Here is a 144,179-nt window from a genome sequence, read left to right as displayed (position 1 = left end):
CTGTACACTCACTGCCGTCCTCTGGGTTGTAGGCGATAGAATCTCGTGTTCTCTTCCTTTAGTTTATCAAAATTAATAAAACAGAAGTAATCCATAAATTTCATGAGCTATTAGACAAGACAACCCCTCCACTAACTACTATCTGACTGAAAAGAGCACAATTAGAGTCACCTCCAGATCGCTGGCTGAAGACAAGGTTTAGGTCAGCAGTGATGGAATTTTGCTACAAGCGTTTTCCGATCACTATTCAAATCTAATATTTTTAGAAGTCACTGGAGGAACAAAGGTCGAAGACAAATCAGAAACTTTATGCACTATAGCTGACTGTTCATTGGTAATCCCATCAAAAACGGCCATTCTCAGATAACAGACGACCAAATAAAGTCATATTTTGCTATCCATTTTGTACTACATTCAAGGCTTGATGCTTCAAGTGGTGGTGTGTGATGGAGGCATCAGTAAGCTCAAGAAAGTACTGTCAGGATATAAAGAACTCAAAGTAGGTATAAAAATTGTAGTTTTGATATTTGAAAAACACCATAATGCTTAGGGTAAATAAGCACAGGCGTATAATAAAAAATCATAAAATTAATAGGCATAACATATTGTCCAAAGTGTTAAAGGTGTTATTGTTTTCTTTGTCATTTTATTATCAAACAAATGAGGTGAAAACGACAACTAACGACAACCAGTCTGGTCGTTTTTGGTGCTCTCCGGAGGTGTTCTGTGGATTAGGGTCTTGAGAGTATTAAGGGTTGGGACCAAGCGAATATGCAATACCCTCCTGAATTGAAAAGGAACATCATCTTGAAAAGTAATCTAGTTCTAAGTGATGAAGTTCTCTCTCTTGAAAGAGCTCTTCAATATATGGTCCCAATACAAGCCAACTAAGAGAGACCAGCACAAGAAACTCGAATGTAAAATGCATTTCACACTTTGAGTTCTGTATCGATGAAACAAAAGCACTTGAGACTTCTCCTTGGTGCTTGTGTCACTTGACATCAAACTTGATGTGGTGGTGAACACTGGCAGAAAGTTAATGGGCAACTGCAGCGGCACCACAAACAGCTTCAAGGTTCTATGTGCTTTGTGTAGAATTGTGAGTACAATTCCACATTGTAGGCTGGAAAACCGTCACAGGAGGCTGCATGGTGGATAGGTGCTTATCACTCAACATATAGAAGGTTGTGTAAGGGATCCTCATGGCAGGCTAAGGGTGGAGAAAGGCCACTATTTATATACGTTTTGACCAAGCTTGCACAACTTCCTAAAATTGTACTTGAATCACTTTTTCCACGCTATCAAGTGACTTGGGCTCAAGATTAAAGGAGAATGGGGGTGATGGTGCCAAAATCAGCAACTTGAAAGCATCTACCCTAATATAAAAACATAGGTGCATATTTACAAGAATTGATGCACAACTCAGCGAGCATAGTTGGGCATCCATATTTTTAGCGCCCAACTAAGTTGTTTCTTACCACCATGCGTGCGCCATATTTACAAAACCGCTCAGTATGGCGATAAGAAAAGACTAGCATAAAAAAAATTATGCTCAACTTTGTGAAATGTCACATAAAAATGATGATACTGCTGTAAAAGTGGCTCTAGCCGGAGTAGTGGCACACATTTTGACGCTAGTCATGCTAGAGTCACTTTTGGGCTTAAAAGAGTCTACAAAAAGCCAGCAAAAATGCCAAGCAGAAGCCATGAGGTGCTGCAATGGAGAATGCAGGAGAGACCTCAATGAACCCAGTACAAGCCTGGATGTTGGACAGACTCTCAGGAGAAGGGGAAAAGGAAGAGGAAGTGTAGGTTCAGTGAGGAGGTGAACAACATCTTCATCACAGAAGGGATGGAACACCAACACCAGCTCTTTGTCACCTTTAAATTGGCAATAGGTAGGAAGGAGGCCATATGGCAGTCCATAATTGATAAAGTCAACAGTGCTGCAGAGGTGACAAGGACATTGACAGACTGTAAGATGCACTTACACGATTGCAAGCACAGAACAAAAGAGAAACTATTCAGCAATCGAAAAGCAGCACTGCAGACTGGTGGTGGAAGTCCTGCACCCCAGGAACAGCTGGATGAGCTGGAGGGGATGGTGGCAACGGTCATTCCTGAGGTGTTGGTGGCAGGAGCCCAGGGACAGGACACTGGAGCATATGATAACCAACAACAAACACAAGGTACGTTGCAGCAGGGAGCAATGTTGTAACTAACAAATGGCACAAGGGGAAGGCACATAGGAGGCACTTTATGCATGAAAAAGGTTTGCATTGGGGCACAATAATGGCTAAACACCAAACACATGTAATGTGCACTGGTCCCCACTCCCCACTATTTGCACAGACCACTTCACAATCCACCACTCCCTTCACTGTATCAACTGTACTCCCAGGCCATGTTCAACTCTCATTGGGCATCATGTACCAGGCCTGTGGTGCAGGGTGGGGCAGCAAGGGCTGGGATACGCCTCCCTGCATCACTGGGAACAGACACAAATGTAACATAAACATAACATACAAGGCATTTCTGTCATTACCATATGTGCTGGTGCGCAATTTGCTGCCATGTGCCTACGTAGGCACACCTGCACCATGCTGCATGGGTGCCTGTGTTATGGGGATGATTGCTGTTGTGCATGAAGGGACACCTTCGTGCACAACATCACGCCCAAGTGGAAACATGACATTACTTCTACTCCACCCCTGAGGTAGCGTATAAAACTGCAGCATTCCCAGATGTGAAAATCTGGAAAGGCTTCAGAAGTTGGATGGGCTACATGTGTGTTGTGAGGGCACACCCCCAGCAACACACATGGAATGTCACCTACATGCTGTGTGAGGTCAGAAAGGGGCACATAATTACCAGGCCATGAAGAGGCACACAAGGTGCCTTCCTTGAACTTGCAAATATGGCCTGGCACACTGCACCACTAGAGTGCAGTGTGCCAGGCTATACTACGCTCTGGTGGGCAGTGTGCTGTCAGTGTCTGGAAAATGTTGCCCATTGTTTACCATGTATGATGAGATGATGCAGTGCTGCATCCCAGCCTGCTGTGCTGTGCTCTGTCATCTTGAATGTGCAGGAATGTATAGTTGTCACTAGCATGCATTGGATCCCTGTACTACCCTCAAGGATTGGGCAGAAATTGCTGCCTAACACCAATACAGGCACATATTGAGCATAGTGGAGGGATGCCTGTGTTGAAGGCCTGATTGCACATATGCAGGAAGGGACACATCCTGCAACATCAAAAATCAGGAATGCTGTCTGCCTCTTCCAATGTCTGTTGCTGATTGCAAAACACAGTGAAAGATGCAAAAATAGTCCCAAAACAATGGTAGTCATATGTAGCACCACTACAATGCGACCCGTGAGGCGGTGTAGCAACGTGATGCAGTCCCACATTGACAAGTTTGGTAATGTGTAAGGTCCTTAGGCCACTCCACTTGTGCTGTAAGAGTGATGCTAGGAGGTAACTGTCCACATGCACCCTCCTTGTCACTTCTTGTTATGTGTGCTGTATCCTGCACCACTCATAGTAAGATGAAACCACCTCCTGTGTATGTGATTGTACAGGAAGGTGTTCTTTCATGCACAACAACACTCAGCCCTCCAACACGGGCACCCTTGAACCCATGCTGCAAGGAGGCCTGTGTTGCAGGCATGAAGGGATACCTTCATGCACAATCACATACCTAAGATGTTGTTGCATATTACTATGGGTGTTGCAGAATACAGCACACATACCAAGAGGTGACAAGGAGGAGGAATGCAGACAGTTCTCCCCTTTGCATTACTCTTACAGCACATGTTGGCTGGCAGAGGAATGTGACACACACCCAAAATTGTAGATCTTTCAATGCAACAGATTATGGGGGTCATTCTGACCCCGGCCAGCGGCGGAAGCTGCCGGCCTGGCTGGAACCGCCAGAATACCGCTGCGCGGTCAAAAGACCGCCGCGGGTATTCTGGGTTTCCCGCTGGGCTGGCGGGCGACCGCCAGAAGGCCGCCCGCCATCCTAGCGGGAAACACCCTTCCATGAGGATGCCGGCTCCGAATGGAGCCGGCGGAGTGGAAGGGGTGCGACGGGTGCAGTTGCACCCGTCGCGATTTTCATTGTCTGCATGGCAGACACTGAAAATCTTGGTGGGGCCCTGTTACGGGGGCCCCTGACACCCCATACCGCCATCCTGTGCCTGGCAGCCACAACCGCCAGGAACAGGATGGCGGTATGGGGGTCGGAATCCCCATGGCGGCGCAGCAAGCTGTGCCGCCATGGAGGATTCCCCAGGGCAGCGGAAAACCGGCGGTACACCGCCGGTTTTCCGTTTCTGACCGCGGCTGTACCGCCGCGGTCAGAATGCCCAAGGGAGCACCGCCAGCCTGTTGGCGGTGCTCCCGCGGTCGTTGGCCCTGGCGGATTTTACCGCCAGGGTCAGAATGACCTCCTATGTATGCTTCCATGGGTGTTGCGTGGGAACACCCAAAGCAACACCCATGGCACACAACTGCCACATAGTCTGATCGATGAATGGGTCCATATGCAGAAGCCCATGAAAAGCCATGCAAGATGGCTTTGTATGGATTAGTTAATGTAGACTGGCATAATGTGAAAATGGAGCGTTTCAAAAAATGACTCCCTGGTGGCACAATGTACCGGGGCCCATAAATGAGGGGCTTGGTGTGTGGCTCTGTGCCATGTAAATAAGGCACCATGATTAACAACCTGATGACTCATGCGAACAGCTTGTACAGATCAACATTGGCATATTTCTATCTCATTGCAGAGGATGATCCCATACCTCACAGCTAGCTGCCTGTCATGGACCTCTCTGATGATGGCAATGACCAGCTGCAAAGCATCAATCCCAACACGGTCCAGAAGATTCTGGGTGCATCCAGACCCCATCTCCAGTCGCCGTGAGGACACACTGTGTTGCAGGGTCTCAAGATGACCCACCCAACAGAGAACACACGCCACCTGCCAGTTCACCCAGATCCCTGAACTCCCAGGACCCAGACAATTTTCCAAACTACAGTGGTAGGAGTCCAGCAGGAACTGGCACTGCAGGTGTGGGTGGAGATGGAGACCATGGCGGGCGGCCTAGCAGGAGTTCATAGATGCGTCAGTCCTAATAAGGCCAACTCTGCTTCAATCAGAGGCATCCACTCTCAGCTTTGTGGACTCCAGAAGTCCTAGGTCAGCATCACTAGTGTCATGAGGCAGAGGCACAAATCAATGACCTCGTAAAATGGCACCAGAACAATCGACAACAGGCTGGGGGCTGTCCAAAGTGTCCTGGAGTCCATGGAGCAGATGCTGGCCTCCCTCATTGACAACCTGGCTGCCTACCACCATGACGTTGCTGTTGTGTTGTGAAACTAGCAGTACCTCCATGCTACAGTGATGCCTTTTATCTTTCCAGAGATGACACCTGGCAGGACTTTGGACTCCACATTTCCAGCCCCTGATGTGTGTGTGCCTCCTTTCACTTCAACACCAACACCACCCCTGGCACGGAGGCACCACACACACCAGAAGATGAAGATGTAGAAGGAACATCTTTCACCCACAAAACCACCCAGTAGCTTCAGTCTGTGTCACATGGACAGTTTCTCTTGTGCTCTGTGCTTAAGAACATGCCAGTGTTGGAACAATCATCAACACCCCCTCTTCACTCTCCCACTGTTGACCAATCACACGTGTGGGCTGTCATTGTGGCCAATCCTACCTAATGGCAATGTGATCACCTCCCCACTGGTGCACTCCTCTCCTACGTGTGTCGCATGACATATTTCCCCCCCTTGGACTCTGTCTGGACATCCAATGGCTTAGGATCTCTCATGGGGTCATTCTCCTGCATACCGTACAGCACTACATATATAATTATTGCACATGTAAATAAATTCACTCAGTACATCATTTGTGTTGAATCTGTGTCTGAGGCAATAACTGTGTGAACGTCATGCACTGTGTGAAGCCAATACTTTGACGGACCTAATTACAACAAAATGGCACAGCGCAGTGCCACAAGCACTGTAGAGTTGTGCTGTATTCAATAAAATACTGCAAACCCTAGCACTCGTGCTGAATCAGCTGCCTAGTGCCAATGCAAGCACCTTTGCACCATAGCGCAAGGGTGCCTGTATTGTAGTAAATGGTTGTTTATGTGAATGGTTGTTATGTAAACAATCAGTAATAACTCCTTTGCTCCTACTATGTGTGCTGCACAATGCAGCATACATAGAAAAAGCAGAAATAAGTAGAAATGTAAATATTTCTCCCTGTTGTGTCATGCCAACCCCACCCCTGGGGTGGTGTCAGTGTTTTGGCACTGCTTCAGGTTTACATTCCATTGCAAATCTAAGGTAGCGCCAAAGCAATGGGTGTTGCGTGAATACACCCACTGCAACACCCATTGCATGCCCCTCTGCCACAGAAATATGTGTTGGGGGCACATATACAATGCGGCATTAGGCTACAAAAAGGGGCTAAGGCACAGTACCACAGGAGCATCACAAAAAGAGATGCTCTGGTGCCACTAGGGACTTGTCAATATGCCCCTAAGTACTTGCCTAAGGGATATGTGTTGATTTGTGACATAAATAAACCCACACACACTGACTGAACATGATTGAGGTGACTGATAGCTATGTGGACTAGCAAGTATTACCTGAGGATCCCAAGCATCGCATTTGACAGTAAGCATGCTAGTGTACACTAATCACTACACAAGTGACCGGGCAAATTAGGATGGTAGCAACAGTAAAATACTGATGTGCCAAATGCATGTGTCAGAATGTGAGGGGCAGCCATGACTGCCTCAGTAACAAAATCTAGATTTAGGGGAGGGGTGCAATGACAACAGCATAGTGACAATGCAAGTCACATTACTTCGCAACTCAGAGAAATGGTGTACGAATGCCTGTGAATAGTTGTGTTTCACATCCTTCTCTTTTTCGACGTGTCCAAGGTAAGTCTTTTAAGTCTACATGGGTGATAGTATATGCCTTACTAGGATCAGACAATGCATAGACTACATTTCCTAAAATTCATGGACATGACAACTTAAAGGGTTGCCTCATATGCCAACTATGGGCATAATTACAAGCCCCTTGCCCCCCGTAGCAGTGCTGTAGCGTCATTTATTTGGACACTAGGGTGGTGCTAAGCAGACCCTCGCCCAGACCCATATATACAAAGTGGCACAATGCTAATATTGTGCCACTTTGGAAACTCTTCTGCCACAAGATACCTGTGTCAGGTATATTGTATGCAAGGGGGGTGTTCCCCTGCAGGGAGGACTATAAAAATGGCACAGTGAAATTTACCAGATTTCACTGCACCATTCTAGCGCCATTTTTTAATGCCTGTCCAGGGAAGGCATTAAACTGCCGCTAGTGCTATATCCTGTGGGCCTACCTGAGCTTTGCTGGACTAGCACCACATTTTTTGCCGCTAGTCCAGCAAAGTGCCACAACTGCACCAAAACATTTTGTGCAGTTCTGCTAACAAGTACCACAGTGCAGTGTAATGTAAATGCAGTACTACCATGATGTCGTTAGGTGTGTGCAGGGTAGCACAAGGAAACTGGCTCATCAGAGCAGATGCACAAGTTCCTTGTAAATATGCCCATATGTGTTGGCACCTCAGTCCATTGCTTAGTTTACCCCCAGGGATGACATGGAGTAGCCATTGAATGTGGCCCATACACCCACATGTAGGACTGTGCACATGCCAAACAATTTGTGCTACATCCCAAAGTACAGACAAAAGGGTGTCACACAAGGGCTGGTGGTTACAATGTGTGGTGCAGGCCCACAGGAGCTTCACTATTAACCACCTTTCTGTCTTCCCATGTGTACAGTATGTTTACTGTGTGTACATATGTGAGTGTACATGCATTACTGGGATCAGACTACACTGATGACACATTTCCATAGTTTGTGTAGCCACACAGTTTAGGATAGCTGATCCATGTGTTCCACATGTTTATGCACATGATACCCTTGCTAAGTGTATATCCAGGGATGCTATTGACTGCTTGGGATTGTGGCCAGCAGCTACCCCACCCCTGTGATAGTGCATTTGTGTGACAATCTAATTTGTGTCCCAGGGGCAGACATCAGGCTGTCACGCAACATCAGTAACTTACAGTTCCCCATGGAGGCAAGTGTTGGGATGTGATGAACAGACATGTGCCATGGATATGTTTGTCATGCCATGCATGTGGGTGGTTTGTGTTCTTCATGTGTGATTTCTTCTGCCTACTACAGTGATATCAGTTCAACAATCTTAATTTCCATTCATGGGTCATGGCATTCCTTCAGAGCAATATCTTTGCTCATATCAGTGAACAACATGTTATCCTCTGGAGAAACATCTCTACTGTGTAAGTGTCAAGAGGTGATTTTCCCAAACACCAGGTGCTATGAGGCATCTTTGCATTTGTCCATGCTCAAATGGGCAGGCCACTCAAAGCCTATGGCATCAAGGGGGGGTTTAAAGATTGCATTTTGTGTCAATGTTCTTTGCACATACATGTTGACTGTACATTTCTTTGCCATGTAGTGTTGCAAAGACCTCTCATTTAGTACAGAGTCTGCATGGCAGGGCTGCCATCAGACAGGGACATCAATGCACACTCAAGTGGAGGTATCCAACTGTATGACTACACTCCCCTGTACTACTATCTACTAGGAACTAACAGGTGATTTATGTCAGCCTGCTCTACTATCTACTGGGGACTTACATGTTGTTGATATCAGCGGTTAGAAATTGGGTCTTTGGTTGACAGTCAGGTTACCCCCTGTTCAAACAAGGACCCTCACTCTAGTCAGGGTAAAAGAGAATCACCTTCAGCTAACCCCTGCTTACACCCCTTGGTAGCTTGGCAGAGAAGTAGGCTTAACTTCAGAGTACTAGGTGTAAAGTATTTGTACCAACACACACAGTAACTTAATGAAAACAATACAAAATGACACAAAACCAGTTTAGAAACACAAGAAATATTTATCGAAACAAAACAAGACCAAAATGACAAAAATCCACAATACACAAGTCAAGTTATCAATTAAAAATCAAAAAGAGTCTTTACGTAGTTTCAAACACACATTAACACTGTTAGCGTGAAAATGTACCTAAGGTGAGTCAAAAATAACCCCCACGGGCGAGTGCGCGTCAAAAAGGGCTTGTGATGCGTTGATTCCACTCACGAGCGGGACCTTGCATTGTTTCTCCTTTCGCCGGGTCGGGGCACACCGTTTGTTCTCTACGCAGAAAAGCTATGTATCGATCCGGTAAGCACTCTCGGGTCCGGGCAGGCCTTGTGTTGTTTTTACACGCCCAGTGGTACTTGAGTCGGAAATCCAGCCGCACAATGAACCGAAAACCCTGCAACACGGGTTGCGATCTCCCAGCCTTCGTCAGCGATGCTGCACATCGTTTCTCCTGCTCCGTGCATCGATTCTTCAGTTGCATTTCTGGCGAGCGTCGATTTTCAGCTGCAGACTCAGTGGTGCATCGTTTCTTGAGCCTCAGATCGGAGTCGCATTGATCTTTTACCCGAACGGTGCTCTGTGCATGGATTTCCTTGTCTTTAGGCTGCTGGGACAGACAGGACCGCCAGCACCAGCCCCGCTGGGCCATGAAGAACCACCAGCAGCTGAGTCACTGGCAAGGACACCGCCGCAACAAGCACCGCTGACCAGGACACTGCCGCAACAAGCACCACTGCCAAGGACACCACCGCAACAAGCACCGCTGGCCCATGAGCGCCTAGGGCACTGACACTATTGAGTCCGTCACGAGCAGGATGAAGCACTCTGGGCACAAGGCCCCCTCCAGAACCAGTGGAGAAAGGCATCCACTAACTCTGTCCTTGGCAGGATGAAGCACTCTGCACACAAAGCCCCCTCCAGAACCAGTGGAGAAAGGCATCCATTTCCTCTGTCCTTGGCAGGAGGAAGCACTCTGGGCACAAAGCCCCCTCCAGAACCAGTGGAGAAAGGCATCCACTACCTCTGTCCTTGGCAGGATGAAGCACTCTGGGCACAAAGCCCCATCCAGAAACAGTGGAGAGATGCATCCACTACCTCTGTCCTTGGCAGGGTGAAGCACTCTGGGCACAAGGCCCCCTCCAGAACCAGTGGAGAAAGGCATCCACTACCTCTGTCCTTGGCAGGATGAAGCACTCTGGGCACAAGGCCCCCTCCAGAACCAGTGGAGAAAGGCATCCACTAACTCTGTCCTTGGCAGGATGAAGCACTCTGCACACAAAGCCCCCTCCAGAACCAGTGGAGAAAGGCATCCATTTCCTCTGTCCTTGGCAGGAGGAAGCACTCTGGGCACAAAGCCCCCTCCAGAACCAGTGGAGAAAGGCATCCACTACCTCTGTCCTTGGCAGGATGAAGCACTCTGGGCACAAAGCCCCATCCAGAAACAGTGGAGAGATGCATCCACTACCTCTGTCCTTGGCAGGGTGAAGCACTCTGGGCACAAGGCCCCCTCCAGAACCAGTGGAGAAAGGCATCCACTACCTCTGTCCTTGGCAGGATGAAGCACTCTGGGCACAAGGCCCCCTCCAGAACCAGTGGAGAAAGGCATCCACTAACTCTGTCCTTGGCAGGATGAAGCACTCTGCACACAAAGCCCCCTCCAGAACCAGTGGAGAAAGGCATCCATTTCCTCTGTCCTTGGCAGGAGGAAGCACTCTGGGCACAAAGCCCCCTCCAGAACCAGTGGAGAAAGGCATCCACTACCTCTGTCCTTGGCAGGATGAAGCACTCTGGGCACAAAGCCCCATCCAGAAACAGTGGAGAGATGCATCCACTACCTCTGTCCTTGGCAGGGTGAAGCACTCTGGGCACAAGGCCCCCTCCAGAACCAGTGGAGAAAGGCATCCACTACCTCTGTCCTTGGCAGGATGAAGCACTCTGGGCACAAGGCCCCCTCCTGAACCAGTGGAGAAAGGCATCCACTACCTCTGTCCTTGGCAGGATGAAGCACTCTGGGCACAAAACCCCCTCCAGAACCAGTGGAGTAAGGCATCCACCTGAGAGACTGTGGCCTTGCACTCCCCAGGATATGGCAGTGGGCAACCCACCCACTTGAGAGACTTGAGAGACTGTGGCTTTGCACTCCCCAGGATATGGCAGTAGGCAACCCACCCACTGTAGAGACTTGAGAGACTGTGGCTTTGCACTCCCCAGTATATGGCAGCGGGCAACCCACCCACTGTAGAGACTTGAGAGACTGTGGCTTTGCACTGCCCAGGATTGAACAGTGGGCAACCTACCCACTGTAGAGACTTGAGAGACTGTGGCTTTGCACTCCCCAGGATATGGCAGTTTTATTGCTATTGGATGCCCCTGCAGTGTTCTCTCCATCATGGTCGGTGATTGAGTGTGGGCCTCGCCCATCCCGTGTTGGCCCAGTGTTCCACGGACTTCAATGGAGCACTACCTGGACTACTATTCTTGGTGTAAATATTTGTTAATGGTATATATATATTTTTGCACCCTGGATTTTAATAGATTACATTGGTTACACTCATTTGCTTTTGTCTTTGTCTTTGTATTCTTCCAGGGGGCTTGGGGGGTGTAACTGTACTGTATGATGCTGTATTAGTGTGTGTGTTGTAGTGGGTGAGGGTGGGGGTGGGGGTGTTACGTGTGTGTGTCCCTGTTTTTTCCCTCCCCCTCCCCTGTGTTGTAGGTGCAGTACTCACCGTTGTCTTCGCCGCCGGTGTTTGTGCTCCTGGTAGAGGAGCAAGAAGATGAGGGCTGACAGGATGTGGAGCTCGGGTTCCATGGCGTCCGGATTCCTCGTGAGGTGTGTAGAGGTGAGCGTTTTCCCTTCGGAGTCCTGTTTCCGCCGTGTTTTTGTCCGCGGTAAATCCGCCCCGGAAAAGGTGGCGGATTGGTAGGTTGTGATACTGTGGGCGGTACATTGTCCATTGTGTGGCGGTTGGAGTGTTAAAGTGGTTGTCTTTGTTGGCGGTTTCCGCCAAGGTCGTAATTCCATTTTTTTACCGCCGGCCTGTTGGCGGTCTTACCGCCGCTTTAACACCGTCCACCAGGGTTGTAATGACCACTTATATGTCCTACCTTAACCATACACTGCACCCTGCCCTTGGGGCCACCTAGGGCCTACCTTAGGGGTGTCTTTCTGCAAAGCTTCCTTAACCAGTCTCAAAGGTTCCCTCACAGGGTGGCCATAAATCAGCTCAAAGGGACTAAACCCAAGTCCCTTTTGAGGCACCTCCCTGTGGGCGAACAGAAGGCATGGCAAGAGGACGTCCGACTTCTGCCTCAAGGGCTCTGACAGGCCCATGATCATGGCTTTTAAGGTGCGGTTGAATCTCTCAACCAGACCATTACTTTGGGGGTGGTAAGGGTTGGTGAACTTGTAGGTTACCCCACACTCCTTCCACAGAGACTTCATATACATGGATATGAAGTTGGTACCCCTATCAGATACCGCTTCCTTGGGGAACCCCATGCAGGTAAAAACCCCCATCAAAGCACGACCCACCACAGGGGAAGTGATTGATCTCAACGGAATGGCTTCTGGGTACCGGGTGGCATGGTCCACCAAGACCAGGATAAACCTGTTGCCATGGCTGTCTTTGGATCCATAGGCCGCACAATGTCAATACCTACCCTCTCAAAGGGAGTACTGACAACAGGCAAAGGCTGGAGGGGAGCCTTACATTTCCTCCCACTCTTGCCACTTGCTTGATAAGTCCTACAAGACCTGCAATGTGCATCTGAGTGCCTGCGCATTTGGGGCCAGTAAAAGTGGGTGACAAGCCTCTCAAAGGTCTTGTCCTGCCCCAAATGTCCAGCTAAAGGCACATCATGAGCCAACCCCAGTAGGAAGGCCCTGAAGCACTGGGGTACCACCAGCACACGGGCTGACCCAGGCTCAGGAACCTTAGGCTCGCTATACAGGAGGTCATCCTCCCAATAGATCAGGTGTGATCCTGGCTCCTTGCCAGCCGCATGGTCTGCAGCCTGCTGCCGCAAAGCCTTGAAAGTAAGGCATGTTTTCTGTGCTGCACAGAATGCCTCCCCTTGTGGGCCCCCCTTCCTGCTGCAACTGCGACAGCTCAGGGACCTCCCCCAGTTCAGCCACCTGTTCCCCTGTAGGCTCCAGGGAGTCACCCTCAGGCTCTGCCTCCTCCTGAACGTCAGAACTTCTGGGGCTGGTTTCCCATGCCCCCTGCCCTTCCTCTTCTTGGCGGTCCCCTAGGCCACTGTTTCAGGCTCCAGGGGCCCTTGATTATCCTGACGGGCTGCATTGACCGGGTGGATATGCATACCCACCCAGGCAGACCCAACATCTCCAAGTGAGACATGTTTTCCACCTCCTTCCAAGGAGAATCATTCAGGTCATTGCCTAGCAAACAATCATAAGGCATGGTTGGACTCAATGCTACCTTCAAGGAACCTGAGACCCCCTCCATTCAAAGGGAACCTGTGCCACTCTGCACAGGGGCTATGAGTTGTCCACAGCAACTACTTGGTGAAGTACCCGGGGATCAATCTGCTCTTCCGACACCAGCTGACTCCTCACTGTAGTCACGCTGGCTCCTGTGTCTCTCAGAGCCTCCACCCTCTGTCCATTAATGGTCACCAACTGCCTCTATTTCTTAGTGTTTTCAGGCACTAGGGTTCTCTGGACCATCTCACTGTCCCCTAGTGGGACAAGGGTCATCTCAGCTGACTCCCACCCACCTGAAACCAACTCCTCACCAAGCGCTACACAGGCCAAACCCTGGGACGACGCACCAGTAGGTGCTGGTGTACGTTTGGGGCATTTGGGGTCCCCCCTCACATGACCCACCTGGTCACATGCATAGCACTTATGTGGGGGACCGCCTGCCACTGGCTTCCCTTTGGAGAACAATGGCTTCTTTTCACTGGGGGGTTGGGAATCCTTACCCTGGGAATCAGTTTGGGGCCCTTTAGAGAACTCCCCCTGTTCACCCTTACCCCCCCCTTTCTTCTGAGAGGGACCCTGCCCACCCTTGGCGTGGTCTCCACCATACCTCTTCTGGACCCTGTTGCTCTCCCAGCGATCCACTTACTGCGCAAGCTTCCTGGGGTCAGTCAGCTTGCTGTCAATCAGGTGCTGGTGCAGCTCTGGAAAACATAAACTGTACAAGTGCTCTAAAGCAATCAGATTGTAAGGCCCCTCATACGTAGTTACTTTACTGTCCTTCACCCAACCATCCAGTGACCTGCAATAAGAATCAACACATTCCAACCATGTTTGGGATTCCTTCTTCTTGTAGGACCTAAACGTATCCTTGTACTGCTCAGGGGTAAGACTATACCTTGTTAGCAAGGCATCCTTCATGCTAGAGTAGGTGAGATTCTGAGCATCCCCTAAGGCTGACCTTGCGTAGTTTCTCCTTTTCCCGGATCGGGTTTTTCTCTCTGCAGGAGAGCGATGCGTTGATCCGGTCAGCACTCTCGGGTCCGGGCAGGCCTTGCGTTGTTTTTTCACACCCAGTGGTACTTGATTTAGAAATCCAGGCGCACGATGATCCAAAAACCCCGCAGCGCAGGATGTGATCTCCCAGCCTCCGTCAGTGATGCTGCACGTCGTTTCTCCTGCTCCGTGCGTCGATTCTTCGGTCACAGTTCCAATGAGCATCGATTCTCAGCTGCGGAGCTGGCGGCGCGTCCTTTCTTCAGCCGCAGATCGGAGTTGTATTGATCTTTTCCCCTCACGGCGCTCTGTGCATGGATTTCCTTGTCTTAAGGCTCCCAGCTTCTCCTTCCAGGGTCCCAGGAACTGGATGGGCACCTCAGGGCAGAGTAGGAGTCTCTCCAGAGACTCCAGGTGCTGGCAGAGAGAAGTCTTTGCCGTCCCTGAGACTTCAAACGACAGGAGGCAAACTTTAAATCAAGCCCTTGGAGATTTCTTCTCAAGATGGAAGGCAAACAAAGTCCAGTCTTTGCCCTCTTACTCTGGCAGAAGCAGCAACTGCAGGATAGCTCCTAAAAGCACAGTCACAGGCAGGGCAGCTCTTCTTCCTCAGCTCTTCAGCTCTTCTCCAGGCAGAGGTTCCTCTTGTTTCCAGAAGGGTTTCTACAGTCTGTGGTTTTGGATGCCCTTCTTATACCCAATTTCTCCTTTGAAGTTGGCCTATTTCAAAGTAAAGTCTCTTGTGAATGTGAAATCCTGCCTTGCCCAGGTCAGGCCCAAGACACTCACCAGGGGGTTGGAGACTGCACTGTGTGAGGACAGGCATAGCCCTTTCAAGTGTAAGTGACCACTCCTCCCCCCCTCCTAGCACAGATGGCTCATCAGGATATGCAGACTACACCCCAGCTCCATTTTTGTCACTGTCTAGTGTGAGGTGCAACCAGCCCAACTGTCAAACTGACCCAGACAGGGAATCCACAAACAGGCAGAGTCACAGAAATGGTATAAGCAAGAAAATGCCCACTTTCGAAAAGTGCCATTTTCAAACACTCAATCTTAAAATCAACTTTAGTAAAAAAATTATTTTTAAATTGTGAGCTCAGAGACCCCAAACTCCACATGTCCATCCGCTCCCAAAGGGGATCTACACTTTAATCAGATTTAAACGTAGCCCCCATGTTAACCTATGAGAGGGACAGGCCTTGCAACAGTGAAAATGAATGTAGCAATATTTCACTTTCAGGACATATAAAACACATTACTATATGTACTATCTTAACCATACACTGCACCCTGCCCTTGGGGCTACCTATGGCCTACCTTAGGGGTGCCTTACATGTAAGAAAAGGGAAGGTTTAGGCCTGGCAAGTGGGTACACTTGCCAAGTCGAATTTACCGTTAAAACTGCACACACAGACACTGCAGTGGCAGGTCTGAGACATGATTACAGAGCTACTTATGTGGGTGGCACAACCAGTGCTGCAGGCCCACTAGTAGCATTTGATTTACAGGCCCTGGTGCCTCCAGTGCACTTTACTAGGGACGTACTAGTAAATCAAATATGCCAATCATGGATAAGCCAATTACATACACATTTTGAAAAGGAGCACTTCCACTTTAGCACTGGTTAGCAGTGGTAAAGTGCCCAGAGTAATAAAAACAGTAAAATCAGAGTCCAGCACACATCAACAACCTGGGGAACGAAGGCAAAAAGTTAAGGGAGACCACACCAAGGATGAATAGTCTAACATCAGCCTTGCCCTATTATCTCCTAGGGACTTACAGCTTGTTGATGTCAGTCTTGCCCTATTATCTACTAGGGACTTACAGGTGATTTATGCCAGCCTTAGCCTATTTTCTATAGGGACTTGCATGAGTCTGTGAAATGGGATGGTATTTGTGTCTTTATTGTATTGGCACTCTGTTGATAGATAGTGGGACAGGGACATGTCTGCAAACCCAGGGTACAGATAGTGTCAGTTTACACATGTATCACTCATACTTGCTTGTGCTGGGCAAGCACACAGGTGGACTTACTGACATTGTGACTGGGATGTTGAGTAGCCTTCACAATGTGTATGTTGATGTGTGTGGTCCTACCTATCTACAATGTTGTTTTATAGAGTGATGTTTTAAAATTGTGTAGTCATTCCCACATGCGGAAGCCAGATTGTGTACTGTAGGCCTCAAGTGCCATGCTGTTGGCACTATTGGACAATTTGTACTTGATCCTCATCTTCCTCCTCCTCACTGTCCAGACCTTCATGCATGTCACAGTATTTTGTCCATGTGATATTTGTCAATGGACACTGATTCTTCTACGGGGCAAGCACTGTTTGCCTTAGCATATCTATTGTATGCAGGATGAGTGACTGACACCCACACATCTCTGGACTCCAACCACAGCACTTGTGTAGTCTGTGAGTCACCTCCACAAAGTGGCTGAGCCAGTTCAGTACAGGACTGTCTCAGCTGTACTTCAATATGTGTGTGTTTTACATAGGCACTCACATACAGCTGTAGCCAACATCCTTTGTCAGATGACACAATGAGTGTGGGTGGGTTATATAAATAGTCCTGACACCTATGTGTACAACATGCACACAGAATTATGTCTGTGTCCTGATTGATACATGGAGTTTGCCAAAGGTATGTGACATGATATGACATTGTTTGACATACATGCAAAATGACAACTAATTTGAGTAAGACAGGCCTAGACATACCGGTGCAATGTCCTCTGTATTTCACACACTATTTGTCATACATGTGAGTGCCACTGTAGGGTATGTTATGGATTGTCACTTGTGATTGTGTAATGAAGGCACTGCATTGTCACATAGCTGACACTGGCCTACTGTTGTAGGTACTATCTGCTCTTCTCCTACCAAGGCCTGACATATGGACAACATTCATCACATGGAGTACTGATTTGGCTGCTGTCAAATTTCAACCAGTCTTGTGTGATATGTGTTGCTACAAAAAATGTATGTTAAACTGGCAGTTAAAATGGCAATGCATACATTACACCCGACATTCCTTTCAGAGTGCTTTGTGTGTAGTTGTTTAGTCTTCCTTAGTGTGTTCCTAATTGATTTCCCACTGTTGTTGCCTAGTCTTGCATTCCTAGATGTGGATGAGTTCCTATTGCATTTGAATGTGCCAGATACTCCATGACAAATGTGTGATTAAGTGATTCATTTACAAATTGTTGCAATGTGAAATATTAGTTACAATGTTCATGCAAATGATTTCTGCACAATATGTGCACACCTGTGTGCCTCAGCAGCAGTATTTTGTGTTGCCCCATCATGAGGTAGGGCATCATTGTCCTCATTCTCCTCCCTGGGGTCCTCTATATATTCATCCCAGGGGGCATTTGTCCACACACAAATGTAGTGCAAAATGGCACACACCAAGATAATATTGTGGACAAAGGGCAGTGAATATAGGACTCTCCCCCGATAATTCAAGGCATCTCAAATGGGACTTCAGGATCCGAGTGCCCTCGCAACAACATTCGGGGTCCGGGTATGTGCCTGATTGTATGTCTTCTCTGTGTCGCTCTGTGGGTTTCCATATGATGTCGTGACTCATGGCTGCATGCCATATCCTTGGTTCACTTCAATGGAAGAGGAGATGCAGTGTCAGACTTTACAACTGGCCTTGCACATTAGTAGTCTATGAAGTAGAGATTCAGACTTGCATCTGTCATTGTGTGGGTTCCTGTTTGCATGCATGATTGTAGTTGTGTGTGGTAGTGCACATTACAGCCAAGGTTACAGCCTCAGGGGCATGGTGATTGTGTGATTTGTGTGGCATGACAGTTCACTCATGCAGGATGTGTGTGATGTTGCAGATTATTGTATATTTGTCCAGTAACATGTGACCTGCTGATGAGCCATGTTGTGTGAGTTTTCACCTAGTTTGTGTGATGTGTGCCATGTGACAGGTGTTGTGCCCTGTGTTTTGCATGTGACCCCCCACCACGTGGACATGGTACACCTCCCTTGCACACTGAGCTGTTATCCATATTTCCTGGCATGCATATGTATGTGTAGGCATCGAGCAAAGTGTGGCATAGTAGCTTAAGATGTATTACCACGTATGTGGCTAATTTACAAGCCCTTGTGGCACAGGGCAGGCATTGTCTTGCTGCACCACCGAGAAAGGCCAACAATGTACCATATCTACTAGATACAGTGCATTTCTGTGCTCTCCCCCTTCGCTGGCACTGAGTCAGCTGCCGAGCTTCAGTGTAGGCACCCTTGCACCATGGTGCACAGATGTCTTGCTTGCGGGGGTGATTGATTATGTGCAGGAAGATTTCCCTTCCTGCACATAACCAATGATCACGATTTACTCTTTCTATGTGTGCTGCACAATGCAGCACACAAAGAAAAAGCCAAGACAGTGAGAGAATCAAGTATTTTTCCTTGTTGCACCATGGTAATGCCACTCGTAGGGTGGCTTTATTTTTTTGGTGCTGCCTCAGGTTTATAGTTTTCCGTAAATGTGGGGCTGTGCCAAAATGCAATGTGTTTTGCAGTGGCAAGCTACATCAACACCCACTGCACACCCCTTCAAACCAAGTGATGTGTTTGAAGAGGCCTCATTTACAAGGTGGCATTAAGACACAAAAAGTTGTCTAGGACCACCTTGTAAATGCGGAGCAGGCATTGCTCCACCAGAGCATCAGTAACAGTGATGCTCCAGTGGTGATAGGATGATGTGCATTGGTTGTGTGGAGTGATGCATGTTGCACATGTGTGGATCAGCAGTAATTCATGAGTCACTATTCATGTGTGCGGAGTGTGGTTTGTGTATTGCTTGCCCCATATGTCTTATTTGTTGTATGCGTTATGTAGTGTCGGCTTGCTTACCTATGAGTAGGCCATTCCCATATTGTCCAGCCTGAATGCGTTTGGTTGATAATGGAGTAGCAGAAGATATAAGCATCATGCACGCTGCCAGGATATTTTGCCAGCACATTGATAAAGAGCCCCCGATGGTCCACAATGGCCTGCACATTGATGGAGTGGGTGTGCTTCCTGTTCGGATAAAGATGTTCTGTTACAGCCAGAGGGACGAGTTGCAAATGTGTTCAATCCATGGCACCTATCACCTGTGGAAACCCAGGAATTGCATAAAATCCTTGTATTTTCTCCTGCTGCAGTTGCTGGGTGTTGGGGAAGAGGATGTGGCAGGAGTGAGACAGATGATGGCGTCCAGTAAAGATGCAAAGAGGGCAGAGGAGGATGGCTGTGATATTCCACCCACTTGTGCTGCAGTTGTCTCGAAAGGAGCCAGAGGCTAGCATGTGCAGCACAGCCAAGAGATTTGTCAGGGGTGGTATGTTCCTCACCTTGTCAACTCTTGCTATGATTGTGGGTGCAATATGGTGGAGCAGCTGCAAAATCGACTCCCGTTTCAGATGGTAATATTTGATTACCTCTTCTTCTCTGAGGCCAAGGATGGATGTCAGTTGGTGATGGATTTGCTCTCGTCTCCTGCGCTGCCTTTGTGGTTGCTGTTGTGGTGATGGTGGGTGATGCTGTGGTGCTGGTGGTGCTTGGGGTCATCATTGTCTCTGTGTGGTAGCTGGAGCAGTAGCAGGTCCATGTTATCTTGTAGGTTGCCAGAGTGCCTTGTGTGTGATTTCCTTATATACCTGTGTGTCAATTTAACACCTGGTCTGACCAGGTGTTAAAATGTTTATGCTAGTCAGAGCTAGCGTCATTTTTCCCTAGAGCATATCTTTTTTCGAGAGGCTTGTAAATATGATGCTAGTGGTCTACCATCATTTTTAGGTGGGAACACCTACCCTGGATATCATTGTTGGTAGACAGTGCCCGGTGAAGTGGCGCTCCTAAAAAATTATGCATGCCTAGGAAAAGTGGCGCTAGACAGGGCTAGTGCCACTTTGTAAATATGGCGCTGAGTTACTGCTACCACTGCACCAAACAAAATGGCACAACAACGGCGCTAACTCCTTGTAAATGTGCCCCATATTATCTAATCACCGCAAAAAAAAATAATAATTAAAAAGCATTGGAAAAAAACATAGATTCTGCCTTGGTAGGATGGTGCCAATGTTAAAATGTAAAAATATTTTATTGCAAGCTTACACTGCAAAAATAGCAATAACAAAGAAACAACAACAAAATGCTGCCTAAATTTGGCAACCATAGGCATGCAATAATAAGTTTGAAATAAAATGCTACCTTTGCATAAAGATTCAGTAGACTGGTCTGGATGCTTCCAAGCAGGTACTGAAACTCTAACTAGTTTTAGTGCCCATCACATAAAAATATGATTCTTATTGGTGTACTATTGGCTTTGAATTTCTGAACCTATCATTCACAGAGTAAGTGACCTATCAGGCTGCTCCCTGTGCTATTCTGTATCAGGTGGAAGCACGTTTTGAATGACAATTGGGCAGACTAGTAGATGAAGAGAATTGACCCAAAGTCCCATAGCTATAGACTCAAAGCTGTTACTCGGCCTGACCTAAAAATGAAGAGTATGTGGATGATGATTGATTTAACCAGACCACTGGAGGTCAATGAGCACACTAGATATTGATTCCTATAAAAGACAATGGATTATAACTGGAAAAAATAAAACAGCTATAAAATTGATGAAGTGTCAATGTGCGCTTTGGGCAAAATCAGGTCACTCCCGAATTTCATGTGATTTGGGTAGATTGGTGGGTTCTGGTAAATGCACAATGTTAGGGAAAAAAGAGAAGAGCCACGTTTTTAAATTGTTTTCTGAATCCAAGCAGAGGGAGTTATTCCAGACTTTAGCAGTGAGGACAGAGAAGACACATCTCCTTCAATGGTCGCTGTGCACCATGAGATCTATGAGCACACTCTCTATTAGAGAGTGCAGGACGCACATGGGGTGGTGCCTAAAGATCGTGTTGGAAATTAAAACCAGGCTTTTATTGGTACTAACACAGTGTCATAAGCATAGTGAGTTGAAGAGGGAACTGTTGGCTACAAGTAGCCAATGACAGGAAGCCAAGAGGAAGTCTTATGAGAAAGCCTCCTAAGCTCAAAACTTAAGGTGAGTTGCAATATATTGTATAATCTGTGTCTGGAAATAATGTTTTTCAGAAGACAGATGAACAGATAGCTGCAGTTGCCCAAGCAGAAAAAGATGTTCTACCTTGATTATGGTCTTCAAATGTAACTTCAGATTTTCTCTACACCAAGAAACAAGTGGATGTCCTTTTGCTGACGTGATTTTTGCAACAAAGGTCAAGGTCGAATAAACATCCGTGACTGTGAACTGTCTCATCTCGCTAATGTGGAAGCCCGGATCACTAGTTCAAAAGCCACACTCAAAGATTTGAAAATCTGCCAAAGAAAATGCCTTCAGTGTTTTTCAGTATTCAATCTCAGGAAGTTAGAGTACATCCATTTTATGATAGCCACTTGCAGTCCTTGGAGTTCTTCTGAGAAGTATGCCTAATCTCGTGCAAGCAGCTGATGAAGTGGACACTGCTCATGTAACACAAGAACATGAAACTAAAAGAGTGTATAAACTCTGCCAATGGACCCTGATTTAGAGTTGGGTCCTAAGAGGAAAAACAGATTTTTAACAAACCTGATAAATCTTGATGGGAATCCATCAGTAGAATGAATTTCATTGAACATTGGGTTAATTTGGTAGAGGGAGAGCTACTGGTAGGTCTTGCACAATCGCACATCTTCTTCAAATTGGAGGATTTCTGCTTAATCCTTCCATTTTACTGTTGTGGGAGCAAAGGAATTTTTCCATACTGCATATAAGTTTCTTTTAACCCTATCATGGCTACAAGTAATTGCCAATCATACGCTTTTTCTCACCACACGCTGTCAACTTCCTGTTTGGGATAGAAAACTATTGCCACCTCTATTTCAGGACCAAGGTTAGGGAGCTGCAACATCAGATGGGATTCTTAATGAGGCTGGAGGAAGGGGTTGCCTTCAGAAAGAATTGGACCAATCTTCTTCCTATGATTATAAATTACTCCCAGTCTGTGATAAGAATAGCGTGTTTTCTTGAGGACAGCTAATTAGACATCTATCTTTCTTATTGCTGGGTGTAATATTTACAGTTTAATATACATTTACTATTAAGAGGTGGTAACAATAGAGCACCTCCAAGAACAACAGTTCTTTTATAAGAGAGCAGTTCAAAATCATGGGGCACTTAGGCCCATATTTCCAAAAATGGCATGAAATGCAGAGCGGAAAATGCTGCAGTGCGCTGTGTTACTTGAGGAAGCAGGACGTGCCATACCTACAGGCTCTCTCCTTCCCTCTCCCTAGCATTGGTGCAGATATTAGCTGCCCTGTGCCACGCACACACCTTTGTGCCATAGTGCAAGGGTGTTTGTGTGTGTGTGTGAGTCTAGCTTAGGTTTTCTACTGGAAGCCTACCCTTCCAGTACAAAACACTATGAGTAGACACAATTTAAAACTTTTACTACGTTGTATGTGTGCTGCACAGTGCAGCACACTTGCACAGTCAGAAAAGAAAGGAAAAATGAAAACCCTGACTGTTATTGTTTGTCAATAGGGTTTTGCATCAAAAGGCATGCATGGTTGCATGGGAACACCCATGTACCACTTTTAAAACGCCTCCTTGGTCCTAAGTAACACAAAGCTGTGCTTTGCACTGCTTCCCGTTACTTTTAGGGTACTTTCCAGTGCAAAACAAGTTTTTTATTGGAAAGTAAATAGGTAAACATCAAAATGCTTCAATCTGCGTCACTTTTGTGATGCAAACACGGCATAAAATCTAAGAAAATATTCCCTTTCGGTTACAATTATTACAATCATTGCAAACATGCACAAAAAAGAAGCAGACAATCATATCTTATATCCATTATTTAATTGTTGTTTCGAAATGATCTCTTTACTGGTCATTTACTTTATTTTAAAAGATGATCTAGTCATATTTCTTTACGAGAGGGTAAAAGTTAGCCTATTTCTGACACTGCAGCTTTCTACAAGGCCTTCACACCAGTCTATCACACAGTTCCCGCCTCCTACACTTTCGACAGGGTTGCAAGGTCATTATCACCCGTTGACCAATTAGCGCATTCAACCCTCCAACATTCACCACTCTAAATACACAAACTGACCAATCAATGAAGGGGTGTTCTAATTTATATGCAAGACCTAGTAGCTTTACTAATGCTTAACAACTGTTGTCATTCATACTGAAGCACATGAAGGTGTGGCAAGGGTGGACAGGCGAGGTTTCTGTTGACGAGTAGGGGGAGAAAAATATGTTTGGGCCAAGGGCGGGTGGATGTGATATACAATACCTCTTCACATAAAACCACCACAGTTGTACACCAGCTTTAACATAATCATTGGCAGTGCCTCCTAACCGCTTAACAATGGGCTCCGTGTATGCTGACACTGCACTAGGTTTCCACATTGAATGGGTTTACATGCATACGCCTATGTGCAAATGGTTTGTGCATGATGATATAAAGAGTGGTGTAGTGAACTTGAATTATCTCGACTGGGTACCTATCCCAAGACATAGATGCACTAGGTTTTTTGTGTGCACAAAAGAGCAATTTTGATGCACAAATTAGGCATTTTAAGATGACAAAATATTGATTCTTGACTCACAGAATCTGAAATGATGGGGGTTTCCCATGTAGAATTAAACTTTGCTTTTAAATTTCACCGCAAAGAATAATATTAATTGTGAGTAAATGGTTATATATTTGCGTATATTCATGGTGTTGCTTACCACTCTATGGCAGCAACAAAGCACTCTGTGAGTGGAGACACGAAGCTCATGATTAAGATACGCAGACTCTAATGAAGAGCATCCTTGAATTTGTTGAATAATAGCCTGCCAAGTAAGTTGTCAAGGTGAATGATAGGAATGGCATCGTTTAATGAAACCTTGGCAATGGGCAGTCTTTGGCATTCGACCACCATTTTAACTGATGTCTATTGATGGCTAGAGTGGTGCCTTCACCCATAGACGCAGAAATAGCCCTGGATGAAGACATGTATTTGCAACTTTTTTTCTGGATTTCAGGAACCAAGGGCCATGTAGCAAAGGTTTTTCCCCATTCTGTGTCTATGGGAAAAAGTGTTTGTACATATGGCCCCAACTTTCAAGTCTGATTTGGAGCCAGAAAGTATTCCACAAGGTGGAGCTCTGAACATGTGGTGATCTTGCACCGAATCTCTTGAAACTTGCGTGTGAAAAGTGTGAAGATTGTAATTTGTTGACCTCACTTCTGAGTGGCTTTTAAGGATCGAATGACTTATAGGTATGTTGGCGAGCAGCTCTGCAATGTGTCGTGCACGAGATGAAAGTTCATAAAGAGCGACAGTTTTGTGACATACATTATTTTATGGGGAGCCTCTGGATTCCAGCGCTGGTGCAACATATGTATGGCATCAACCCAAACAGAAGTTTGTCAGTATGATTCTGGTATATTTTAGTTTTGATTGGGATTTGTTTGAGACTCCAGAGCAGTGCTTTAAATGGAAAAATTAAAGTGCAGGTACTCTGAGCCAGAGTACCTGCTTGTTTCTGAGAAGTGCCGGTACTCTCCATTTAAAAGTATTACAGTTTTCTTGAGATGTGCCGGTACTCCCCCTCTCAAAATAAAAAAGTGCCGGCCCTCAGTACCGGACAGTACCGGCCCATTTAAAGCACTGCTCCAGAGTGAATTCAATTTAAATATACAAGATTATGCGTTGCTGACTTGTGGGCAAGGACAATTTATGGGGAGAGGTGGAGTGTGGAATGACCGGTTTTGATACATAGATTGTAGAAAGCTGATTTGACGCCCACACCAACTGAGAGTTTTCATAAAGCACACCCAGGTTTGAACTCTCTTAAAAGATGATGAAGGGGGGCCCAGAAAACTCCAAGCCGACAAAGGTGAAGGTTTCCTCACCACTAAACAGAGACAGATTTTCAGACAGATTTTTCCAATATAGCCTGCATATATTCCCACACAATTGTCTTGAAAGTAGAATAACCTGTTTTATATTTAGTTGAACAAAAACAAGTAGGAACGCAAGCCGTGAAAAAGCAGACAAGACAACTCTCTTCAGGACGTGAGTGGATCCGTGTTTAATTGCACTGGAGACGAAAGGGTTCCACACAACACTTTTATTAATAGAACCAGTAAAATTTACAACAAAAAAGAAAAAGAAAACAGAGTATTTTTTCTGGTTGATGTAATATCTCTAAATAGACCAGAAGATCTGTTAAAGCGTCTCCCCTCCCCCCCCAAAGTATCAGGTTACAAAACAAAAATAGGGAAATGAACTAATGTCTAACAAAGGAGGTAATTTAAGTCTCTGATTACATAAATTGATCAATTGATTCACGGACTTGCTTTCATGAAGAGTACTTAAGAGTTTCTAAATATCTCCGTCAGCACAGTATGAGAATAAAACCCACATATTCGAATGCCTGGAAAACTAGGCACAGCAAACCCTACATTTAAATGATCACGAGAAGCAACCTAATGATTGCAGCTCATGCAGACATGTTTTGTTGCCTGCAACAGTAAAGTAATGCAGAACTCATCACATCTAAATTTTCGCCCAATTAACAAGTGTACATTTTTGCAGCAATTAATATTGCAAAACTCTTTACCTGCCTAGATTTGAACGATAAAGAATCCTCTCAGTATAATACCTAGAAAGTTAAGTAACATCAGTAGTCGAAATAAAGCTGTCAATTTGTAAAATGGCAAGTTTTAAGACGACGTATGTGTGGAAACATATTCTAGTAAGTATTCCAACCTAGATCGTAGGTACGTCATCGTTTTTTAGCGTTTTTCCTTCGGTCATCCTTTCACTCATTTATTTCTTCCCCTCTTTCTCTTTTTTATTGTTTCTCCTTTCCATGGCTATTTAATTAAAGTATGGTCCAGAGATTCCGCAATAGGCCTTGATGTTATGTTTTTTTCTAACAAAATCATCAACAGGGAGCCCAGTGAGTGAGCCTGTTATGAAATAAAAATGGTGCCAATTAAGCCATTTTTATTGGTCTGCTGATTAACCAATCGGTTATGAGACTGTGACTTCAGAAATTCAGGTGGGTGTTTCTTTCAGTAGACAATTCAGGTAAACGAAGACTGAAAAATGAATTCTTTGAATTCAAATCATTGTTATAAGCTCATTAAATGTGTTAACCCCGTGATTCACATAGCTTAGAAACAGAATGTGTGTAGTCTTAAGCACTATATATACGCATATTATTATTATTGTTGTTATTTATATTTGTTTTTTTAATTGTTGCTAATAATGGCAACTATTTTAATTGTTATCAGTTACCCCCAACCAAGCCTGGTTTGATACATCAAGAAACACCACCAACAAAAACACATTTGGCCGTATTTAGAGTTTGGTGGACGGATTACTCCATCACAAACGTGATGGATATCCCGTCCTCCATATTGCAATGGCCATTGGATATAATGGACTCGGAATATGGTGGACAGGATATTCGTCACGTTTGTAGCAAATTAACCCCGTCCTCCAAACTCTAAATAATGCCCATAATTATCAAAATCAATTATTTACAGGGCTTTTGCTATGAAGTGACATCACACACTGTTTGACCACTAACATGGTAGGACCCTGCCAGCCTCACACTCAACCCATCAACATCCTTCTACTGGCTACTGAATAGCAAGGGTAAGGAAGGGAAGTGGCAACAACATATAAGAAATGGCTCATCAAGCCTTGTTTACATTATGTTCCTGATGCTTACCTTCCAATTATGGGTAGCAAGGACATTGCAAGCAGAACATGTTTTATGGAAATCTTCGTGTGCTTCCTAAGAAGAACTGTTTAGGGAGACCTAGAGTCCCCCTACCACAAAAAGAGGTTACTCCAGGCTTCAGTCCTTCCAGTTGCTTGCTCTGTCTGTCTACTGCTTATGCAGGGAACCCCCTGGGCTTCTGGCCTTAGACTGCCTCACCACCCACAGAACCTGACACACTCCTTTCCTTTCTCAGTATACAAACAGGCCAACTAAGAGCTGCCTTAAGCTGGCTAGCAGTGAGACAGAAGGCGGATCTTACGGAACGGCTAATGGGATCCCAGTCTCCATCCACCTCACTTCAGTGCCTGGACCTCCACATTGCAGCCACTGGAATATAGTCAATGCACATGTATTGTCTGGGGAAGCTGTACCACCCTCCCTTCTTACTTATTAAACCAAGGGCCATCCAAAATGATCCCCACTGATTTGAGTACTCACACTCTAACCACAGAGTCCTACTACCATACATGTGTAACACATTCACTGCACATTCACGCAGACATACTGTCATCACAAAAGTCTGGGGTACACATAACAGCAGTACTTTCTATGAGAGCGGTCAGTTGACCATTCTCGCACTGACAAAGAGAAAAAGGTCTGGCCACACTACTTATTCACAAAGACTGAGTCCATATTTCCAAGAAACGCTGCATTGCTGCATTGATTTAGCAATGTGTCAAAATAACTTGTGCTTCGATACATCAGAATCCTATGCAATAGATGTGTCATATTTAAAATACGGTGCACCATAGCGTAAGGATCCTGGCTGCATCAAAAAAATGACGCATCCGTCTGTGCCATGTCATAGCGAATTCTGACGCTAGTGATGCTAAAGTGACGCAAGGCTGACTTGCTGCATGTAGAGTGTCGCAAATCGGCCTTGGGTCACTTTTGAGTGTGGAATACATCAGAAAAGTACAGAGAATTTGGTTTCATAAAAAAAGTCACACTTCACAGAAGGCAGCCATGGACTAGGCAGCAAGCAGTAGCAGCAAAGACAACAATGTCAGCACTAATCAGAACGTCCAGACAGACTCACAGGGGAAAAGGAAGAGGAAGTGTACCTTCAGTGAGAAGGAGAAAACCATCTTGATCACTGAGATGACAGAGCACCAACATCAGCTCTTCGTCACCTCAGAATTGCCACTAGGGAGAAAATAGGCCATTTGGCAGTCCATCATGGAGAACGTCAACAATGTGGGACAAGTGAAAAGGACCGTTACTGATTGCAAGATGTGTTGGCACGATTATACGTGCCAGACAAGGGAGAAACTAGCTAAGAACTTGAAGGGAGCATTACAGACCAAAGGTGGGGAGCACTGCGCACTTGGAGGAACTGGATGCCTTGGAGAAGTGGGTGGCAGCTGTCATCCCAGATGAGGTGGTGGCTGGAGCCACCTGAATAAGACAGTGCAGTACACAAGGAATAACCAGAGACACAGGGGAAGTGTCAATAAGGTACAATGGGTGCAAAGAGTGTCATGTTATGTGGTCCAGCTAGCTATGTCCCAGTGCTCCACTGTGCTGTCTGCAGGGCACAGGGCAGGAAGCTGGGTCATGTCCCATCAAATGCCACTGAAACGTCACTCACACTGCCCAGTAATATGTCCCACAGCTCAGCCAGGCTCTATCACCTGTATCCATTACAGTTGTGAAGTGCAGCACCAGTCCAGCCCAACATGTGTATAATGGCGTATTTCGTGCAATGCATAAAATGAGTCAACAGAACTACAAGTCACACAATACAAAGTAAAAAACATGGAGCCCAATCACAAGCTAAGTGGTGCAGGGCAGCAATGCAAGTTATCTTGCTTCCCTGTCCTGTTCCACCTGGAAAGGGGAGGCATGCTCTGTACCAACATTATGAAATCTATCCATCTTCCTGCCACCTGTGCTGATGCACAGTGGGCTGCCAAGGGCAAGGCACAAGCATCCTGGCATCCATGTTGCAAGGATACCTGCATCACAGACAGGATTGTCCATATGCAGGAAGAGACACCTTCCTTCACAAAAACAATTATGTCAGGTTTTGTCCTCTTCCTATGTGTGTGGCAGAATGCAGCACACATAAACAAGTATAAAACTAAGATAATAACAAATACCACTCCTTATTAGCGCTCCCCTGGGGAGGTTCAACACTTTCTGGAATTACCTGGATCACAAAACCGTAGAAATCAAAGAATGCAACTAGACCCATGTGTGTTGCATTTGAAAACCCACCACAATGCCCATGCTATGCCCATCTGCTGCAGAGTAACGCAACGCAGTGTCTTGTTGTGCCTTGCCTTACTTCACATCTCCAAGCCAAGGAGAAGCCATGCAAAGTAGCCTCTTGTGGCCTTGTTGAAATGGGTCTGCAGTTTGCACTGCTGCTGTGTCACAGAAAATGATGTATCAGTAGTGGAAGCTGCATAAACTTATGCCCATGGACTGGAACTTCATCTCATGCATGGACACCTGACCCCTATACAACCTGATGTTAGCAATGAACACCACCTTGCACCACGAGCCAACTGTGTCTTACCTGGGCCATTAACATTAATACACACTGTTACGGAAATCAATGGCATGTGCTTGTCAAAGGAGAATCAGTTCATCTGTGATAGGTGTCAGGTGTGTGGTAAGCAAAGTATCAACACACAGGAACATACCAAGATCATTGTGGACATTAACTGGCATGAATATACATTGCCCACGGGTACCCTAATGTGCATGGTGACATCACACAGGTGTCAGCTGCCATAGTAGGGACCACCTGAATTCATGCCATGTACTAAATCAGACTGGGTCAGAGTAAATGCAAGTGATGCACATCAGAGTACCATGAGTGTTGAAACCAAAGACAATCTGTGGCCCTGGTGGGCCCATGGTTTTGCATTGCATTGTAAGTGATAGCTGAGTAGGTGGAACTGCTGCTGTATCTAGCAAGGGTATTAGAATAGATACATGTTCTGCAAGGTGACCTAAGCAATGCACATGCACTGTTGTGTCTGACAGTTTCACACTTGTGTTGCAGCTGGGAAAAGATGACAGAGACAGAGACGAGCCCATTGGGGTACAACATCCTACATGTCATGTGGTCCTGGGTGAACATGTAGAATCTGGCAGGAGGGAGTCTGAAGGGAAATTGTATCACCATGCCTCATATGTCTCAATAGAAGGATGTGAAATGTGGGTCTGTCAAGGGACATGTAAAAATAGTATGCCAACACAAAGGGCATGAGTCAGTGATGGTTGGAGACTGATGTGGCTGCTATCAGTCATGTTGCAAAAACAGGTAGATACATGTCACCATTTCCGACACTACTACCTTCTGGGGTACATCTTGTACCATAGCCCATAATGACATCCAGACATGTCAGTACATTGGACATGGTCACACATAGTGTTGGTGTTGTAGGCACGTGAGAGTCAATGTATTACCTGAGGTACATCACTACGTGGCAGTAAGTTGTGCCACTGGGACTAAATGAAGAGGGGTAGAAGAGGCATGTAATCGTACAAATGAGTTGACCTGAGTGAAAGGATGTTTCACCCTATGCAGATACTCAAATCTGGCAAGTATCAACTCAGGTGAGTGACAGTGCTAGCAATCGTTCTAGTGTGACATTGACCATAGCCTTTGATTTGATATACAGTGCCCACTGTCCACATTAATGGAACCAGAAGTGTATTCAATGACTACAAATGAGGAGACAGAAATAGGAGGTACATGGGAAGTATATACCCTCACACATTCCTGCAGTCTATCAAGTTTGTTTTAGATGTGTAGGATTGTGCAGGATAAGTGTAATAAAATCAGCATTTGAACATTAATGTATGATGTGCATGGTAGAAGCAGAGCAAGGCAGAGTCCCATACTATACATGAAACCCAGGTGGCAGGATCATAACAACATCATGAGCAGAGCTGCATGCAGTCACCCTGGGAATTAGGTGCAATCTGAACAGCAGTGGCTTCAGCTTTTCAAAACACAATCACTATAGGAATCATGTCAACCAGTGCAAATCACCTTGACAGATGTGGACACGATTTCTTTCCATACGTCCAGGAATGGTAGACCTTGTGACCTGTGTAACAGTTTTGCAATATGTGCCATGAGTCCAAATGTCTATCTGGTCACATACTGGTTGTAGTGATAATGCAGAGATATTGCCATTTGAAAGGCAATTACAGTGAAACTTGGACTCAAGTACTCCGTGTAACAGACATCCTATACAAAAATGTTGTTTTGAAAGTCAAAGATTACCAAGTCCGATTGTCAAACAGTTTACCCAGGTCAATATTTCATAAAAAGCCCCCTTAACATAACTGTCTCTCATTGCAGAGGATGTACAAACACCTCCTGAGCAGCTGCCTGTCAGGGATGACAATCTGGCTAAGGATGACAGCCTGCGCACCTTTGATCAAGACACCCTCCATCTCTGGTTGTGGGAAGGGCCGACAGTGAGGTGGGGTCTTCAGAAGGTCCACCCAGCACACAACAAACACCACCTGCCACACCCCCCAACCCTAGACTCTGAGGACCCCTCAAGTAGAATTTCAACATCGGGCAGCAGGAGTCCCTGGGGGAAATGCTAGATGTTGTGTGGGTGGGGTTGGAGACCATGGCGGGCACCTTAGAGACAGTCCATATGTGCCTCAGTCCAAATAAGGACACCTCATCCTCCATATGAGGCACTTACAATCTGCTCTGTGGGCTCCAACATTCCCTGGCTGATATACCTGGTGTCATGAGGCAGAGGAATGAATAACTGCCCTGCCAAAGTGGCACCAGCAAGGTTGCCACAGATCTGGGGGCTATATGCAAGATTCTGGAGTTCATGGAGTGGAAGTAGGACACATACATCACCACTATGGGTGCCTACCACTGCTACCTTGGTACCTTGGTACTGTGCTGGCAAATCAGCATGCACTTCTTAGTGCAGTGCTGCCTCACTTCTTGGCACAAAGGAATGCACAAAGGAATGTTGCTGTGGATTGGTGAGCCAAGTCTTCTGCCCCTGAAGTGTGTGCCTTATTTGCCTTGACCTCCAGCACCTACAACACTCTCCTCACATGAAGTACCACACACATCAGAGGAGGGAGATGTTGACTTTACCTCTTTCTCACATAAAAATGCCAGATAGCAGTTTCCTGTGCCAAAATGATACTTCCTCCATTGCCCATTGCTGATGAGTATGCCGGTAAACATCAGAACTGGTAGTTACCTCAATTTGCTGTCCCTACTGTTGAGCTCAGCCATTTGTGGGCTATCAATGTGGACTATCTTCCCTATTGGAAATTTGTTTATTCTCCTCATCACTGAAACACTCCTCTACTCCATTTGGCACATGCTGTGGCTCACCCATGGACTCTATCTGGACAACCAATGGGAAAAAAACTGTATAGGGTTTTGCTGTAAGAACTGTGCCTGCAATCCTACAAAATGAGCACATGTAAATAAATTAAATGAGTCACATCTGTGTGGTGTATGTCTGTAGGAGTATGGACTAATAGATCCTGGTTAATTGTGTGCAAAAACAAAACATATTCCCCAAAGGGGCACACGTATAATGTTGCTATTGGCAAAGCTCCATAGGGAAATATATCATGTGAACCCTATGTGTATGTATACTAGTATGTAGTCACCAATGATCCCAAGCGTGAAGTGCAACATGTAACATGCAATCAATGTTGAGGGTGAATTAGTTCACAGCACTGGTGGGGAATCTACCCATGGACACTAGCCAACAAACCGCACTGCTATGACAAGCAAATGATGGAAGGATCAGTGTGTAAGGGCCTGTTAATCAATATGTGGCCATGGAGTTCCAGGATTAGTGACAATGGTTTTACATCACCACACCTCCAGTGCATGTGGCATCACACACATACACACAGAGCAACAAAATGTGGAAAACTGTTTTTGGCCTATCTCCCCTTTCAAATTAGGAGTGCCACTTACAGAGCAGAACTATGTTTGCCAATCCTAATGTCATTCCGTGCCCAACTTGACAGATTCCTCTCCATAGGCCTTTCACCGAGTCATACATATCTAAAACCAATGCTAGCAAAGACAAATGCATGTAGTTAACATTAAGTAGGTACATATGCTACCACATACACAGTAAACATGAGGTAGACTCTTATGTAGAATTCAAACATATTTAATGTAAATATAAAACTGAGCCTACATAAAACTACCTAATCTACACTACCTTAAAATACATAAACCAAACCTGATATGATCTAAACTATGCTATCTAAACTATACTATTGCATCCTAAAAACTTCTAAAACTACCTTAGCTTTTTTTAGCGTACCCTATCCATATACCACAATAGGTTAAACATCAACCCCACCCCCTCTTAACACACAATTACATACAGAAACAGCATTCACTATACCTATACAAAAACTACATACACATACAATCCTAAACAAACATATATTTGTTTGTATTTTTTAACATTTTGTAGTTTTTGTGTTTTGTATGAAACACATATAATCCCCCACCCACAAAACCCCCTAAACACTCCTAGCTGCAAATCTTTTATCCACCTCATCTAAAATCTTAAAACTACTATACCTACACTATAGCTACACTAACTATCCCTAAACTAAGCTATAAAAACAGTTTTTAAAAAACAACTATATATTTGGGAAGGGCAGAAAGGGTCTCTGTGGCTCATTGGAGGGGTGGTGGTGGTGGGGGGGGGATCGATTTACAACCTGCTGCAGATCCTGTAGGAACCGGGAGACTAGGTCCATCTTGTATTCCAGCTCAGCCGCTTGGAATTTGAGGTCAGAAATGTCCTTTAACATAAGATCCTCAAAGTAGCTAATCTATCCTGTGGTCTGAGCCTGGGGCAAAGCTGGCCCTTTGGGCTGGCTCATGGAGGTACTGGCAATAGGTTCTGCAGAACCACCCTGGTCTGCTGCGACATACTGGAGTTTGCTAGGCTTGTCCGGTTTGAATGGTCCCTGGGGTGTGATGTTCCATTTCCCAGATGCCGACTCCTCCAAAAACTGCTTTCCCATTGCCTTGTATGCTTTGGCAGCTAGCTAGATGTGGCAGTCCTATTCTGGCTGGATGTAGTGGGCCCTCGTCTGCTCCAGGGACATATTATCTGTTTAAGCAGAATGAAAACTGTCAGACAAAGGGAAAACTATGAACTGGTTCAATCCTCATGATATTTGTTTTCAGTTTTAAACATCACATGTGGCATTACCAACACCCCGTATTATCCTGTAAGGTTAAACTGAGCATCCATCTACCTAATATATCTCATCTCCAAACTTACAAAGGCCAAAGTACCAAGGCTTTGCAAATGTTGGCCCATGGAATTGCATAGCCTTGGCACCTCTAGCTATGTCCATGTCAGTAGAGAGTATGCTTAGGAACAATGCTGTTGTGTACACATAGTATGGCACACATATCATAATTACTGATCATTAGTGTCTCTTTTGCATCACACTTCTAAATGATGAGTTTTGGGGGGATTATTGTTGGCATTTCTGACCTTGTTCCAAATTTTGCAAGTGCAAATGATGTTGTCCTATTCATTCACACATATTTGGATGTGACAGTAATAGTCACTGTTATTCATTAGCTACAGCCATTGAGAGTGTATAAGTGCATGTAATTGTAGTACATGATAGTCTACAAACAGCAGTGTACTGTGTCCACTGTGTTGACAGTACAAAGGGTGAGAGACTTTTAGGAGTTTTGCACTGTACAGTGCATCCGTCAAACTCTCATGACTACCCTGCTTCACTTATTGAGAACAGTGTTGGATTTTTTTTTTTACGTTATTGCCTTGTCGTGGGCTCGCCACCAGCACTTGCAGACAATGGGCAGCATAGCATCAAGACCGACAAATTATGGGAATGGTGAATGCGAGGCTGCCTGGTCAATGAGCTAAACTTAGTCAATGATGGCCTACCTTGCTGCACATTGTGAAGCCGTGGGTGACTGTTTGATGAGGTTTTTTTATTACAAAAAGTAACAGACGCAGGATGGCAGGTTTGTTAATATGATGAGTTAGGTCATTTCCCGGGTGTACATGGGCTGGATATGGTCCAATTTTGTATCCTATTTATATTTTACAGGTATTGAATAACTGACATGCTTTATGGCCATGGGAGTTACCTATTGACACACAGATATAAAAAATGGAGGCCCTTCCTTCAACCCAGGATTATAACACAGCATTTTACATGTTATTGCATTGCCGAGGAACTTTCCACAATTTTGGAAAACACACATGGCCGCATTACCAGGTTGTTGCCACAGGGCAGCACAGGGAGTCACTCAGCTACACAGCCCTATATTAAATAAAAAGAGCGTGAATGTCTAATATTGTCAACATCAGGACAGTGCGCGCTCTACAGGCAACAAAAATGCAAAAACCCAGGCTTTATGCAAGAGCATAATTCATGCATTGTGTTTTTATGCAGTATGTTAACCTTTTGCATTGCAGATTTTAACCTTGAAAAACACTATTAATGATGTTTGCAATAACTGTTCATTTGCAAGGTATTGCTGCAGTGTGCGCGATAATTTCATGGCATTTGCATATTCTTATTCGAATCAGCAGTGTGCGCGATTCATTCCCAGCGTGTAAACCTTGACGTTCAGATCGGCAACAGTGTGCGTGTTCATTTCATGGCATTTGCATAGTCTTGTTCGAATCAGCAGTGTGCGCGATTCATTCACAGCATGTAAACCTTGACGTTCAGATCGGCAACAGTGTGCGCATTCATTTCATGGCATTTGCATATTCTTGTTCAAATTGGCAGTGTACGCGATTCATTCCTAGCATATAAACCTTGATGTTCAGATCGGCACAGTTGCGTGATCATTTCATGGCACTTGCATATTCTTGTTCGAATCGGCAGAGTGCGCAATTCATTTCTCTCATGTAAATCTTGGCATTCAGATCGGCAACAATGTGTGTGATCATTTCATGGCATTTACATATTCTTATTTGAATCCGCAACAGTTTGCGCAGTTCAACCCTGGCATAAAGCTCTTGGCTCTTAGTTCAACAGTGTGCATGATCATTTCATGGCATTAAAAACTTTGGTGTGTTGTGTTTGTTGAGGTGCACACATTTATCCAGAGCCTTTGGATTTTCTATGAAGATGTTTAATTCAAAGTGCGACATTCTTTGTGCATATTAAGTCCCTAGTACAGTTCCTGTTGTTTTCAGGGAATGTTCAGATAGCCTTTGTCCTCATGTAAAAATGCAATGTTTATTCTGAAACATTATTCAAGAAGGTTCTTGTTTTCTAGACAGTATGTGGTATTTCATGAAAAGCTCATATGAAACATTGTATTATCCCATTCTTGATTTTTCCAGGTACCTAGACTTCTCGAAGTCTAGTTATAGTCATTTCTTAGGTTATTCATGATTACAGTATAAGAACTCTTAGAACCATAGTCTATTGAAAGTCAATGTGATTATATCTTGCTATTGTGTTGTTTAACCTCTTGCTTCCTACAGGTCTCCTTCCCAGCTGTTCCCTACCTAATCCACTTTTCCCCCACTTGGACTCTCTCAGGCTCTGTGTTATTTCTATCGGAGCTTTGGAGCTGTCTAGTGATGGTCATGTTGGGACCGTGCACAGACCCCGAGGATCTGGTCTCCCTGACAGAATAGTGAGCCCATGAATTTAATATCCTCCTGGTTTGCGTGTGTTCTCAGCATGGCCACATTGGACAAGCTAGTCAAAGTTATCCCGCAGCTCCAAGCAGAGGTAGTGTCATCAAAGGATATAGCAGCCAGTTTAGCTGAGAGAGTGAGTCAGTTGCAGGAAAGGGTAGAAAAGAAGGAACAAAGGGGGTCATTCTGACCCTGGCGGTAATTACCGCCATGGCGGAGGTCGGCGGTAGCACCGCCAACAGGCTGGCGGTGCACCGCTGGGCATTCTGACCGCGGCGGTTCAGCCGCGGGCAGAAACGGAAAGTCGGTCCCGCCGCCATGGGGATTCTGACACCCCCTACCGCCATCCTGTTCCTGGCGGGTCTCCCGCCAGGAACAGGATGGCGGTAGGGGGTGCCGCGGGCCCCTGGGGGCCCCTGCAGTGCCCATGCCAATGGCATGGGCACTGCAGGGGCCCCCGTAAGAGGGCCCCACGAAGAATTTCAGTGTCTACTTTGCAGACACTGAAATTCGCGACGGGTGCAACTGCACCCGTCGCACCTTCCCACTCCGCCGGCTCCATTCTGAGCCGGCGTCCTCATGGGAAGGGTGTTTCCCGCTGGGCTGGCGGGCGGACTTTCGGCGGTCGCCCGCCAGCCCAGTGCGAAACCCAGAATGACCGCTGCGGTCTTTTGACCGCGGTACAGTCTTCTGGCGGTTCCTTAGAATCACCCCCAAAGTCCTTTGGGTGTGTCTTGGCCTGGTCCTCCTTCTCAAGCTTCGGGAGGTAATCCTCCTACGAACATTTCCGTCAATGTTCCCTCAGCTATCCCCCTTCCTCCTCCAGAACTTTTTTCAGGCGATCCCCTGAAAGCGCAATCTTTCTAGGTTCAAGTGGAATTCTGAGCCGGCGTCCTCGTGGGAAGGGTGTTTCCCGCTGGGCTGGCGGGCGGACTTTCGGCGGTCGCCCGCCAGCCCAGTGCGAAACCCAGAATGACCGCCGCGGTCTTTTGACCGCGGTACGGTCTTCTGGCGGTTCCCGCTTGGCGGGCGGCGGTAAGCTTAGAATCACCCCCAAAGTCCTTTGGGTGTGTCTTGGCCTGGTCCTCCTTCTCAAGCTTCGGGAGGTAATCCTCCTACGAACATTTCCGTCAATGTTCCCTCAGCTATCCCCCTTCCTCCTCCAGAACTTTTTTCAGGCGATCCCCTGAAAGCGCAATCTTTCTAGGTTCAAGTGGAATTACATTTTACCTGCCGACCAAGCACTTTCCCTAATGCCCAATCCAGGGTGGTCTTCTTGTTATGTTACCTGACGGGGGATGCAGCCACCTAGGCAATTCCTCTTGTGCAGAAAGACAGTCCCCTGCTTTACAAATGGAGACATTTTGTCTGTGAGTTTGAACGAGTGTTTGATCGAAGAACAGTGACATTGTCGGCAGATCGTGAACTATTAGACTTGCGACAAGGTAACCAAGATCTAGTTTCCTACTTAGCGAGTTTTAATCAGCTGGTAGCAGAGACATCATGGCCTGAAGAAAAGCAAGCAGCCTTGTTTTACAAAGGACTCAAGGATGAGTTAAAGGACATTGTTACCCAGATAGATCGCAGACTACAGATTGTCAAGATCTAATAAACCTTGTTTTGAGACTAAATCGTCGTCTTGCAGAACAAAGGGGAACACGAAAAAAGACTGAGAAATATTCCTGGCATGTTCACGATCATAGAGAATCAAGAACTCAGAAAGAGATAACTCCGGAACCCAGGGAAATTGGAACTATCAGGAGACCTCTGACCAAAGACAAAAAGGACCTACGTAGAAAGAACGGACAATGTCTTTACTGCGGGCGCATGGGTCACTTCGCCAAAGAATGTCCAATCAACCCTAAGAGCAAACGAGGTCCTGTCCAGAAAATTGCAGCCAATGTACAAGTCGAGCTGGAAAACTAGATCACCCAAGATGTAAAGAAGGGTTGCTCTTGGGTGTCACCGTGGACCCTTCACAGTCTAGGAATCTCAAGCTGGGCATTAACGTTCAAGTAAAGAAAAATAATTATTTCAAGAACGCCCTTGTAGATTCTGGGGCTACCAGGAACTTTGTTGATGACCATTTGGTTCGCGCATGGGGGATCCCATGCACCAAGAAAAAGACTCCAGAGATAATACAAGCAGCAGACGGAAAACTCTTGACTGGAGGCCCAGTAACTCTTAAGACTGTCCCCTTGTCGGTGATTTGTGATGGGGGAGATCAAAGAACCAAGCATGAAAAGAAGCTAATCTTTGACGTTATCCATGCTCCTCAGTATGGATTTATCCTTGGCTTACCATGGTTAACTCATCACAATCCTGAGATTAACTGGGCAGAACGGAAAGTCGTGTTCTCTTCTGCCTTATGTAATGAGAAATGTCTCCAGACGTCTCGAGTCACCAGAAATTGCAACTCTCACATAGCCACTGCAGCGGAGAAAGAAGTAAAGTTGCCCAGGCAGTATTCATCCTATGAAGATGTGTTTGATGAAAGAGAAGCAGAAACCTTGCCTCCTCATAGACCGTATGACTGCCAAATTGATCTAACTCCAGGTGCGATACTCCCTTGCTATCAGCACATGTCAGAACATGAAAATCAACACTTACGAAAGTACCTAGATCAATTCTTAGAGAATGGCTTCATCCGCCCTTCCAAGTCTCCTGCCGCCTCTCCTTTGTTTTCTGTCCCCAAGGCTAATGGGGACCTTTGAACCTATATTGACTATAGGGGTTTGAACAAGATCACAGTCAAGAACAAATACCCCTTGCCTCTGAGTCCTGTCTTGTTGGATCAAGTGAAAAAAGAAAAAATGTACACTAAGCTCGATCTACGAGGTGCTTATCATTTAGTCAGAATGAGAGAAGGTGATGAATGGAAAACTGCGTTCAAGACAAGATATGGTCTCTTTGAATACGCCGTCATGCCCTTTGGACTGTGCAATGCTCCAGCAGCATTTTAATTTTTCCTGAATGACATCCTTAGAGAGTATCTAGACATATTTGCCATAGTCTATATCGATTATATTTTAATCTACTCTGACAATGAAGACGAACATGTACAACATGTCAAGAAGATTCTCACTGCTCTCTGAAAGCATCATTTATATTGCAAACTAACCAAGTGTGAATTTCATGTTATCACAGTTGAGGTTTTAGGGGTTATCCTTACCCCTCAAGGTATGGTCATGGCAGAAAAAGAAGTAGAATCAGTATCCGATTGGCCCACTCCAAAAACTGTTCGAGATGTACAGTGCTTCCTGGGGTTTGCAAACTTTTATCGCAGGTTTATAAACCATTTCTCTCAGACAGTGGCGCCAATCACCAAGTTATTGAGAAAGAAAGAAATATTTGTGCCGTCTCCAGAAGCTGACAGAGCCTTTTCAACTTTGAAAGAAGCTTTTTCCACTGCCCCAGTCTTGACTCACCCTGATGTGGATCGTCCATTCATAGTTGAAGCAGATGCCTCAGATGTGGCAATTGGTGCAGTCTTGTCACAACGAAGTAAAGACACTGGCCAACTTCATCCTGTAGCTTACATGTCTTGAAAACTGAGCCAAGCCGAACAGAACTATGTCATTGCTGTGAAAGAGCTTCTGGCGATCCGTGATGCCTTTAAAGAGTGGAGACATCATTTGTTAGGTGCCAAGTACACTATCACAGTATTAACTGATCATCGCAATCTCCAGTTCATGAGTTCAGCTAGACTTTTAACCCCTTGGCAATTACGCTGGATGCTGTTTTTTGCAGAGTTTGATTTTGTGGTAACTTTTCGTCCTGGTAAGGATAACCGCAAAGCAGATGCCTTGTCCCGCCAAGAGTCTACCACGTTACCTAAAATCCAGCCTTCCAGAGCTATCATTGCCCCAGACAAGGTCCTCTGCATCATAAGGACTGAAGTCTTCTTTGAAAACATCCGTAATTCCTTCACCATTGAGAATAGGCAGGCATGGGCTCAAGCAGCTCCCAAAAGATCAATCAAGCAAGGACTACCTTTCCATGACGCACATTTGTTCATGCCCACTACCAAGCTTCGCAAGTTAGTATTTCATTGTTTGCATGTCATACCTACGGCAGGTCACCCAGGCACTCCTAAAACTCTTGAATTAATCCAACGCTATTTTTGGTGGCCTACTCTGACAAAAGACATTAAAACAGTGGTCACTAACAGCGAAGTCTGTGCGCGCACCAAGACAAGTCATTCAAAACCAAAAGGATTGTTGCATCCGCTCCCAACTCCACTTCGACCTTGGGAACACATCTCGTTAGACTTCATTACAGGTCTACCAGTTTTTCAACAGCACTCAGTAATCCTTGTGGTGGTAGATAGTCTCACGAACTATGGACATTTCATTGCCTGTAATAAATTGCCCACCTACAGTGAGCTGGTACCCATCCTACTGAATAGAGTGGTCCGCTATCACAGGCTGCTGAGAAAGATTCTCTCTGATGGAGGATCGCAATGTGGAAAACGTGGTGCAAAATGCTTCAAGCTACATCTACACTATCTACTAGCCATCATCCTCAAACAGATGGCCAAACTGAGAGACTGAATCAGACATTGAAACAATACCTGCGTGCCTACGCTGAGAAAGCACTTCATTCCTGGACATCAATGGTCTGGTTAGCTGAACTAGCCTACAATAACTCGTTTCACACCTCCACTGGTGTCACACCCTTTTTTGGCTTGTTTGGCTACCATCCTGATACCTTGCCCATCACGATTCCTCAAGAAAGTTCTCTTACACCAGCTGTGTCGGAAAACATTCAACAACTCCACCAAACCCAGAAACTGATTCAACAGCATCTAGAAAAAGCTAAACAAAAATACAAAAAGCACTACGACAAGAAACATTGTGAAGGACCTCAATATCAACCAGGTGATAAAGTGTGGCTTTCTACAAGACATATTGACTTCAAGAAAAAAACACATGTTTAATCCCAAATTCATAGGTCCTAACACTGTCCTCCAGCAAATTAATCCAATTGCAGTTGCCCCGGTCACTACGTATTCATCCGGTGTTCCATACTTCCCTCCTGAAAAAAGCAGTCCAGAAGGTATGCTCTCAACCAGCTCCAGTTCTAGTACAGGGGGAATTGGAATATGAAGTGAAACAGGTGTTGGATTCCAAACTTAGAGGTCGTAACCTGTGGTATCTGATCTCATGGAAAGATTACGGTCCTGAAAGCAACTCATGGGTCTCCACATTTGACATTCATGCTCCACGACTAATGAGATGTTTTCATCGTCTTAACCCAGGCAAACCAGGCCCTAGAGCGTGTTTGGGAGAGGGGAGTACTGTCAACATCAGGACAGTGCACGCTCTACGGGTGACAAAAATGCAAAAACCCAGTCTTTATGCAAGAGCATAATTCATGCATTGTGTTTATATGCAGTATGTTAACCTTTTGCATTGCAGATTTTAACCTTGAAAAACACTATTAATGATGTTTGCAATAACTGTTAATTTGCGAGGTATTGCTGCAGGCTTACTGAGTGTGTCAGGGTGTGGTCCCTTTCTAGGACCTTCTAGAAGATTTCCCTGCAGCATGACTGGGTGTGGTTTGTGGGCTGGGCCAGACTCTATATAAGGGAGCTAGCCCAGCTCCACGTGCTCACTATTCAGAGGTCCCGGTGCAGAGCAACAGCAACTTCCAGTGCTCCTGTTCCTGAGGCCTACCTTGATGTTCCAGGCCTGCCCTCATTATATTGGTGATCCTTGAGCAGGGCGGTATGGCGGAGGTCGGGCTGGACCCCCGACCCCATTCTCAAAGACTTTTGAGTTTTGGGCCTAGTTGTGAAACTTCCAGTGTGAGCGATCTTTTCATGGCATTTGCAGATTCTTGTCCGAATCAGCAGTGTGCACGATTCATTCCCAGCATGTAAACCTTGACGTTCAGATCGGCAACAGTGTGCGCGATCGTTTCATGGCATTTGCATAGTCTGGTTCGAATCGGCAGTGTGCGCGATTCATTCCCAGCATGTAAACCTTGATGTTCAGATCGGCAACAGTGTGCGTGATCATTTCATGGCATTTGCATATTCTTGTTCGAATCGGCAGTGTGCGCGATTCATTACCAGCATGTAAACCTTGATGTTCAGATCGGCACAGTATGCGCGATCATTTCATGGCATTTGCATATTCTTGTTCGAATCGGCAGAGTGCGCGATTCATTTCCCTCATGTAAATCTTGGCATTCAGATCGGCAACAGTGTGCGCGATCATTTCATGGCATTTACATATTCTTGTTTGAATCAGCAACAGTGTGCGCGATTCAACCCTGGCATAAAGCTCTTGGCTCTTAGTTCAACAGTGTCCGCGATCATTTCATGGCATTTGCAGATTCTTGTTCGAATCAGCAGTGTGCGTGATTCATTCCCTGCATGTAAACCTTAATTTTCAGATCGGCAACAGTGTGTGCGATCATTTCATGGCATTTGCATATTTTTGTTCGAATCAACAGTGTGTGCGATTCATTCCCAGCATGTAAACCTTGACGTTCAGGTCGGCCACAGTGTGCGCAATCATTTCATGGCATTTGCATATTCTTGTTCGAATCGGCAGTGTGTGCGATTCATTCCCAGCATGTAAACCTTGACGTTCAGATCGGCAACAGTGTGCGCGATCGTTTCATGGCATTTGCATAGTCTGGTTCGAATCAGCAGTGTGCGCGATTCATTCCCAGCATGTAAACCTTGATGTTCAGATCGGCAACAGTGTGCGTGATCATTTCATGGCATTTGCATATTCTTGTTCGAATCAGCAGTGTGCGCGATTCATTCCCAGCATGTAAACCTTGATGTTCAGATCGGCAACAGTGGGCGCAATCATTTCATGCCATTTGCATATTCTTATTCGAATAAGCAGTGTGCGCGATTCATTCCTAGCATGTAAGCCTTGACGTTCATATCGGCACAGTATGCGCGATCATTTCATGGCATTTGCATATTCTTGTTCGAATCGGCAGAGTGCGCGATTCATTTCCCTCATGTAAATCTTGGCATTCAGATCGGCAACAGTGTGCGCGATCATTTCATGGCATTTACATATTCTTGTTTGAATCAGCAACAGTGTGCGCGATTCAACCCTGGCATAAAGCTCTTGGCTCTTAGTTGAACAGTGTCCGCGATCATTTCATGGCATTTGCAGATTCTTGTTCGATTCAGCAGTGTGCGTGATTTATTCCCTGCATGTAAACCTTAACGTTCAGATCGGCAACAGTGTGCGCGATCATTTCATGGCATTTGCATATTTTTGTTTGAATCGGCAGTGTGCGCGATTCATTCCCAGCATGTAAACCTTGACGTTCAGGTCGGCAACAGTGTGCGCAATCATTTCATGGCATTTGCATATTCTTGTTCGAATCGGCAGTGTGTGCGATTCATTCCCAGCATGTAAACCTTGACGTTCAGATCGGCAACAGTGTGCGCGATCATTTCATGGCATTTGCATATTCTTGTTCAAATCGAAAGTGTGCGCAATTCATTCCTAGCATGTAAACCTTCACGTTCATATCGGCAGAGTATGCGCGATCATTTCATGGCATTTGCAAATTCTTGTTCGAATCGGCAGACTGCGCGATTCATTTCTCTCATGTAAATCTTGGCATTCAGATTGGCAACAGTGTGCGCAATCATTTCCTGGAATTTCCCTATTCTTGTTTGAATCAGCAATAGTGTGCGCGATTCAACCCTGGTATAAAGCTCTTGGCTCTTAGTTCAACAGTGTGCGCAATCATTTCATGGCATTGAAAACTTTGGTGTGTTGTGTTTGTTGAGGTGCACACATTTATCCCAAGCCTTTGGATTTTCTATGAAGATGTTTAATTCAAAATGCGACATTCTTTGTGCATATTAAGTCCCTAGTACAGTTCCTGTTGTTTTCAGGGAATGTTCAGATAGCCTTTGTCCTCATGTAAAAATGCAATGTTTATTCTGAAACATTATTCAAGAAGGTTCTTGTTTTCTAGACAGTATGTGATATTTCATGAAAAGCTCATATGAAACATTGTATTAACCCATTCTTGATTTTTCCAGGTACCTTAACTTCTCGAGGTCTAGTTATAGTCATTTCTTAGGTTATTCATGATTACAGTATAAGAACTCTGAGAACCATAGTCTATTGAAAGTCAATGTGATTATATCTTGATATTGTGTTGTTTAACCTCTTGCTTCCTACAGGTCTCCTTCCCAGCTGTTCCCTACCTAATCCCCTTTTCCGCCACTTGAACTCTCTCAGGCTCCGTCGTATTTCTATCGGAGCTTTGGAGCTGTCTAGTGGTGGACATGTTTGGAACGTGCGCAGACCCCGAGGATCTGGTCTCCCTGACAAATATTAATAAATTAAGGCAGATTTGTATTTCTTCTGCATGCACAATATCACCAACTGGTGAATAGCGACAACGCATGCCCCCTTGCACCATGCTTCAGGTGTGACTGCATTGTGGACTCACTTGTTTTGTGCCATATGGAAAACCTTCCAGCATATAGACAAACAAGGTAGGCTTTTGACGCTTTGTATGTGTGCTGCAGAATGCAGCATATATAGAAGGAGCAACTAACAATGATAATGAAGTTATGTTGTCCTTGTTACACCTCTCCTGGGGAGGCATGTATATGTGGAAAATGTGAAGTTCACCATGTCCTTGTACATCTGGGAGTGTATCTAGTGCATCAGGTTTTGCATGGGCAAACTCAAAGTAAGGCCCATGTGACACATCCTTGAAGCAGAGTAAGGCAATGCAGCACTTTTCAGTGCCTTGCCTTTGTTTGTATCTATGATGCCATGCACAGGCACACAGGGTGACTTTGCGTAGCCTCATTTGCATGATGGAAATGGGCACCCCATCAGTACAGACTTCTTATACATGAGGCCCACAGTGCTTTTACCGGTCTTGACATGTGTGACTTGTATGGTTATATAAAACATGTCCCATGTGTTAGTTTGCAAGTATGCAGTACACACCAACTACATAAACACTGTCTCATTCACCAAAACCAAATATGGCTATTTTGAGCAACAAGATCAACTGTAATGAGATGATTCATGTACTTACCAACTAGTATGCCATTCCCATATCTCTCACTCTGGAAGCGTTCGTTGATGATGGAATGTCTGAAGATGTATGCATTATGAGCACTATCAGGGTACTTTGCCAGCACATTGATGAACATCCCCACATGGTCCACTCTGGCCTGCACATTGATGGAATATGTATGCTTACGGTTTCGATACAGGTGTGATGTGGCAGCCTGAGGCACCAGTTGCACATGGTTGCAGTCCTCACTTATGCATTTCAGTGTACATCATCAGAAATGGCTCACCACCTGCAGATACAAATTTTGTCCTTCTGATTGATCAGGGAACACACCTTCCACTGCAAAGAAGCAACTGTGCTACCTTCTCCTTATTCATCAATCATCATCAGCCAGATGAAGGGAGAAAACAGACCCAGTATGTGCAAAGGTAGCAATATTAATTTCACAATAGCTTCTCCTGGCACTAAGAACCCGGAATCCGGAATTCTATTGCATCTCTAGCTCTCCAGGATACAGGTACATAAAAACCAAGTAGGTTGCAACATAGTGCACACACATAATCCCACACTGAAACACTGGTGGCATGGTGTTGTACTAGGTAATCAACCTAGAACCTAAATATGCCTGTGAATGCAAGAAATGCATTCCTCAACTGGTCCTTTATGTCAATCAAAACTAGGAGCGCAGAGAATCCTAGAATGTATACAATACTCTGCTCCTCTTAGACAACCAGTAGGAGATCTTTTATATGAGCTGGAAAGGAAAGCTGCAATTTTTTAACATCAATACATACATTTATTTCTCTCGGGAATCAGTAGCAGGCGTTGTAGTAGAATTTCGTTGAATTTTAAAAATGTTATTCATCATGATCTTTAAATCTTTCTTAATTAGTCAATTAAGTTTAACAGAACATTGCATAAGGCATGCCCCGTGCTCTATACCTACTCCAATAATCTCAATCAATCAGAGTAGTACTTTTTAGTCAGAAAATAAAATAAAGGAGCCAATGTCTAAAAGGCAGTCAGCAACGCTTTCAGTGGACTGTCGTGTGGAGGTGGAGTTTTTATTGTACCCCTGGGGGAAGGACACATTTTGCAAAATTGTTTCTTGAAGCAGCATTCCTCTTTTTAGGGTTTGATGAAAAACTATGAGAGGATAGTGAATATTTTATTTTGTTTCTTACTCTGCCTATAAACCTTGAGCATAAACATTATTGTGAAATAGACTGCAAGGTGTTGGTAGAGATAAGTCAGAGTACTGCTATGAGTTCTGGCCTATCTTCCACAGTTATCAATCAGAAAGACAAACAAAGACACACAGATTTTGACTTAAAGGAATATTGATCTGCTTATGAGAGCTTTTCTGAACAGCAAGGCTATCCAAAGAGAAACTGCTGAAGTGTTCCATCAAACAAAACTGTTTAACTACAATACAGTTAAAGAAATCAAAACATAAACATCTGAGGCATGTTCAATAAAAAGAGAAACATTTAATGCAGAAAAAATCATGTGGTGTTAAAAGTTGTACAGCAAAGTAAATAACGTCATAAGTACATCAGTTTAGCATTGTCCTCATCAGTGTCACCACCCTAATTTTACAAAGTAGGTATAATGGAACTCGGCGGTCAGGTTTTCTTCTTCATTTGATCCTTTAACCCCTTAGCTGCTGGGCCTTTTCCCCCCCAGTGCTGAGCCCTTTTTTTGCTATTTCGGGTAGTTCGCGCTTAGGGCTTCATAACTTTTTGTCCACATAAGCTAACCACGCCAAATTTGCGTCCTTTTTTTCCAACATCCTAGGGATTCTAATGGTACCCAGAGTTTGTGGTTTACCCTGGAAGAGACCAAGAAAATAGCCAAAATACAGTGAAAAATTAGTTTTTTCCAAAAAAATGGGAAAAAAGGGCCGCCGAAGAAGGCTTGTGGTTTTTTCCCTGAAAATGCCATCAACAAAGGGTTTCTGGTGCTGAAATCACTATCTTCCCACCTTTCAGGAACGGGCAGACTTGAATCAGAAAACCACATTTTCCAACACAAATTTGGCATTTTACTGGGACAAACCCCATTTTTACTATTTTTGGTGCTTTCAACCTCCTTCCAGTTAGTGACAGGAATGGGTGTGAAACCAATGCTGGATCCCGGAAAGCTAAACATTTCTGAAAACTAGACAAAATTCTGAATTCAGCAAGGGGTCATTTGTGTAGATCCTACAAGGTTTTCCTACAGAAAATAACAGCTGAAATAAAAGAATATTGAAATTGAGCTGAAAACAACAGCCATTTTTCTTTATGTTTTACTCTGTAACTTTTTCCTGCGATGTCAGATTTCTGAAAGCAATATACCGTTTTGTCTGCTGGACTCTTCTGGTTGCGGGGATATAAAGGGCTTATAGGTTCATCAAGAACCCTAGGTACCCAGAGCCAATAAATGAGGTGCACCCTGCAGTTGGTTTTCATTCTATACTGGGTATACAGCAATTCATTTGCTGAAATATGAGGAGTGAAAAAGAGGTATCAAGAAAACCTTTGCATTTCCAAAATGGGATCAAGATAAGGTTTTGAGGAGCAGTGGTTATTTGCACATCTTTGAATTCCGAGGTGCCCATACTAGCATGTGAATTGCAGGGCATTTCTCAAATAGACGTCTTTTTTACACACTCTCTTATATTTGGAAGGAAAAAATGTAGAGAAAGATAAGGGGCAATAACACTTGTTTTGCTATTCTATGTTCCCCCAAGTCTCCCGATAAAAATGATACCTCACTTGTGTGGGTAGGCCTAGCGCCCGCGACAGGAAATGCCCCAAAACACAACGTGGACACATCCCATTTTTTCACAAAATACAGAGCTGTTTTTTTGCAAAGTGCCTACCTGTAGATTATGGCCTCTAGCTCAGCCGGCACATAGGGAAACCTACCAAACCTGTACATTTTTGAAAACTAGAGACCTAGGGGAATCCAAGATGGGGTGACTCGCGGGGCTCTGACCAGGTTCTGTTACCCAGAATCCTTTGCAAACCTCAAAAAGTGGCTAAAAAAACAAGTTTTCCTCACATTTCGGTGACAGAAAGTTCTGGAATCTGAGAGGAGCCTCAAATTTCCTTCCACCCAGCGTCCCCCCAAGTCTCCCGATAAAAATGATACCTCACTTGTGTGGGTAGGCCTAGCGCCCGCGACAGGAAATGCCCCAAAACACAACGTGGACACATCACAGAAAACAGAGCTGTTTTTTGCAAAGTGCCTACCTGTAGATTTTGGCCTCTAGCTCAGCCGGCACCTAGGGAAACCTACCAAACCTGTACATTTTTGAAAACTAGAGACCTAGGGGAATCCAAGATGGGGTGACTCGCGGGGCTCTGACCAGGTTCTGTTACCCAGAATCCTTTGCAAACCTCAAAAAGTGGCTAAAAAAACAAGTTTTCCTCACATTTCGGTGACAGAAAGTTCTGGAATCGGAGAGGAGCCTCAAATTTCCTTCCACCCAGCGTCCCCCCAAGTCTCCCGATAAAAATGATACCTCACTTGTGTGGGTAGGCCTAGCGCCCGCGACAGGAAATGCCCCAAAACACAACGTGGACAAATCACAGAAAACAGAGCTGTTTTTTGCAAAGTGCCTACCTGTAGATTTTGGCCTCTAGCTCAGCCGGCACCTAGGGAAACCTACCAAACCTGTACATTTTTGAAAACTAGAGACCTAGGGGAATCCAAGATGGGGTGACTCGCGGGGCTCTGACCAGGTTCTGTTACCCAGAATCCTTTGCAAACCTCAAAAAGTGGCTAAAAAAACAAGTTTTCCTCACATTTCGGTGACAGAAAGTTCTGGAATCGGAGAGGAGCCTCAAATTTCCTTCCACCCAGCGTCCCCCCAAGTCTCCCGATAAAAATGATACCTCACTTGTGTGGGTAGGCCTAGCGCCCGCGACAGGAAATGCCCCAAAACACAACGTGGACACATCACAGAAAACAGAGCTGTTTTTTGCAAAGTGCCTACCTGTAGATTTTGGCCTCTAGCTCAGCCGGCACCTAGGGAAACCTACCAAACCTGTGCATTTCTGAAAACTAGAGACCTAGGGGAATCCAAGGAGGGGTGACTTGCAGGGCTCGGACCAGGTTCTGTTACCCAGAATCCTTTGCAAACCTCAAAATTTGGCTAAAAAAACAAGTTTTCCTCACATTTCGGTGACAGAAAGTTCTGGAATCGGAGAGGAGCCTCAAATTTCCTTCCACCCAGCGTCCCCCCAAGTCTCCCGATAAAAATGATACCTCACTTGTGTGGGTAGGCCTAGCGCCCGCGACAGGAAATGCCCCAAAACACAACGTGGACACATCACAGAAAACAGAGCTGTTTTTTGCAAAGTGCCTACCTGTAGATTTTGGCCTCTAGCTCAGCCGGCACCTAGGGAAACCTACCAAACCTGTGCATTTCTGAAAACTAGAGACCTAGGGGAATCCAAGGAGGGGTGACTTGCGGGGCTCGGACCAGGTTCTGTTACCCAGAATCCTTTGCAAACCTCAAAAAGTGGCTAAAAAAAAAGTTTTCCTCACATTTCGGTGACAGAAAGTTCTGGAATCTGAGAGGAGCCACAAATTTCCTTCCACCCAGCGTTCCCCCAAGCCTCCCGATAAAAATGATACCTCACTTGTGTGGTTAGGCCTGGTGCCTGCGACAGGAATAGATCACACAACGGTCAATGTTGGTCCTTACGTGAGGCAGCTGTTGACCCTGGGGTGATCCATTCCTGACACAGACACTAGGTGTAGGCACTCAAGTGGGGTAGTGTTTTTATCAGGACAGGTGAGGAGTCACTGGGTGGTAGGAATATTGTGGATCCCAGCATATTCCTGTAGTTTGTGTGACAGAAATGCGAGAAAAATTGAGTTTTTTTTCAACATTTCAGCTTTGCAGGGTATTCTGGGTAAGAAAACTTTGGGGAAGCCACACAAGTCACACCTCTGTGGACTCCCCCGAATGTCTAGTTTCCAGAAATGTTTGGGTTTAGTGTGTTTCTCTATATGGCCGCCGAATCCAGGACCAAAAACACAGGTGCCTGCCTTACAAAACCAGTTTGTTTTGCCATGGATAATTTTGATGTCTCCACAATATGATTTGGGTGGTGGAATTTGGGGCTGAACTAAATTGGGGAGCTCCCAAGAGAGCACTCTCTCTCTGCTTGCCGCCGCATTCACCTGCTCTCTGGGTTGGCCTAACCCACTATTACCCAGTTGCACAAACAGCTTGCGAAGGGACAGCAGGACTGTCCTCATCACCTCCCTCATAATGTACTGGAAGAGGAGTTATCGAATGGGACTCCTCTGACTGAAAAATCACTCCCAGAGTCTGCGCCATTGTCCTATCCCTCAGATGCTGTCTCAGTATCTGATGTCTCAGTCTCTGATCCTATGTCAGAGCGGTCCTCTATAACCCGAGTGTAGGCAGCAGTCATCCATCAAGATGCCATCTCTGCTATTGGCTAAACTGTTGCTCTAAAACACTAGCCTACGTAGACAGTCACAAAATCGATGGTGTGTGAGATACGTGCAACAGTAGAGGCCACCTTACCTGCGCTTCTTCCCTCAATCAGCACGCACTTTCAAGACACTCAAAAAACACCTTGTCACATACCATTCGTCACTGTCTTTAGCACCTCCTGCGCCCAGTCCAACAATCATTATTGGTGCTCCCACTCCCTCCTCCTCGGATTCCCTCATTACCACCCAGCAAAAGTGCCCTTCATCTCTCCATAGACTTTGCTAATGTACTCAGCTATTTACATAAAATACAGATTTGCTCTTTGCAGTAGGCATATAAACCTTCTGCGCTTCTTTATGGCACTAAAACTGCCACTAGACAAGTCGGACCCTTTTCCCCCCAGGGAAACCACACACATATTGACAAAAGTGATATATATATGACAGCCAATCACCTGAAACTCAACTCAAGCAAAACCGAAATAATCCTCTTTGGCCCACACAAAAACACCTGGGACCCCTCATGGTGGCCCACCACGCTAGGCCCTGCACCCACCCCCGCCAACCACGCACGCAACCTCAGCATCATCCTAGACTCCTCCCTCTCGATGACCCAACAAATCAACGCTCTCACCTCCTCATGCTTCAACACACTCCGTATACTGAAAAACATTCAAATGGATCCCCACAGAGACCAGAAAAACTGTCACTCACGCACACATCAGCAGCAGGCTTGATTACGGAAACGCCCTCTACGCCGGCACCACTCTAAAACTCAAGCTCAAACTACACGCATCTAGAACTCAGCAGCACGACTCATCCTCGACCTCCGCCGACACGAACACATCTCTCCACACCTCAAATCCCTCCACTGGCTCCCCATTGACAAAAGGATCACCTTCAAGATCCTCATCCTCGCACACAAATCACTCCACAACACAGGCCCTGCCTACCTCAACGAGAGTCACCTTCCACACCCCCACACGAAACGTCCGCTCAGCTGACCTCTCTCTCGCCTCTGTCCCCCGCATCAAACACACCACCACCGGGGGCAGATCCTTCTCCTATCTTGCACCCAAAACCTGGAACGCCCTCACAACCCACCTTCGCAAGACCCAAAACCTACTTCTTTTCAGGAAGGGCCTCAAAACCTGGCTTTTCGAACAGTGAACCTCCCAGCCCCTTTCCCTCCCCCCGCCCCCCCCCAAGCGCCTTGAGACCCTCACAGGTGAGTAGCACACTTTATAAATCTCTTTGGTATATATAGATCTACCTCTATATATATATATATATATATATATATATCTATGTACATAGATATATCTATAGATATATCCATGTACATAGATATATCTATCTACATAGATATATAAATATAGATCTATATATAGATCTATTTTTTTTAGTTGTTGTATGGTTTCCTTGGGGGCCAAAATGGCCCCCAGGGAAACCCTACAACATCTAAAAAAAAAATTGCCCCCACAGGGGGTCACCCTGCCCACGGGCGACCCCCTGTCTTTTTTTTTTTTTTTTCAAAAAACAATCCCCCCCCCCCCCCCCCCCCAGGGGGCACCTACCTTTTTTTTTTTTATTAATTATGCCCCCGGGGGGGCGGCCCGTTTTCCGAGGGGGCCGCCCCCCCAAAGTGAAATCCCTGGCGTCTAGTGGTGTTTCCTGGCCCCCCGATCGCAGCTGTGCTTTGAGAAGGCCTCGTAAGAAAGGGGAGACGCACCCGAGGATTTATTGATACCCTTCCTGGTGTCGGCCACTGGTCGTGACCCGCACCAGGGAGGGTGTGTGGGCGTCGGCCAGTGGCCGATGCCCGCACCTAAGCGGTTAAAGCCTGGGTATTTTGCACAGTTAGAGAGGCATTATGAGAAAGCCTCCATATACATTCTATGAAGTAAGGTCCTTGTGCGATGATTTAATGCACAACAGTTAAGGAGCACTGTTGGAAATGGGGTCTCTAGTTGGCAGTGGTTTGCACCCTGACCAAGTAGGGACCCTCACTCTAGTCAGGGTAAGGGACCCACACCGCTAAGATAACCGCTGCTCACCCCGTTGGTAGCTTGGCTCAGGCAGTCAGGCTTATCTAAGAGGGAATTTGTAACGTATTTGTACATACACACACAGTAGCACAATTAAAACACTACAAAAGGACTCGACATCAGTTTAGAAAAATAACCAATATTTATCTGAGTGAAACGACCAAAAATGACGAAAATCCATCATACACAAGTCAAAATATCACTTTTTAAAAGTTTTAGCAAATCTTAATCCATATGAATCAATGGATGTATCTCTGGAGCACAAAGTGCCTGGGAATGCGTCAAAGCAAAGACAATGCGGGCCACAGGGGAGTTGGGGCGCTGAAAAGCAAAGCGATGCACCGGTTCCTTACTGTGCAGGGGAGGTGATGCATTGATTCTTTCCGTGCAAGTAAGACAATGCGTTGGTTCCTTACTGGTAGGGGAGGTGATGCGTTGACTCTTTTCTCGCAGGAAAGGCGATGTGTTGATTTCCGGACACACTGCTTCAGTTCCTTACTGCGGGGTGGGGGTCAATGAAAAATTGATGTCCAAGGACGATGCATAAAAATTCCAGACACACTGTGTTGATAGTGTCATTGTAAAACAGGCAGTGAGTCAATTCCGTAACCGCATAACGGGTGCTGCATAGATTCTCCAGTAACAGGACAGGCGCTGTATTGATTTTTCAGCCGCGGCGCATCAGTGCATCAGTTTTCTCCTTCAGGTCACCAGCTTACTCTCCCAAGGTCCCAGGGACTGGAGTTAGCATCACTTGGCAAGTTAGGATTCTCAGCAGAAGAGCCTGGGCACTGGCAGAAGAAGTCTTTCGTGTCTCTGAGACTTCTTAATAGGAGGCAAGCTCAGTTCAAGCCTTTGGAGAATCTTGGAAAGCAGGATGTAGAAAGCAAAGTCCAGTCCTTTCACTTCCAGGGCAGAAGCAGCAGGCCAACGCACCAAAACAACAGGCAGAGTGTCAGTCCCTCCTACAGCATCCAGCTCTTCTTCCTGGCAGAAGTGTTCTAACTATGTGTTGTCAGAGTTCCAGTAATAATACCCATTTCTGTCTTTGAAGTAGGCAAACTTGAAAGAGAAGTATTTGCAGTGCACAAGACCCTGCCTTTTCGTGACCTGGCCCCAGACACTCTCCAGGAGGTCGGAGACTGCTTTGTGTGAGGACAGGCACAGCCCTATTCAGTTGCAAGGGTCAGCTCCTCACACCACTCTAGCTCAGGAGGACCCATCAGCCTGATGACGGGCCATCGAGATATGCAGGGCACACCTCCGCTCCCTTTTGTGAATGTCTAGAATGAATGCACAAACAACGCAACTGTCATCATGACCCAGGCGTGCATTTCACAGACAGGCAGAGGCACAGATTGGTTAAGCAAGTAAATGCCAACTTTCTAAAAGTGGCATTTTCAAACTTACAATTCAAAAACCAACTTCACCAAAAGATGTATTTTTAAATTGTGAGTTTAGCCACCCCAAACTCCAACTCTCTATCTACTCCAAATGAGAAACTACACTAAAAAGATATTTCAAGGTAATTCCCATGTTACCCTATGGGAGAGATGGTGCTTGCAATAGTGTAAAATGAATTTAGCAGTATTTCCCTATCAGGACATGTAAAACACACCATTATATCTCCTACATTTGAAATAAACTGCACCCTATCCATGGGGATGCCTCGGGCCTATTCTAGGGGTGACATACAGGTAGGAAAAGGGACGGTATGAGCCTGGCAAGTGGGTGCACTTGCTGGATCGAAATGGCAGTTTAAAACTGCACACACAGACACTGCAATGGTAGGCCTGAGACTAGTTTGCAGGGCTACTCATCTGGTGCATTATACTAAGGACTTACCAGTAGATCAAATATGCCAATATTGGAGAAACCAATCACCAATATAATTTACACAGGGGGCACTTGAACTTTAGCACTGGTCAGCAGTGGTATAGTGCTTAGAGTCCTAAAGCCAGCAAAAAACAAAATTCAGCACAAGGTCATAAACAGGAGGTCAAAAGCAAAAGGAAAGGGGCAACCACACCAACAGCTGTCAGGTGTAACAAGCATGATCTCAACATTTGTGAAATGTGCAGATATGATATTTTTACCCTACAAAAAGTCAAGAAATGTGTGATTTTGTAAGCAAAGTAGATTCCCACGCACTTTCTGGATTATGGCTTCCTCTCAACTGGTTCAATAAACCCTGGGGCTAATTTGCAAGTGGCTTGTGCCACCATTATGACACTTAGGGGGTCATTCTGACCCTGGCGGTAAATACCGCCAGGGCGGAGGTTGGCGGTAGCACCGCCAACAGGCTGGCGGTGCTCCGCCGGGCATTCTGACCGCGGCGGTACAGCCGCGGCCAGAAGCGGAAAGCCGGCGGTGTACCGCCGACTTTCCGCTGCCCATGGGAATCCGCCATGGGGATTCTGACACCCCATACCGCCATCCTGTTCCTGGCGGTTCGCCCGCCAGGAACAGGATGGCGGTATGGGGTGTCGAGGTGCCCCTGGGGGCCCCTGCAGTGCCCATGCCAATGGCATGGGCACTGCAGGGGCCCCCGTAAGAGGGCCCCACAAAGATTTTCACTGTCTGCTGTGCAGACAGTGAAAATCGCGACGGGTGCCACTGCACCCGTCGCACCCCTTCAACTCCGCCGGCTCAATTCTGAGCTGGCTTCCTTGTTGACGGGGCTTTCCCGCTGGGCCGACCGGCGGTCTTCTGGCGGTCGCCCGCCGGCCCCGCGGGAAAGCCAGAATGACCGCCGCGATCTTTTGACCGCAGAGCGGTCTTTCGGCGGGAACCGCTTGGCGGGCGCCGACCGCCGCGGTCAGAATCACCCCCTTAATGTGATGCATGGGTGGATCAAGATGCAGGCCACTTTGTATGGCTTTTCATGGGCTTGTAGGTATGGAGTAAGGAAACGTAGCACTAGTGGCTGTGTTGACCTACTTTGTACCAAAGTTGCATTTCATGGGTATTATAGGAGGCTGGCCTGGCTTGTAGTGGGTACCAGAGGTACTTACACCTTGTGCCAGGTCCAGTTATCCCTTATTAGTTTAGAAGAGGTGTTTCTAGCAGCTTAGGCTGATAGAAGGTAGCTATAGCAGAGCAGCTTAGGCTGAACTAGGAGACATACAAAGCTCCTACTATACCACTGGTGTCATATGCACAATATCATAAGGAAACACAATACACAGATGTACTAATAATAAAGGTACTTTATTTTTATGACAATATGACAAAAGTATCTCAGAGAGTACCCTCAGTATGAGGATGCCAAATATACACAAGATATATGTACACAATACCAAAAATATGCAGTAATAGCAAAAGGAAGTAATGCAAGCAGTGTAAAGGTACAATAGATTGCAATAGGAGCACATAGGTATAGGGGAAACACAAACCATATACTCCAAAAGTGGAATGCGAACCACGAATGGACCCCAAACCTATGTGAGCTTGTAGAGGGTCGCTGGGACTGTAAGAAAACAGTGAGGGTTACAAAAATAGCCCACCCCAAGACCCTGTAAGGTAGGTGTAAAGTGCACCTACAACCCTCAGAGAGCACAGAAGTCGTGATAGGGGGATTCTGCAAGGAAAACCAACACCAGCAATGCAACAACAGTGGATTTCCGGACCTGAGTACCTGTAAGACAAGGGGACCAAGTCCAAGAGTCGCGACAGTGTCGAGAGTGGGCAGGAGCCCAGGAAATGCCAGCTGAGGGTGCAAGGAAGCTGCCACCGGATGGAAGAAGGTTGGTGTTTTGCAAGAACGAAGAGGACTAGGAACTTCCCCTTTTGAGGATGGATGTCCCACGTCATGAAGAAGCTTGCAGAGGTGCTCCCATGCAGAAAGACAGCAAACAAGCCTTGCTAGCTGCAAGGGTCATGGTTAGGGTTTTTGGATGCTGCTGTGGCCCAGGAGGGACCAGGATGTAGTCACTTGGATGAGGAGACAGAGGGAGCGCCCAGCAAGTCAGAGAGCCCTCCCAGAAGTAGGCAGCACCCGCAGAAGTACCAGATCAGGCACTTAGAAGAGGAGTGAACCGGAGTCCACCCGAAGTCAGAAAAGGGAGTCCCACGACGCCGGAGGACAACTCAGAAGGTTGTGCACTGCAGGTTAGAGTGTCGGGGACCCAAGCTTGGCTGTGCATGAAGGAAATCCTGGAAGAGTGCACAGGAGCCGGAGCAGCTGCAAATCACACGGTACCCAGCAATGCAGTCTAGCGTGGGGAGGCAAGGACTTACCTCCACCCAACTTGGACTGAAGAGTCACTGGACTGTGGGAGTCATTTGGACAGAGTTGCTGAGTTCCAGGGACCATGCTCGTCGTGCTGAGAGGGGACCCAGAGGACCAGTGATGCAGTCTTTTGTTGCCTGCAGTTGCAGGGGGAAGATTCCGTCGACCCACAGGAGATTTCTTCAGAGCTCCTGGTGCAGAAAGGAGGCAGGCTCCCCCCAGAGCATGCACCACCAGGAAACAGTCGAGAAAGCCGGCTGGATGAAGCGATACAAGGTTGCAGTAGTCGTCCTTGCTACTTTGTTGTGGTTTTGCAGTTTTGATCAGTCAGCGGTCGATCCTGTGGCAGAAGGTGAAGAGGGAGATTCAGAGGAACTCTGGTGAGCTCTTGCATTCGGTATCTGAAGAATTCCCCAAAGCAGAGACCCTAAATAGCCAGAAAAGGAGGTTTGGATATCTAGGAACGAGGATAGGCTAGTAAGAAAGGTAAGAGCCTATCAGAAGGAGTCTCTGACGTCACCTGATGGCACTGGCCACTCAGAGCAGTCCCGTGTGCCAGCAACACCTCTGTTTCCAAGACAGCAGAGGTCTGGGGCACACTGGAGGAGCACTGGGCACCTCCCCTGGGAGGTGCAGGTCAGGGGAGTGGTCACTCCCCTTTCCTTTGTCCAGTTTTGCGCCAGAGCAGGGCTGGGGGATTCCTAACCGGTGTAGACTGGCTTGTGCAGAGACGGGCAGCATCTGTGCCTATCAAAGCAATTTCCAGAGGCTGGGGGAGGCTACTCCTCCCCAGCCATCACACCTATTTCCAAAGGGAGAGGTTGTCACACCCTCTCTCAGAGGAAATCTTTTGTTCTGCCTTCCTGTGCCAGGGCTGCCTAGACCCCAGGAGGGCATAAACCTGTCTGAGGGGTTGGCAGCAGCAGCAGCTGCAGTGGAGACCCCGGAAAGGCAGTTTGGCAATACCCGGGTTCTGTGCTAGAGACCCGGGGGATCATGGAATTGTCTGGGGTGACAATTCCATGATCTTAGACATGTTACCTGGCCATGTTCGGAGTTACCGTAGTGACGCTATACATAGGTAGTGACCTATGTATAGTGCACTCGTGTAATGGTGTCCCCGCACTCACAAAGTTCGGGGAATTTGCCCTGAACAATGTGGGGGCACCTTGTCTAGTGCCAAGGTGCCCACACACTAAGTAACTTTGCACCCAACCTTCACCAGGGGAAGGTTAGACAAATAGGTGACTTATAAGTTACTTAAGTGCAGTGGTAAATGGCTGTGAAATAACGTGGACGTTACTTCACTCAGGCTGCACTGGCAGGCCTGTGTAAGAATTGTCAGATCTCCCTATGGGTGGCAAAAGAAATGCTGCAGCCCATAGGTATCTCCTGGAACCCCAATACCCTGGGTACCTCAGTACCATATACTAGATAATTATAAGGGTGTTCCAGTATGCCAATATGAATTGGTGAAATTGCTCACTAGCCTGTTAGTGACAATTTGGAAAGCAGAGAGAGCATAACCACTGAGGTTCTGATTAGCAGAGCCTCAGTAAAACAGTTAGTCATCACACAGGGAACACATACAGGGCACACACTTATGAGCACTGGGGCCCTGCCTGGCAGGGTCCCAGTGACACATAGACTAAAACAACATATATACCGTGAAATATGAGGGTAACATGCCAGGCAAGATGGTACTTTCCTACAGGTATTGTGATGGGTGTTCACATGCAATACCCATAGATTTTGACGCATTCCCTGATTTACTAGATTTTGTAAACCTGGGAAAGCATCAAAAGCCTTTGCCTCCCCACGGGAGGTGTAAGGGAAGTGCAAAGAGGGGAAATGTCTTTATTTCACCTCATTTTTCCTCTTTCTATGTGTGCTGAATTTTGCTCATTCAGCTGTGCTAAGACTGCCCGCCTGCACAATGAATTCCTTGGAGTAATCAGGGGCCCTTAGCACAGGTGCTGTGCACATGGCTTCCTTGAGAGAATCACAGGCTTTACAACAAGCCTCTGTCCAGATCACCAATCTGGGCTGCTTCTTAGAAGTCAGCTCAGTTAAGGGGGTCAACAATGGAGCCATAGCCCTTACCAAATCTTCTGTAGTAGCCAGTGATGCCTAGGAAGGCCCTCACTTTATTTAGGGTTTTAGGTTGTTGCCAGGCCATGATGATTTTCATTCTTGGCCTGGAGAGGCTGTACCTTGCCACCACCTACCAGGTTTCCCAAATACACCACAGAACCCTGCCCAATCTTGCATGTGCTCGCTTTAATTATCAGGCCTGCCTGTTGCAGGGCCTGATGCACTTCTTGGAGGTTATGCAGGTGTTCCTCCCAGCTGGCACTGTAGACGGCGATGTTGTCCAAGTAGTTGGCACAGAAAGCTTGCTTGCCAACCAGGACCCTGTTAACCAACCGTTGGAAGGAAGCAGGGGCATTCTTCAAGCCAAAGGGCATCACCCTGAATTGGTAGTTTTGTTATTTACAGGGAGACTGTCTACAGTGTCAATGTAATGGATGCACAGGTGTGTGAGTCCAGGGGTGGGTGAGAACAGTGAGTCAAACTGTCCCAGCAAGTGGTAACAATCACCCTGCTGCTCTGGAGTCAGGGAGTCAGACAGGTTAACACTCTCCAGTGACCCATCACTTTCCTGTACAGAGAGGAGGTCAGGGAGAGGTTCACTCTCCTCCTCCACACCCTCATCTGTCACAAGGAACATGCTCACTTCAGACCTCTCAAAGTGAGGCTTGAGTCTGTTGATGTGAAGCACCCTTAGGGTATTCCTATGTGTAGGAACATGGCCCTTGTTGCAGCTCCTCCCCCATATTTTGCCTGTTATTGATGCGGACTTGACTGAGAGTGTGTGGGATCCTGCTAACCAGGCCCCAGCACCAGTGTTCTTTCCCTAAAACTGCACCATTGCTTCCACAAATGTCACACCTCTGGGCAACGAATGAGTCCCTTGTAAAAAGTACCAGTGGCACCTAGGGCCCTGTGGCCAGGGAAGATCCCCAAAGGCTGCAGCATGTATTATGCCACCCTAGGAGAACCCCTCACCAAGCACATGGACCCTGCCATTGCAGCATGTGTGTGCTGGTGGGGAGACAAACTCAATGTTGAATTGGCACCCCTCTCATGGTGCCATGTCCACAAACCACTACCTCTGGCATAGGTACATCACTCCTCTAGCAGGCCTTGCAGCCCTAAGGCATGGTGCCCTATAGCATAGGTGAGGGCATGCCCCCACAATGTCTAAGTCCATTCTTAGACATTGTAAATGCAGTGTGGCCATATAAAGTCTGGGAGTTTGTCATTACGAACTCCACAGCTCCATGATGGCTTCACTCAAGTCTGGGAAGTATGGTATCAACCTTCTCAGCACAATAAACACACACTGATGCCAGTGTTTGATTCATTGAGAAATGCACCCAGAGGGCAACTTAGAGATGCCCCCTGTACTTTAACTAACCCTTTAGTGTAAGGCTGACCGGTCTGTAACTGCCTGCCAATTCCAGATGAGTTTCTGACCACATGGGGTGAGAGCCTTTGTGCTTTCTGTGGCCAAACACAAAGCCTGCACTGGGTGAGGGGCTTCACACCTCCCCCATGCAGGAACTGTAACACGTAGTGGTGAGCCACAAAGGCTTAGGCCTCTTGTTACAGTGCCCCAAGGAACTTCAGCAAATGGAGATGCCCCCCCAGACAAAGCCCCACTTCCAGTTGCAAGTCCGGTGGGAAAATTAGGAAAAACAAGGAGGAGTGACCCCTTCAGCTGGGATCACACCTAAGGTATCCAGAGCTGAAGTGACCCTCTCCCTGCAGAATCCCTCATCTTGGTTTAGAGGACAGGGACCAATAGGGTTAGGTCTATGCCCCCTACCGAAAGGGATTTGACACTGGAAGGCTGCAGTCACTGTCAGGGACTGTAGCTATTGGCTATTGCCCTCTGACCCCTGTAACACCTCTAAATTCAGGATTTAAGGGCTCCCCTGAACCTAGCTCATCAGATTCCTGGCAACCTGAAGAAGAGAATCAGAAGAAAGAAGAAGGACTACTAAGCTGACCCCTAGCAGAGAAGACTGAAAACACTGACTGATTTGGCCCCAACCCTACTGGCCTGTCTCCAACTTCTGAAGCCCCTGCTACACAAAGGTGACACATTCTGCAGGACCAGTGACCTATTAAAAGCCTCAAGAGGACTGCCTGCACACCACAGGACCAAGATCTCCTGTAGACAGCGACCCTGTCCAGAAAGAAACTCCAACAAAGAACTACAGAACCGCCCTGGATCAGCGATCCCTGCCCACTCTGCACCTGAGGCTCACAGCCCATGTCCTGGTGCCCTAACGGACTAGAGCTGGTCCCCAGGCGATTCTGACCTAGGGGCTCATTTCAACCCTGGCAGACTGCCAGGGCGGTATGGACCACCACAGACAGGGCAGTCTAACTGCCCCATTTTGACCATGGCGGAGCCGCCAGGGTCCAACTGCCTACACCGCCAGGCTGCAGCCAGCCTTCAGTCTGGTGGTCCCGGCGGTTGTAATACGCCAGGGCAGCGCTGCAAGCAGCGCTGCTCTCCGGATTATGAGTCCCCATCCACCAGCCTTTCCATGCCAGTGAACACTTGGAATGGACAGTGTAGGGGCCCCCATGCACAGCCCCATCGCGCATTTCACTGCTAATTACAGGCAGTGAAATGCACAACGGGTGCTGTTGCACCCATTTCACCCCAACATTGTCGCCGGCTTAATTATGAGCCGGCATCAATTTTGTGGTGAGTGTTCTGCTGGGCCAGGAAGCAGAAACACTATTTTCGCCAGCTGGCCCAGAGGAACACTCCAAATATGGTGGGCAAAAGACCCCCAGTACTGGCTGTCTTTTGCCTGCAGCGGCTTTGGCAGTCCTGTGAAAGAACCACAGAAGTCAGAATGACCCCCTAGTGTCCACCCTGGCAGGGTTGACCCCTCCTGTCCACCAAAATGACACCAGTAGGCTGAATCCAGAGGAACCCCCACTTGTGAAAGATCCGGATGAAGATACTCAGGGCCTCATTATGACCCTGGCGGGCGGCGGAGGCCGCCCGCCAGGATGCCGCCCTCCATAATACCGGCTGGCGGGCGGTCTCCAAAAGACCGCCCGCCAGCCCAGGGAAAAACTCCCTTCCCACGAGGATGCCGGCTCGTAATCGAGCCGGCGGAGTGGGAAGGTGCGACGGGTGCTACTGCACCCGTCGCGTATTTCACTGTCTGCTACGCAGACAGTGAAATACTAGCGGGGCCCTCTTACGGGGGCCCCTGCAGTGCCCATGCCATTGGCATGGGCACTGCAGGGGCCCCCAGGGGCCCCACGACAATCCTTACCGCCATCCTGTTCCTGGCGGGCGAGCCGCCAGGAACAGGATGGCGGTAAGGATTGTCAGAATCCCCTCGGCGGCGCAGCGAGCTGCGCCGCCTTGGAGGATTCTTAGGGGCAGTGGAAAACCGGCGGGAGACCGCCGGTTTTCCCGTTCTGACCGCGGCCAAAGCGCCGCGGTCAGAATGCCCAAGGGAGCACCGCCGGCCTGTCGGCGGTGCTCCCGCCCCGTTGGCCCTGGCGGTTCTCTACCGCCAGGGTCATAATGAGGCCCTCAATGCCAAAAGTTACCCTGCACCGCCAGCCCCTAGCCTTTGGGAACCTGACATCCAATACAGCAACATACAGCAGGCAGCCCTCCTCAATGTCCAGCCTGTGGTTTCTCAGAACTGACCACCTGGACCCAGCCTGCAGCCTTATGTGACCCACGGGGTCCCCCTATTCTAAACTATTGGGAGCCCAACGCTAAGTTTGCACCCTGCACCCGGCTGCCACTGTGCCGCTGAGAGGTGTGTTGGGTGCTGACCTGTGCCCCCCCCAGGTGCTCTCCTAAACCCCTCAGGTCTGCCCTCCGAAGATACAGGTACTTACCTGCATGCAGACCTGATTCCAAGTGCCCCCAATCTCCATAGGAGTCCATTATAAATCTTGCAGCAACTTTGACCTCTGCACCCGGCCGGCACTGTGTTTCTGGTGGTGGGTTTTTGGGGTTACTTTGAACCCCAACATGTGGACATCCTAACCCCAGGAGAATGGAATTGTAAGTCTTGTACTTACCTTGGAACTGTACTAACATTTCTTCCCCCAAGAACTGTGTTGGAAAATTGCAGTTCCAACTTGTACAATAGATCTTTGCTATTTTATTGAAAACCACTTTACTTCCAAAATTGAAACTAAGTGGTGTTTATACATATGCTTGCTACTAACTTGCAAAGATACTTAACTGCGAACTGAATCTTGTGGTTCTAGAAGTGAAGTAACAAAATGTATTTTTGCTAAATAAAATAATTGGTCTGGAGTTAGTCATTGAGTGAGTGCTTCATTTATTGACTGTGTGTGTACAACAAATGCTTTTCACTACCCTCTCATAAGCCTAACTGCTCGACCACACTACCACAAAAGAGCGCATTAGTATTATCTACTTTAGCATCTGTTAAGCCTCTGGGAAATCCTTGGACTCTGTGCACACCATATCTCATTTTGATATAGTATAAACAAAGCCAGCTTCCTACATTGGTGGATCAGCTGTAGGGTCTACGTCTTTGAATTTGCTGGACTACTCAGCCAATACCTGATCACACAACTAAATTCCAAAACTGCCTTTAGTAAATGATTTTTGAATTTGACAATTTTTTTTCTAAATAGTTAAAAGTCCTGCTAGGGTCTTGGTTAAGTTCCCTTTAGCATTTATTTTTCAGATATAAATATCATTCTAGTAAGGGGTAAGTAGTTTAGTGTAGGTGTAGTTCCTAAAAGTAGTCCCCAACTTTAGTAACATAATGAAGAACTCAGAGGATACAGTTGTGGAGCTCAACCTCACCTCTTAACTCCATCTAGGGATGGGAGAGTTAAGGTCCCTCTGCAGACTGAAAAATATTAAAACAGGTTCCAACCCTACCAAGGTCAAGCTCCAGGAGCTCTTGGCAGAGTATGCAAGGGGGCACCCTGCTGAGGAGGAAGAGCTCCACTCAGATAGGGAAGATGTTAGGGAGCAGGAGGATGAAATCCCCCCTTCTCACCTAATTAGGGAGAACAATGCCCTTATCTCCAAGGACAGTGCTCACAGGACCTGGATCTTCCATGGGGGAGTCCAGTTCTTCCGGGAACATTGAGGGCAGCCTCAATGAAGAGGACCTCCTTTTAGAAAGGATGGACAAAAGATTATCTTTGGAGAAACAGCTTCTAAATATAGAAAGGGAGAGAGTATAAATGGGACTAGCACCCATTAATTGTGGCAGCAATACGAAACCTAGGGAGAGAGAGAAATCTGATTCCCCTAAAATCCCCAAAGGAATTGTTCCCACGTCTGAGGATGGTGATAACATCACCAAGTGCTCCACAGCCTTTGAGAGGGCTTGTGGAACCAGAAGGTTAAAGACATCTCGTTGGAGACCTCTCCTTCAGGAACTCTCCACTGGTAAGTGTAGGTGTAGGCTCCTCACACTCACTGGTGCAGATGCTGAATCATATGTCCACATGAAGGCTACCCTGTTTGAGGGCTTTGGAATTCACCACTGAGGAGTATAGAATTAGGTTCAGGGGGGTCACAAATCCTCAAGCCGGTCCTGGATTGTTTTTGTAGACTACTCAGTGAAAACACTGAATGGTTGAGTAACTATAAATGGAGTGCAATACTATGATGGCTTTATAACTTGTTTATGAAATAACACATTTTAGGCAACTGCTTCAATGACAGGTTGCATCAATATCTGGTAGATCTTGGTCTAATTTCTCCCCAAGAATTGAGAAAGACAGACCTCTGTGTCAAAACAAGGGTGACCAGGACTTCCACTGGAGGTGACCAAAAGAAAGGGGTAACACAAACTTCCACTGAGAAAGTAGGTGACACTCCTAGAAATAATGAAAAAGAGTTCTCTGTAGCCCTCCAAGACCCTGTCCAGGTGGGTGGGCCCCAAGACACCTCACAAAACAAAAATGGATACCAGGGTAAAATCTCGGATGCCAATAAAGCATGGTGCCACAACTGTAGACAAACAGGGCACCATACCAAGGAACCTTCTTGTCACAAAAACAAATCCACTAGCAAACCCCCAGGGGTAGCCAGTGTAGCCATTGGGGATGACTCCTCAGATGAGGAGATGCTCATAGCCTTTAATTGGAAAGTGGGCCCCACAGGTGAGTTGGAGATTCCAGAGGGAAGTAGACACTTGGAATCCCAGCCACTGCCCTGAGAGACACATGGGCCAGTCACAAAACTGTGCATGACAGGCTGGTCCTTTCAAACCAGGGTATCCCAGGTGAGACTGCCAGGGCAAGGTTTAGTACAGAGGAGGTCACTGATAGGACTGTAGCTTTAGTGCCCCGAGAAGTAGTTGGGTTCCTTAGCTGGAGAAGGGTGGTAGTCAGTACAGACCTCCCCCTTGACTGTCTACTTGAAAATGACCACCCTGAGGTTGGTCAGAGTCCAAAAGCGGTGCTGGTCCAGTGCCAGCCCTTTACAAGGGATTCTGAAGGTACTGCCCCTGCAGTATCTGCAGGTAGGCCCTAAAGGAAAAAGAAAAAGAAGCGCAGGAAAGGTGGGTAGCCTTTAGCCAAGGATCCAGTGAGCCAAGGCGATTCCACATCCAGTAGGGGGGAACTCCAAAATTGGCACTAGTGAAGTCCATGTAACATTACAAAAGAGGCTCAGCTAAAAGAACTACCATAGGATGGATAGGAAAAAGGCTTTTCCTGTTAGAAAAACCCTCACCTACCAGGGTTACCCCTTGGTGGCATGCTTTGTCATTGGATTTCTTCCTGTTCTGCTACAGAGCAGGCGTGCTACAACCTACGGGATATGTGGGAGCACTGATGTAGTCTTGTCAATGTGAATCACATAAGGGATAGGAGTGGTGGGGTCTTCAGTGAGTTAAAATAACTGTCTCCTAGTAATTCTAATAATTTAATAGATCTCTTGTAGGTGGTATGATTAAAAAAGAGCTGTGGAAGTGGGGGATGTAATGTACCTGACTTCCTAGTTTACATGTTTCGGAGCCTTACCCCTAGGCTCCTCTTCAGGACCAAGGTGGACTCCCTGCTCCCACTCCTTGCTTGACTACCTCTAATAAAAGCATAAATAATACATGCTCTGTGATGTGGTGCAATTCACCTTACTAATGTGGTGTCACAAGATGATACCTATTGTTTATGGTGTCCGTCATTGATACTCTGTAGTTTTTGGATTCTCATATCATAGCTCCTCCGGGGGGTGTGTGCTTGTAGTCACTTTCCTCAAAGGGACACTCCCACTCTGTACCTAATACTCACCTCCTCGAGGTCTGAAACTAGTGAAATCCAGCCTGACCCTCAAGAAGTCTTGACTAGTCATGCAACTGTTAAGCATGAGTTGGTGGCTCCTCAGCTAACATAAGGGAGAGTGGAAGGAGGGAGTTTACTATAAGAAGTAGCAATCCCCACTCTAACACAGCAGATAGGCACCCTGAACCCAAAGAAACCAATAACTTAGTCCCTTCCCCTGTTGGTGGAAAGATACAGGCGTGGTTTTGGGCACTGACAGCAGTCAGTGGCCTCTGCAGAGTGATAGCCTTTATGGCTCCATTGTCCTTGGCATGGTGGTCTGACCCCATGCCACATAGCAAAATAGGCCCCCTGGCCCTGTTGATCATGGTGGGGTTACGCAAACTCTGGGTAACCTCTTTGGGTAATCTAGGGGTGGCCATGTCCAAGATAAGATTAGCAGAGGTGTTGCGAACACCAAGATAAAAAGGATGGGTGAAGACAAAAAAAACACAGACAAGAGGCAATTCAGATTGGGTCTTATCTCTGTTAAGGTAGGTCAGTTCCCCAGCGGGAATGAGGATATAAGGCACAATAGGCCCTGCAACAAACCAGGCTGTTTCCCTAGTCTTTCTCACCTGACAGACTAGGATGACTCTCCCAGGTTTGGCTGAGTCTTCCGGCTTGAGGGCTGTGGGGCTTGTGTGGGAAAATGACCCTCATTGCAGCTACCCCCCCACTTTTCGCCTGACATTGATGCGGACTTGACTGAGAGTGTGTTGGGATCCTGCTAACCACGCCCCAGCACCAGTGTTCTTTCCCTAAAACTGTATCATTGTTTTCACACTTGGCACACCTCTGGCCCACAGATGAGTCCCTATTAAAAAGTACCAGTGGTACCAAGGGCCCTGTGGTCACGGAAGGTCCCCAAGAGCTTTAGCATGTACTATGCCACCAAAGAGGGACCGCTCACCAAGCACACACACCCTGCCACTGCAGCTTGTGAGTGTTGGTGGGGAGAAAAGGAAAAAGTCAACATGGCACCCCTTTCAGGGTGCCATGCGCACAAACCACTGCCTGTAGCATAGGTAAGTCACCTCTCTAGTAGGCCTTACAGCCCTAAGGCAGAGTGTACTATACCACAGGTGAGGGCATACCTGCATGAGCAATACCCCCCTACAATGTGTGAGCCTATTCTTAGACAATGTAAGTGAAGTGTGGCCATATAATGTCTGGGAGTTTGCCATTAAGAACTCCACAGCTCCATGATGGCTTCACTGAAGTCTAGAAAGTTTGGTACCAAACGTCTAAGCATAATAAACCCACACTGATGCCAGTGTTGAATTTATTGAAACATTTACCCAGAGGGCATCTTAGAGATGCCCCCTGTATTTTAACCAAACTTCTAGTGCAGGACTGACCAGTCTGTGCCAGCCTGCCACTTCCAGACAAGTTTCTGACCACATGGGCTGCGACCCTTTGTGCTCTTTGTGGCCAGGAACAAAGCCTACACTGGGTGAGGCGCTTCACACCTCCCCCTGTAGGAACTGTAACACCTGGCGGTGAGCCTCAAAGCTCAGGCCTCTTGTTACAGTGCCCTAGGGCACACCAGCTAGTGGAGATGCACGCCCCCTCGACAAAGCCCCACTTTGGTGGCAAGTCTGGCAGGAGAATTACGAAATATAAGGAGTGGCCACTTCAGCTGAGACCACCCCTGAAGTGTGAAGAGCTGAAATGCCCCCATCCCTGCAGAATCCTCCATCTTGGTTAGGTCTGTGTCTCCCTTCATCAAAGGGAGTCACCCTCAAGGGATAGCAGCCATTGGCTACTGAGCCTTGACCTCTGTAATGCCCCTAAATCCATGACTTAAAGGCTCCCCTGTACCTAGCTTGTCAGATTCCTGGTGACCTCATGAAGACAACCAGAACAAAGAAGAAGGACTGCTAAACTGACCCCCAGCAGAGAAGACTGAAGACACCGACTGATTTGGCCCCAGCCCTACTGGCTTCTGAAGCCCCTTCTACAAAAAGGCAACACATCCTGTAGGAGCAGTAACCTCCTAAAAGTCTCAAGAGGACCTCCTTCACACAGGACATGAAGATCTCCAGTGGATGGCGGCCTTGTCCAGAAAGAAACTCCAACAAAGGACTCCACAAGTGCCCTGGATCCGTGAGCCCTGCCCACTCTGCATCCAACACCCACGGCCTGTGTCCAGGTGGCCCAACAGACTAGAGCTGATCCCCAGGTGATTCCAACCTAGTTTTCACCCTGGGTTGACCCCTCCTGTCCACCAAAATGACCACTGCAGACTAAATCCAGAGGACCCCCGCCTGTGAAGGATCCGGAAGAAGATACCCGATGCCAAAAGGTGCCCTGCACCCTCAGCCCCCTGACCAATGGGAATCCAACATCTGGTGCAGCAACGTGCAGCAGGCGGCCCTCCTCACTGTCCAGCCTGTGGTTTCTCGAAACCGACCCCCTGGACCCAGCCTGCAGCCTACTTGTGACCCCCAGAGCACCCCTATTCAAAAGTATGCTAAGTTTGTAGCCGGCACCCAGCCGCCCTTGAGCCACTGGGGGTGTGTGTTGGGTGCTGACCTGTACTCTCCCGGTGCTCTGCTAAACCCCCCAGGTCTGCACTCTCAAGCTTTGGGTACTTACTCACAAGCAGGCCTGATTCCATGTGCTCCCAGTCTCCTTAGGAGCCCATTTTAAACGTGTTGCTGGTGGTGGATGTTTGGGGTTAACTTGAACCCTACCCTGTGGACATCCTAACCCCTGGAGACTGGAACTGTAAGTCTTGTACTTACCTTGGAACTGTACTAACCTTTCTTCCCCCCAAGAACTGTGTTCGAAAATTGCACTGTGTCAACTTCTAAAATAGATATTTGCTATTTTATTGAAAACCACTTTATGTGCCAAATTGAATCTAAGAGGTTTTGATACATATGCTTGCTACTTACTTGCAAAGGTATTACCTGCAAACTGAATCTTGTGGTTGCAGAAATAAAGTAAGAAAATATATTTTTCCTATATAAATACAATTGTCATTGAGTGCGTGCTTCATTTATTACCTGTGTGTACAACAAATGCTTTGCCCTACCCTCTGGTAGGCCTCACTGCTCGACCACACTACAACAAAAGAGATTGTTAGTATTATCTACTTCAGCTTCTGTTAAGCCTCTGGGAATCCCTGGACTCTGTGCACACTTTATCTCATTTTGATATAGTATATACAGAGCCAGCTTCCTACAGTATGGGTCTGGAGGTCCACTCAGTCAGTGGCATCCCATTAAGCTCCTTGATTTCGTATGGGCCAGTCCAGGGGTCCTGGATAGCTCTGGGCTTTACCGGCTCCATGACCCATACTTTTGGCCAGGCTGAAACTCTATCAGAGAGGCCTTCTGGTCATACCAGTATTTTGTTATTTCCTGGCTGACCCCGAGGTTGCTCTTGATCTTTTTACAGAAGCGGGACATCTGGTCTGGAGGGCCAACCTGTAAATGACTACATCCTGGGGGGGTTCCTGGGAGCTTTCTCCCACCCCTTCTTGACAATATTCAGCAGTCCCCTGACAGGGAGGCCATTGAGAAGTTTGAAGAGACTTAACCATACTCCTTTATGTGCTACCTCTCTGTAGGCAACGAAAATGCATTGCAAGAGGACATCTCACTTACACCTCATGGCCTCAGGTAGGACTGTAATCATGCCCCTCAAGGTCTTGTTGAAGTTCCAACAAGACCACTGGATTGGGGGTGATAGAGTGTGGTCAACTTATAAGTTACCCCACATGCATTCCACATGGACTTTATGTGTGCAGACATGAAGTTAGTGCCTCAACCAGGCACTACCTCTTTTGGGAACTCCACATGGGTAAACATCCCCTTCAGAGTTCTGGTCACCACAGGTGCAGTCACCATCCTCAGAGGGATTGTGTTTGGGTAGCGTGTCGCATGGCCCACCAACGCCAGGATAAACCTGTTGCGTAGAGATGTCTTGGGTCCAATGGACCAATGATGTAGAAGCCCACCCTTTCAAAGGGGGGTGCCAATGATGGGGAGTGGGAACAGGGGAGCTTTCAGCTTTTTCCTTGACTTCCCACTGGGCTGGCAGGTATAATAGGACTTGCAGAATGTATCTGAGGCTGTCTTCATTCTGGGCCTATAAAAGTGGGCAACAGCCTGCCCAAAGTCTTGCCATAAATTCCCAGCCAGGGGTATGTAATGAGCCAAACACAGCCTGGTAACACTCGGGGACCACCAGCACACAGGCTGCCCGAGTACCCAGAGCATTAGGCTTGCTATAGAGCAGATTCTCCCAGTATATTAGATCATCCCGAGAGGCTTCAACTGCTGCATGGACTGAGGCCTGTCCCCACAAACCCTCAAGATTAGGACACTCTCTATGCACTTTGCAGAATTCCTCCCTGGTGAGCCCACCCTCAACTTGCACCCAGGAAGCTCAGGCAGGTCACCTAGGGCTGCAATGTCCTCCCTGGTTGGCCAGTTGGCTCAGGGGCCTCCTCCTCAGGGACAACGTCAACCTCCACCACAGGAAATTCAGGAACCGGTTTCCCTTGTCCCTTACCCCTCTCCTTGGCAGCTGTCTGGGACCATAGTTCCAGGCTCCAGAAGCCCCTGACTGCTTTCCTGGGCAGACATAGTCCGTGTGGTCATACAGACCCACTCAGGCAATCCCATCATCTCCAAGTGAGACCTGAGCTCTACCTCCATCCAGGTAGTGTGCTACAGGTAATCAACTATGACTTGGTGGACTGTGTTCGGTAGGACCTGCTCTGCTGACATCAGCTGACACTTGACTGTTGTCATTCTGACTCCTGTGTCACGAAGAGCCTCCACCCGTTGCCCATTAATGGTGACCCACTTCTTATACTTCAATCAATCAATCAAAAAAATGTCTAGAGCGCGCTACTCACCTGTGAGGATCTCAAGGCGCTTGTGGGGGGATGAGGGGGCTACTGTTCGAACAGCCATGTCTTGCGTTTTTTTCTGAAGAGTAGGAGGTCTTTGGTTTTGCGGAGGTAGGTGGGGAGGGAGTTCCAGGTTGTGGGGGAGATGTAGGAGAAGGCCCTGCCTCCTGTGGTGGTTCGTTGGATGCGGGGGACCGTAGCTAGTGCGAGGTCAGCTGATCAGAGGTTGCGGGTGGGAGTGTGGAAGTTCACTCTTTCATTGAGGTAGGTCGGACCGGTGTTGTGGAGGGATTTGTGTGTGTGGATGAGGCTCTTGAAAGTGATTCTCTTGTCTATGGGGAGCCAGTGAAGGGATTTGAGGTGTGGTGAGATTCGTTCATGGCGGGGGAGGCCAAGGACGAGGTGTGCAGCTGTGTTCTGGATTCTCTGGAGATTGTGTTTGAGTGTGGTGCCGGAGTAGAGGGCGTTACCGTAGTCTAGTCTGCTGCTGATGAGTGCATGGGTGACTGTCTTCCTGGTCTCTAGGGGAATCCATTTGAAGGATTTTTTTAGAGTGCAGAGTGTGTGGAGGCAGGAGGAGGTTAGTGCATTGATTTGCTGTGTCATGGAGAGGGAGGGGTCCAGGATGATGCTGAGGTTGCGTGCGTGGTTTGTGGGGGTGAGTGCGGTGGGCCACCAGGAGTCATCCCATATGGTTTCATTGGGGCCAAAGATGATGATCTAGGTTTTGTTGGACTTAAGCTTGAGGTGGTTAGTTGTCATCCAGTTGGCGGTGTTGAGGAGAGCAGCGTGTAGGTTGGTTTTGGTGGTGGTGGGGTTGCGGGTGAGGGAGAGGATGAGTTAGGCGTCATCTGCGTAGGGGAGAATAGTGATTCTGTGTGGTTGGAGGATGTTGGCTAGGGGGATAATGTAAATGTTGAAGAGTGTGGGGCTGAGGGAGGACCCTTGGGGGACTCCGCAGATGATCTTGGTAGTGGTGGCGTGGAAAGGTGGAAGGCGGACTCTCTGGGTCCGGTCGGTGAGGAAGGAGGTGAGCCAGTTTAAGGCTTTGTGGCGAATTCCTATGTTGTGGAGGCATGTGCGGAGTGTGTGGTGGCAGACAGTGTCAAAGGCTGCGGAGAGGTCTAGGAGGATGAGTGCAACGGTCTTGCCTTTATTGACTTTGGTCCCGATGTCGTCAGTGCATGCGATGAGGGCGGTTTCCGTGCTGTGCTTCTTGCGGAACCTGGATTGTGAGGGGTCAAGAGTGCTGTTTTCTTCGAAGAAGTGGGATAAGCGGGCATTGACTAGTTTCTCTGCAACTTTGGCGGGGAAAGGGAGGAGGGAGATGGGGCGATAGTTGGAGAGGATCTCCTGGTTGGCTTTGTTTGTTTTTTAGGAGAGTGGCAATTTCCGTGTGCTTTCAGGGGTCTGGGTAGGTGGCGGGGTCAAAAGAGGAGTTGATTATGTCACGGAGTATGGGGGCAATGGTTGGGCTGGCTTTGTTGTAGATGAGATGTGGACAGGGGTCGGAGGGGGATCCGGAGTGGATGGAGTTCATGGTTTTTTAGGTTTCTTCGTGTGTGGTGGGGGCCCAGATGGTGAGTGTGGTGGTGGGTCGTGAGTGGGGGTTGAGTTGGGTGAGTGAGGGGTGTGTGTGGTGGGTGTGTGTGGTATGAAGCTGTTGTGGATGTCCAGGATTTTGGGGTAGAAGTGGTTGGAGAGGGCGTCACATAGGGGCTGTGTGTGTGTGGGGTCTATGTTGCTGGATTTGGGTTTGGCTAGCTCTTTAATGATGGTAAAGAGTTATTTGCTGTTTTGAGAGTTGTTGTCAAGGTGTGTCTTGTAGTGATCTCTTTTGGCGGTGCGTATGAGTTGGTGATGGGTGTGAATGGTGGCTTGGGAATTATTCTGGGCCCTTAGAGAACTCATTCTTTTTAAGTTTTTCTCTGCCCTCTTTCTTCTGGTGGGAACCCTGACCATCTTTGTGGGAGTTCCCCTTAGATACTTTTTGGGGCACTGTAGGAGGCTGGCCTGGTTTGTAGTGAGTTGGTTTGTAGTGAGTACCAAGGGGTACTTACACTCTGTACCAGGTCCAGTTATCCCTTATTAGTGTAGAAGAGGTGTCTAGCAGCTTAGGCTGATAGAAAAGGTAGCTTAGCAGACCAGCTTAGGCTGAACTAGGAGACGTGTGAAGCTCCTACTGTACCACTAGTGTCATATGCACAATATCATAAGAAAACACAATACACAGATATACTAAAAATAAAGGTACTTTATTTTTATGACAATATGCCAAAGTATCGCAGTGAGTACCCTAAGTATGAGGATAGCAAATATACACAAGATATATGTACACAATACCAAAATTATGCAGTAATAGCAATAGAAAACAGTGCAAGCAATGTACAGTCACAATAGGTTGCAATGAGAGCACATAGGTATAGGGGCAATACAAACCATATACTCTAGAAGTGGAATGCGAACCACAAATGGACCCCAAACCTATGTGAGCTTGTAGAGGGTCGCTGGGACTGTAAGAAAACAGTGAGGGTTAGAAAAATAGCCCACCCCAAGACCCTGAAAAGTGGGTGCAAAGTGCACCTAAGTTCCCCAGAGAGCACAGAAGTCGTGATAGGGGAATTCTGCAAGGAAGACCAACACCAGCAATGCAACAACAATGGATTTCCGGACGAGAGTACCTGTGGAACAAGGGGACCAAGTCCAAAAGTCACGATCAAGTCGGGAGTGGGCAGATGCCCAGGAAATGCCAGCTGTGGGTGCAAAGAAGCTGCCACCGAATGGTAGAAGCTGTGGATTCTTCAAGAACGAAGAGGACTAGGAACTTCCCCTTTGGAGGATGGATGTCCCACGTCGTGAAGAAGCTTGCAGAGGTGTTTCCGTGCAGAAAGACCGCCAACAAGCCTTGCTAGCTGCAAGGGTCACGGTTAGGGTTTTTGGATGCTGCTGTGGTCCAGGAGGGACCAGGATGTCACCAATTGCGTGAAGAGACAGAGGGGCATCCAGCAAGACAAAGAGCCCACTCAGAAGCAAGCAGCACCGGACCTCACCCGAAGTCACAAAGGAAGGTCCCACGACGCCGGAGGACAACTCAGGAGGTCGTGCACTGCAGGTTAGAGTGTCGGGGACCCAGGCTTGGCTGTGCACAAAGGAAATCCTGCAAGAGTGCACAGGAGCCGGAGCAGCTGCAAATCACGCGGTACCCAGCAATGCAGTCTAGCGTGGTGAGGCAAGGACTTACCTCCACCAATCTTGGACTGAAGAGTCACTGGACTGTGGGAGTCACTTGGACAGAGTTCCTGAGTTCCAGGGACCACGCTCGTCGTGCTGAGAGAGGACCCAGAGGACCGGTGATGCAGTTCTTTGGTGTCTGCGGTTGCCGGGGGAAGATTCAGTTGACCCACGGGAGATTTCTTCGGAGCTTCTAGTGCAGAGAGGAGGCAGACTACCCCCACAGAATGCACCACCAGGAAAACAGTCGAGAAGGTGGCCGGATCAGCGTTACAAGGTCGCAGTAGTCGTCTTTGCTACTTTGTTGCAGTTTTGCAGGCTTCCAGAGCAGTCATCGGTCGATTCCTTAGCAGAAGGTGAAGAGAGAGATGCAGAGGAACTCTGATGAGCACTTGCATTCATTATCTAAATAATTCCCCAAAGCAGAGTCCCTAAATAGCCAGAAAAGGAGGTTTGGCTACCTAGGAAGGAGGATAGGCTAGCAACACAGGTAAGAGCCTATCAGAAGGAGTCTCTGACGTCACCTGCTGGCACTGGCCACTCAGAGCAGTCCAGTGTGCCAGCAGCACCTCTGTTTCCAAGATGGCAGAGGTCTGGAGCACACTGGAGGAGCTCTGGGCACCTCCCAGGGGAGGTGCAGGTCAGGGGAGTGGTCACTCCCCTTTCCTTTGTCCAGTTTCGCACCAGAGCAGGGCTGGGGGATCCCTGAACCGGTGTAGACTGGCTTATGCAGAGATGGGCACCATCTGTGCCCATCAAAGCATTTCCAGAGGCTGGGGGAGGCTACTCCTCCCCAGCCCTAACACCTTTTTCCAAAGGGAGAGGGTGTAACACCCTCTCTCTGAGGAAGTCCTTTGTTCTGCCTTCCTGGGCCAAGCCTGGCTGGACCCCAGGAGGGCAGAAACCTGTCTGAGGGGTTGGCAGCAGCAGCAGCTGCAGTGAAACCCCGGGAAAGGTAGTTTGGCAGTACCCAGGTCTGTGCTAGAGTCTCGGGGGATCATGGAATTGTCTCCCCAATGCCAGAATGGCATTGGGATGGCAATTCCATGATCTTAGACATGTTACATCGCCATGTTCGGAGTTACCATAGTGACGCTATACATATGTCGTGACATATGTATAGTGCACGCGTGTAATGGTGTCCCCGCACTCACAAAGTCTGGGGAATTTGCCCTGAACAATGTGGGGGCACCTTGGCTAGTGCCAGGGTGCCCACACACTAAGTAACTTAGCACCCAACCTTTACCAGGTAAAGGTTAGACATATGGGCGACTTATAAGTTACTTAAGTGCAGTGGTAAATGGCTGTGAAATAACGTGGACTTTATTTCACTCAGGCTGCAATGGCAGGCCTGTGTAAGAATTGTCAGAGCTCCCTATGGGTGGGAAAAGAAATGCTGCAGCCCATAGGGATCTCCTGGAACCCCAATACCCTGGGTACCTCAGTACCATATACTAGGGAATTATAAGGGTGTTCCAGTATGCCAATGTAAATTGGTGAAATTGGTCACTAGCCTGTTAGTGACAATTTGGAAAGAAATGAGAGAGCATAACCACTGAGGTTCTGGTTAGCAGAGCCTCAGTGAGACAGTTAGTCATAACACAGGTAACACATACAGGGCATACTTATGAGCACTGGGGCCCTGGCTGGCAGGGTCCCAGTGACACATACAACTAAAACAACATATATACAGTGAAATATGGGGGTAACATGCCAGGCAAGATGGTACTTTCCTACAGGCACTCTGATGGTAGCCCAGAGGACCGCCTCCTCAGCAAGCTTTCTGGGATCAGTCAGTTTAGTGTCAACTAGGTGGTGGTGCAACTCTGTAAAACAGGTACTGAGCATGTGCTCTCTCAAGGTTAAATTGTACAACCCAACGTAATCAGTGACTTTGTTGCCCCGCACCCAGACATTCAGTGCCCTAATGGAATAATCAATTAAATCTACCCAGGGGAATTTAAGGCTTGGCAAGTAGTTTTAAATGTCAAGCGAAGTGGCATTTCAACTTAAGACACAGGACTTGCAATGGCAGGTCTAAGACATGGTTAAGGTGGTACTTATGTAGGTGGCACAATCAGTGCTGCAGGTTCACTAGTAGCATTTAATTTACAGGCCCTGAGCATATCTAGTGCATTTTTTAGGGACTTAAAGGTAAATAAAATATGCCAATTGGGTAGGAGCCAATGTTGTCATGTTTAGCGGAGAGAGGACAAACACATTGGCACTGGTCAGCAGTGGTAAAGTGTGCAGAGTCCTAAAAACAGGAAAAACAAGATCAGAAAATGAAAGGAGGCAAACAAAGGATGGGGAAAGACTACCCTAAGGCTGTCAGGTCTAACACAGAGTGCTTATTTTGGGAGGTTTAAATGACAGTTTAAAGAACTGCACCTACAGGATGAAATGGCAGGTCTGAGACATGTTTGAAGGGCTATTTAAGTGAGCAGCACAATTAGTGCTGCAGGCCCACTAGTAGTATTTAATTTATAGGTCCTATAAGTAAATTAAATGTGCCAAGTGGGTGTATGCCAAATCTACTATGGGGGTCATTTCGACCTCGGCGGTCTTTTGACAAGACCGCCGAGGGACCGCCGTGCTGAAGACCGCCAGTGGTGGTGGTTTTCCGCTCAGCGTATTATGACTGCTGGCAGCCCTCCGTCCTTTTCTGGACGGAGAGCCGCCAGCAGCCATACTGGCGGGCGGCGGGGAAGTGGAGGTTGCTCCACCGCCACGTCAACAGAACACCGTCCACCGAATCACGTTCTGTGATTCGGCGTGGCGGTGTTCTGTTGACGGTGTGGTGGTGGCGGAGCAGCCCCCATGGTTCCCGTCCCCTCCCGGAAGATCAACGGACAAGGTAAGTTGATCGTCTGTTAGGGGAGGAGGGTGGGGGGGTGTTGTGTGATGTGTGGGTGCATGGGGGTGTGCGTGTGAGTATGTAGAGGGGTGTGTGAGTGTGTGTATGCATACGGGGGTGTAGTGTGAATGGAAATGTGTGAGTGTCTGTCTTTATGTATGTCTGTATGGATACGTGCGTGTATGTCTGAATGAGGGTGTGCGTGTATGACTGTGTGTGTGTCTGTTGGCATGTTTGTTTGTGTGTGTACGGGAATGTGTGTTGGTGGTGCCTGCATGCGTGTCAGGTGTGTGTCTGTGTTGTGATGTCAGGGGTAGGGGTGGGGAGGGGGGGTCCTGCCACCTTTGGGGGTGGCAGGGGGTTGGGGGGGTGTCGGGGACGGACTCGGGGGAGGGGGTGGGGGTGGCAGAGACCCCTATCAGTGCCAGGGAAGGAATTCCCTGGCACTGATAGTGCTTACCGCCATGGATTTCATGGCGGTTCCAAACCCCATGAAATCCATGGCGGTAAACCGGGTCATGATACCGCCGGCGGTCTTGTGACGGCTGCTGGGCTGGAGACCCAAGTCTCCAGCCCAGCGGTCGTCTCCGCCATGGCGGTCTGATCGGAGAAGTGGCAGATGACCATGGCGGTAACCGCCATGGTCATAATTCCAATTTTTTTACCGCCAGCCTGTTGGCAGTAAAAACGCCACTTCTCCGTCAACCGCCAGGGTTGTAATGACCCCCTATGTCTAAAGGAGATAGCACAAGCACGTTAGCATTGTTGAGCAGTGGTAAAGTGTGCAGAGTCCTAAAGCCATGAAAAATGAAGTCAGCCGAACAGAAGGGTTGAAGGCAAAAGGTTAGGAGGAAGCCACACCAAGGATGCTAGGTCTAAAAGATAGCATTTGATTGGGTGTAGGAGTTTGACACACTATGAGTTACTTTTCCCAGTCTAAGGCCTCATTACAACCCTGTTGGTTGGTGATAAAGCCGGCGGTAAAAAAAATAGAATTATGACCATGGTGGAAACCGCCAACACAGACAGCACTTTAACATACCGACCGCCACGCTGATAGCAACAAGCACCGCGGGGGTAACCGGCAACAGCCAAGCAGAAGACAATGTACCGCCTACCCTATTACAACAAGCCAATCCACCAGCTTTTCCGGGGCGGTACCAAGGCCGTCAAAAGCACAGGGGAAACAGTACACAAAAGGGAAACAACTCATCTCTGGACACTCAAGGAAGAACCACAATGCCACAACGTGTTACCCATGCTAGCATACCTCCTCCTACACCAGGAACACGAACAGCGGCAAAGACAACCACAGTGAGTACCGCACCTAGCACACAAGGGAGGGTGGGAGGAAGAAGAGAGTGACAGACACATGCAACACCCCCAACACCATACACACAAACAGATGCAACAACATTACATATCCACCCCGTAACTCTCAGGAATAACGCAAGTACAAAAGGAAGTGAGTAAAGTCAGTGTAATAATATACACTTCGAGAAATACCTCCTCAAAGCACAAAACAGTATCTATAATATATATAAATGGAGGGACACTGCCCAGTGCAAAATGTCCGAGGCCCACAGGGCCATATCACATGGGCCAAGGCCCCACTTGACTCCTGCGTCAATACAGAGAGAACACTGCTGGGGCATCAGGTCGAAAATACACAGGCACCTCAGGGGGAAGGGGGCACATCAGCCGGAAGATGGTACAACGCCACTGCTCCTGGAGGGGGCTACATGCCCTCTGCGATGTCCTAGGGAGTGCAAAGCCACAGTCTCCCAAGTGGGTGGTTTGCCCACTGCTTGGTCCTGGGGAGTGAAAAGCCACAATCTCTCAAGTGGGTGGTTTGCCCACTGCTTGGTCCTGGGAAGTGCAAGGCCACAGTCTCTCTAGTGGATAACTTCTTCCACTGGTTCTGAGGGGACCTTGTGTCCAGTGTGCTTAATCCTGGCAAGGAGGGGGTGAGTGGATGCCTTCTTCCACTGGTTATGGATTGGGCCTTGTGCCCTGTGTGCTTCATCCTGGCAAGGATGCGGTGAGTGGATGCCTTCTTCCACTGGTTCTGGAAGTGGCCTTGTGTCCAGTGCGCTTCATCCTGGCAAGGAGGGGGTGAGTGGATGCCTTCTTCCACTGGCTCTGGATTGGGCCTTGTGCCCAGTGTGCTTCATCCTGGCAAGGAGGGGGTGAGTGGATGCCTTCTTCCACTGGTTCTGGAGGAGGCCTTGTGCCCTGTGATAAAGAACTTGGAAGGTGCAAGGTCACAATCTCTCACCTGGGTGTCACACCTACAGTTTTTGCAGGGGCCAGGACGCACTACAGCCCATGGAGGCACGACTACACACTGCCTGCCAGCGGTGACAGCTGCTCAGTGGTGGCAGTGGTGGGGCTGGCGGTGGTGCTGCCAGTGGTGGGGGAGGCTCCAGCCCTTCCCCCGCAGCCTCGCACAGCTGCCCACTGGTACTGCTGCTGCTGGCAGTGGTGCTGATGGCGGTGCTGGCAGTGGTGCTGCCTGTGGTGAGGGGAGGCTCTAGCCTTTCCCCCGCAACCTCGGACGGCTGCCCACTGGGGCTGCTGCTGCTGGCAGTGGTACTGGTGGTGGTGCTAGTGGTGGTGCTGGTGGCGGTACTGGCGGTAGTGCTTGCGGCAGGGCTGCCTGTGGTGGGGCGAGGCTCCAGCCCTTCTCATGCAGCCTCATACGGCTGCCCACTGGGGCTGCTGCTGCTGGCAATGGTGCTGGTAGTGGTGCTGGTGGCAGTGCAGGCGGTGGTTCTGGTGGCGGTGCCGGGGGCAGTACTGGCAGCGGTGCTGCCTGTAGTGGGGTGAGGCTACAGCCCTTCCCCCACAGCCTCAGACGGCTGAAGTGCCATGTCTTGTGTTGTTTTCCCAGATGCTCCTCCAGCATCAGGCTGGTATCCATCCTGCCTATGGCGTCTGTACCTTTGTCATTGCCCTTGGCAGCTGGTGTTCCCTTCCTGCCCTTGCAGCTGGTGGTGCCTCCTTGATTCTGCCAGCTGGTGGTGCCTCCTTGCCTTTGCCAGCTAGTGGCGCCTCCTTGCCTTTGCCAGCAGGTGGGGCCTCTTTGCCTTTGCCAGATGGTGGTGCCTTTTACATTTGCCGGCTGGTGGTGCCTCCTTGCGTTTGCCAGCTGGTGCTCCCTTTCTGCCCTTGGCAGCTGGTGCAGGCACACTGGCTGTGTGGACGGGTGTCTTCACGGTGCCTCTCACAACTGCAGTGGCTGCAGAAACGACAGTGGCTGTGGACAGGGTGGCTGAGGTGCTAGCCTGGGTCCTGACCACCCGGGCCCGAAGTGAAGGACGGTGGGGGGGTAAGGGCAGGGAATAGGTCAAGTGTTGAGAGGAAAAGCTTTTTAGGGATACTGGGGCTGGAAGAGGTTGAAGGTTTGGGAGTGGAGGAAGAGGGAGTGGTGGTAGGAGGTGTCTGTCTGCTGTGTTTGGGTGCAGGGCATGGGCTGGATGCTGTTGTGAGGTGGAAGGCTGTTGGGTGTCTAATTGCTTGCGTTTGTGTACTTAGGGAGGAGGGGGCACAGACACAGAGGGAGAAGACACAGGGGGCATGTGCATGGATGTGGGGGTGGTGCCTACTAGTTAGGGGCGTATAGTGATGGGCGTGATGGGGATGGAGGTTATGGATGAGGTTGTAGTGCATGCAGGTGTGAGTGTGGACACTACTGGGAGGGAGGTGGACCACGAGGAGGAGGGGGACACAGTGGAGGCAGTGGATGTTGGTGTGTCTACATCTGTGTCCCCCTCCTCTAGATGGTGCTTGTGTGAGTGCCTGTGGGATGGAGTGTGGTGCTTGTGTTTGCCTGAGCCACTCGTGTGTGTTGATTTGGGTGCATGCTGATCTGAAGGTGTGCTTGGGATAGGCTGGGGTTGAGGGGAATGGAACTGGGTAGAGGAAGTTGGAGGGGGGAGGCTAGAGACAGGGACAATGGCTGCCATCGGGGAGGAGGCCAGAGCCTGGAATGATCTCTGTTGGGCTCCAGGAATGCATTTGTTTGTTGCAAATGCCCTGCCAGCCCCTGGATGGCATTCACAGTGGATGACTTCACAACAGAGATGGATCACAAGAGGTCAATAGACTCCTCACAGAGGGCAGCAGGGCTAACTGGGGCAGGGCCTGAGGTGCCTGGGTGAAGGAGATGCCCACCCTCCTGGGTGAGCGGGCACGGGAAACATGCTGAGGGGCTGCTGAGAGGGCGATGCTGGTACGAGGGGTAGCAGCTGTACCTGTAGTTGGGGTGGCCACTAAGGTGCCCACCACCACCAGGGAGCTTCCATCAGAGGAGGTGTTGCTATCTGAACTGTCCCCTCCAGTCTCCGCCATGGTGCTCCTCTTGCCCTCCAGCCCACTGGTGGCCTCAGCATCGGTGGATTCGGCCTCATTGGCCATGTGGGATGCAGCTCACTCTGCTCCTCCGCCAGATGATGCTAATGCACACAAGGACAGGGTGACAAAACGAAAAGGGGGGTGGAAGAGACAGAGGATACACTTGGTCAATGCCAGCAACAACACCACCGTTTGCGTACACAACACACAGGCAATAGCCCTATACACTAGGCCATGCACTACCAGCTACAGTGCTAGTCACCAGGCCATGGAGTACCATGCGTAACGTCAATAGCAGCACAGCTGAAGCCCACAGGACCCTGCCCAGTAGTAGATGCCCACTAGCATATTTGGGATTGGAGTGCATCAGAACCTGCCCATCATGGAACCTACCCTGCCATGTTCGTCCTGGCCTAAGGGCTCCCACAGACCCACATCCCCCACCCAGATAACACCTCAACATGCACAATTTTCTGATTCTGAAACTGTACTCACCCCCTTGTGGCTGCAGTGATGCCTTCAAGCGCCCATCCAACTCCGGATAAGCCATCACCAGGATGTTGAACATCAAGGGGGTCAGGGTACGATAGGCACCCCTTCCTTGTTGGGAGGTCATTCCCAGCTGGGCCTCCGCCATCTTCCTTGCACAGCGGTGCAGGTCCTTCCACCGTTTGCGACAGTGGGTGCTCTGCCTGTCAAAGCCCCCAGGGTCTGCACGTCCTTGGCGATGGCACGCCAACTACCCTTTTTCTGCTGGGTGCTGACCAGCAGAAAAAGATACATAGAAAAAGGTATTTGTCATACCATCCTGCTTGTTACACTCATGGCCCACCATATCCCTCCCATACCCTTACACACAGACAGTGATCACCATACATGCAGCACTCTGCCCAGGACCCCTCAGCCACCCACCCCTTACACGAGGCTTATACACACAGCACTCCATCCATTCATGTCCCATGCACGAGCTCACAGTGTACTCACCTGTTGGTCTGGAGGACCATAAAGTAAATGGTACTGGGGTAGGACCCCATCCACCAGTCTCTCCAACTCCCCCGAAGTGAAGGTAGGGTCCCTTTCCCCAGACACTCGAGCCATGGTCACTTCCAGACACAGGTCACAGCAGCACTTGCAGTGCAGGTCCTCTCCTGTTGAAGATCAGGTAGCAAGTAAGTGAACGGATAGAAAATGGTGGTCACGTCCGCAGCGGTGCGTACCACCAGCATACATCACCATTGGCTTCTGGAACCCATAGGGCCCAATGATAACCAATGAGGTGTTGCACAGCGGTCATCGACCGCCTCGGGCAATGGCACACAACGTCAGCGGAATTACCTAATTTCCACTTGTCCCTCCACACAGGTCAGCCAGCTGCCGTTTCAGGGGGGAACATGCCATAGCACCTAACTGCATCACAGCAGACATAGGCATATTTACGGAACTACAAGTTCATATACTGTTTCTGTCACGACTAAGCTCTCAAACATGCAGACCAGATTGTTGTCTGCCCTCATGAAACACATGCACAGCTACATCGTATTCCCCCAGATGGAGGATTTGGCCACAGTGAAGGCTGACTTCTATGTACTGGGACATATCCCCAACATCATTGGTGCTATTAATGGTACACATATTGTCTTTGTCCCCCCCCCCCCTGGAGAAATGAACAGGTGTTCAGAAATCGAAAGAACTTTCACTCAATGAATGTGCAGATAGTGTGCCTGGCGGACCAGTACATCTCCCATGTGAATGCAAAGTATCCTGGGCCTGTGCATGATTCCTTTATCCTGTGGAATAGCAGTATCCCATATGTGATGGCTCAACGCCAGAGGCACAGGGTGTGGCTAATAGGTGAGCCCATGGTCCCCACCCAGTGTCTGTTGGTATATGGGTGTGGAGTTGGCCCAAAGGGTCTGGCTAATAGTTATCCCTTGATATTTACAGGTGAATCTGGCTACCCCAACCTCTCTTGGCTACTGACCACAGTGAGGAATGCCAGGAGAAGGGCAGAGGAACGTTACAATGAGGCACATGGGCGAACAAGGAGGATCAATGAGCCACCTTTGGCCTCCAGAAGGCCAGGTTCAGGTGCCTCCAACTGACAGGTAGATCACTGTGCTACTCACCCAAGAAGGTCTGCCAGATCATCGTTGCATGTTACCTTGAGACGCCAGGTGCCTTTTCTGCAGGAGGATGAGGCTGGAGATGGTCGTGTGGCAGAGGTGGAGCCTGTGGACAGTGACGAAGAGGAGGCAGAGGAAGAGGATGTGGACAACAAAACAACTATAATACAACAGTACTTCCAGTGACACACAGGTAAGACACTGTAACCTCACCTTCCATTGCTGCTTTGTGAAGTGAATTTTCTCTGGCTGGCTGCTGATCCCACTACAAAGGCCACTTATTGTACCCTTTAACATGTCTATTTGCAGATATTTGTGCCCTCCTGTGGCTCCTGGTTTATTGACTGCAGCACATTACAGGTCATAACTATCTATGTATACATCACTGTACAGACTATTTGCAATGTCTACTAATTGTTAAACAACTACATCCTTAAATCATTTGACATACCCAATACTTGTTTTTTACAAAGGTGTTTATTTCAGTGCTGAGAAGTAAATGGGGATGTGCAATGGGCTTGGGTGATGGTGGAGGAAAGTCCAGGATAGGGTCCAGTCTATTGGTATCATAGGTGCATTGTCCAAGGGGGCATAGGAAGGGGAGCAATGTCAGTTCAAGGTGGACAGGGTGACAGAGTAGGACACAAGGGTGACAATCAGGGGAGTCTTATTTCCTGGCGGGGTCTTGGCAATGTTCTCTGGCTTCTGCCTGGATCGCAGGGACTGTTTGCAGGGTGGTTATCCTTCTGCAGGGGGTGGGGTGTTGTTCATGTGGTGGAGCCTCCTGTCCACTAGCGTCAGCGGAGGTGGAAGGCTGTTCATCGGTGTGGCTAGTGGTAGGGGCCCGTTGGGTGTGCCACTGCCTCCCTCATGGTGTTGGCCATGTCTGCCAGCACCCCTGCAATGGTGACCAGGGTGGTGTGGATGTCCCTCAGGTCCTCCCTGATCCCCAGGTACTGTTCCTCCTGCAGCCACTGGGTCTCCTGCAACTTGGCCAGTATCTGGCCCATGGTCTCATGGGAATGGTGTTATGCTCCCAGGATGTAGTTGAGTGCCTCGTGGAGAGTCAGTTCCCTGGGCCTGTCCTTCCCCTATCACACAGCAGTCCTCCCACCTTCCCTGTTGTCCTGTGCCTCGGTCTCATGAACCGTGTGCCCACTGCCACTGATCATCCTGTGTTTGAGGGGTTGCCTGGGGTCTCTGTAGTGATGGACACACTGCTGATTGACATGTCCTGGGGACAGTGGTATGGGCCCGCTGGGTGGGTGCTCTGCTGGTGTTTCCTGAGGGGGGAGGCTCTGGGGTGGGATGGGACTCTGCCTGGGTAACCGGCTGTCCAGAGGTCCCTGATGGGCCAGGTTGCTCATCCATATCCAGGCATGCAGAGCTGCTGTCATCACTGTGGCCCTCTTCGGGGGGGACTGGATGTTGCTGGCATCTCCTCTCCGGTGACGTTGTGTGGGGGTCCTGTGGGTATGTAAATGCAGTGTTATTGTTACTGCGTGTGACATCTTGTGCATGGGTGAGTTTCCCTTTATGGTTGTTATTACCAAGGCAGCTTTGGCTTGTGTGAGTTGTAATTTGGTTGGCTAAATGATTGTCACTACTGTACATGCTGTGGTAATGGGTGTCCATGCAGGGCTGTAAGTGTTGTCCATGCATTGTTATTGCATGCAGTGCTGGGTACTTGGAGGGGTGGGTTGTGATGGTGGGGTGTATGTGAGATGGTGGGGTGACGGGAGTGAGGGTAGGGGTGGGAAGATGTGATGGCATGCAAGTAGTTAAGATTTGTCTTACCAGAGTCCACTCCTCCTGCTACTCCTGCCAGGCCCTCAGGATGCATTATTGCCAAGACTTGCTCCTCCCATGTTGTTAGTTGTGGGGGAGGAGGTGGCCATGTCTGTGACTGCTTTTTAAATAAAGCAGTTTTTTTTTTTGCAGCCCGTTTTCCTTAAAGGAAAATGAATTGCAAAATAAAAAAAATAACGAAACCATTTGGTTTCGGTTTTTCAGAGTAGGCAGTGGTCCATTGGACCACTGCCTGCTCTGAAAAACCCTTTTTGGCAACATTCACAAAAGGGAAGGGGTCCCCTGGGGACTCCTTCCCTTTTGCGAATGGGTTACCACCAGTGTGACACTGGTGGTAACTGCTAATTGCTTTAGCATAGCGATGCGAGTCGCAAATAGGAAGGGGACACCCCTTCCTATTTGCGAGTCGCATTCACAATTTGCGAGTCGGTACCGACTCGCAAATTGTGAATGAGCATCGCGATCGGCATTTTGCATGGCGCAAACTGCGATTTTCGCAGTTTGCACCAGGCAAAATGCATGCTACATCTGGCCCTATATTCCGAGCAATGGATGTCTGCTGCACCTGTGATCCGAATAGCTGTGGCTCTACCAGGATGATTTCCTCCACCATGACCCTTAGCTCCTCCTCTGAGAATCTGGGGTGTCTTTGTGGTGCATGGGTGTAGTGTGAGTGGTGTGTGTGAGGGTGTGTGGGGTGATGTGTTGGGGTGTGTGCTGTGAGGTGCGTGGATGGTGTATCGGTGATGGTGTTCTGTGGCTCTGGTTCTGTGGGTGCTCCTGGCGTGTCTCTCTCTCTGTTGTAAATTGTTTGTAGTGGTAAAGAGCTGTGGGTAATGTGTGTGCTTTTTAGTGGTGTGGGTGTGTGGGTGTGGTGTGAATATGTGTGTCAGGTGTGTGTAGTTTGTATTGACCAATGTGGTGTTGTTTTGTTAGGTTGTGTGTATTTTGAGCGCCAATGGTTTACCATGGTCGAATGTCCGCTGCGGGTGATTCGTGGGTCATAATGCTGTGGGCGTAGTTCTGTTGGCATAACGGTGTGGGTTTTGGTACCGCCATTTTATCACTGACCTTTGGTGTGGCAGACTTGTGTGTGTGTCTGTATAGTGGCGGATTTCTATGCATGGGCCATAATACGTGTATCGGTATACCACAGTGGTCGCGGTATGCTAGCGGCAGTCAGCGGCACTTACCGCCAATGTCATAATTAGGGCCTAAGTGACCCCACTGCAGAAGAAGAGTGCTTTTTCACTGGAAATCATGTAATGTGGTATTTAACTTTTTACCACCAATTTCCAAACAACAATCTACAATTAAAATCATACATTTGAGAATAAAAAGGATCCAATGCAGAGTGGAAGGGAACTTTCCACCCCACACAAGGTCTTTGGGATCAGCTTGGGAGGTATGCAGGATGGACAAAGTCAGCAGCTGTTGTGCTGCAATTGTCAGCATCTTAATTGGTTTTGCACAGATAAGGATCACAATAAATTATCAGGAAATGGGTACACCGTTGCATGCTCCAATGGAGGCAGAGGTTTGGGCCACCAAGTATGTCCTAAAGGTAGGCGGTCAATGGTTGACCACTGGAGGTGGGGTTTCCATGGTACCAGGCTAGAAAAGCAGGCTGAAAACAACAGTGACCACTAGGGTGTCCCTGTGGAAAACTGGCACCCTGTTCCAGTCCTCCCCCCTACATACTCTTTTTGCCTGGTTTCAAGATGCAACTTGGACTGGAATACACAGGAATCCTGGTAACCAGGTCCCCATTGTCAGTGTTCTTTCCTTAAAATTGCAAAGGCATTGATACAATTAGCAACACTTTTAGCTGCCGCTATAAGCCCATAGTAAATGGTACTTAGGAACTCAGGGCATGGGGTACTTAGGGTAGACCCCTGAAGGCAGCAACACAAATTGTGCCACCCTTATGGGTCAGGCATCCAGATACACCCAGCACTGACATTGCAGGCTGTGTGTCCTGGTGCAATCCTAAAATGCAAACTCGACATGGTCCTCAACCTATGTGCTCTGTCTACTACACACTAAATTATGGACACTGGTCAGTTTGAGTTTCACAGCACCATGATGGCTACTCTGAACCCTGGGTTGTTTGGTATCAAACAACTCAGAATTATAAAAAACAATCTGGTACCAGTATGGGATTTATTGCAAAATGTATCCAGGGATCACCTTAGGGTGACCCAGACAAAGCTAACTAACACTGGCCATGGTTGCTGGCTGGTCACAACCAGCCTGCCACCATCAGACAAGATTCTGGAACCCTGAGGTGAGAGCTCCTACTCTCTGGGTCCCAGAGCAAAGCCCTTCCTGGGTGGAGGTGTCACACCTCCCTCCTCAGGAATGTACACTGCCTCACTAGCAAGCGTCAAAGGAATTACCACGTTTGAAACTCAACACCAACACCTGCTGCTAGCAGCAGATGGCAGTCCCCATTGCGAACCCCCACTTTTGGCGGGCTCAATGGCGGAAAAGCACACAAAGGACAGGAGGAGGAGCGGCCACCACTAGCTTGCACCACCCTAAAGTGTTGAATGCGAGGTCACCCATCATTTCATTTTCCTCCATCTTGCATCAGGGATAGGGAAGTGACCTCTGCACATATTAAAAGGTCACATAGTGGGTGTAGCCACGCTAAGGTAAATGGCTCGTTGGTCACTACTAGGTACTTCCCTAACTTCCTACTAAATACAGTATTTAGTGGGCACCCCTAGACCAGAGATTCCAATTTTAAGGATTCAAGAAGACTAGCAACAAAGAAGACCCAAGGCTCGAGAACTGAAGAACTGCTGCATCAAGAAAAAGGTGCCTAACCCCTCCTGCTGCATCTGGGACTAGATAATCACTGCTGAGAGGTTGCTCAGACATTGGACGGACTCTAAAAACCCCCAATTGACCTCCACTCTTCTAAAGTTCACGAAAGATGACCCTTCAGAATGAAGGCATCGCTCTTTTGCATCAAAGACACAGAAGTCCAGTTTCCTGACTGGCTGCTAACCAAGGAACTGGATGCTACAGTGAGACCAAATTTCACCCGGTGGACCCGGAGGACAAACCCTGCAAGTGTGCCACGTTTGGTGGCACTGTGACTTCCAGTGGCTGAACCGTGCAATAGCCAGGGATACTAGACCCCCAACATCGGACATGCAGATGGACTGCAAAAGGACCAGGAGGAAGCCCCAGTCAAGGAACTTTAGAAAACACCAGAATCTCTGACCAGAGTGACCCTGCTGATCTGTAAGCGACCCTCAAAGTGACCTACTTCCTGCTTCCAAGAGCACCTTTCTGCACAGCACTTGGCTCACCGATTCGCTCTGCACCCGGTGGCCCTGTGCCCTGCACTGAAGATCCAGCTGTGTGCAAAGGGTCCCCCACCCCTTGCGATCTCGACCACCCAAAGATGCCCACTGGACGGTCCTTGAAGTTCACCATTGCAGTGCTTTTCCAAGTAGTCGTCCACAGTGGCCTTGTACCAGCTTGAAAGACTTTCTGCAGTTGCTCTCACTGAAACCGGGAGCTGCCCAAGCTTCTCCAGCTGGTCCACAGGGCCCACTGATGATGGTGACCTACAACTGAGAGGAGACATGGTAAACACATTGCTGATTTTATATGCATTTTTAAAGTATTTCTCCATTGATTCCTACAGCGCATAGTTATGCATGTCTAAGACATTTTCTAAACTTTGCAAACTGCCTGATTTTATATGCATTTTTGAAGTATTTTTCTATTGATTCCTATGGTGCGTAATTATATATTTCTAAGACATTTTATAAACTTTGAAAATTCATAACTTAAAAGAACTTACTTTGATGATCTTCATCTTAAAATTTTATAAAAACCTGAAGTAGTTTTGTAAATTGTTTTTGAGTTATTCTTTTGAGTGTGTGTTTTCATTTATTGATCCTGTACAACAAATGCTTTGCCCCTCTCCAAGATTAGACTAACTGCTCGACCAAGCTACCATAAAAATTAGAGCTTTAGGTGGTCTAGTTTTTACCTCTGTAAACCAAAGTGTGGTTGACCGGACCCTCTGCACACTGTACAATGTTTTGCACACTACATAGAGGGCCAGCCTCCTACAGTCCCAAGATATTTTGGCATCTGTTTTCCTTCTGAGGTGATTCTAGGCAACGATCGATACAGGAAAGCAGATTGTGTTGAAGTCCATGGAGTGGATGTTATGCCTATGACATCATTCAGGCCATCACCAACATTATATTTGAAGAGTGAGATGACACTTTTAGAATCAGACCTCCTAGGGAGCAGTAGGGTCATGCCAGGAGCGGACTAAGCAGAGCATGCTGGCATTTTAACAAAGGGTTGTTTTAGGTCCCCAGGCTCCAAGTTTGAGGGTAAACACACACTGGTCCAATATTTTGTCAGGCCAGGGGCAGCAGCAGCCTTAGATGCAGAAGCAGTGCAAAAATGAACATGGGGAACAGTCAGTATTCAGATTAGACTGTTAGAATCAACACCCAGACAGGGCACACAGAGAAAAGTTTACAGAGGGCTTTGACATAGATTTTTGAATTCCATGCACAAAGCCACATTGACAAAGCTGGATTGACAACTTTAAATCAGTAACAGGCTTAGAGGAAACAGTGCATACCAAAATAATGGAAGAAAGATGTGCAGGTAGGATGTTGGAAACCTTTAAGACTTTCCACATTCCAACCTTAACTTAATTTGGGGATTGTGCCTAAAACAATTAGAGGACTAGAGGAGAATTCATCATCAAGACACCCTACTTTAAGTCCCTAGTATATGATAGGGCAGGGAGGTTTAGAGACTCCAGTGGACTTAATGCACTTATGTGTGCACTGCTGTGGTATCTGGTGTCATTGTCAAGCCAGACCTTCTTTTCAGACTGGTTTTGAATAAAACTATATCCAAATTAAAATTTCGAGTTAAAAGTATATCCAATGTCTAGAACTACCTTTTTATTACATGCAAGTCACCCCGAAGGTCTGCCCTATGTGCTCCAAGGGTAGTGTACATTGTTGGATAATTTAAAAGATGTTTTATATGCCCTGGTGTGGATAAACAGTCAAAGTTGTTTCCCCTCATTGTAGTGTGGCTAGCCCCATAGGCTAAAATGGGAGTGTTTTGTTAAACTTTAATAAAGTCTAACTTAACTTTTCAAGGTAACTACCAGTGTGATTCAAAGTATCAAAATAATAGTTACAATAAATCCAACAACTTGCTAAGGTCAGATTTACAGGAAAGTAGTTTTAGAACTTACTATCCTGAAATTACCTAAAGCAGCCCTGTAGCAGCTTCTTCTGATTGGTCACTCTTTGTACAGCATGAGCCAAGCTGCTTTCTGAGTAGGTGTGAAAAAGCCTTGGGCTGAAACAATACAGTCATTTAGTGGGAGGAGATCTTTATCCTGGCAAAGCTAAGACATGGAGGAGTCTGGTGAGATAAAGAAGACTTCAGGTAGAAGCACAGCTGTCACGGGACCCAAGACCCAGGCAGCCCCCAATTCCTTGGTCCCTATGCAGATGGGATCCCCCCCCCCAATTAGATTTGGAGAGGGATTGGAAGAGTATTGCACAGACAAATTAGCTACACCTGTAGGTTTTGGTTAGACAGACCTGAAAATGCCTCCTTTTTTATTTTTGGAGAACAGTGTGTTCTGGGTCATAATTAAACCACACTGGCCCAGGAAGTAGTCATAGCAGATGGTGGCAACTTGAACCACATTGGTTGGGGTATCCCGCTCTCTTACCAGGCCACAATGGGGGATGAGTATGGGAGATCTGCAGGAGCTCCTCAGCTCCCTGCCTCAAACATCTGAAGAAGGACTGCCCTGCCAGGACTCTTGGACTGCACCACAGAAGGCTTGAACTCAGAATGACTGCACTTGCTGCACCCATAAGGCTCCACACAAGAAGGGATTGTCCCTGTCTTAAAGGATAAGGAGGGGACTCCTTGAGAAACAACAAGTGGAAAAGTGCTAGAAGAGGCCACCTGCAACAGCCAATGAAAGGACTACTATAGCTGACCAGCTTCACCTGGATTTTCCTGGACTGACCTGGTGCATTGTGGGAGATTGAGTCCCAGAGTTCAAGAGGAAAACCAGAGCTTCCTAACCCTTGACTGGTGCTGCTAGACATTTTTCTGATCCTCAGGAAACCTTTCAGAAGAAGATCTCAAAGTTTGGGAACATTTTGAAAAGTTTCAGTGAAAAGCTCCAGAAGAAGCCTGGCTCGATATCGAGTCAAGCTGCCATTGTTGAACACCATGTCAGCCTGACCATGAAAGAAGTGATGGAACCTCCCCCCTTGATCAGGATTACTAGTGCATGAGGCAGGATATATGGATGTGGTTGAGGTTTGTTGAGGAATTCAATGAACTAACAATGTAGACGGGCACAGACCCATACACTTGGGCTGTGGAAATCTTTGCTCGTGCCTCAGGAGGTTTTGGCATTTAGTGGAAGGGACAATGGTACGCTGAAAGGCAGCCAGGAGACTGGAAAAGGTGCCATTACAGGATTGCATTTCTGGAATTTTTTCAGTAATCCTCGTGTTGGAAATGTGAGGTAGGAGCTGACTAACAAGAAGGTAAATTTCATGGTGGATGAGTGTGTGGTGAGACTGATAAACACAATGTTTGCTATGTGGGTGTCAAAATTGCTGAAGGAATTGATTTTGAGATGTTTGTATCGAGCATACATTTCTGGTCCAGAAACAAAGTGAGGCTTGATAATGAGATGGTCGGTGCTTTGTCTCAAGGCTCTGTGGATTGGCTCCAGAGGCATACGTGCATGAAGTGAATATCCTGGAGAAGCTGTGGGAAGTAGGAGTTTAAGGATGTTGAATTTAACTAAAAGTTTGTTTGCTAATTCAACACGGATGTCATATAGACAAGCATGAACAGAATTTATTAGGAGTATGGTGAGAAAAAGATGAAGTGATGTTCCAGCAATGAGAGACATTAGAGATATTATCAATTTCTTTCATTAGTGAAAGGGGCTTATTGCCATTGACAATTGCAGGAAGATAGAGTTGCAGATTATGGTAAGTGTTTTTGTGGCCTAGAAGATGAGTGGAGACAAATTCACAAAAAGGGTGTTAGAAGGATGGGCCAAAGTAAATAAAAGGAGATGCTATAGATGGCAGTTAATTGCGGTGGTCGTTTTAGATGGAATAATGAAACAGTCAAGAGTTGCGCGTGTGTCTGTTTCAGAAGCTCACTTATTTTGATATATATTTTTGGTCATGTCTTATGGATCATTTAGAATATCAGACATAGTTGCAGCAAGGAGTTATGAAGGTCTTCCTGACGAGGTCTTGAGGTTAGAGGAGGACAGGTTGATGGTGATGATATGGAGGGGTAAAACTGACGAAAGGCAAAAAGAGCTATGACTTCGGCTTGGCAAGTTAGGCAAGAACGATATCCAGCTAGTGAGGGTATACAGCATCTATCTTGGGCTGAGGGATGGAACACCAGTCAGAGTGTTCACCTATATGGATGGTAGTATAATGTCAGGCAGCCAGCTGTTGACTAGGCTATGAAAATTTTTGGGTTGGATGGTTGGCCAAATCAATGCTACAGAACACTCTTGTTTAGGACGGTGATGGAATCTTACATCCTGAATGGTGGGAGTATGTGCTGAAGAGATTGGGTAGATCTAGGTCTGGAAACAAGTGGGGATATGCTAGTCATAGGGTGTAGCACCTGCACAGGTATCTCTAAGAGGCTGTGTTTCTTCTCAGAAAGCATGCAAACAGTCGGAAGGAAGAAAGCATGTGGATATGTGACCACTTTATTGTAAGATTCACTGGGGTTTCACACAAAGAGGTAATCACGTGGCTTGTTCTTGGGTTTGGAAGATGACAAGGTGGAAGGGGAATGGCACCATTTGCTTAGTGTGTCAGGCTAAGTCAAAGGTTATTATAAATTGTGAGCTCTGTTTACTGCCAACAAAATATCCTTATGCACAAACCATAACCATGATGGGCCTTGCACAGAGGGGAAGGGAAACACCATCTGCTTTCATGGCCTTTAAGAGGGGCTTGGGAGGGACTGGTGACCTTGGTGGATATTGGCCTGCCATGTCCTTGTCTTAATTGCACATGCCTGGAAAGGGATTTAACAATCCTTTTACAACATGAACCAGAGTCTACCACTCACCTTGGCACAAGCTGCAGAGACCGGCTGAAGGCAGACATGGCAAAGGCAGTGGTGTGAATAAATGTATATGAGGTGAAGACGCTGCAGCAGGTTGAAAAAGAGTGCTTAGCATAAAGCAAGGAGAGAAATGAGAAGGTTAGAAGAAGCATACAGGAATATCTGATCGAAAATTGAATCAAAAGCAGCCTGGACCTAGTGGGCGCTGATGGAAAAAGAACACAGTGTAGATGTAATGATGAAGATTAGCAGCTAGGAGTTCTTAGATAAAAGATGTTGTGTGTGACAGGTAAGTACAAATGGATACGTCAGTAGGTAAAATATTTCTAAGGATTTTTATTTTCTTGTTCAATTAATGTCTCTCTTAATCCTTTTCTACTTTGGCTGTAAGTCTGTTGGGTGTATCCTTCCTTTCCTTCTTCCCAGTTCCTTATGTCTTCTCTCTCTGTTTCAGGTGGAGATGTCTCAGGGGTCTAGAAGATCGTCCACAGCGTGAGAGGGAGGGAAAAATAAGAAGCACTTTTTAAGAGGTACGTTTGAATGACATCAGCTTTTTTCTCTTTCTTTTCTTTCAGGCTATTCTTTTCTCTGTGTTTTACTATTTTCCTTTGATCTTCTCTGTGCCCTTTCGTTATTTCGTGATTTAGGGCCAGATATAGCAAGCAGTTTTGACCATTCTGTCTCCATGGGAAAATGTGCTTGTACATATGGCCCTTAGTGCCTTGGTTAATACCTAGTTTACCTTCTTTTACTATTCTTTCATTATTCTTGTCACTCCTTTTGTTCTGTAGTCTTTTAGCTTTCTTCCTTTCTAGTATACTGTCTCTTTGGTTAGTCTTGTCACTGTTTACTTTTGTGCACCACCCGGTTTTCCCATCACCCAGTGTCTTTTCTTGTCTTTTTTTCAGTTGTTTTAAAAGGAATATGCTTATCTTTAAATGTAACACATAAAACAACCAGTGCTCCCCGATTCCGTGGCTCTCTGACCCCCTCTCTTTCCCCGGCTCGTTACACGTACCTGGTTGGGCCACCCTCCTGGCTTATTCATATATCGATCTCCCTCTCAGTCTTCTTGTGGCGGTGTCCTCGTTGCTATTCCATGCCGTCCGTTTTCGTGGTCCCGTGTCTCTTTCTCCATTTCACTCCTTTTGGTTCCTCCTTCCGACTCACCCTCGTCACACATCTGTTTTTCTTCAGTCCGCTCCTCCCGGCGTCTTCTGGGTATGTTAGGCCCCACCTCCTGCGTCACGGAGTCGTCGTGACATACCGGTTGAAAAAATACTGTCGCACTCTGAGCAGTGCCCCCAGTGTAGGTGAGGTCCAGCCCGATCCTTGCGCCCTGTCACATTATGGTTCTGCTTTCCTTCAATAAAGAGGCCTTTTTCACAAACTTTGTGCATCAAGTGTGGTTCCTCTCCCAAGCAAAAGTTGAGACACAGTGCATTTTCAGCCATACCGCATAGTTGTAAATATATATGGAGTTGAGATTTAGTGGACACTCTTAGAAGAGCCTCTCTGAATTTTCAGTTATAGCTTAATGCAATTCTAACCCATCAGATCAGTTGAAATTATGATAGTGTAGCCACGCATGTGCTTTTTATGAAAGCTACGTGTGGCATTTATTTATCACTGTACACGGGCTCACACCAAACACGTTCCTTGGTCATGCAATGTAATGAGGTCATCGATAATGACCAGGAAAATGTAAGAAAGAAGGCTGGAGACAGTTGGAATAAACCTATTGAAGGACGTGAGATTTAGTGGACACTCTTAGAAGAGCCTCTCCTCTGAATTTTCAGTTATAGTTTAATGCAATTCTAACCCATTAGATCAGTAGAAATGAATATAGTGTAGCCGCGCATGTGTTTTTCATGAAAGCTACGTGTGGTATTTATTTATTACTGTACATGGGCTCACACCAAACACGTTCTTTGGTCACGCAATGTAATGAGGTCATCGATAATGACCAGGAAAATGTAAGAGAAGGCTGGAGACAATCGGAATAAACCTATTGAACCTTGAACCTCAAAACATCTGGTCATTAAGGAAGGGTTCCCAATTATGCACTGGCAACGAGGGTGACTAGATAAAGGGAGATCTCAACAGTTCTACAGGCTTTAATTTTCTTGCTATTTTACTGTTCTTTCCCAAGCCGTATTCTGGTAGGTGACATTTATATACACTTTGTGCCTGCATATCACTGCCTAAAATGTACCTCTCGTAGGCATTCCTGCAATTCAGCAGCGCTATTGTTTAGCTGTAATTTTAATAAACAGCACTGGAGTTGTGTGACTCAACTGTCAGCCGGCCAGCTGCCGCGTGCCCTTCGGAGTACATAAAGCATGTGTGCAACCCTGAGCGCATGTGGGGCTGCGCCTCATCCACTAACAGAATGTCGCTAGTAGGAGCCGCGTGCGGTCCTGTGCATGTGTGAAGAAACTGATAGCGCGTCGGAACCTTGATAAGTAAACTTACAAGGAGATACGCCAGGCCGATGAACCTTTTGACCATGTTTGGAGACTTCCCAGAATGAGCTATCTTTTGGCATCACAATCAATAGATCAATAACCCCATCAATATTCACAATAACTAATCAATCAAGCTAAACAATAACATTTAATATAGATCAATACAATGAATGCACCATGACCTTTCAGCCATGATTAACCACACAAATCTAGTAAGTGTTAGGATATTTATTCTCTATTAGTTACAATCTAGTATCATATTTATTAGTTTCAATATCAACAAGCACAGCAAAACCACTATAACTTGGCAATCAGAGCAAAACGTTATCAAAGCATAGATCATGAACACTTAAAATGAGGCACGACGTTAATATGAATCAACTTTAACAGAGTACCATTAGTACATTATTCAACAAAGCAAGAATCTTGTCATTTGTCTATTTGCATCCAATATTAGTGAATTCCTTAAATAACTTCGAATTAGCATCAGCATGTTTGGCTTCATGCAAAACAAGTTGGCAAACACAAATTTGGAAAACATCTAATTATGGCCTCTATCAAAAGAGCACCTAGAAAGAAAAGGCAAACAGACAATTACAATTATCATCAGATAGTAACCAACCCCTCCAACGATTCAGCAATCAGCGTCAGTCTTCGTCCTCAGGACATCAGTCGATTCAGCATCAACAAGATAGGACAGGGCAAAGTCTCAGTATGGCATAGCTATGAATAAGCTCTTCCCTCATAAGGAGGAGAAGTCAGTATCAGGTAAAGATTCAATAGAGGATGATTAAAATATCAGAACTGTAAAGTCTCAAAGTATAAATATTTCTCGGTAGAGTGGCAAGGGGCAGTGAAGAATGGCTAAGAATGTCCGATTTCTCCTCGGGTCAAGCGGTTATATCAAAAGTGTCGAACTAGTCCTTAATTTCCTATTGGATCAATTTTGGTGCATTGTTATCTCTGTCCAATAATTCTCCACGAGCCTTACTAGAATTTTCCACGAAACACAGTTCTCATGCATCTGATTGGCCCACGTTTATTGACGTCTTCATAAGCAGGAATGTCAGGTAAGAAAAGTTACACTTTACGCTCCAGTCAGTAGTCCCATTTTCTTCTCCTAGTCTAGACAACCTTGCACCTGTTGCGAATTACACTGTTGCATTCCGCAAGAATGTCTCCTTGAGCAAGTTGGGTCCCACGAGAAAGAATTTACTACGGCCACACACATATCTCTAGCTCCTGGAAAAGTAAAGCTTCGTGTCCTTCAGAAAAACAGCACATTGCACGTTAGAAAACACAGTTTAATATGAGACCAGGCAGCTAGGCCCAGACCCTCACTAACTAAGGCCTAGTAATTTAAGTTGACAAACCCTAATACATTAATCTAGTTAAGATACGCTAATACAAAACCATACATTAGTACATTATTAATTGTAGGAAAGTACCATCTTGCCTGGCATGTTACCCCCATATTTCACTGTATATATGTTGTTTTAGTTATATGTGTCACTGGGACCCTGCCAGCCAGGGCCCCAGTGCTCATAAGTGTGCCCTGTATGTGTTACCTGTGTTATGACTAACTGTCTCACTGAGGCTCTGCTAATCAGAACCTCAGTGGTTATGCTCTCTCATTTCTTTCCAAATTGTCACTAACAGGCTAGTGACCAATTTTACCAATTTACATTGGCATACTGGAACACCCTTATAATTCCCTAGTATATGCTACTGAGGTACCCAGGGTATTGGGGTTCCAGGAGATCCCTATGGGCTGCAGCATTTCTTTTGCCACCCATAGGGAGCTCTGACAATTCTTACACAGGTCTGCCACTGCAGCCTGAGTGAAATAACATCCACGTTATTTCACAGCCATTTTTCACTGCACTTAAGTAACTTATAAGTCACCTATATGTCTAACCTTTACCTGGTAAAGGTTGGGTGCCAAGTTACTTAGTGTGTGGGCACCCTGGCACTAGCCAAGGTGCCCCCACATTGTTCAGGGCCAATTCCCCGGACTTTGTGAGTGCTGGGAAACCATTAAACACGTGCACTACATATAGGTCACTACCTCTGTGTAGCTTCACAATGGTAACTCCGAATATGGCCACGCAACATGTCTAAAATCATGGAATTGCCCCACCAATGCCATCCTGGTATTGGGGAGACAATCCCATGATTCCCCGGGTCTCTAGCACAGACCCGGGTACTGCCAAACTGCCTTTCTCGGGGTTTCACTGCAGCTGCTGCTGCTGCCAACCCCTCAGACAGGTTTCTGCCCTCCTGGGGTCCAGCCAGGCTTGGCCCAGGAAGGCAGAACAAAGGACTTCCTCAGAGAGAGGTGTTACACCCTCTCCCTTTGGAATAAGGTGTCAGGGCTGGGGAGGAGTAGCCTCCCCCAGCCTCTGGAAATGCTTTGATGGGCACAGATGGTGCCCATCTCTGCATAAGCCAGTCTACACCGGTTCAGGGATCCCCCAGCCCTGCTCTGGCGCAAAACTGGACAAAGGAACGGGGAGTGACCACTCCCCTGACCTGCACCTCCCCTTGGAGGTGCCCAGAGCTCCTCTAGTGTGCTCCAGACCTCTGCCATCTTGGAAACAGAGGTGCTGCTGGCACACTGGACTGCTCTGAGTGGCCAGGGCCAGCAGGTGACGTCAGAGACTCCTTCTGATAGGCTCCTTCAGTTGTTGCTAGCCTATCCTCTCTCCTAAGTAGCCAAACCCTCTTTTCTGGCTATTTAGGGTCTCTGCTTTGGGGAATTCTTTAGATAACGAATGCAAGAGCTCATCAGAGTTCCTCTGCATCTCTCTCTTCACCTTCTGCCAAGGAATCGACTGCTGACCGCACTGGAAGCCTGCAAAACTGCAACAAAGTAGCAAAGACGACTACTGCAACACTGTAACGCTGATCCTGCCGCCTTCTCGACTGTTTTCCTGGTGGTGCATGCTGTGGGGGTAGTCTACCTCCTCTCTGCACTAGAAGCTCTGAAGAAATCTCCCGTGGGTCGACTGAATCTTCCCCCTGCAACCGCAGGCACCAAAGAACTACTTCACCGGTCCTGTGGGTCTCCTCTCAGCACGACGAGCGAGGTCCCTTGAACTCAGCAACTCTGTCCAAGTGACTCCCACAGTCCAGTGACTCTTCAGTCCAAGTTTGGTGGAGGTAAGTCCTTGCCTCCCCACGCCAGACTGCATTGCTGGGAACCGCGTGTTTTGCAGCTACTCTGGCTCCTGTGTACTCCACAAAGATTTCCTTTGTGCTCAGCCAAGCCTGGGTCCACGGCACTGTAACCTGCATTGCACGACCTCCTGAGTTGTCCTCCGGCGACGTGGGACTCTCTTGTGCAACTTCGGGTGAGCACCATTTCACTCCACTTCGTAGTGCCTGTTCCGGCACTTCTGCGGGTGCTGCCTGCTTCTGAGAGGGCTCCTTGTCTTGCTGGGTGCCCCTCTGTCCCCTGACGCAATTGGCGACATCCTGGTCCCTCCTGGGCCACAGCAGCATCCAAAAACCCTAAGTGCGACCCTTGCAGCTAGCAAGGCTTGTTTGCGGTCTTTCTGCGGGAAAACACTTCTGCATGACTCTTCACGACGTGGGACATCCATCCTCCAAAGGGGAAGTTTCTAGCCCTTGTCGTTCATGCAGAATCCTCAGCTTCTACCATCCAGTGGCAGCTTCTTTGCATCCACAGCTGGCATTTCCTGGGCATCTGCCCACTCCCGACTTGATCGTGACTTTTGGACTTGGTCCCCTTGTTCCACAGGTACCCTCATCTGGAAATCCATCATTGTTGCATTGCTGGTGTTGGTCTTTCCTGCAGAATTCCCCTATTGCGACTTCTGTGCTCTTTGGGGAACTTAGGTGCACTTGGCACCCACTTTTCAGGGTCTTGGGGTGGGCTATTTTTCTAACCCTCACTGTTTTCTTACAGTTCCAGCGACCCTCTACAAGGTCACATAGGTTTGGGGTCCATTCGTGGTTCGCATTCCACTTCTAGAGTATATGGTTTGTGTTGCCCCTATCCCTATGTGCCCCCATTGCATTCTATTGTGACTATACATTGTTTGCACGGTTTTCTATTGCTATTACTGTATATTTTGGTATTGTGTACATATATATGAGATACTTTGGCATATTGTCATAAAAATAAAGTACCTGCATTTTTAGTATATCTGTGTATTGTGTTTTCTTATGATATTGTGCATATGACACTAGTGGTACTGTAGGAGCTTCACTCGTCTCCTAGTTCAGCCTAAGCTGCTCTGCTAAGCTACCTTTTCTATCAGCCTAAGCTGCTAGACACCCGTATACACTAATAAGGGATACCTGGGTCTGGTGCAAGGTGTAAGTACCCCTTGGTACTCACTACAAGCCAGTCCAGCCTAATTCATCATTAATTAGTCTCATTAGTCTTCATATACATTGGGCAATAAATTTTCTATGCAGCATCACTACACATTATATTGCAAGCTTTTCATGTTAATATTAATTTTAAAAAAGTCACACTCCAACAATCCCTCCTCTGATGACTCTTGTCATCACACAAACCTTTTCCATTACATTTTACATTTTAGAATTCCTTCATCTCAATTTCCTCTCTCAATCTTTCCCCCTGTGAATTTTCTCTGAACAATTTTTCCCTTTTATTTTCTTCCTTCCTCTTATTATTTTTCACCATTTTCAATGTAATTCTTTTACTAACTTTACATGACAGCAATAATCCAAAAAAGCAAGCTATAACAATTAATATTCCCTGTATTATTTTTGCCACTATCCCATGCCAAATACTACTAAACCAACTTCCCACTGTAGCAAGTCCTTTTCCAACTTTTTTCCCAAACCACTGGTTCTTTCAGTTCCTTCAAATCTGTACTAACCCTAGTCAAGTTAGTAAGCATACTTCTAATCTCATCACTATTGTCAGGTATATGAGCACCACAAAGACAATCATTAAGCATTTTACAAACTCCGCCATTTTTCGCTAAAAGAATGTCTAAAGCAAGCCTGTTTTGAAGAGTCATAGCCCTCTCCGCAGCAAGTTCAGTATCCATCAGGAGTATAACCCCTGTAAAATTTGTCAGCATGTTATCCACAATAGTAGACAACTTTTGAATCTTTATGGAGTTTAAGATAACTCCCACTGAGGGAATTATCACCCCAAATATGTCCCCTACTACACCAGCAGCAGTCTCTCTCTTTTGTCTAGTATGATGTAATTCAGACACTTTTGGAAACCTTTTCAAGTCTTCTAATTGATAAATCTTTGGGAAAACTATCACCAAAGAACATGTCCAATACCATCCCTTTGGAAGACGGTAATAAGCATTAAGTCCACACATATAATAGATCCCAGGGATCACTGGATCCTGTCCATTTAACATGAACGTCCACTTACTCTGAAATAAAAAAACACATGCTTACATTCACTCATTCCCACAAACACATTGTCATAGTACGACTTCGGCCTAGATATGCAAAGCTTCCCTACGTGTAGTGCATCTAAACTAACTTCCCCTGTTCCCTAACCGCACTGTAACTTTCACTACTAGCAAAAGCTTGCTGCTGCAATCCTTTCTCTAACTTCCACTTCAATGCCCTCCTTCTATCTTCTGTGTGATCTCAAAAGCTTTTCTCTACAGGTGTAAGCAAACATGTCAAATTATTGTGGTGTGCATAAGATGTACTAATTGTTAGTGTCACCTCAAAGAATCCCTTAACTAACTTGATGCTATAGTATTTAGCCACACTACTCAAATCCGCTATGATAGGCACATAAGAAAACACAAGGTCGTGGTTGGAATAAAAATATTGAATCTCCTCCTGGTTATAGAATCTTGTTAGTAACAGACTACAGCCTATCCCATATGTTAAAGGCAAACTATGATAGATAACCCCTTCTTGTACCAAAACAGGAATCTGTGTATACACATAACAATCTTTCGCATCCATTGTGTCAACGTAATCACTCAGCAAGCGATAGAAAACATTAGTTGATAATTCCCCTTTAGCATTAGTTCCCTCCTGCAAATATTTTGTATCCAGCTCAAGCCTTTCCCAAGCTGTTAGTGCTGTGGCGGTCTCAGAAACTGTAGCATTGTTAGTTCCACTCTTATCCACTAATGGCATTCCCACAATCACAACTATGATGAATATCACACACACGACACCCAAACCAACACCCAAACATTTACAACGCCTCCTTCCCCTATCATCCTCTCTAGTGTTAGCCATGATCTATAAAGAATCAGAAAGTGAATGATGATTAGTTCAAACAACAACCAACAGAGGATGGTTGAAACTTATTATTATTATTATTTTTTTCAGCACAATTAAAGCAAGCGAAAAGACTTTCTTCAGCAGTTATTTACAGCTTTCAGTTTCACTCCCAGGATCCTTGTCAATTTTGGTTAGCAGCTTGTCAAAATCATTTTTCAAAAGTCAATTCAGGTTAACAGTGTCACATCCGGTAAGATATCAGTCTCTTTTTCTCAATTTTGTTCTTTAATTCAATTCTTAGGTCAACTCAGTCTCTTTGGCCAGACTCAAGTGCTGAAGTACTGACCTGGGACTTCTCGATCAAAGCAAAATGCCAAGAACTCCTGTTGCCATTCAGCTGATGTTGCATACGCACATTCAGGACCTGCGTACCTTCTGTTTGCTACTCTCTTTCTTTTCAATTTGCGATCACCTTGCAACTCTCCTTCACTTAGATCTTCTTTCCTTGTTGTATCAACCTCTTCCTCTATTGCATCCTCGACAACCACCTTTCCATTTGTCACTTGCAATTCTGGCCACTTATCTCCTTTCAGCTGCTTTCTGGTCTTTGGTCTTTCCTGGGGCAATCCTTCACCCTCCTCTGACTCTATGGTGTTCTCTCTTGATGGACCTGCAATTTGCTCAGGAGGAGTCTGGACACTCTGACTCTCTTCTGACTCAACTCCTTCGCCTTCTGGGTCTGTCAGGGGCTCCAGCCCAATTCCACATTCGTCTGCTTCTGGGGGAACCTCCTTCTGACTTGGTCCTCCTGGTGCCTCAGCTGAGATAGGCTCACCGTCACCCCTCTGGGTCTCTTCTCCTTCGTCTCTGACTGGAGTGATGAAGCCGTCCTCAACGGGCTCTCCTTCTGTCTCAGTTCCCCTTTGATTAATCTCTGGCCCTGAGACTTCCTTTTCTGTTGTTGTCACTTTCGACAACTCAACTTCCTCATCAGTTGCACACTTCACCTTTTTCGTATGACTGGCATGGATCCAGTTCGGAATTCCTGCACATTTCACAGCAGTAGTAGTTATCAGTATTACTTGATATGGCCCCTTCCAACGTGGCTCCAAACACGACTTCCTCACGTGTTTCTTGATGACAACCTAGTCACCAGTTTTCAGGTTGTGACCTCAATCACTTATCGGTGGCAGTGTGTTAGCTTCCACCTGGTGAGAGAAAGAGCGGACCACATCAGCCAGACCCTTGCAGTAGTCCAACACCATATCATCTGTGATATTCACAAGAGCATTCACAGGCACTGCGGGCAGTCTCATAGCTCAGCCCATGAGAATTTCATGAGGAGACAGTCCTGTTTTCTTGTTAGGAGTATTTCTCATTGACATTAGCACCAAAGGCAATGCATCGGGCCATTTCAAATTTGTGGCTGCACACATCTTTGCCATTCTTGACTTCAGAGTACTATTCATCTGCTCCACTAGTCCTGATGCTTCAGGGCGGTAGCTGCAATGCAACTTCTGTTCAATGTTCAGTGCTGCACACAATAGTCTAACCACCTCGTTGTTGAAGTGACTTCCCCTATCTGATTCTAAAGAGATCGGAAACCCGAAATGTGGTATCAATTCCCAAAGCAGCAGCTTCGCTACTGTGAGAATGTCATTCCTACGTGTAGGGTATGCTTCAATCCAGTGACTAAAGATACACACAATCACCAACACGTATCTCAGACCTCCACACACAGGCATCTCGATAAAATCCAACTGCATTCTGCTAAATGGACCTCCTGCTCTCCCAATGTGCCTCAAATTCACCACTGTCCCTTTCCCCGCATTCATCTGTTGATAGATGATACACCTATGACAGATCACTTTTGCGGCTTTCTCAAGTTTGGGTTAAACCAGTCAATTTTGAACAACCTAATCATGGCATCTCTCCCAATATGTGCTTGCCCATGGTAAAACCTAGCAAACTGTGACAGGAGACTGTTCGGCAAAACCATTTTCCCCACATCTGAGACCCATAAGTCATCTGGTCTTTGTACACATTGTATCCTAACCCAAGAACGCTTCTCATCTTTGCTGGTGTGACCTTGCAACAATTTCTATTCCTCCAACGTGTTAACTACCCTTAAAGCGTAACCTGAGCATGTCTCATTTTCTGTTTCAGGTAACAATTCCCACTGATCCTTAAACGATATACAGTTCAATGCGCAAAACCTTGCGACTTGATCCGCATATCCATTTCCCATTGAAACAAAGTCTTGTGATTTCAAATGAGCACTGCATTTCACCACGGCAATTTCATGAGGTAACTGAATCGCATGAAACAACTCCTTAATTCTTTCACCATTTTTCACTGGAGAACCAGAAGAGGTCAGGAAACCCCTCTGTGACCATATTTGGCCAAAGTCATGGACAATTCCAAATCCATATCTGCTATCAGTATAGATAATTACTCTCAGCTGGGCAGAGCATGGCAAGCTCTAGTAAGAGCAACCAATTCAGCCACTTGAGCAGAATATACTCTCTCAAGCCAAGACACTTCCAGGATACCAGAGATCGTACATACAGCATATCTGGCTCTCAGCACTCCTACTGAGTCTCTTAAACATGAGCCATCAACAAAAATAATTTTGTCATTTTCTTCCAATTGGGTATCTTTAATGTCGGGCCTCGGTTTGGTGCACATTTCTGTTACCTCAAGACAATCATGTTCTACGTCTTCAGCATCCTCAAGTTCTGTGTTTTCATTTGGAAGCAATCTTGCCGGGTTCAGCACTGTACATCTTTTCAATGTTACATTTGGCGACCCCAATATAATAGTTTCATATTTCGTCAGTCTTGCATTTGTCATGTGCTGCATTTTTGTACGGGTTCACAAGATCTCAACTGAATGAGGGACCATAACTGTTAAAGGATATCAATTCACTATGCCTTCACATTGTGCGAGGCTTTGATCAACAGCTGCTACTGCACGCAGAAAACCTGGTAAGGCTGCTGCAACTGGGTCCAAAGTAGCTGAAAAATATGCTACTGGTTGGTTTACACCTCCATGGACCTGTGTCAGGACAGACAAAGAACATGCATCACGTTCATGACAAAACAAAACAAAAGGCTTTGTGTAGTCAGGCATACCTAAAGCTGGAGCCCTGCACATGCTCTCCCTTAACTCAGTGAATGCCTTCATTTCTTTTTCTGACAGAACTATGACATCTGGCCCATCCTTAACCATCAGTCCCACTAATGGCTTGGAGATGAGTGAGAAATTCGGGATCCACTGATGACAGTAGCCCACCATTCCCAGAAACATCCTAACATCTCTCCGTGTCGTTGGGGGATTCATCTGCAAAAGGGCAGGCACTCTTTCCCTGGACAACTTCCTCGACCCTTTCTCAATTTGATAACCTAAGTATTTTACTTCTTTCTGACAATATTGCAGCTTCTTTGGGGACACTTTGTGTCCATTCTTTCCCAAATGGTTCAGTAGGGCAATCAAATCATATTTGCACTCATCCCTCATTTTGGATACGATCAACAGAACATCAATGTACTGCACTAGAGTCGATTGGAAAGGCAACTCCAATGACTCCAAATCCTTCTTCAGGATCTGATTGAATATGGAAGGTGATTCCGAAAACCCTTGGGGAATTCGACACCAAATGTAAACCTTATCCAGGAATTTGAAACTGAAAAGAAATTGGCTGTCCTCATGAAGAGGCACGGAAAAGAACGCTTGTGACAAGTCAACCACTATGAACCATTCTGCATCACATGGAACCTGGAACATAATCACAGCTGGATTTGACACCACTGAACAACATTTCACCACGATGTCATTAATTTTCCTCAAGTCTTGGACAATTCGTACTTTTCCACATGGCTTTCCAAGTCCCATTATTGGTGAATTACATGGGTTGCTCATCACTTCTTTCAAGACTCTGTTTCACAAAGTCTGCAATCAACTGCAACATCTTTATAAGGACATCCTGCGCCGTAGGTTACTGCGGTACCTGGGGGAACACAGCATTTGGCTTCACACTGACTTTAACTGGTTCTACTCCTTTTATCAGTCCCACTTCCTTTCCTATCAAGTTCCACACTTTCTCTTTGACTGACCCCTGCAAGTCTGCTGGCAGATCAGTCACTGTGAACATTGGGAGGAAGTTAATCAGAGGATACTCCTCATCTGTCGTCTCTGTTTCAGGCTCTGAAACCTGCTCTTCATCTCCTTCATCGTCACTGTTTTTCTGCACCTCAATCCCCTCATTGGAACAGGTGATCGAACATCTTGTCGTGCACAGTAAGTCTCTTCCCAGTAGGGACACAGGACTTGAATCACAAACCACAAATCTGTGCTATCCCCGAAAGGCGCCATGCTCAACTTGGACCGGATCCATTATCGGGTTAGTCAGGAGTTGATTCGCCACTCCTACTACTTTAACTGTACGTCCCGAAAGAGGCAGTTTCGGAACCTCTGCGCTTCTACCTGTAGGGCGTGTAGCTCCTGTGTCAACCAAGAATGAGACTTTGTAACCCATTACTTTCCCTTGCACATAGGGTCCCCTCTGATCTACTTCTAGGGATGCTGCAAGCCTGCACTCCTCACTATCTGAACTCTCATCCGACCATTCATCATTTATTCCATTCTCACCACGTAATGGGAACTGTTGTACTGCATTACTTTGACTCATTCTTTGATCTGTGACCTGTTGAGGAAGCATCACCTGTTGCTGTCCCATTGGTCTTAAGGGCAACTGCATTTGCTCTCTAGGTACCATGGGAACCTGCTGTTGCATTTGCTGCATCTGCACCTGTTGTACACGTGGCAGCTGCACCTGCTGCATGGGTTGGAAACCCTGCATATGAACCATGTTATTTTGAAAGTTTGAATTAGGACCCCTCATCCTCGGTCCCTTCACATTTTGAAATACACTGACATCATTGCTTTGTTGAACAACACCCTCCTGCACCATCATCGGGCACTCCTGTTTCCAATGTCCAACGCCCCCGCAAGCATGACAAGGTAACATCTTCTTCATCCCCTGCACATCATTTTGAACCACTACAGTATTCAGGTCTGTGCTTTTGTTCACAAAACCTCCTCGACCTCTGCCTCTCACTTGCACCTGGAACATCCTGTTTCCTTGCGGCTGTTGCACCATCTGTTGTAGACAACCTCCCTGCAACCCTGACTGTGCTGCCTTAATTTGCATCACCGTTGCTTTCTCCTTCAGCTTCCTCCACTTCAACTCAATCTCGTCACTACAGTATTTTGCATACTGCAACACCTCGTCAATTGGCTTCACTTACCAACAGATCAAATGGTTCTTAATCATCTGGCTGATGTCAGGTCTCAACCCTTCAACAAATCTGAACACAAGGGGATTCATGTCCTTCACCTCTATAACACCTGTACTGCTGTAGCTCCTGAACGCTTTCAACAACCTTTCGTAATAGGCATGTATCGACTCTTCGAGTTCCTGTGCTGTCCTATCAATCTTTTGCCAATCAACATTCTGCGGCAAAACTCTCTGTTTCAGGAATTCAATCACCTTGTAGTAATACTTCATTACCTCCGGAGGCGGTGCTCCTGTAGCTCTATCCCTTGCTGGTTCCGCAGCTGGCCAATCCACACTTCTCTTGCACTCAAGCCACAAATCGTCTGGAACTATAATCTCAAAGAGAGTATTCATGTCTTCCCAGAGACATTTTGCAAGCTTCACAAACCCTAGTCTGCTAATACCACTCTATTGGTTTCTCCCTCAACCCGGAGAAATGATTTGTGAATGACAGAATATCACCTATGGTCCACGGTACATGGACAAGAACCCCTCCAGTCGTTTGTCTCATTGGTAACGTCTTTATTGTACCGTTATCCGGCACGGCTTTTGCCTGCTGCTCTATGCGTCACCCTTCCTTTTGTCTCTTTTCTTCGCCCATCTGCCTTCCCACTTCTCTAATGCTCCCCAAACTGGTGCACTTTGCAGTATTTCTTCAAGGTGTGCCTTCATCCCAGTAGACCTCATGTGTTCAAAATCTTTAGGTTCAAAGTCTAACCCGTAACTTCTCTTCAAATGTTTGGTATTGTCTAAGTCTATTCCATATTTGTCTGCCAAGTTCGCCAACTTTCGGTGCATCCTGCCCACTTCTTTAGTTATTTTTGGCGCAAGTACTTCAATTCTGCTTCAGTGTATGACTCTAGTCGGTTCACTCCCATGCTCCCTTCAACTAGTTCATTTGCCTCCATGCCCAATCTCACACAATTCAGGTACTCTTGTCTTTCCGATCGCTCTGTTGTCGCAGGAGTGGTCTGTGGTGAATTTAACTTGTCTATCCATTCATTCAGTTGTTGCGCAGTCAAACTTTGCAAAGAGATATTTCCAGTCTGCACTACCGGTGTTTGCAGTACATGAGCACTTGGGATCTGCGGAGTCAGCAGTCCCAGACCTGATTGTCTCATGGAATCTGGAGGAATCCCAATTGGACTGAAGTCTAACAAAGATCTAGATCTTTCGAATGTCGGTTCCACTGGAGTCATCCCTTGAGAGCTCCCTACAAACCCTCCTCTTGTCATTTCTTGGGTCATTTCTCCCTGTTCGCATACACTAGGCTTCGCCTGTGCATACAATGGTACTGGTGGACCAACTGTAAGGGGCAATGATATGGCGGCTAATGTCTGCCTGTTTCCCAAAACCTGTGGAGCATTAACTCCCATATCCTGGTTCATTACTGGCGCTATGGCTGACTGCGGTCCTGTGACTGAAGTGTAATTCGGAACCATCTGTTGCTGTGCCTGAGGCAGTAAAAGTGGAGTTGGCTCAGTCTTTATCAGCTTTGGTCTCGTATATGCCGGATCTGACAGCACCATCAAATTCGTAGTAGGCTCTAGTATTGGGACTTCAGGGTAAAGTCTCTGAACCTGTGGTGGCTGTAGCTGAGGTTGCATCTTTGGAGCGGTGGACACACTAATACTATTCTGCACTGGAGCTGGTGTCGAGACAGTACTAACCTGTACCGTATTTACTGTTACCTTGTTCTGAGTCGAACTCACAGGGTCTGTACTAGTACTCAGTCTATTGTCATCTATTGCGTATGGCGGCGGTCGGTCATTCAGCAACAGATTAAGGAACTCATCATCATCTGAGTCATCTGCATCTGCCCAGGACTTCTTAGTCTCCTTTTCTTTGCTAGAACCCTTATCCGTGTTACAAGTGCTTTCCCTCCTTGGGTTTCACGTTCTTGAGTTATTGCTGGAAAAATCCTAACTCAGTCTATCGTTTCTCTCCTCCAAACCCTCTGTGTGCTATCCCACCTAGCCTCTGCTAGTGTCTTTTCTGCTTTCCTCATTCTCCTCTCTAATTTCTGTTGCTGCTGTCGTATTGCCATCAGTTCCCAAATTGCTAACGCCTCAAACTGTGCTGGCCTCGGAGGTGGCTTTAGCTCATTTAACACCCTCCGCAAATTTTCCAAAATCCTTACATTGAACGTTTCGTGTTCCCGAAACGCCAAACACCCTTTTCTCTCTGTCACTTTGCACCATTGCTTTAGCCAAAGACATGGCCCGACTCCCCTCTCCTCCATTATGGCATAAGCCGGTGTATCCTCTGGCGGTGTAACTTCCCCTACACTTGCAGTAATATATGTATCCCCCCTCAAAGCGCTCTTTAAAGCCTTGAAAAACGTCATTTCTGCGTCTTTCATTTTGTTTACAATCGAATCAGAAAGTGACTTTAATTCCTAGAGCTGTCTTCGCTTACGTTCTCAACCAATTGCCTCTCACGGACAGCTGCCAATCCGTGCGCGACCCTTCTCACTAACCGATCTATCTCAGCGCGGCTCCAGTGACGTCACACTCACACACACTGCAGCTGACAAAGTCTTGCGGCTTGTCTTCCTCACTCTCGATTCACACAAAAACTAATGCAATATATTGAGAGCACCAACAAAAACTCAAATTTGCCAGTTTACTACAGGAAAGGGTAACACAATCGCTTCAGAACTTTACAGAGATTTTGCTTAGCCTCGGCCGCTACTCTCTCCTTCTCAGATCCCACACTCGCAAGCAAAATTTGACCCGCAAATCCTACTCTCGACTTCTCAATGGGTTATCTTAGTGCACTTTAGGACTCGCCAAATCTCCATGGAAGTTTTCATTCACTCACTTTGACTCACTCTCGACTCGTCAACCACGCCCAATTGACCTATTAAACTGCGCAAATTACAACATAAACCAAGTGTCTCATACACTTATCAATATACTCCGGAGTCTTACACCACGCAGGGTCCGTGCATCACCAACAGCCACGTGGACAATTTTGAGCACAAAACGCCACACTCACATGAAGTTCGCCGACTTCCCTACTCTCATACTGCGGAGTACGCACACTCCTACTAAAACATTACCTGGCCTAAAATTCTCACAGACCTCACAATTCACCTGCGGTATGCATAAGCTGTGCAAGCGCAAACCCTATTCATTCACACTATCACTAGGACGCCGAGAACATACACAACTCACTTCAGCAAGCTCTGAGATTTCGGGAAAGTCATTCGGGACTTAGGGGCACATCATCTCTCCAATTTGCATCATTAAAAAGAAAAATTTCCCAAAACCCAATTTTCCTGATACACCTTGCTTACTTCCAAACTGTGCTCATCAATTTCTACCAGACCTTTTGAAGCAACAATTTTACCAAGCAGTAGTCTCTCGTCCTGGGGCCCCAAAGGGCCAAACCATTACCTCTGCTACCAAAACTGATAGCGCGTGGGAACCTTGATAAGTAAACTTACAAGGAGACATGCCCAGGCCGATGAACCTTTTGACCACGTTTGGAGACTTCCCAGAACGAGCTATCTTTTTGCATCACAATCAATAGATCAATAACCCCATCAATATTCACAATAACAAATCAATCAAGCTAAACAATAACATTTAATATAGATCAATACAACAAATGCACCATGACCTTTCAGCCATGAAAAACCACACAAATCTAGTAAGTGTTAGGATATTTATTCTCTATTAGTTACAATCTAGTATCATATTTATTAGTTTAAATACCAACAAGCACAGAATAACCACTATAACTTGCCAATCAGAGCAAAACTTTATCTAAGCATAGATCATGAACACTTAACATGAGGCACGACGTTAATATGAATCAACTTTACCAGAGTACCCTTAGTACATCATTCAACAAAGCAAGAATCTTGTCATTTGTCTATTTGCATCTGATATTAGTGAATTCCTTAATTAACTTCGAATTAGCATCAGCATGTTGGGCTTCTTGCAAAACAATTTGGCAAACACAAATTTGGAAACCATCTAACTATGGCCTCTATCAAAAGAGCAGTTGGTACCTAGAAAGAAAAGGCAAACAGACAATTGCAATTATCATCAGATAGTTACCCCTCCAACGATTCAGCAATCAGCATCAGTCTTCATCCTCAGGACATCAATCGATTCAGCATCAGCAAGATAGGGCAGGGCAAAGTCTCAGTATGGCATAGCTAAAAATAAGCTCTTCCCTCATAAGGAGGAGAAGTCAGTATCAGGTAAAGATTCAATAGAGGATGATTAAGATATCAGAAAAGTAAAGTCTCAAAGTATAATAATTTCTCAGTAGAGTGGCAAGGGGCAGTGAAGAATGGCTAAGAATGTCCGATTTCTCCTTGGATCAAGTGGTTATATCAAAACTGTCGAACTAGTCCTTAATTCCCTATTGGATCAATTTTGGTGCATCGATATCTCTGTCCAATAATTCTCCACGCGTCTTAATAGAATTTTCCACGAAACACAGTTCTCATGCATCTGATTGGCCCACGTTGTTGACGTCTTCATCAGCAGGAATGTCAGGTAAGAAAAGTTCCACTTTACGCTCCAGTTAGTACTCCCATTGTCTTCTCCTAGTCTAGACAACCTTGCACCTGTTGCGAATTACACTGTTGCATTCCGCAAGAATGTCTCCTTGAGCAAGTTGGGTCCCATGAGAAAGAATTATATCTCTAGCTCCTGGAAAAGTACAGCTTCGTGTTTTTCAGAAAAACAGCACATTGCACGTTAGAGAACAGAGTTTAATATGAGACCAGGCAGCTAGGCCCAGACCCTCGCTAACTAAGGCCTAGTAATTTAAGTTGACAAACCCTAATACTTGACTCTAGTAAAGATACGCTAATACAAAACCATACATTAGTACATTATTAATTCATCATTAATTAGTCTCATTAGTCTTCGTATACATTTGATGGCCACTCCCCATGGGCACATTTCAAACGTGTGCATTATTTCTATATTAACACATTTTCTATGCAGCATCACTACACATTATATTGCAAGCTTTTCATGTTAATATTAATTTTAAAAGTCACACTCCAACAGAGCCACGTGACAGTCTAGCGAACACCGACTCCACGACGTCAGCTGTTAGAAGAAGCCACACAGCTGTTTGTTGAAGTACGCTGCACATTTGCCTCCGTGTCTCTGGTTTGTTTATAGACTTGATGCGAAGGGAGAAGGACGCCGCTCTGCATTAATGGGAGAAACGCTTGATCGCTTTAGTGGCAAAGTTAAAGTAAACCCTTCATTTGAGTAAAAATCAAAGAAAAGATTGTTTTGTTATGAACAGCAAGCTCACCTGAATCTCTTGTGCTTTCATCCTGACAAGCTACGAGGAGTTTCTCCTAAAAAAGATTTTCATTGACCCTCATCTATTAGAAACAAGGACTGTGATTGGCTGTGAAAACTAAAGGAAAGGCCCTCTTCTTGGTTTCTGGATGTCAAAGAAACTACTTTGCTACTTCACTGCTGTTAGACCTGACAGCCTTAGGGTGGTCACCCCTAACTTTTTGCCTGCCTCCCTACACTTTTTGGACACTGTTTTTTCTGGCTTTTAGACTCTGCTCACTTTACCACTGCTAACCAGTGCTAAAGTGCATATGCTCTCTCCCTTAAAACATGGTAACCTTGAATCATACCTGATTGGACTATTAGTTTACTTATAAGTCCCTAGTAATGTGCACTCTATGTGCATAGGGCCGGTAGATTAAATGCTACTAGTGGGCCTGCAGCCCTGGTTGTGCCACCCACTTAAGTAGCCCCTTTCCCTTGTCTCGGGCCTGCCATTGCAAGGCCTGTGTGTGCAGTTTCACTGTCACCTCTACTTGGCATTTAAAAGTACTTGCCAAGCCTAAACCTCCCCTTTCTCCACATATAAGTTACCTCTAATGTGTGCCCTAGGTAACCCCTAGAGCAGGGTGCTGTGTGGGTGAAAGGCAGGACATGTACCTGTGTAGTTTACATGTCCTGGTAGTGTAAAACTCCTAAATATGTTTTGGCACTACTGTGAGGCCTGCTCCCTTCATAGGCTAGCATTGGGGCTGCCCTCATACAGTATTGAAGTGGCAGCTGCTGATCTGAAAGGAGTAGGAAGGTCATATTTAGTATGGTCAGAATGGTAATATAAAATCCTGCTGACTGGTGAAGTTGGATTTAATATTACTATTCTAGAAATGGCACTTTTAGAAAGTGAGCATTTCTTTGCACTTAAATCTTTCTGTGCCTTACAATCCACGTCTGGCTGGGCTTAGTTGACAGCTCCTTGTGCATTCACTCAGACACACCCCAAACACAGGGTACTCAGCCTCACTTGCACACATCTGCATTTTGAATGGGTCTTCCTGGGCTAGGAGGGTGGAGGGCCTGCTCTCACACAAAGGACTGCCACACCCCCTACTGGGACCCTGGCAGACAGGATTGAACTGAAAGGGGACCTGGTGCACTTCTTAGCCACTCTTTGAAGTCTCCCCCATTTCAAAGGCACATTTGGATATAAAACAGGGCCTCTGCCCTACCTCATCAGACACTTGCTGGAGAAGAAACCTGAACCAGAAACTACATCCTGCCAAGAAGAACTGCCTGGCTGCTCAAAGGACTCACCTGTCTGCTTTCTACAAAGGACTGCTGCCTTGCTGTTGACCTGCTGCCTTGCTGAACTCTTGTCTGGCTGTGAAAGTGCTCTCCAAGGGCTTGGATAGAGCTTGCCTCTTGTTCCCTGAAGTCTCAGGACCAAAAAGACTTCTTTTTTTCACATGGACGCTCCGTGCGCCGAAATTTTCGATGCACAGCTTGTTCTGCGGCGAGAAAAACGCCGCACACCGACGCTGATCGACGCGACGCCTTCGGGACGACCGGAACTTCGACGCACGGCTTCGCAAGGACAACGCCGCCCGACCTTTAGAGGAGAAATCGACGCGACGTCTGCCGTGAGATAAAAATTTCGACGCGCAGCCCCGCAGAACGACGCACAGCCGGAAAACAAGCAGGAAAATCCACGCACAGACCCGGGACATCTGGTAATCCCCGCGATCCACAGAAAGAGACTGTCCGCGCGCCGGAAAACGACGCACGACTTCCCCGCGTGAAAAATAACGACGCAAGTCCGTGAGTGCTGGGGAGAAATCGATGCACACACACTTTTTCCACGTATCTCTTCTTCTGTGGTCCTCTGAGGAGATTTTCCACTCCAAACCAGGTACTTTGTGCTTGAAAGAGACTTTGGGGGTCATTCTGACTCCCTCCGGCCGCGGTATCCGCAGGGCCGGCGGGAGCCGCCAGAATACCGCTGCGCGGTCACAAGACCGCCGCGGGTATTCTGGGTTTCCCGCTGGGCTGGCGGGCGACCGCCAGAAGGCCGCCCGCCAGCCCAGCGGGAGACACCCTTCCACAAGGATGCCGGCTCCGAATGGAGCCGGCGGAGTGGAAGGGGTGCGACGGGTGCAGTTGCACCCGTCGCGATTTTCAGTGTCTGCATGGCAGACACTGAAAATCATGGTGGGGCCCTGTTACGGGGGCCCCTGCAGTGCCCATGCCATTGGCATGGGCACTGCAGGGGCCCCACGACACCCCATACCGCCATCCTGTTCCTGGCGGCCAAAACCGCCAGGAACAGGATGGCGGTATGGGTGTCGGAATCCCCATGGCAGCGCAGCAAGCTGCGCCGCCATGGAGGATTCCCCAGGGCAGCGGAAAACCAGAGGTACACCGCCGGTTTTCAGTTTCTGACCGCGGCTGTACCGCCGCGGTCAGAATGCCCTTGGGAGCACCGCCAGCCTGTTGGCGGTGCTCCCGCGATCCCCGGCCCTGGCGGTCCATGACCGCCAGGGTCGGAATGACCCCCTTTGTTTGCTTTTTAAAGACTTAAGACATTTTATATCACTTTTCAGTGATATCTCTACAAATTCACATTGCAACTTTATTTGTTTTGACCTACAATTATCCTGATAAATATTATATATTTTTCTAAACACTGTGTGGTGTATTTTTGTGGTGCTATATGGTGGTATTGTATGATTTATGGCACAAATACTTTACACATTGCCTTCTAAGTTAAGCCTGACTGCTCGTGTCAAGCTACCAGAGGGTGGGCACAGAATAATCTTGGATTGTGTGTGACTTACCCTGACTAGAGTGAGGGCTTTTGCTTGGACAGGGGGTAACCTGACTGCCAACCAAAAACCCCATTTCTAACATTGGTGATCAGCGGTGAGGATAGGACTTGTATTTGTGCAGTGACATACAGTAGCTAAGTATTTCACTACCTACCCACAGTTGAAGGTCAACTTGATTTTTATCTCTTTTTGCAAATTTGTTTTTTCCTGACAATTTTCAAAAACTAAATCCTCACTCAACATGTCTCTAACTGGGTCTCAGATAGGAGACTTTGACCTAGTCCTGTTGGATACATATACGGTCAAACAACTAAAAGGATTCTGCAGGGCAATGATGGTACCCACCCAAGGGGCCTCCAAAAAGGAGGACTTTCAAGTGGCGCTGAGGGCCTGGGCAGAAGCCCATTTAAAAGAGGATGATGAGGAAGAGGAGCCAGAAAATGGCCCCTCAGAGGATTTGTTACTATCTGTGGATGGTGTTACCACTGCAATTGTGCCCCCTTCCAGACCAGGGAGCAGTGTCTCTGTACAAAGCCTGACCGCAGAGGAAAGGAGAGAGGAAAGGGAGTTCCAATTTCAAATGGCAAAACTGAAAAATGAGGCTCAACAGGAGGAAAGAAGGGCAGAGAGAGAAGCCAAGCAAGCTGAGGCTGAAAGAGCAGCCAAACAGATTGAAGCTGAAAGAGCTGAAGCTGCAGCTGAGAGAGCCTTGGCTGAAAAGAAACTGTTATTGGCTCATGAACTGAGTCTCAAGGAGCTGGATCTCAAGGCAAAGCAGTCTGAATCCAGCAATAATGGTGGCAGTATACTGACAGGACCTGCTGGAGAAAAGAAGGTTCGTATACCCAAAAATGTGGTGCCCAGTTTTGTGGTGGGAGATGACATAGATAAATGGTTAGCTGCTTATGAAGTTGCACTAAGGGCTCATGAGGTTCCTGAAGGGCAATGGGGGGTAGCTATGTGGGGTTATGTACCGCCATTGGGGAGGGACACACTTCTCACATTGGATCAACCTGATCAAAACACATACCCACTTCAGAAAGCCACTTTACTTGCCAAGTTTGGGCTGACTCCTGAGGGATACCATCAGAGGTTCAGGGACAGCACCAAACAAACCACACAAACATGGGTAGATTTCTTTGACTTCTCCAGTAAGGCACTGAATGGATGGGTGCAGGGCAACAAGGTAGATGATTATAAAGGTTTATATGACTTGATTCTGAGAGAGCATATGCTTAATACTACTTTTACAGAGTTGCGCCAGCACTTAGTGGATAGTAAGCTGACTGATCCCAGGAAGCTTGCTGAGGAGGCAGACCTCTGGGTTAGCACCAGAGTGTCCAAGAAGGTACCTGGGGGGGACACCCACAAAGGTGGTCAGGGTTCCCAACAGAAGAAAGAGGGGGGAGATAAACTTACAGATAAGGAACTCTCCAAAGGCCCCCAAAAGAATTCCCAGGGAGGTGGTGGCAACCATTCCTTTTCCAGATTTGGGAAAAAGCCAGGGACATATGACAGGTCAGGAAAATCCAACCCCAAATGCATGGAGTGTTACAAGTATGGTCACTATAAAGGTGACCCCCAGTGCTCCAAGAGAGCACCCTCCACTACCGGACAGACACCTGGGTTGACTAGTGTAGCGCTCCGGGGGAGATGGACCCAGATAGCTTTGGGGAACAGGTAGAGATTTCCCTAGTGTCCCTGGGAGAAGGAGAAATGGTGCCCAAAGTCCACATGCCCCAAAATATTTCCAAATACAGGCAGTGGGTCACCATTGATGGGCAGAAGGTGGAGGCTCTGCGTGACACAGGAGCCAGTATGAATACTATCAAGAGTCAGCTGGTGTCAACAGAGCAGATAGTCCCTAATACATTCCACCAGGTCATAGTCGCTGACAATCGTGAGAGTCACCTACCGGTGGCTCTGGTTTTCTTTGAGTGGGGGGGGTCTCTGGTACTCTGAAAGTAGCTGTGAGTCCTGCCATGCCTGTAGATTGTCTGTTAGGCAATGATCTTGAGCATACTGCTTGGAAAGAAGTGGAGCTCAGATCTCACCTGGAGATGTTAGGGTTACCTGAGTGGGTCTGCATGACCACACAGTCCATGGCTGACCGAGAGGGAAGTCAAGGGTGTCTGGAGCCTGGAACAATGGCCCAGAGAGCTGCCAAGAGGAGGGGCAAGGGGCGCGGGAAACCGGCCCCAGAAGTTCCCGCAGTGGTTGACGGGGCTCCTGAGGAGGAGGCTCCCGAGCCAACTGGGGAAGACATTGCCACCCTAGGTGACCTACCTGAGCTTGCTGGCTGGCAAGTTGAGGGTGGACCCACCAGGGAGGAATTCTGCAAGGAGCAGAAAGAATGTCCCACTCTGGAGGGTCTGAGGAAGCAAGCCTCAGACCAGGCGGCAGGTGAAGCCTCTGGCGATCAACCACATATATTGGGAGAATGATCTCCTCTACAGTGAGCCTAAGGTTCCGGCCTTTGGGGCAGCGCGTACGCTGGGGGTCCCCCAGTGTTACCGAACCTTCCTACTGGGTCTGGCTCACGACATTCCCCTGGCAGGACATTTGGGGCAAGGCAAGACCTTTGACAGGCTTGTCACCCACTTTTATTGGCCCAGAATGAGGACAAACTCAGATAAGTTCTGCAAATCTTGTCCTACCTGCCAGGCCAGTGGTAAAGCAGGAAAAAGGGTTAAAACCTCCCTGATTCCACTTCCTGTCGTTGGCACCCCCTTTGAAAGGGTGGGCATCAACATTGTTGGACCATTGGAACCCAAAACTGCCTTAGGCAACAGGTTAATCCTGGTTTTGGTGGACCATGCCGCCCGTTACCCAGAGGCAATCACTCTGAGGACCGTAACTGCACCGGTGGTGACCAGAACTCTGATGGGGATATTTACCCGTGTGGGATTCCCAAAGGAGATAGTGTCTGACAGAGGCACTAACTTCATGTCTGCATACATGAAATCTCTGTGGGATGCGTGTGGTGTAACCTACAAGTTCACCACACCCTATCACCCCCAGTCTAATGGTCTTGTGGAGAGATTCAACAAGACCTTGAAAGGCATGATTGGTGGCCTCCCTGAGGCCATGAGGCGTAAGTGGGACGTCCTCTTACCATGCCTTCTCTTTGCGTACAGAGAGGTCCCCCAGAGGGGGGTGGGGTTCAGTCCCTTTGAGCTTCTCTATGGGTACCCTGTCAGGGGACCCTTAAGCATTGTCAAGGAGGGGTTGGAGAAAGCTCCAAAGGCACCCCCTCAGGATGTGGTCAGCTACATGTTGGCCCTCCGCAACCAGATGACCCGCTTCTGGAAAGAGGCCCAAAGTAACCTTGAGGCCAGTCAAGAGGTAATGAAACGCTGGTATGAAGGCCACCCTGTTAGAGTTTCAACCTGGAGACAAAGTGTGGGTAATGGAGCCAGTAGAGCCTAGAGCTCTCCAGGACCGCTGGTCTGGCCCATTTGAAGTAAAGGAGCAGAAAGGTGAGGCCATTTACCTAGTGGACCTCCAAACCCCAAGGAACCCCCTAAGGGTGCTCCATGTTAACCGACTAAAGGCTCATTTTGAGAGGCCTGAGGTCAACATGCTTCTGATCACAGATGAAGGAATGGAAGAGGAGAGTGAACCTCTCCCCGACCTCCTCTCTGCCCAAAAAGGTGATGGGTCAGTGAAAGGCGTCATTCTTTCTGACTCCCTGACTCTAAACCAGAAAGGAGACTGCTATGAGCTGTTGGAGCAGTTCTCCCCCCTGTTCTCCCTTACTCCTGGACTGACCCACCTCTGTGTTCATGACATTGACACCGGTGACAGTCTCCCTGTGAAGAACAAAATTTACAGGTTATCGGATAAGGTGAAGGCCAGCATCAAGGAGGAGGCCTTCAAGATGTTAGCTCTAAGGGTTATCGAGAAATCCAGTAGTCCCTGGGACAGCCCAGTGGTGTTGGTCCCTAAGGCTTCTGCCCCAGGTGCGAAGCCAGAACTCCGGTTCTGTGTGGACTACCAGGGTCTCAACTCAGTCACACGGACTGATGCTCACCCCATCCCCCGAGCTGATGAGCTCGTTGACAGGCTGGGCGCTGCCAAGTTCCTGAGTACGTTTGATCTTACTTCAGGGTACTGGCAGATCGCCCTGACTGAGGGGGCTAAAGAGAGATCCGCATTTTCATCCTCTGTTGGCCATTACCAGTTCCGGGTGATGCCGTTTGGATTGAAAAATGCCCCGCTACCTTCCAACGGTTGGTTAACGGGGTCGTAGCTGGCAAGGATACCTTCTGTGCAGCCTACCTGGATGACATAGCTGTCTACAGTTCCAGCTGGGAGGAACACCTGCTCCACCTCAAGGAGGTGCTTCAGGCCCTGCAACAGGTATGCCTGACCATCAAGGCTAGTAAGTGCCAGATTGGGCAGGGTTCCGTGGTGTACTTGGGACACCTAGTGGGTGGTGGCAAGGTGCAGCCACTCCAGGCCAAGATTGAAACTATCAAGGCCTGGCAACCACCTAGAACTCAGACTGAGGTGAAAGCCTTTTTAGGCCTCACAGGATACTACCGCAGATTTGTCAAGGGCTATGGTACCATTGGGCCACCCTTGACAGAGCTCACTTCCAAGAAACAACCTAGGTTGGTGAATTGGACAGTGGCTTGTCAGAAAGCCTTTGACTCCCTGAAGGAAGCCATGTGCACGGCCCCTGTGCTCAAGGTCCCTGACTACTCCCAGGAATTTATCGTGCAGACAGACGCTTCAGAGCATGGCATAGGGGTAGTCCTAGCACAGCTAAATGAGGAGGGCCTAGACCAACCAGTAGTCTTTATTAGCAGAAGGCTATTACCACGGGAACAGAGGTGGAGTGCTATTGAGAGAGAAGCTTTTGCTGTGGTCTAGGCACTGAAGAAGCTAAGACCCTCCCTGTTTGGGACTCACTTCCGGGTTCAGACAGACCACAGGCCCCTCAGATGGCTCATGTAGATGAGGGGTGAGAATCCAAAACTCTTGAGGTGGTCCATTTCCCTACAGGGGATGGACTTTACAGTGGAACATCGCCCAGGGGTTGACCACGCCAATGCTGATGGTCTCTCCAGATACTTCCACCTTAGCGATGAGAGCTCCCAGGAGGTCGGGTAGCTCTCCCCACTTTCAGCTGGGGGGGACACATGTTAGACCTGACAGCCTTAGGGTGGTCACCCCTAACTTTTTGCCTGCCTCCCTCCACTTTTTGGACACTGTTTTTGCTGGCTTTTAGACTGGCACTTTACCACTTCTAACCCGTGCTAAAGTGCATATGCTCTCTCCCTTAAAACATGGTAACCTTGAATCATACCTGATTGGACTATTAGTTTACTTATAAGTCCCTAGTAATGTGCACTCTATGTGCATAGGGCCGATAGATTAAATGCTACTAGTGGGCCTGCAGCACTGGTTGTGCCACCCACTTAAGTAGCCCCTTTCCCTTGTCTCAGGCCTGCCATTGTCACTGTCACCTCGACTTGGCATTTAAAAGTACTTGCCAAGCCTAAACCTCCCCTTTCTCCACATATAAGTCACCTCTAATGTGTGCCCTAGGTAACCCCTAGAGCAGGGTGCTGTGTGGGTGAAAGGCAGGACATGTACCTGTGTAGTTTACATGTCCTGGTAGTGTAAAACTCCTAAATTAGTTTTTGCACTACTGTGAGGCCTGCTCCCTTCATAGGCTAGCATTGGGGCTGCCCTCATACAGTATTGAAGTGGTAGCTGCTGATCTGAAAGGAGTAGGAAGGTCACATTTAGTATGGCCAGAACGGTAATATAAAATCCTGCTGACTGGTGAAGTTGGATTTAATATTACTATTCTAGAAATGCCACTTTTAGAAAGTGAACATTTCTTTGCACTTAAATCTTTCTGTGCCTTACAATCCACGTCTGGCTGGGCTTGGTTGACAGCTCCTTGTGCATTCACTCAGACACACCCCAAACACAGGGTACTCAGCCTCACTTGCACACATCTGCATTTTGAATGGGTCTTCCTGGGCTAGGAGGGTGGAGGGCCTGCTCTCACACAAAGGACTGCCACACCGCCTACTGGGACCCTGGCAGACAGGATTGAATTGAAAGGGGACCTGGTGCAATTCTTAGCCATTCTTTGAAGTCTCCCCCATTTCAAAGGCACTTTTGGATATAAAACAGGGCCTCTGCCCTACCTCATCAGACACTTGCTGGAGAAGAAACCTGAACCAGAAACTACATCCTGCCAAGAAGAACTGCCTGGCTGCTCAAAGGACTCACCTGTCTGCTTTCTACAAAGGACAGCTGCCTTGCTGTTGCCCTGCTGCCTTGCTGAACTCTTGTCTGGCTGTGAAAGTGCTCTCCAAGGGCTTGGATAGAGCTTGCCTCCTGTTCCCTGAAGTCTCAGGACCAAAAAGACTTCTCTTTTTCACTTGGACGCTCTGCGCGGCAAAATATTCGACGCACAGCTTGTTCCGCGGCGAGAAAAACACTGCACACCGACGCGACGCCTTCGGGACGACCGGAACTTCGACGCACGGCGTCGCAAGGACAACGCCGCCCGACCTCAAGAGGAGAAATCGACGCGACGCCTGCCGTGAGATCAAAATTTTGACGCGCATCCCCGCAGAACGACGCGCAGCCGGAAAACAAGCAGGAAAATCCATGCACAGACCCGGGACATCTGGTAATCCCCGCGATCCACAGAAAGAGACTGTCCGCGCGCCGGAAAACAACGCACGACTTCCCTGCGTGAAAAATAACGCCGCAAGTCCGTGAGTGCTGGGGAGAAATCGACGCACACACCCTTTTTCCACGTATCTCTTCTTAAAAAAATTGAATCATGACCATGGCCGAAACCGCCAACATAGACAGCCACTTTAAGACTCCGACCACCACTGCGGTAGAAACAAACACCGCGGCGGCAACCGCCAACAGACAGGCGGAAGACAATGCACCGCCCACACTATTATGACACACCAATGCGCCACCTTTGCTGGTGCGGAACCAACGCTATCAAAAGCACGGCGGAAACAGTACACAGAAGGGAATACACTCATCTCTCCACACCCCACGAGGAACCAGGACGCCATGGAGCCCGAATTGCAGATACTGCCAATGCTGGTCTTCCTCCTCTTCTAACAGGAGCACCAAAGACGGCGGCGACGACCACGGTGAGTACTGCACCTACAACACAGGGGAAGGGGTAGGGGGGAGGGGAAAGAGAGTGACACACACACGCAACACCTCCACCCCCACCCACAACACCATACACACAAATACATGCTGCAACATTACATATACACTCCCCCCACCCCCTGGAAGAACTCAAGGACAAAAGGAAATGATTTGAACAAATGTAATCATGTGAAATCTCATTATCAAAGTTCAAAATCCAGTAAATGCAAATATGTACACCAACTACACAAGTCCGGATAGTGTACTAATCATTGTCCGTGGACCACTGGGCCCAAAATGCATGGGCGAGGCCCACACATGATACCGAGAGAACACTGTTGGGACATCAGATCGAAATGAAACAGGCACCTCTGGGGGAGGGGGAGTGAGAGGGGGCACCTCAGCCTGATGAACGCACAACACCACTGCTGCTGAGGGGGCTCCATGCCCATTGAGGTATCCTGGGGAGTGCAAAGTCACAGTCTCTCAAGTCTCTCCAGTGGATGGGTAGCCCACTGCTTTATCCTGGGGAGTGCAAAGCCACAGTATCTCAAGTCTCTCCAATGGGTGGTTTGCCCCCTGCTTTATCCTGGGGAGTGCAAAGCCACAGTCTCTCAAGTCTCTCAAGTGGGTGGGTTGCCCAATGCTTTATGCTAGGGAGTGCAAAGCCACAGTCTCTCAAGTCTCTCCAGTGGGTGGTTTGCCCACTGCTTTATCCTGGGGAGTGCAAAGCCACAGTCTCTTAAGTCTCTCCAGTGGGTGGTTTGCACACTGCTTCATCCTGGGGAGTGCAAAGCCACAGTCTCTCAAGTCTCTCAAGTGGGTGGGTTGCCCACTGCTTTATTCTGGGGAGTGCAAGCCACAGTCTCTCAAGTGGATAACAGTCTCCACTGGTTCTGGAGGGGGCTTTGTGCCCAGAGTGCTTCATCCTGCCAAGGACAGAGGTAGTGGATGCTATTCTCTACTGGTTCTGGAGGGGGCATTGTGGCCAGAGTGCTTCATCCTGCCAAGGACAGAGGTAGTGGATGCTTTTCTCCACTGGTTCTGGAGGGAGTTTTGTGCCCAGAGTGCTTCATCCTGCCAAGGCCAGAGGTAGTGAATGTATATCTCCACTGGTTCTGGAGGAGGCTTTGTGCCCAGAGTGCTCCACATGTAGTGTGGCCGGTACAATTCACTCACCTGGGTGTGCGTGGCACGACATTGGCAAGCTACAGGTAGCATGATACGCCATGGAGGCAGCGACATACTCCACACTGCTGCGCCTTCCACCTGCAGGTGCCAACAGTGATAACAGTAATGCTTCATGGAAGCTGCCCAGGGTCCTCCAGCATCGAACGACTGACCACTGGGGATGGTAGGCATGTCAGCGGTGGTGCCACCGTCTGAGGATGTCGCGGGCTGCTGGCGGTGCTTGCAGCGGTGTCTGTGGTGGAGGTGCTGGCGGCGGGGTCTGTGGCTTGCGGCAGTGTCTGTGGTGGCGGTGCTGGCGGCGGGGTCTGTGGCGGCAGTGCTTGCGGTGGTGTCTGTGGTGGCAGTGCTGGCGGCGGGGTCTGTGGCGGCGGTGCTTGCGGCCGTGTCTGTGGTGGCGGTGCTGGCGGCTGGGTCTGTGTCAGCACATGCTGAGGGAGAAAACAGGATGTCTCCTGCAGCCTCGGACGGCTGCCCACCAGGGAAGAGGCTGGGGACTGTTGCAGCGCCTGTAGAAATTCCGAAGGCGGTGAAGGTGCAGGTGGCGGTGCAGGTGGTGGTACAGGTTGGCGTGGACGTGGACAGAAGGTGTGACACTGGTCTCTCAGTCTGTGCCACCATGCCCTCTCCTGACCTGCCCTTCTGTTTTTTGTCCCTTCCCCACCTTTGAAGGTGGCGCAGTTGTCCTGCCACCATCCCCTTTCGTTTTCGCTGACCCCCTGGTGGCTGGTGGTTTCGGCTTCTCCCTCCAGTATGTGGGCACCATTTTCACCTTGGCAGGTGGCGGAATGTCCTTTCCCTCGCTATGTGGCACACTTGCAGCCCTGATGGTTGGCGCACTCCATGACCCCGCAGTTGCTGGCACCACTGTGCCTGGGGATGTGGTGGCTGAGGTGCTGGGCTGGGACCTGGAAAGCCTGGCCCTAGGGGAAGGATGGGGGGAGGTGTAGGGAAGAGGTCAATGTTAGCCAGGAAAAGTTTTTTAGAGACACTGGGATGGGTAGATGGAGGGGGTTTGGGAGTGGAGGAAGAGGTAGTGGTTGTAGGAGGTGTACGTCTGCTGAATGTTGGTGAAGGTGCATGGGCTGGAGGCTGTTGTGAGGTGGATGGCTGTTGGGTGGGTGTGTGCCAGTGTTTGTGTACTTTGGGAGGAGGGCTCACAGACACACTGGTAGAGGACACAGGGGATGTGTGAATGATAGTGGGGGTGGTGAGTGCATGTGAGCGGTGTGTGGTGATGGGCGTGCTGGTGATGGAGGTAATGGCTGAGGATGTAGTGAATGCAGGTGTGAGTGGAGACGAGACTGGGAGGGAGGAGGGAGAAGTGTAGGAGGGGAACACAGTGGAGGAAGTGGATGTTGGTATGTCTGCATGGGTATGGTGCTTGTGTGAGTGCCTGTGAGATGTGTGGTGCTTATGTTTGCCAGAGCCACTCTTGTGTGTTGATGTGAGTGCATGCTGGTCTGATGGTGTGCTTGGGATAGGCTGAGGTACAGGGGATTGGGTCTGGGTGGAGGAGGTTGGAGGAGGGAGGCTGGACACAGGGACAATGGCTGCCATCAGTGCTGAGGCCAGAGCCTGAAATGCTCACTGTTGGGCTGCCTGCCCAGAATGAATGCCCTCCAGGTATGCATTAGTTTGCTGCAAATGCCTCTCAACACCCTGTATGGCATTCAAAATGGTTGATTGCCCAACAGTGAGGGATCTCAGGAGGTCAATAGCCTCCTTACTGAGGGCAGCAGGGCTGACAGGGGCAGGGCCTGAGGTGCCTGGGGCGAAGGAGATGCCCACCCTCCTGGGTGAGCAGGCACGGGTTAGATGCTGAGGGGCTGCTGGGAGGGCGGTGCTGGTAGGGGGGGGTAGCAGCTGTACCTGTTGATGCAGTGGGCACAGAGGGGCCCGCCACGGCAAAGGAGCTGCCATCAGAGGAGGAGTCGCTGTCACTGGTCTAGGCTCCTGTCCCCGCCGTGGAGCTCCACTCGGCCTCTGTCCCAATGGTGGCTTTAGACTTCATAGCTTCACCCTGCAGGGCCGAGTGGGTTGCAGCTCCCTCCTGCTCCGGTGCCAATGCTCCTCCGCCTGATGATGCTATTGCGCACAAGAACAGGGAGACCACAAAAAGGAGGGGAAGACAGAAGAAAGACATGTTCAATACACCACTACCCTTGGTGGACAAAACACACAGGGAGCAGCCCTCTGCACTACGCCATGCTCCTATAGATGCTAGATTTTTCACATGCCCATGGGGTACGAGGCCTAAGACCAACTCCTGTACACCTGGAAGACACAGGAGCCTGACTAGGTGTATTTGGCTCTTACCAATAGTGGGGTTGGTGTGCCACGTAGCCTACCTCACAAGGGACCTTGCCTATCAAGATCGCCCTGGCCTAGGGGAACCCACTGCCTACCTCCTCCACCCAGACACCTCGTAATGCACGCAGAGTCAGCTGAATGAGAGTGTACTCACCCCCTTGTGGCTGCTGTGATGCCCTCAAGCGCCCATCCAACTCCGGATAGGCCACCGCCAGGATCCGGAACATCAGGGGGGTCATGGTGCAACGGGCACCCCTTCCACGTTGAGAGGCCATCCCCACCTGGCCCTCCGCCGTCTTCTTGCTCCAGCAACGCAGGTCCTCCCATCTTTTACGGCAGTGGGTGCTCCATCTGTGGTAGAACCCCAGGGTCCGGACGTCCTTGGTGGTGGCACACCAAACACCCTTCTTCTGCTGGGCGCTGACCTAGAGGAATGCTACAGGGGTAAAGGACTGTCATACTCATTGCCCACCAGTTCCCACCCATGCCCTGACGCACATACACTCACCATCTGCACATGTAGGCCTCAGCCACCCCCCCTGTTTCTTCCAGCCACACCACTCAAAGCAGGCATTGCCCATTCAGCATGCTCACAGTGTACTCAACTGTTTGTCTGGAGGACCGTACAGTTGCGTGTACTGGGGGAGGACCCCATCCGCTAGTTTCTCCAACTCCTCCGAAGTGAAGGCAGGGGCCCTTTCCCCAGACACTGTAGCCATCGTCGCTTCCAGACACAGGCCACAGCAGCATTTGCAGTGTAGGTCCTCTCCTGCTGAAGGTCAGGTATCAAGTGAGTGAACAGGCAGAAAATGGCGGTCACGTCTGCAGCGGTGCGTACCGTCACCGCCGGCGTCCATTGTCATTGGCTCCTCGGACCCATAGGGCCCACTGTTAACCAATGCAGAATTGCGCAGCGGTCTTCGACCGCCCACCGCGATGGTGTACACTGCCAGCGAAGTTACCTCATTTCCCCTTGTCCCACCTTACAGGTCAGGCAGCCACCATTTCAGGGGGCCACATGGCATTAATAATAACTGCGTCACACCTATCTAGACCTGGAATACACATAGGGCCAGATGTATGAAACTTTTTTGCACTCGCGAGCGGTGCGAATCGCAAAAATCGTCTGTTTGTGAGTGCAAAAAAGTGGTCTGCGATGCATGAGAGGCATTCACAGACCAAAAATAAGAAATTGCAAATTGCGATTTTTCGCAGAATGGCATTTTGCACATGGAAAATACCATTAACTGAAACCAGGTGGTAAGCTGGTACAAAATGTAAAAATGCATTTAAAATGCATTTTTAAATTGTACATGTAAAGCACACATGCCCTATTGGCATGTGTGCAACTTACATGTCCCGAAAATATTTTTTTGCGTACAGCAGAGGGAGCCTTAGCCCCCCAGCACCCTGGGGTTTTGCATTTCCAAAATTGCAATTTCTGGTTCAGAAATCACAAATTTAGAAATGCAAAAAATTTGCAGATATGGGCCAACAGGCCCATAGCTGCGAATGGGGCCGGTATCTCAATTTGCGATTCGGTAAGAGTATTTGCGATTTTTAAGAAATCGCTATTACCGAATCGCAAATGTGATACGTGGCACTTTGCGAGTCGGAAATTACGATTTCCTAAAAATCGCTATTTCCGAATCGCAAAGGGCCGTGATGATACATCTGGCCTATAGTTACAGGCACATTGTGGATTAATAAATTGACAGTAAATAACATTTTGTGATACCTCAGTGTTGGCTGACTCTCTGCACGCTGTTCTCCTCCATAGGGCACGTCTGCTGGGGCAGGTGATGAGATGGCGGAATCCTCTGGTGTACAGACCCCTGGTGGACATGTTGACAATGGAAGAGAGACACATCCTGGTCACAATACAGACTTGATCGTGCAACAATCCAGGAACTGTTTGCCCAGTTGGAGCCAGACCTGATGTCAGCTATCCGCCATCCCACAGGGATACCCCCTCTAGTGCAGGTCCTGTCAGTACTCCATTTCCTGGCAAGTGGTTCCTTTCAAACAACAGTGGCCATTGCATCAGGGATGTCCCAGCCAATGTCCTCTAACGTGTTGTCCAGAGTGTTGTCTGCCCTGCTGAAACACATGTGCAGCTACATCGTGTTCCATCAGGTGGAGAATTTGCCCACAGTGAAAGGTGACTTCTATGCCCTGGGACATATCCCCAACATCATTGGTGCCATTGATGGGACACATGTGGCATTGGTATCCCCCCCACAGGAGTGAACAGGTGTACAGAAACCAGAAGAGCTACCATTCGATGAATCTGCAGATGGTGTGTTTGGCAGGCCAGTACATCTCCCATGTGAATGCCAAGTTTCCTGGCTCAGTGCATGACGCTTACATTTTGAGGAATAGCAGCATCCCTTATGTGATGGGGCAACTCTAGAGGCACTGTGCGTGGCTAATAGGTGAGCCCATGGTCCCAATACAGTTGACATAGGTGTCTGAGTATGGGGTTGTCCCTAAGGGTTAGTGTGTGTCTAACAGTTGTCCCTCAGCATTTGCAGGTGACTCTGGTTACCCTAACCTGTCATCGCTACTGACCCCAGTGAGGAATCCCAGGACAAGGGCAGAGGAATGCTACAATGAGGCACATGGGTGAATTAGGAGGGTGATCAAACGCACCTTCGGCCTCCTGAAGACCAGATTCCGGTGCCTTAATATGGCAGGTGGTTCCCTATACTACTCACCGAAGAAGGTGTGCCAGATCATAGTGGCTTGCTGTATGCTGCACAACCTGGCTTTGCAATAGCAGGTGCCTTTTCTGCATGAGGATGGGCCAGATGGTGGTCTTGTGGCAGCTGTGGAGCCTGTGGATAGTGAAGAAGTGGCGCCAAAAGAAGAGGATATCAACAACCAAAACAACATAATCATGCAATACTTCCAGTGAGACCCAGATAAGAAGATGTCACTGCCTCCCACATCTCATACTATTGTTGGAGCTAGCATATGCCTGTCATTTTCACTCAGTGTATGGACCCTGACTTGTCACTTTGCCTTTCCACTTCACAGATGTGGGTCCCACTTTGTGCCCTCTGCTATGTTTCCTCCTGGCCTGCAGCTGTGTTACATTGGTATGTGCACAAGTAAATTGACATTGCTATATTCCATGGTTATTGCAATTACACATTTGTGAAAGCACAGACTGACTCCAGATTGTTTTGTGATTGAAGTGTGTTTATTTCTGAGCAAATAAGTGGAGGGGGTTGTAAAATGGGCTGGGGGGATGGTGGAGGAATGTCCATGGCAGGGTCCAGTATATTTGTTTCACAGGTGCATTGTCCAAGGGGGAATAGGAAGTGGAGCAATGGCAGTTTAAGGATTAACAGGGTGACATAGTGGGACAGAAGGGTGACATTCAGGGTAGTTTCATTGCCTGGCGGGGTCTTGGCAATGTTCTCTGTCTTGTTCCTGGATCTCAGGGACCGTTTGCAGGATGGTTCTCCATCTGCAGGGGGTGGGGTGCTGGCTTCGTTTTCCTGTGGCGGTGCCTCCTGTCCACTAGCGCCGGCGGAGGTGGAGGGCTGTTCATCATCCAGGATAGTGTCAGGGCCCCCTTGTTGTGCCAATGCGTCCCTCCTGGTGTTGACAAGGTCTTGCAGCACCCCTGCAGTGGTGACCAGGGTGTTGTTAATGGACTTCAAGTCCCCCCTGATCCCAAGGTAGTGTTCCTCCTGCAGCCGCTGAGTCTCCTGAAACTTGGCCAGTGCCGTTGCCATCGTCTCCTGGGAATGATGGTAAGCTCCCATGATGTTGGAGAGTGCCTTGTTTGTGGAGAGTGGGTTCCCTGGGCTTGTCCTCCCCCTCTTGCACAGCACTCCTCCCACCCTCCCTGTTGTCCTGTGCCTCTGTCCCCTGAACCGTGAGCCCACTGCACTGCCCCCAGGTCCCTGATCGTCCTGTGTTAGTGGAGTTGCCTGGGTTCCCTGTAGTGGTGGACACACTGCTGATTGACGTGTCCTGGGGACAGAGGGATGGGCCCGCTGGGTGGGTGCTGTGCTGGTGTTTCCTGAGGGGGGTGGCTCTGTAGTGGCTTGTGACAGTGTCAGGGGAACCGACTGTCCCGAGGTCCCAGATGGGCCGGGCTGGTCATCTTGATCCAGTTGTGCAGAGCTGCTGTCATCACTGTGGGTCTCTTCTGTGGGGGGACTGGATATGTCTGGCACCTCCTGTCTGGTGACGTTGGGTAGGGGTCCTGTTGGGGTGTAAAGGCATCATTATTGCATCTGTGTGTGCCATTGTGTGCAAAGGGTGAGTGACCCTCTACTCCAGTGCTTGCATTCTTGCCGTGGTCCTTGTGTGATAGTTGGTTTGGGGTCTGTGTGGGTATCTGTAGTGGACATGCTTTGGTGATGGGTGTCCATGCATTGGTGTTACATGCAGGGCTTGTTTTTGGGATGTGTGGTTTGTGTTGGTGGTGTATCTGTGGGATGTTTGCCTTACTAGAGTCCAGTCCTCCTGCTAATCCTGCGAGGCCCTTAGGATGCAGTATTGCCAAGACTTGCTCCTCCCATGTTGTTAGTTGTGGGGGAGAAGGTGGGGGCCCACCGCCAGTCCTCTGTGCAGCAATATGGTGTCTGGAGACCACGGAACGCACCTTCCCCCGTAGGTCATTCCACCTCTTCCTGATGTCATCCCTAGTTCTTGGATGCTGTCCCACTGCGTTGACCCTGTCGACAATTCTGAGCCATAGCTCCATCTTCCTTGCAATGGAGGTGTGCTGCCACTGTGATCCGAATAGCTGTGGCTCTACCCGGGCGATTTCCTCCACCATGACCCTGAGCTCCTCCTCAGAGATCCTGGGGTGTCATTGAGGTGCCATGATGTGGTGTGGATGATGTGTGAGGTGGTGTGTGTTGTGATGTGTGAGGGGATGTGTTTGTATGTGTTGTTTAAGGTGCGTGGATGTTGTGTAAGTGGTGGTGTTGTGTGTCTGTGGATGCTGCTGTTCTTTAAGATAGTGTATCTCTCTGACCTGCTTTCAATTTCTGGTAGTAAGGGTTTGTGTGTGATGTGGGTGTGTGTTTTATATTGGATTGGGGGTGTGGGTGTGGTGTGTGTATGTGTATCAGGTATGTGTATTTCGAATTGTTCAATGTGGTTGTGTTTTGTATATGTGTGTGTATTTTGAGCGCAGCGGTGTGTATTGCCAATGGATTACTGCGGTTCAAAGACCGCCGTGTTGATTCGTGGGTCGTGATAGTGTGGGCGTATTCTTGTTGGCGTGACGGTGTCGTTTTGTTATCGCCAGTTTATCACTGACCTTTGGTGTGGCGGATTTGTGTGGGTGTCTGTATTGTGGCGGATTCCGAGCTGTGAGTCGTAATACCTGTAGCGGAATTCCGTGGGCGCAGCGGTATGTTGGCGGTCTTCTGCACAGCATTAAGCGGGATTTACCCCCAGGGTTGTAATGAGGGCCAATGTGTCATCTTGTAAGTTTGGTACCCTATCAGATGAGAGAATTCAAGATAAGTTAATGTGAGGGTGCAACACTGAAAAGGTACGGGAAGAACTTTGGCTAAAGGATGAGCCAACACTAGATGAGGTATTGTTGGTGGCCAAGAAAATTGAACACTCAAATAAATGTGTTGAAATAATGAAAAGGGATACAGTTAAAGAGCAAGTAGTAACTATTGTCAAAAAAAGGATGTTAAAAACATATGTGAGCCAGACAAAAAGAGTCAAGTGGTTTAGAGATGTTTTAGGTGTGATAGAGTTGGACATTTTGCAAATGATAAGATCTGTCCCGCTCTCAAATCAGTTTGTATGTCCCGTAAGAAAAAGGGACATTTCGCATTTGTGTGCAAGATGAAATAATTGAAGCAAAAAATCAAGGAAGTGAATGTTAGTGATGTAGAGGACAAAGATGAGGTTGCTTTTCAGTGTGGTCAGATTGTTTTACAAGTGAAAAACAAAAACAGTTTTGGTCCAGTTGATAGTATTCTCATTGATGGTGAAACGTTCTTTGAGGAGAAGCTTAGGAAGGAAGTGAAACTGGTAAAGCCAGACATCAAACACTATGTATATGGTGGGGAACCCATTAGCTTGTGTGGGTATTTTGTGGGTTTTATTGAGTATGAACAACAGTAAATGTCCGGTAAGGAGTATGTTTTAGAAAAAAGATGAGAGTATTATTAGTTGTCTTCAACAAAGAGACTTGGGAGTGATGCTAGATCCCAATAGCAATTCACCTATCCTTTTGAAGGAGAATCTGTTAGGGTTTGTGCACAGCAAAGAGCATGTCCCCTCTCACTGCACTAGTGGGTTCTGTAATAGCTCCCTTTTAAACTTACTATTGAAAGCCTTTCTTGTTATCTCACCTTCCCCCCCACCCCTTAGGCTTCTGTGTATGTTGTTTAATGTGCTGTTTGTTTACACATTGGGCCTTGCTTTTACCAAGGCTTCTTTAAAACACTCCTCTCTAGGCCATGTGTTAATTTAACTCATTTGCATAATAACTGAAACTCTGCACACCTTTCAAGAACATGTGCAGCATGTGAGGACCACACCCAGCTCTTCAAACCACACCCAGCTCTGCACACCTTTCAAGAACATGTGCAGCATGTGAGGACCACACCCAGCCCTGTCTATAAAAGGCAGCCCCCGAGCCTCACCCAGTGCTTGTGCTCGTCTACCTCCCGCTTACCTGAGGACAGATCCCTCGGCGCTGGCACTCCTGCTCTCTACAGACTTTCATTGGCTTCAATGGGCGCAGCTGCTGGCTCTTCCTCCTTCCGGTTTCCGGTTCCTCCTTGCCTTAGCCTCTCTCCTACAAGCAACCTGCAAAAGAGAAAGAAGACAAGGTTAGACTGATCAGTATCTCTTGCCAGCAACAAGTAAGTGCAAAACTTTTATTACCTGAAAGAACTTTGACAACAATTTCTGGATTCGTGTATAGACAATTTGAAACAAAATACCTTCCACGAACATTGTGATTCAAACTCTTTGTTACAAGAATACTTTGCGGAACTTTGTGAAGCAAACATTTTTTTTTTTTTATGGAACTTTTAAGAATCGAACCGTGGAAACCATTAACAGCAAGGCAAACAGTAAATCAAGGACTTGCACAAATTACATGCTGTATTTTGACGTAAAAGTACAGTATTTGTTTTATAAAAGATTCTGGAAATATGGGAAAAGTGAGTCTGCTATTGGGAATTTAGGCTTTAGTGATATTAAGATGAATGTTTGATATTGGTAATTCTGATAACGGTATTTGTTTAATGTTTTAGAAGCTTTAGAGTAATAGAAAGCACATCCCAGAGCAGTAACACATTCCAAACCTGGAAACTAGAGAGCAGGATCCAAGAGGTACTTTTAGAAGAAAATTTCTAATAAATAAAGGGATAGTCAGGAACCCAGTTAGGAATAGGTTGTACTTATCTGTTCTTTGTTTATGTTTCATTAGGCACCAGTTTCTACAAAAGTCAGAGAGGGCCGCAGATTTGTGCAGCACTTCAACAGTGGAAACGCAAGAACGGTGTTGTCTCTTTATTTTATTTTATCCACTTCCCCCCTTCCCTTGAGCTTCTGTTCTTAGTGCACTGTTTTAAAAACTAGTGTGCTGGAACAAGCAGTTTCAGGGTGGGGTCGGATTGTCTTCAACCTCCATCAGAACTGAACAAGGACTCAGGTGAGCTGGGCTTTGACAGAATCATGGGATTAATTATCAAAGGATTTCTGATCTGTCAAGAGAAATTTTACTTGTTGAGTTACAGAAATAATTCCTCAGGTGTTCAAGGTCACTCTTGGTTGTATGAAAGACTATAGTCATAAAGTACATTTAGTTCCAGGAGCACAACCCTTTTTTAGTAAAGTGAGAAATGCACCTTTTTCAATAGGGGATGAAATCTGAACTGGACTTCTTAAATTGAAGGCTCAAGGAATAATTGAGGCGGTTAAAGGTACTGAATGACAGGCTCCTGTGGTTGCAGGCAGGAAATCTAATGGAAATTAGAGATTATGGGGGTGATTCTCACCGTGGCGGGCGACCGCCAAAAGGCCGCCTGCCAGCCCAGTGCAAAACACCCTTCCCACGAGGACGCCGGCTCAGAATTGAGCCGGCGGAGTGGGAAGGTGCGACGGCCCCCAGGGGCCCCGCGACACCCCATACTGCCATCCTGTTCCTGGCGGGAGAACCGCCAGGAACAGGATGGCGGTATGGGGTGTCAGAATCCTCCATGGCGGCGCAGCTTGCTGCGCCGCCATGGAGGATTCATTTGGGCAGCGGAAAACCGGCGGGAGGCCGCCGGTTTTCCGCATCTGACCGCGGCCAAACCGCCGCGGTCAGAATGCCCTGCGGGCACCGCCAGCCTGTTGGCGGTGCTCCCGCCAACCCTGGCCCCGGCGGTCCATGACCGCCGGGGTCAGAATGACCCCCTATGTGTGGATCTTAGACAGCTAAATAAAAATGTGATAGTTGATAGGTATCCACTTCCAAATATCTCACAGTTGATTGTGATGCTGGGTGGGGCGAGAGTGTTTAATACCATAGACCTCACCTTTGCCTATAATAAAATAAAGTTGGAAGAGACATCTAAGGATCTTACATCATTTATAACACCATTTGGAATTTTAAATAATGCAAAATTATCTTTTGGGTTAGTCTCTGTGACATCCATATTCCAAAGAGCCATGGAGAAGATATTACAAGGGGTATAAGGTGTGCATGTATACCAGGATGATATATTTTTGTGTGGGATGGATGAGGCTGAGCATGATGAAAGAATCAGACATGGTTTAAAGAGGTTGAGTGAATACAATCTCATTTCCAAAGTAGAAAGGTGATGACTTGGGACCAGAACCATTGATTACTTGGGTCACCCTTTCTCTAGGGATGCGGGGGTGCCTAACGTGGATTTGATGAATACAATTCAGAACATGGCCTTGTCTACCACTGAGGAAGATTTGATACATTTTTGGGCATGGCGGAGAATTACAACAAGTTTGTGCAGAATTTTCCAGAATCAAGTGCTAATATGAGAAACCTGCTACAACAGAGAGTATAGCATGAGTGGACTCCTATGTGTGAACAAGAGTTTGTGCAGTTAAAAAGAAAATTGAGCCAGGCCCTGGTATTGAAGAATTTTGATCCTAATAAAAAACAGCCTTAAGGGGTTCGGTGCTGTCCCCCATCAAGGTGGTTTTGGTGCGACTAACACTATCATGTTCTTCTCACATAGTTCCAGAGGGGCAGAAACAAGATATTCAGTGATGAGAGGGAGGCTCTTGCTGTTCACTGGCCAGTCAAGAAGCTTACACATTTTTGGTGGGGAGGTGTTTTTGAGGTGAGAACAAATCACAAGCCTTTGTGTGAGATCTTCCCGTAAAGGGATGTTAATACAGTGTCAGGAAGGATTGTGAAGTGGGTGGTGGGATTGCAAGAGCATGATGTTCATGTGAAGTGCATTCCAGGGGCAGAGAACAAACTAGCGGATACTCTATCCAGGTTAGTACCTATAACGGACATTGAACAAGATGGAAACGCAAGAGTGGATGATGAGTCTGAGTTTGTGGATGATGAGTCTGAGTTTGTGGATGATGAGTCTGATTTTGTATGTGAAGTGCAGTATAAAATTGTATCTGAACAGAGATGGTGTGAAGGATGAGATCTGTGTACTGGATGGAAGACCAAATAACAAAGAAATGTAGGGTGCAGTAATGTTTGTTGGGTGAAAGATAAACTATCCACAGACAATAATCTGTTGTTCAGGGGTACCAGATTGGTTTCCCTGGATAAGCTTAGAGAGGAGTTGCTGAATTTGGCACAAAGCTGTCATCAAGGTATCACAAAAACTAAGTAGAGGTTGCGTAGTTCGTATTGGTGGCCTGGTATAGATCTGCAAGTAGAAAGACTAGTAAGAGAATACATGCAGTGTGCGATAAGTGAAAAGGCAATGAAGCCCAGAATGCAGCCTATGATGGTTAGGAGTTGACCCATGGGTCCGTGGGAGGATATTGCATTGAGCATTTTGGGACCGATTCATGAAGTGGGCCAAGAGACCTTTGCCATAGTGCTAATATATTTATACTCTAGGTGCTTGTTTCACTAAAGGCACTGAGACCAAGCATGTGGTGAGATTTTTAAAGGAATTGATGGGAACGGAGGGTTTCACAGAAACTCTACTCACTGATAATGGTGTACAGCAAGTGTCTAAAGGGATGGAAGGTTTCCTGAATGGATGTGGTAGTAAACACAAAAAAATGTGCTCTCTACCATTCCGAAGCTAATGGAATGTTGGAGAGATTCAATCGAGTCGTGAAAGGGCCTATATCCTTGTTGCAGGCTAATTACTTAAATTGGAGGAAGGAGGTGAGGAAAAGGGTGTAGTTGTGCAGGTTCACTCCGCATTCCATCACGGACAAGTCACCTTTGGGAACTATTTTGGGGAAGATACCCCAACACTGTTTTGGAACCATCCTGGGAAAATAGGTTTTAATGCAGTTTGAAAATAAAGTTCATGGTTGATGATTGGAAGTTGAAGGAAGATAAGAGAATATGTGACAACAAGATACACTAAGACAGAAGGAACACTGTTTAGTGAACCAATGTTTCTGTGGGTGATTGGGTGTTGCTGAGGAGAACAGCATACAAAGATGGTGCTGGTAAATTCTCACAGCCATTGAAAGTCATAAAAGTCTTTACCAATGCACTTAAGATCCAGGATCATCGAGTATGGAATCTGAACAGGGTTGTTATCTACAAAGGGATGAGTTTTGATGGGGATGTTAGGAGGTCTGTGATTTCTGGTGAGACTGATGGTGAAGAAATGTAGGGCCTCATTACGACTTCAGCGGAGGGTATTACTCCGTCCCAAATGTGATGGATATCCCGCCCACCAAATTACGAGTCCATTATATCATATGGAACTCGTAATACGGCAGGCAAGATATCCGTCACATTTGGGACAGAGTAATCCCCTCCGCTGAAGTCATAATCAGGTCCAAAGTCTTGTGAGTCTTATAGAAAGGCCTTGTGAGACTGACAGCAAGATGATGAAATTTAGTGGGGCTGATAATAGTAGCTCATCAAGACAGTCAAAAAAGAATTCCCACATATTGGGATGATTATGCTATGTAGCTTGTATATTTAATTTATGTGGAGCACTCTCATTGTATTTGTGCATTGGGTTTATCAGATATTTACGTGAAAATGCATGGTCACTAGAATGATAGGAAAGCAAGACTAATGTAGTATATGTTATGTAGGTTTTTGTGCATTTATTTATTTTCTTGTTGTTAGAAGAAGGGAGATGTGTAGCATTTATGTATTACTGTACATGGGCTCATGCAAAATGCTTTCTTTTGTCATGGAATGTGATGAGGTCATCGGGAATAACCAGGAGAATGTAAGGGAGAAGTCTGGAAGCAATTAAGCTGGATGGATGGGATCTCTCTTGGTTGGGATAAAACTAATGAACCTCGAACTGAAAAACTTCTGGGCATTAACAAAGAATTGCCAAGTTTGCACTACTTATACTTTGGAACAGCAATTCTCATCTTGATAAGAAATTACCTATGTATTCCCTGGTTTTTTCTGCAAGACCTCTCCTGACAGGCAAACGTAAGATAGCGTTTTAAATTCTCATCATGAGTATTTCGCATATTTTGCTCTTGACAATTTGTGTATGTGCAAACGTAAGAAGACTTTTAGACTTTTCATGTTATGAACAAGGGGGCAGATTTACTAAGGCTTCATGCAGTGGAGGACAGCAAGCAAAGTCGCTGTGCTGCATTGCGTGAAAAGAAGAGAGCAGAAATGCTCTAAGATATGGCACAATTCTGGTCCCTACCAGTGCTGGTGCACTGTGTGCAGACTAATGCCAAGGCAGGCACCCCTGTGCCATGCTGCAAGGATACCTGTATTACAAGCATGGTTGTTTTTGACCAGGAAGGGACACCTTCCTTAAAAATAAAATCCTTAAAGACATTTTAATTTTTCTATGTGTGATGGGGAATGCAATAAATATATTTCTTCTTCTTATGCATGGGTCTGGGGGGTGCACCATTTTAGTGCAATACTAGGTTTACAGACCTGTTTAAATCTAGGATTGCATCAAAATCTTTTGCTGAATGCGGGGGAGAGCCCAGACTCCACCATGGTGTAGGAAACTGGCCTGAGGTGTGGTGGGTACCTATGGTACTTAACCTTATAACAGGTCCAGGTATCCCTTATTAGTGTAGTGTAGTCAGTGTCTAGAAGCCAGGCTCTCTAGAGGTAGCTGTGGAAGAGCAGCCAAGGCTTAACTAGAATATATGAAAAGCTCATGAAATCCCACTGTAGTCACACTAAAAGCCAGATTTATGAAACGTTAGCGCAGCGTTTATGTCATTTTTTGATGTAAAAGCGGTGCAAACTTACAAAATGTAAGTTTGCGCCGCTTTTGCATCAAAAAATTACATAAGCGCGTGCTAACTTTTCATAAATCAGGCCTTTAGTACTCACACACATGAAAGAAAACACTCAGGCCCTCATTACGACTCTGACAGTCGGCGGTAATTTGGGGAAAGGTACTGCCAACAGGCTGGGGGTACCTTTTCACAAATTATGACATTGGCGGTTTAGCTCAAGCCAAACCGCCAATGTACCACTCTGGCCGCCAGGGTGGTAACGGCCACTGGGCTGGAGACTTTGCTCTCCAGCCCGGCAGCCGTCACAATCCCACCCTCGGGATTATGATCCTGCCTTCCACCATGGTTTTCGTGGCAAGCGTACTGCCACGAAAACCATGGCGGTAGGCACTATCAGTGCCAGGGAATTCCTTCCCTGGCAATGATGGGGTCTCATCTGCCTCCCTCCCCAGAGTCCTCTCCCACGTCCCCCTCCCTCTCCTGCTCCCCCACATTTACAAACCCACACGCGCACATATACACAATTACACCCACATGCATACCCACATCCACGCCGCATTTACACACCCACACAACGCAACACACACCAACATACATTGTTGCACACACGCATTCACAACATACTACATACACATACATTCACATTCAGTCATTCACACACACATTCAATGCAACTCACAGCCACATGCACGCTTCAAAAACAGACACACACCCCCACACACACACCTCACACACATACACACCACCCCCCACCCACTCTCCTGTCAGAGAACCCAACCTATCTGCTTGCAGGGGGTCATCCGACAGGAGATGGGACGCAGTGGTCCTGTCAGCAGCAGCGTCCGCCAGCAAAACACCGCCAAGCTGTATCATAGCTCATGATACAGTTGGCAGTGTTTTGCTGGCGTGGCGCTGTTGCTGACAGCAGCGCCACCTTACCGCCGTCTGCCGCCATGACCATCTACGGTATTCCCCCAGGCTTCTGGTGGACTTCTGTTGAGGGTCATGATGCAGGTGGACTGCAGGTAGCCACATCAACGGTTTGTTGGCGGCCATCACCGTGACGGTAGGCGGCATTTGCACCAATGTGATAATGAGGGCATCAGTGTTACAAAAATAAAGGTACATTATCTTGGTGACACATACACCAAAAATAACATGAAAGATATAGCTCCCTAGGAGGAAATTAATACACAAATCATAAGGTTAAAAGTGCTAAGATTCTTGGCAGATGGTGGTGTATCTATGAGCTCATCTGCCCTGGGGATAGGATGAGCATCAGTTGTATTTACTGTATTGAGCCCTGTGCAGTCAACACACAACCTCATTTCTCTTTTCCCATTTTGAGAGCGGGCTTTGGGACCAGAACCACTTGGCTAGCCCAAGGGCTATCAGAGTGCTCAATGACTCTAGGTCCAACATCTTTTGCACCTCTGCTTTGAAGCAGTCTCTTACATGGTCAGGTTGCCTCTAGTTTTACTCCTAACAGGTAGGCTGTCCTCTGTATCAATGGTGTGTTCACACCATGTGGTTTGTCCAGGTGTAATGGAAAACAGTTCTGAAAACTGCCCTAAGAGATTTCTGCATTCTTCTTTTTGAGACTCAGAAAGGCAATCTGCTAAGACTACTCCCTCAACGGACCCTTCAGCTGAGGCCAAGTACATAGTCCACTATATCTTTTTAGGGGGCTTCAGGGGTTGTTGCCAACCCTCCTTCACAAGAGCAAGTGGACCCCTAACAGGGTGACCAAAGAGCAGTTCAAAGGGGCTGTAACCCATTCCTTTTTTGGGTATCTCCCTGTAGGCAAAGAGGAGGCAACAGAACATCCCATCTCCTTCTGAGTTTTTCAGAGAGGCCCATAATCATGCCTTTGAGTGTTTTATTAAAATGCTCAACTAACCCATTTGTTTGGGGATGGTAAGGTGTGGTGAATTTATTGGTTACATCACACTCTTTCCACATAGCTTTCAAGTATGCAGACATGAGGTTACTACCTCTGTCTGATACAACCCATTTTGGAAAACCCACCCTGGAAAAGATTCCCAGGAGGGCCTTAGCCACTGCAGTAGCTGTAGTGGTCTTAAGAGGTATGGCTTCTAGATATCTGGTGGCGTGGTCCACCACCACCAGAATAAATCTGTTTCCAGAAGCAGTGGGAAGGTCTAGGGGGCCAACAATGTCAACCCCTACCCTTTTAAAGGGTACCCCAACCACTGGAAGTGGAATTAAGGGGGCCTTTGGAGTGCTACCTGTCTTGCCACTGGCTTGTCAAGTGACACAGGAGCGACAAAACTCCTTTGTGTCTTCTGATATATGGGGCCACTGAAAGTGAGGGACCAGTCTGTCCCAGGTTTTGCTTTGCCCCCGGTAACCAGCCAGGGGAATGTCATGGACTAAGGTCAACAAGAACTCTCTGCGTTGCAGAGGGATTACCAGTCTTCTGGTGGCATCAGGTTTAGGTTCCCTTGGTTCTGAATACAGGAGGTTGTTTTCACAGTACTCCCCTGACATTCACTGCTTCCTATTTGACAGCTTGCTGTCTCAAACCTTCAAGTGTGGGACAAGTCTGTTGAGTCACACTTAACTCCTCCCTGATACGCCCCCCTGCATCTAAGAGTTTAGTTGTGTCAGCTTGAAGTTCTTCAGGTATAGGTCCTGTCCCAGGAGTAGATTCCTCCTCCTCAAAGGGGGAATCATCAGTGGCGGGAGGGATAGGGGATCATTAGTCTATATTTCAGGATCTGTGTTTCCCGGTTCTCATTGCCTGATCCCTTGTTAAAGCAAAGATATGCCAAGGAATGCTCAGCATGGCTGAATGGATCTCCAACTCTTCTTCAGCCCAAGCTGAAGTCTCCAAGTTGCTCCCTAGTAGATACTCTACAAGTAGGCCTGTGGAAGCAACAACTTTTTTAGGACCAGTAACCCCCCCAGCTGAGATCAACAACTGCCATGGGATGGCTCACAGTATTGTTCTGGGCGTCAGTCACTTGGTACTGGTGACCAAGTAGGTGTTGCACAGGGGCCACCAGCTTTTCAGTCACCATGGTGACACTGCACTTGTGTCCTTGTAGGCCTCAAGCAGAACACCATTAATTATGGGGTTGTTACTTGTACTTATCCATATTAAGGGGACAAGCAACAAGGGTGGCAAGGTCAATGCCACCATCAGAGACTACAACAGCCTCAGTGGTTTCCCTAACTAAACCAGCCCTCACTACACTTCCCAGAGTGAGCCCTGCTACACCCTTGGATTGACTAATGCGAGTAGTAGTCTTCCCACCACCACTGCTATTGCTAGGGGCAATAGCTGTGGGAGTGGGGGTAGTAGTGGTAGGAGGTTTGGTAATTTGCTTAGGACAGCAGCTGTCTCCTGCCCTATTGCCTTTGTTTCTACAGATATAGCACTAAGGCTTTTTGTTCTGATTGTTTTTGGAATAGGATTTAGACCCACCCCAGAAGAATTTTGTGGGCCTAGTGAAGACTCTTTGTCCCCACCTTTATCAAGTGACTAACTACTTTCCTTCTTCTTGTCTTTGTCACCCCCCGAATGAGCTTTTCTGCTCACCCTTGTTCTGACCCATTTATCTGCCTTCTTTCCGAATTCTTGGGGACAGGTCAGATCTGACTCTACCAAGTATTGGTGCAACAAATCAGACACACAATTATTAAGTATATGCTCTCTCAGAATCAGGTTATATAGGCCCTCACAATCAGACACTGTGCTGCCATGTAACTAGCCTTCCAATGCTTTAACAGAACAGTCTAAAAAGTCTTCGCAATTTTGTGACGACTCTTCTGGTCTCCCTGAACTTTAATCTATATTGCTCAGTGGTAGGACCAACCCCATCTAAGACTGCAGACTTAAGGATATTGCAGTTGTCCTCATCCTCTTCTCGGACAGTGAGAAGTCTAACCCTTCCCTTGTCAGAGAAGGACAACCAGCGGATAGCAGCCCACTGCCTTTGAGGGACCCTCTGAACCTTACAGGCCCTCTCAAGTCCAGCAAACTACTTGTAGATATCATCTACGACATACATACGAGATCCTGGTCATCATGGAGGAGAAGGCCTAGGAGCAGACTCTTATTCGGGTTCCTTCTCATGTCCAAATTTCTGTCTGCACACAGCCCCTTCAATTCCTTGAAGGTCAGGTTCTCATAGGGAAAGTCCATGACCTTAGAGCTATGTCCAGCTGCAGACATGGTGTGTGTTACTATAGTGTAGGGTGTGCCTAACCTACCTAACTCCTAGTCTCCCAGGAAGATGTTTAAAGCAAGGGCTGTGCCTATACCCTAGCTTGCCTAAATTTTAGATACAAGCTTCCTATACTAGGTACTATGTATACCTCTAGGTAAGGAGTGGTCATTCCTGTGGAAAACATCAGGTGACAGAGTGACAAGGCAATTAGAAGTACTTATCCCACCATTGCACTACCAGTGTAGGAGACGAGCCTGGTGAGTGGTGGGTACCTATGGTACTTACACCTCATAAAAGTTCCAGGTATCCCTTATTAGTGTAGTGCAGTGTAGTCGT

General features: G+C 47.4%; 1 long non-coding RNA gene across 1 annotated transcript; it reads right to left on the bottom strand.

Moving 5' to 3' along the window:
- Positions 1-33,231: 33,231 nt before the first annotated feature.
- On the bottom strand, positions 33,232-95,696 carry LOC138245859 (uncharacterized). The gene is made up of 3 exons (XR_011194179.1): positions 95,506-95,696; positions 45,980-46,250; positions 33,232-34,384 (listed from the first exon to the last, which is right to left on the bottom strand). It is a non-coding gene; the product is annotated as an uncharacterized lncRNA (long non-coding RNA).
- Between the last annotated feature and the right edge of the window lie 48,483 nt (positions 95,697-144,179).

Source organism: Pleurodeles waltl, chromosome 7, assembly GCF_031143425.1.
Source record: "Pleurodeles waltl isolate 20211129_DDA chromosome 7, aPleWal1.hap1.20221129, whole genome shotgun sequence".
NCBI classification, from domain to species: domain Eukaryota; kingdom Metazoa; phylum Chordata; class Amphibia; order Caudata; family Salamandridae; genus Pleurodeles; species Pleurodeles waltl.
The sequence above is the reverse complement of the archived record's forward strand: the minus strand, read 5'-3'. Positions and strand labels throughout refer to the sequence as shown.